This window comes from Salmo salar, chromosome 25 (assembly GCF_965601325.2).
Source record: "Salmo salar chromosome 25, fSalSal1, whole genome shotgun sequence".
NCBI classification, from domain to species: domain Eukaryota; kingdom Metazoa; phylum Chordata; class Actinopteri; order Salmoniformes; family Salmonidae; genus Salmo; species Salmo salar.
The window spans coordinates 46,701,513-46,845,691 of NC_138315.1; the positions used below are offsets into that span (position 1 = coordinate 46,701,513).

Below are 144,179 nucleotides of genomic sequence, written 5' to 3' on the forward strand. Positions count from 1 at the left end.
GCACTGTGATTGACTGCATCCAGTTTGCTGAGTAGAGTGTTGGGGGCCATTTTGTAAATTACGTCGCCAAAGTCGAGAATCGGTAGGATGGTCAGTTTTACTACGGCATGTTTGGCAGCATGAGTGAAGGATGCTTTGTTGCGGAATAGGAAGCCGATTCTAGATTTAATTTAGGATTGGAGATGCTTAATGTGAGTCTGGAAGGAGAGAGTTTACAGTCTAACCAGACACCTAGGTATTTGTCCACATATTCTGAGTCAGAACCATCCAGAGTAGTGATGCTAGTCGGGCGGGAGGGTGCGGGCAGCAATCGGTTGAAGAGCATGCATTTAGTTTTACTAGTATTTAAAAGCAGTTGGAGGCCACAGAAGGAGTGTTGTATGGCGTTGAAGCTCGTTTGGAGGTTTGTTAGCATAGTGTCCAAAGAAGGGCCAGATGTATACACGATGGTGTCGTCTGCGTAGAGCTGGATCAGAGAATCACCAGCAGCAAGAGCGACATCATTGATATATACAGAGAAAAGAGTCGGCCCGAGAATTAAACCCTGTGGCACCCCATAGAGACTGCCAGAGGTCGGAACAACAGGTCCTCCGATTTGACACACTGAACTCTATCTGAGAAGTAGTTGGTGAACCAGGCGAGGCAGTCATTTGAGAAACCAAGGCTGTTGAGTCTGCCGATAAGAATGCGGTGATTGACAGAGTAAAAAAAAAAAGCCTTGGCCAGGTCGTGGCTCAGCGTGGCTGAGGTGAACCCGTGACCGGCTTGGAAACCAGATTGCATAGTGGAGAAGGTACGGTGCTGTACCTCTTTCAGAACATCAGCTGTCTGGATTAGGTTGAAGGAGAAGCGGGGGGGGGGGGGGGGGGGCTGAGATGTTGGCCGGGGTAGGAGTAGCCAGGTGGAAAGCATGGCCAGCCGTAGAAAATTGCTTATTGAAATGATCAATTATCGTAGAGTTATCAGTGGAGACAGTGTTTCCTATCCTCAGTGCATTGGGCAGCTGGGAGGAGGTGCTCTTATTCTCCATGGACTATACAGTGTCCCAAAACATTTTGGAATTAGTGCTACAGGAGGCAAATTTCTGTTTGAAAAAGCTAGCCTTAGGAAAGGAGAGGGAGACAAAGGAGAGAGAGAGAGACAAAGGAAAGGAAAGGAAAGAGACAAGGGAAAGGAATTAGACAAAGGAAAGAGAGAGTGTGTGTGAGAGATTGATACCAGCAACAGTGTGAGAAAATGAAGTGTCACAGACAAGAGAAAGAGAGAGGGAGAGAAAATGACATTAGGAGAGAGAATGACAGCGGGAGAGAGAAAGAGACAAGGTGACATTTTTTTCCCAAGCAACAACTAACCAATGACAAACGAACAAACAGATCAACATCAGAAATAAAGAACAGCTCCAACACAGAAATAAATGGCTCTCTCTCTATGAGCTCACAGATGTGGATTCACAGACTACTAGCCTATACACCACAGCATATCCTATAACAACTGGCCAAACAAGCTCACAGAGAAACACCAAACAGAGAGAACTATAGAAAAAGTGACACGAACTGCAATAAATGCAAAGAGCCATCGGAGCATCATAAAAGGTCTTTATATGGCTGCTTTATGGTCCTGGTCTTCAGTCTCCTCCACTACACTGGGTGTAGGCCTAAGTGTAAACGGACCTCTGGACAGGATCTAGACCCACTATACCGGCTGTGTTTGTGAAGGGTAGTTCAAATGGAGTACAACAGATATAGACTGGGTGAGATTAGGGAGTTTGTGGTCACATGATCAAAATTGTCTTTGGGCCAAATTCTAATATTAGATGCATGCATGTCACCTGAGGTGTCATATAGCAAGAATTCCAAGTGATTTACTCAAAGGTTTCAGATGTATCTCAAGTTAAGATTTGCTGAGGTTTTGATCGAGTAAGAAACCTGAACAATTGATCCCTAGAATCCAGCATGGCGGGTATAATACAGAGATGTAAACTACATACGCGTTTTAAAACGACAGAATATGGTCTTAAAGTATGGTAGTGGCAGTCTACATAGACAGTTCCAGAACGTTTCCAGAACTGTTCCAATACTTTTACAGAATTGTACAATGGTCCAGCAAAGTAGACACAGTAAAAAGCTGGTCCTCATGTTAATCCTCAAAGGAGTTATTCTTCAACCTGTACTCCCTCCCTCTAAGCAACTGCAAAAACTATTAGCTCTGAGACTGTTATTTTGCCCACTTAAATTATTGATAGGCTATCATGCTTTTACCAAAATGTTACAAGTATTTTGTCATTCCACGCAGGTTCATAAAAATAGTGCAATGTTTCAAAACTTGATTTGCTGAAGAAGCAAAATGTTGCACACACAGAAAGAGAGAGAGAGAGGCTTTGAGGGGACTCCTATGGTAGGTACACCAATAGCTCATCTCTTGGCAGTAGTACTGTAGACTACTTTATCACTGACCTCAACCCAGAGTCTCTCAGAGCATTCAGTCAGCCAACTGACACCCCTATCAGACCACAGCAAAAATCACAGTCTACTTGAACAGAGCAATAGTCAATCATGAGGCATCAAAGCCAAAGGAACTGAGTAACATTAAGAAATGCTACAGATGGAAGGAATGCAGTTTGGAAACCTACCAAAAACAATTAGGCAACAACAAATTCAATCCCTTTTAGACAACTTCGTTGGGTAAAACGTTCTACTGTAATAGTGAAGGTGTAAACTTCGCAGTAGAAAATCTTAACAGTATATTTGACCTCTCAGCTTCCCTATCAAATAGAAAACCGAAGAAAATGAACAACAATGACAAATGGTTTGATGACGAATGCAAAAATCTAAGAAAGAAAGAGAAACCTGTCCAAACAAAAACATAGAGACCCGGAAAACCTGAGTCTACGCCTTCACTATGGTGAATCACAAAAACAATACTGAAATACACTACGGAAAAAGGAACAGCACGTCAGAAATCAGCTCAATGTAATTGAAGAATCCATAGACTCTAACCACTTCTGGGAAAATTGGAAAACACTAAACAAACAACACGAAGAATTATCTATCCAAAATGGAGATGTATGGGTAAACCACTTCTCTAATCTTTTTGGCTCTATAACAAAGAACAAATAGCAAAAACATATACAGGATCAAATACAAATCTTAGAATCAACTATTAAAGACTACCAGAACCCACTGGATTCTAGAATTACCTTGAATGAGCTACAGGACAAAATAAAACCCTCCAACCCAAAAAGGCCTGTAGTGTTGATGGTATTCTCATTGAAATGATCAAATATACAGACAACAAATTCCAATTGGCTATACTAAAACTCTTTAACATCATCCTTAGCTCTGGCATCTTCCCCAATATTTGGAACCAAGGACTGATCACCCCAATCCACAAAAGTGGAGACAAATTTGACACTAATAACTACCGTGGGATATGCGTCAACAGCAACCTTGGAAAAATCCTCTGCATTATCATTAACAGCAGACTCATACATTTCCTCAGTGAAAACAATGTACTGAGCAAATACCAAGTTGTCTTTTTACCAAATTACCGTACAACAGACCACGTATTCACCCTGCACACCCTAATTGACAAACAAACAAAAACAAAGGCAAAGTTCTCTCATGCTTTGTTGATTTCAAAAAAGCCTTAGACTCAATTTGGCATGAGGGTCTGCTAAACAAATTGATGGAAAGTGGTGTTGGGGGTAAAACATACACAAAACAACAAGTGTGCGGTTAAAATGGGCAAAAAAAAACATTTATTCCCACAGGGCCGTGGGGTGAGACAGGGATGCAGCTTAAGCCCCATCCTCTTCAACATATATATCAACAAATTGGCGCGGGCACTAGAAAAGTCTGCAGCACCCGGCCTCACCCTACTAGAATCTGAAGTCAAATGTCTACTGTTTGCTGATGATCTGGTGCTTCTGTCACCAACCAAGGAGGGCCTACAGCAGCATCTAGATATTCTGCCAGACCTGGGCCCTGACAGTAAATCTCAGTAAGACCAAAATAATGGTGTTCCAAAAAAGGTCCAGTCGCCAGGACCCCAAATACAAATTCCATTTAGACACCGTTGCCCTAGAGCACACAAAAAACTATACATACCTCGGCTTAAACATCAGCACTACAGGTAACTTCCACAAAGCTGTGAACAATCTGAGAGACAAGGCAAGAAGGGCCTTCCATGCCATCAAAAGGAACATAAAATTCAACATACCAATTAGGATCTGGCTAAAAATACTTGAATCAGTTATAGAACCCATTGCCCTTTATGGTTGTGAGGTCTGGGGTCCGCTCACCAACCAAGAATTCACAAAATGGGACAAACACCAAATTGAGACTCTGCATGCAGAATTCTGCAAAAATATCCCCGTGTACAACGTAGAACACCAAATAATGCATGCAGGGCAGAATTAGGCCGATACCCGCTAATTATCAAAATCCAGAAAAGAGCCGTTAAATTCTACAACCACCTAAAATTAAGCGATTCTCAAACCTTCCATAACAAAGCCATCACCTACAGAGAGATGAACCTGGAGAAGAGTCCCCTAAGCAAGCTGGTCCTGGGGCTCTGTTCACAAACAAAACACACCCCACAGAGCCCCAGGACAGCAGCACAATTAAACCCAACCAAATCATGAGAAAACAAAAAGATCATTATTTCCAATGTGTCTAGTAATTAACATAAAAACAGAGCAAACTAGAATGCTATGACCCTAAACAGAGAGTACACAGTGGCAGAATACCTGACCACTGTGACTGACCCAAACTTAAGGAAAGCTTTGACTATGTACAGACTCAGTGAGCATAGCCTTGCTATTGAGAAAGGCCGCCGTAGGCAGACCTGGCTCTCAAGAGAAGACAGGCTATGTGCACACTGCCCACAAAATGAGGTGGAAACTGAGCTGCACTTCCTAACCTCCTGCCCAATGTATGACCATATCAGAGACACATTTTTCCCTCAGATTACACAGATCCACAAAGAATTCAAAAACAAACCCAATTTTGATAAACTCCCATATCTACTGGGTGAAATACCACAGTGTGAAATCACAGCAGCAACATTTGTGACCTGTTGCCACAAGAACAGGGCAACCAGTGAAGAACAAACACCACTGTAAATACAACCCATATTTATGCTTATTTATTTTCCCTTTTGTACTTTAACCATTTGCACATCGTTACAACACTGTATATATACATAATATGACATTTGTAATGTCTTTATTCTTTTGAAACTTCTGTATGTGTAATGTTTACTGTTACTTTTTATTTCACTTTTGTATATTCTCTCTCCCTCTCTCTCACTTGCTTTGGCAATGTTAACACGTTTCCCATGCCAATAAAGCCCCTTCAATTGAGAAAATGAGAGAGAGAGAAAGAGAGAGTAATGTTTACAGGACATGTTTTATTTGTTTATTATCCATTTCACTTGCCTTGACAATGTACACATATGTTTCCCATGCCAATAAAGCCCTTAAATTGAAATTGAGAGAGAGAGTGTAAGGGCGTTTTCACACAGTTTTGAGCGATAGGCAAATGGTGATTCGTCCTCATGCAGTGCAACACATCTCCTTTGCATAGAGTTGGTCAGGCTGTTGATTGTGGCCTGTGGAATGTTGTCCCACTCTTCTTCAATGGCTGTGCAAAGTAGCTGGATATTGGCGGGAACTGGAACACGCTGTCGTGCACGTCGATCCAGAGCATCCCAAACATGCTCAATGGGTGACATGTCTGATGAGTATGCAGGCCATGGAAGAACTGGGACATTTACAGCTTCCAGGAATTGTGTACAGATCCTTGCAACATGGGGCCGTGCATTATCATGCTGAAACATGAGATGATGGCGGTGGATGAATGGCACGACAATGGGCCTCAGGATCTCGTCACGGCATCTCTGTGCATTCAAATTGTCATCGACAAAATGCAATAGTGTTCATTGTCCTTAGCATATGCCTTCCCATACCATAACCCCACTGCCACCATGGGGCTCTCTGTTCACAACGTTGACATCAGCAAACCGCTTGCCCACACAACGCCATACAGGCTGTGTGCCATCTTTACTGTACAGTAAAAACAGATTCATCTGTGATGAGCACACTTCTCCAGCATGCCAGTTGCCATCGAAGGTGAGCATTTGCCCACTGAAGTCAGTTACAACGCTAAACTGCAGTCAGGTCAAGACCCTGGTGAGGACGACAAGCACGCATATGATCTTCCCTGAGACAGTTTGTGAAGAAATATTTCCGTTGTGCAAACCCACCATTTCATCAGCTGTCCGGTGGCTGGTCTCAGACGATGCCGCAGGTGAAGAAGCCAGATGTGGAGGTCCTGGGCTGGCGTGGTTACACGTGGTTTACGGTTGTGAGCCGGCTCAACATACTGCCAAATTCTCTAAAATGACGTTGATGGCTTATGGTAGAGAAATCAACATTCAATTCTCCGGCAATAGCTCTGGTGGACATTCTTCCAGTCAGTATGCCAATTGCATGCTCCCTCAAGACATCTGTGGCATTGTATTGTGTGAAAAACTGCACATTTTAGAGTGGCCTTTTATTGTCCCCAGCACAAGGTGCACCTGTGTAATGATCATGCTGTTTAATCAGCTTCTTGATATGCCACACCTGTCAGGTGGATGGTTTATCTTGGTAAAGGAGAAATGCTCACTAAAAGGAATATAAACAAATTTGTGCACAATATTTTAGAGAAATAACCTTTTTGTGCATATGGAAGACGTCTGTGGTATTTTATTTCAGAACATGGGACCAACACTTTACATGCTGCGTTTATATTTTTGTTCAGTATAAAATTCCAAAACAAAACCGCATGTCATTTGTTTATTGGACAAATATGCTCACGTTAAATCCATGTATGATTATCATTAAGTATCACTTGTGTGTCCCAATCTATTACTTCGCTTTGGTCGTTCAACAACACGATGTACTCAGCGTCATGATTTGAAATCTCTAAAACATAATGCGAGTTGCAGCGCATACATGAGCGCATCCGATGCAGATTAGGGGGAGCGCTATATTAGGGATGGGCTACTGAATATAGATTATTCACATCGCATTTAGAGCGGCTATTGCTCTGTTTCCTCCCGCATGTTGTCGGGAGACCAAATCGAAAGTATGAATGAAGTGATGCTTCATGATAATCATACATTGATTTAACGTGAGCATAGGCCTATTTTCCACTAAACAAATTACTTGCATGGGCACGTGGTTTTGTTTGTCAAATGTCAAACGAACAAAAATTGCAAATGTGAAACCAACCAGACCTAATGACAAAAATACAATGTAACACAGTCAAACTCGGACTACGAGAACTCGCCATAAGAAGCTAGAGATGACAGTAAATGTGTCCAATGTACAGGATTTTCTGAAAATTCAGTTTTTCGATATACATGTAATGCATCAACATGTGAGAATACTTTCATTGAATTGTTATTATTAATATTATGATAATTGAGGATATCCTATAAAAAGCAAAACTATCATTGAACCTTTCTTCCTAATTTCTCTCATGCAATATTGGACCGCTTGCATGGAAGGGTGTAGTAGGCTGACACAATATAAACTGTTGATTGACAGTTTACCTTCTGAATTCTGCCATCGACGTCCAGGTAGATTACTCGGTACACCGACGAAGCTGATCCCATCTCTCTCTTTCCTCCCCGCTAGCCTCTCTCGCCGTTTCCTAGGTCGAGGATTCGGAATGCGGGCTACAGGCTACCGCTCGGTGCCGTGCGGTCGGTGATCGAGTTGGAAACCCCCCAGAGAGCCGTCCGTGCGTCTCTGAACGGGAAAATTAAATAAGCGTTTCAGCATCATCTCTCTATCTCTCATCTGACAAACTCCCTTTCTTCTCCCCCTCAGCCTCCCTCAATAATCGCACATACACCGGAGAGCCAGGGATTATAGTTTCCCACTGAGCAATAACTGCTTGAATCAAAGTTGTTTCCATGTCATTTAAACCAAAAATACCATGTGATGACGTTAAAATCAATGTGGAAAACTGATTGGATTAGCAAAGTCATCAATTTAAGGGAATTTTTTTCTCTCACTTTTCTTTCTCTCACTTTTAACCTAAATCCAATGACAGGGTGAAATGTTTGATTGATTTCACGTGGAATCAACCACATGTAGGCCTAAATCAAAACTAGACGTGCGTGTTTTCTCTCTCATCGCCATAGTTACTGGGTCTCCTGAAGGAAGCAGGCGCGGCTGGTAGAGGTTTGCCTGCAGGTCGCCCACACAACCTGTCTGCCCACTACGTTCATTCAACTTTTAATTAAAAACACAGGCTAAATTATACCCTGAGTATGGGTATTAAAATCGTCTATTTATATAAACTGTATTTTTTGTTGTTGTCAAGGAATAAAAAAAAAAAAGAGGATATGAGCTAACGAGAGATAAGCAAAGCCAAGAGCAAGAACCGTGAAAAGGGACGTTTCAAATGTAATTTCTTGCGTGGGCGCCCGCCTGTGAGCTTCACTTGATAACATATCCCGTTTTGCAGACTCGAGTCAACTCAGTTGTTTTGTGATGCATGTCAGATGAGTCATCGACGATCAAAACAATATACTAATTATACCTTCAATAAACACTAATTGAATTTAGCCATATAATCCTGAATAATTACCTTCTGCTTTATTTAGGCACAACATGAGCAGCTAACCACCAGTTATAATGACTGATTTGTTAAGGACTGTTAATGTTTATTGAGAGAGAGAGAGAGAGAGAGAGAGAGAGAGAGAGAGAGAGAGAGAGAGAGAGAGAGAGAGAGAGAGAGAGAGAGAGAGAGAGAGACTTCAGTGGAGGCCTAGTTGTCAAAAGTGTACCGTTTTTTTGTTTTTACATCTGCCACCTCCAGCTGAGACAGCTAGAGACTTCGGACCACTCTTCACCCTGACTGGAACACATTTAGCCTGGTTGACAAAACAACTCGATAATATGCTTCGAAACCAAGATTGAGATATTTTGCTTTGGGTATAGAGGCTTCCAGAGAATTCTGTAACGCAGACATGCCATCTTTTTTTTATTTATATACCAAGAGGTCATTACAAATCTACAATTGTCACCAAGACCATGTAGCTATAGTAATCAAGTAAGGCTCCCACATACGTAACTGAACAAAGCAACTGCCCGACAAACAACAAAAGGCACACAGTATTTCAAGTACTACCACTGAAGCACTTAGATGAACGTTTTATCTTCCACCAAGATGTGCTCTATCCCCACATAAATAAAATGGACATGTTGTTGGATGGGGTCTATTCCATTTCAATTCAGTTTAATACAGGAAGTGAATTGGAATTGACCACAGCCTCTGCATGTGCCATCATGAAAGTTAAGAATATAGATAATTTTTTTAAGATGATTATCACCTACATTTCTTCACTCATTTGGCATTTTGTGCTTTTACACTCTACTGGACTTGAGTTAGCAGTCAGTCAAAAGGAACACATTCAAAATGTTCACATTCTAGAGGCAGAATAAATGAACTCACTTTATGTGAGCATTTAAGGTCTGGGATGATGGCATTTGATATTTTCTACATCTACAAACAATAACATCACTATCGTTTTCAACATTGCACTGCCTAAAGAAAGCTTATTGAGAAATTATTGATCCTCCTCATCAGTTAGAGTTGGTATGTAGAATTTCATACACAAACACAAATGTTACATTCATAGGATTGAAGTCACCAAACATAATAAACATCATTTGATGATCATATAAAAATACAACATAGCAGTACCTGCATATACTTCATTTACAGAGAAAATACACCACAAAACAGAATAATATGATGCCAATTAAAAAAAATATATAATCATAATTTCATAAATTATTATGCATTTCCACACAATCTTTGGTTCCATAAGGCAGACCCGACAGTAAAATATATATATATTTTTTTAAGGCCCAGTGTGCTGTAGAACAAGTAAAACAAAAGTTCTAGTGGTACGTGCTCAGAGGAACTTTGGATGGCTTGGTTGGTTGCTTATTATCTTCTGTTACCAAATCTTCAAATCGGCTTTCATTCAGTTCTAAGGAGGTGCTGCTTCACACTAGCTCAGTTCAGTTACTGGACGGAGGTACAGGTTAGTGGTATAAGATGCAGCGTGTGTGTCTGTGCTGAGGGACAGTCTGTTCACTCCTCTGTCTGGAGTTAGTGCAAAGTGCTTAGTGCTCCTTCATCCTACAAGAAAGAAACAGAAAAACAGACTTTGTTCAGTGACTATGATTTATTTATTTGCATGAGGTAAAAAAAAAAGAAAAAGAGATGTTCATTAAGGCATTTCTCACTTTCAAATGTTTAGAGAACAAAAGCAAAAAAGTATCCTGATATAAGAAACAAAAAGATTTACAGAAATAAAAAATGAAAACATGATGAACCAGGTAAAAAAATAAAGAGAAAGGAGGTTCAAGTTAAATGAATAATAATAATAATAATAATGATTGACAGATAACCTTCTGCCTAAGTAATAAGGCACGAGGGGGTGTGGTATATGGCCAATATACCACTGTTAAGGGCTGTCCTTATGCACGACGCAACGCGGAGTACCTGGATACAGCCCTTAGCCGTGGTATATTGGCCGTATACCACAAACCCAGAGGTGCCTTATTGCTATTATAAACTGGTTACCAACATTTTTAGAGCAGTAAAAATAAATGATTTGTCATACCAGTGGTATATGGTCTGATATAACACAGCTGTCAGCCAATCAGCTTTAAAGCTCAAACCACCCAGTTTATAAATGGGATTTATACAAAGGGTGGGTCTAATCCTGGAGGATGACTGTCTCATCAGCCCAGCCAGGCAACAAATAAACTTAATCTCCACTATAAAAAGCATCTAGACATTACCTCCCATTTCTTTTAGACTAGCAATTGGTTTACAATACTAGAGATTTGTATAAACCTTGCTTTCTGTCTCTGACATTTGCAACATTGTTTCAATATTGAAAAGCGATCTCCAGCTGTCCCATAGTAATGAACGTGTCGGGGTGGGGAGTCGGGACAAGACAGACAGGCAGGCAGCTTTTCTCAGCCAGTCAAAATCACGAACAGCATAATTTTTATGGATATATGGCAGAAGGTTATTGGGATGAGTCATTGTATGGAATGTCTAGTAGATATTCGTTAATTTTGTATTTGAAGGCGTTGAAGGTGTTGCAGTGCATGAGGTGGTTCCAATAACTTTATATATATATATATATATATATATATATATATATATATATATATATATATCATATATATATATATATATATATATATATATATACTAGATGACTAACAGCGGGTGCTGTTTTGAAGCCACCGTTCCTCCATCTTGGTACTCCCCCACTATTGTAAAAACATCTATTACATACACCTTAATGCACACTTTGAAATTATATTATGTGAGCTTAACATATGTATAAAAATAGAAAATATATTTTAAGAAAAAAAATATTTCTTAAAGTATAATTTAGAGATTACTAGTGTTACTGTCCCCACTACAGCAAAAACAATACTTAAATCCATGTAATTTTGTCCTTGAAACATTTAACTGAAATACTGTACAATTCCATGCATTCACATGGAGGACCGCTCTTACTGTGGAGCACCAATATGGCTGACTGGTGGCTTCAAATGGCCAATACTAAGCACCAGCAATCCAGGGTTTATATATATCATTGGGTGGTCCGGGAGACTGCAGAAAAACGGATGTGATGGAAGATTGACCTAATCTTGTACGGAAAAAATGGATGTGGAGATCGCTGGCAGTTCTAGTAGAATAATGATGAACCTGAATATTGAATAGTGTTTGGAAAGAAACAGGGAGTAGATTCATTTTGAATTGGAAAACAAAAACTGACACACTTGAAGTTGCTAGCTACTGTTAACTAGTGACAGTGATGCACAAGCCAGGCCTATTTGAAAGATTGCCATCTACTGTCAACATTTACCCGCCAGATTCAAAAGCTCACAAACCCCATTAGGAAAAAAAGGTTGAAAACCCGATTTGATTTTAGTAGGGGTAGAAAAAAAAAACTACAATTAAACATTTTTTTTTTGTTTAGTTTGTTTCACAGTCAAATATAATAGTTTCAGTTTTTCAAAAGCTTTTAATTATTTTATTTCAGTTTACTAAATCGTTTCTCCAATTTTAGTTTACTATAATAACCTTGAAGCTTCCAATCACTGTACTAACGCTAATTAGCATTGACTCGCGAAACCACCTCTAACTTCCGTCATAATACACACAGGCATAAGAATGGTAGCCATGAGTTCATCTGACTGACTTATCTGTATTTCTGTGACATACAGTGGGGGTTCCAAAATTATTGACTCCCTTGATAAAGATGAGCAAAAACGACTGTATAAAATAAACAATTAAAATATTGAGCTATACTGTATGCTCAAAACATTTTGATAATTATATTATTTTATAGTAATACAGCGGGAAGAAAAAGTATGTGAACCCTTTAGAATTACCTGGATTTCTGCATAAATTGGTCATATAATTTCATCTGATCTTCATCTAAGTCACAAAAATAGACAAACACAGTCTGCTTAAACTAAGAACACACAAACAATTATAATTGTTCATGTCTTTATTGAACACACCGTGTAAACATTCACAGTGCAGGGTGGAAAAAGTATGTGAACACTTGGATTTAATAACAGGTTGACCCTCCTTTGGCAGCAATAACCTAAACCAAACGTTTTCTGTAGTTGCGGATCAGACCTGCACAACGGTGAGGAGAAATTTTGGTCCATTCCTCTTTACAAAACTGTTTCAGTTCAGCAATATTCTTGGGATGTCTGGTGTGAACCACTCTCTTGAGGTCATGCCACAGCATCTCAAATCGGGTTGAGGTCAGGACTGACTGGGCCACTCCAGAAGGTGTATTTTCTTCAGTTGAAGCCATTCTGTTGTTGATTTACTTCTGTGTTTTGGGTCGTTGTCCTGTTGCATCACCTAACTTCTGTTGAGCTTCAATTGGCTGACAGATAGCCTTACATTCTTCTGCAAAATGTCTTGATAAACTTGGGAATTCATTTTTCTGTCGATGATAGCAAGCTGTCCAGGCCCTGAGGCAGCAAAGCAGCCCCAAACCATGATGCTCCCTTCACCATACTTTACAGTTGGGATGAGGTTTTGATGTTGGTGTGCTGCACCTTTTTTTCCTCCACACATAGAGTTGTGTGTTCCTTCCAAACAACAACACAACTTTAGTTTCATCTGTCCACAGAATATTTTGCCAGTAGTGCTGTAAAACATCCAGGTGCTTTTTTGCGAACTTCAGACGTACAGCAGTTTTTTTTTGGACAGCAGTGGTGTCTTCCATGGTGTTCTCCCATAAACAACATTCTTGTTTAGTGTTTTACGTATTGTAGACTCGTCAACAGAGATGTTAGCATGTTCCAGAGATTTATGTAAGTCTTTAACTGACACATACTTCTTAACCTCATTGAGCATTCTGCGCTGTTGCAGTCATCTTTGCAGGACGGCCCCTCCTATGGAGAGTAGCAACAGTGCTGAACTTTCTCCATTTATAGACAATTTGTCTTACCATGGACTGATGAACATCAAGGCTTTTAGAGATACTTTTGTAACCCTTTCCAGCTTTATGCAAGTCAACAAATCTTAAATCGTAGGTCTTCTGAGATCTCTTTTGTTTGAGGCATGGTTCACATCAGGCAATGCTTCTTGTGAATAGCAAACTCAAATTTTGTGAATGTTTTTTTTATAGGGCAGGGCAGCTCTAACCAACATCATCTCATTGATTGGACTCCAGGTTAGCTGACTCCAATTTGCTTTTGGAGAAGTCATTAGCCTAGGGGTTCACATACTTTTCCCAACCTACACCATGAATGTTTAAATTATGTATTCAATATAGACAAGAAAAATACAATCATTTGTGTGTTATTAGTTTAAGCACACTGTGTTTGTCTATTGTTGTGACTTAGTCAAATTTTAAGTATCATTTATGCAGAAATCCAGGTAATTCCAAAGGGTTTACATACTTGCCACTGTACAATTGCTCAAAGAAAGAGATTTTGTTTAACAAGTAATACATTTGTTTTCTCTCAAAAAGTTACACGTCATAATTGACACCTCTAAAGAGTCTTATAAATAAAGTAGTCAAAAGTGTAGTATTTGGTCCGGTATTCCTAGGGCGCAATGACTACATCAAGCTTGTGACTACAAACTTGTTGGATGCATTTGCAATTAGTTTTAGTTGTGTTTCAGATTATTTTGTGCCAAATAGAAATGAATGGTAAATAATGTATTGTGTCATTTTGGAGTTACTTTTATCATAAATAATAATATAATATGTTTCTTAACATTTCTACTATAATGTGGATGCTACCATGATTACAGATAATCCTTAATGAATGGTGATTAATGATTGAGAAAGTAACAGAGGGTCAAAGATCATACCAAGACATGGTAACCTCTCACTTTGACCAATAACAGGGGAGGTTAGCATGTATGATCGTAGAACATAGATCATCAACATAGAACATGATCAGTGGCCTCAATCATGATTATCAAGCCTGGATACCACCCTAGTACAATAAGTAGAATATACACCAAACAGAGAGAAGTCACTTACTCTACTGTGGTGCTGCCAGAACGAAGTTTAACCACGTTAGCAGAAGTCAGCTCCTTAGTCACCAGCCGCAGCAACAGCTACAGAGAAAGCACATCCACACACACATTAAAACCTCATTCCACGAGATCCACACACATTAAAACCTCATTCTACGAGATCCGCACACATTAAAACCTCATTCTATGAGATCCGCACACATTAAAACCTCATTCCACGAGATCCGCACACATTAAAACCTCATTCTACGAGATCCGCACACATTAAAACCTCATTCCACGAGATCCAGCACACATTAAAACCTCATTCCACGAGATCCACACACATTAAAACCTCATTCCACGAGATCCACACACATTAAAACCTCATTCCACGAGATCCACACACATTAAAACCTCATTCTACGAGATCCACACACATTAAAACCTCATTCTACGAGATCCACACACATTAAAACCTCATTCTACGAGATCCACACACATTAAAACCTCATTCTACGAGATCCACACACATTAAAACCTCATTCTACGAGATCCACACACATTACAACCTCATTCTACGAGATCCACACACATTACAACCTCATTCTACGAAATCCATACACACATTAATGCACATTTCAGGTCCAATATTTAGAAGATTAGCCTCCGCACACACCATCAGTGCTAGGAAGTCAGCTGCCATCAGCATGTAGAAGACCTGGTTCCATCCCCGTGATGACAACACTCCTGCCAGGAGGGGGCCTATCGCTGCACCTGAGAAGAAAATATATCATCACAGGACAGTTAGTAAGTCACAGAGAAAGATAGTCCTATGCTGAATTCGAAAGCAACCCGTGGCCGTTAGCTACCGCCTTGTGGAGCTAATTTATCATGTAGGGTCTACTGGTAGGGCTGGAGATGACCCACTAACCTACTGATCCTGTGCCGTCGATGATGGCCGTGACAGTAGAAAGGGCTCTGGAGTTGCCCTTCAGGCTCTTGTGTGTTCCCTGGAGTCAAAAGGTCAAAAGGTCGAGAGAGAGAGAGACACAGGATTCGAGGTCAGAGAGAGGCCCACACACAGGAAATACTGAAATAGTATGGCCGTTCAAAAAGGTTAGGAAGATAAAACTAGGGAGGATTATAAACAGTGTAATGGGATAGCGAGACAGACACACAACACACAAACACACTCACCAGATCAGCAGACACTGCTGTTGTAATAAGGGCATATGGTCCATTCACTAGCCCTCCACACACCAGCAGCATACCTAGGAGGTACACGGCACATCAAAACACCATTCACTTGATTGTTGATTGAATGTCAAAACCAACCATGCTTGTGACATACACTGTTCACCTGTAAGTCACTGATAGTCAAAATAGCACAGCCAATATCTATACAAGTCAATGGGCTCAGGAGTGGGATTCAGTCAATCCCTCAACACAAACTGGAGAATATGAGAATTTATCCCTACCGATGGTGGGTCCCAGTCCAAACTCACTGATCATAGAAAAGCCATAAAGCTGAAACAAAGAACAAAAAACAGCTATCAAATACACTGAGTGGACAAAACATTAAGAACACCTGCTCTTTCCATGACAGGCTGACCAGGTGAATCCAGGTGAAAGTTATGATCCCTTATTGATGTCACTTGTTAAATCCACTTCAAAATCAGTATAGATAAAAGGGGAGACAGGTTAAAGAACGATTTATAAGCTTTGAGACAATTGAAACATACTGAACAAAAATATAGATGTAGCATGCAACAATTATTACGATGCAACAGTTCATATAAGGAAATCAATCAATTGAAATAAATGTATTAGGCCCTAATCTATGGATTTCATATGGCTGGAAATACAGACATGCATCTGTTGGTCACAGATACCAAACAGTAGGGGCGTGGATCAGAAAACCAGTCAGTATCTGGTGTGACCACCATTTGCCTCATGCAGTGCGACATCTCCTTTGCATAGAGTTGATCAGGTTGTTGACTGTGGCCTGGGGAATTTAATCCCACTCTTCTTCAATGGCTGTGCAAAGTTGCTGGATATTGGCGGGAACTGGAACACACTCTCGTACACATCGATCCAGAGCATCCCAAACATGCTCAATGAGTATGCAGGCCATGGAAGAACTGACATTTTCAGCTTCCAAGAATTGTGTACAGATCCTTGTAACATGGGGCCGTGCATTATCATGCTGAAACATGAGATGATGGCGGTGGATGAATGGCACGATAATGGGCCTCAGGATCTTGTCCAGGCATCTCTGTGCGTTCAAATTTCCAACGATAAAATGCAATAGTGTTCATTGTCCTTAGCTTATGCCTTCCCACACCATAACCCCACTGCCACCATGGGGCTCTCTGTTCACAACGTTGACATCAGCAAACCGCTTGCCCACACAACGCCATACAGGCTGTGTGCCATCTTTACGGTACAGTTGAAACTGAGATTCATCTGTGATGAGCACACTTCTCCAGCATGCCAGTGGCCATCGAAGGTGAGCATTTGCCCACTGAAAACAGTTCCAACGCTAAACTGCAGTCAGGTCAAGACCCTGGTGAGGATGACGAGCACTCAGATGAGCTTCCCTGAGACGGTTTCTGACAGTTTGTACAGAAATTCTTCAGTTGTGCAAACCCACAGTTTCATCAGCTGTCTGGGTGGCTGGTCTCAGACGATGCCGGAGGTGAAGAAGCCGGATGTGGAGGTCCTGGACTGGCGTGGTTACACGTGGTCTGCTGTTTTGAGGCCGGTTGGACGTACTGCCAAATTCTCTAAAACAAAGTTGGAGGCGGCTTATGGAAGATAAATTAACATTAAATTCTCTGGCAACAGCTCTGGTGGACACTCCTGCAGTCAGAGTGCCAATTGCACATTGTGTTGTGTGACAAAACTGCACATTTTAGAGAGGCCTTTTGTCCCCAGCACAAGGTGCACCTGTGTAATGATCATGCTGTTTAATCAGCTTCTTGATATGCCACACCTGTTAGGTGGATGGATTATCTTGGCAAAGGAGAAAATGCTGACAAACAGGGATGTAAACAAATTTGTGCACAAAATGTGAGAGAAATACGTTTTTTGTGCGTATGGAACATTTCTGTGATATTTATTTCAGCTCATGAAACATGGGACCAACACTTTACTTTTTATATTTTTGTTCAGTGTAGATTTTGTATGAGTGCCATTCAGAGGGTGAACGGGAAAGAAAAGATTTAAGTGTCTTTGAACGGGGTATGGTAGTAGGTGCCAGGCGCACCGGTTTGTGTCAAGAACTGCAACGCTGCTGGGCTTTTCACGCTCAACAGTTTCCTGTGTGTATCAAGAATGGTCCACCACCCAAAGGACATCCAGCCAACTTGACAACTGTGGGAAGCATTGGAGTCAACATGGGCCAGCATCCCTGTGGAACGCTTTCGACACCTGGCAGAGTCCATGCCCCGACAAATCACATTTTATTTGTCACATACACACGTTTAGCAGCCAACTTGATTAGCAGCCAATTGAAGCTGTTCCGAGGGCAAAACTGGAGGGTGCAAATTAATATTAGGAAGGTGTTCTTAATGTTTTGTACACTCAGTGTACATGTCCTGTAAGGTTCATGATGCATGCTCATAGTTTTATTCATTGAGATGATCAACTGTGATTCCTGTCCTGTACAACAGGGGGAGGCAGAGAGAGGAGAGAGGCAGAGACAGACAGAGAGCAAGACCGAGAGAGAGAGAGACTGACTCACAGTAGGAGCAGCTAGCAGCAGCATCACTGCACAGGTAGTGGCCCTCTTTCCCAGCTTATCAGATATGACCCCAGCCAGGATTCCTCCTATACAGACAGACAGAGACTATGTGATGAGCACAACAATCAAGAAAATAGGAGTGGTTTGAGGGTAGTTCTATTCCAATGATGTAGGAATGATGTCTATTAGTTTCCAATGATAATCTTGACAAATAAAAAAAATCTCTGACACAAAACACACAAAGGTGCAGAAACATCCAGATCATAAGAAAGTTATATGGTTTGTTTTGACGTCATGAAGCTACATGAAGAGAACAGATATTAAAACAACCACTGAAAAAAACAAAAACGGGAACATACCCACAATTCCTCCCACGTCAAACAGAGTGGAGAGCTCTCCGGCCTTCTTGGCATCTAGGTGAGCTGAGACAGACAGAACACCATCTCAACACACCCTCTGGCAAACAAAACAAGTGACACACTAATAATGCTACCTGGCAGAGCACAGGAATGCGACCTGGCAGAGCACAGGAATGCTACCTGGCAGAGCACAGGAATGCTACCTGGCAGAGCACAGGAATGCTACCTGGCAGAGCACAGGAATGCTACCTGGCAGAGCACAGGAATGCTACCTGGCAGAGCACAGGAATGCTACCTGGCAGAGCACAGGAATGCTACCTGGCAGAGCTGACCACAGAACATCAAGACCTAATGTCAAATAGTCATCAGACAAAGATTGAATGCCCTGACACATCTAGTATATCTTGCATCTCTTACCACAATGCCCAAACAGAGTTTCTCTACAGATGTAGTACAGATGGGAATCTGTACTTTACTATTTTGTATATTTTTGACAACTTTTACTCCACTACATTCCTAAAGAAAATAATGTACTTTTTACTCCATACATTTTCCCTGATACGCCTAAAAGTACTCCTTACATTTAGAATGATCAATCAGGACAGAATTAGGGCACCTATCAATAGAACACATTGTTATCCCTACTGCCTCTGATCTGGCAGACTCATGAAACACAAATACTGTGTTTGTAAATGACGTCTGAGTGTTGGAGTGTGCCCCTGTCTGTCCCTAATTAAAAATAATGAGAAAAGCTTGCCGTCTGGTTTGCTTAATATAAGGAATTTGATGTATAGCATTTACTTTTACTTTGTACTTTTACTCAGGTATGACGATTGAGTACTTTTTTTTACCACTGACCTTAAGTACATTTGAAACCAGATACTTTTACTCAAATAGTATTTTACTGGGAGACTTTCACTTTTACTTGAGCCATTTTTCTGTTAAGGTATGTTTACTTTTACTCAAGTATGACAATTGAGTCCTTTTTCCACCACTGGCACATACCTGCTTTCGTGATGTAGAGCGGTAACCAGAAGAGGAAAGTGTAGCTGACCAGCTTGGCAAACAGCAAACACAGAGAGAACTCGATCACTCCCTGGATGGAGAAAGAGAGAGAAGCATACCGTCAACAAATAAAAGCTATACATTTGTCTAGAATAGAAAAGGTACTTGGTTTATGTTTAGGGCCAGCGTTTTCCCCAGTTGCTTATACAGTACCTATGCAATTCTTTTTGATCTATTTAAGAGCCTAGGGCACGTGTGCCAAAATCCAGTTCTGGAGGGCAGAGTGTCGGCAGGGTTCCGCTGCCCCTTGTACTTGACTTTATCAATTAAGGTCATTGATTAGTTAGGAACTCCCGTCACCTGGTTGTGTAGGTCTTAAATTGGACTTGAATTGAAAGAAAAGAACAAAAACCAGCCGATACAAGCCCTCCAGGAAATGAGCTTGACACCCTGGCTTTGGGGAACAGCACAGGAGGTTGGTGGCACCTTAAATGGGGAGGACTCGTGGTAATGGCTGGAGCAGAACAAGTGGAACGGTTTCCATTTGCTCCGTTCCAGTCATTATTATGAGCCCTCCTCCCCTCAGCAGACTTTTTGTTTAACTCTCCTTGTGGGTACCAGAAGTCTTCATAAGGATAGTAAAACAAGGACAATTCTGACATGTAGGGAACAGCAACATTTCCCAACAAGTAAAAATGCTATTTTAGGCTTTAATGTTACAGTTAGGCTTAGGTTAGTGTAGGGGTTATTTTATTTCACCTTTATTTAACCAGGTAGGCTAGTCGAGAACAAGTTCTCATTTACAACTGCGACCTGGCCAAGATAAAGCACAGCAGTTCGACAACATACAACAACACAGAGTTAAACATGGAATAAACAAAACATACAGTCAATAATACAGTAGAACAAAAGAAAACAAAAAGTCTATATACAGTGAGTGCAAATGAGGTAAGATAAGGGAGTTAAGGCAATAAATAGGCCATAGTGGCGAAATAATTACAATATAGCAATTAAACACTGGAATGGTAGATGTGCAGAAGATGAATGTGCAAGTAGAGATACTGGGGTGCAAAGGAGCAAGAAAAATAAATAAATACAGTAGGGGATGAGGTAGTTGTTTGTGCTATTTACAGATGGGCTATGTACAGGTGCAGTGATCTGTGAACTGCTCTGACAGCTGGTGCTTAAAGCTAGTGAGGGAGATATGAGTCTCCAGCTTCAGAGATTTTTGCAGTTCGTTCCAGTCATTGGCAGCAGAGAACTGGAAGGAGAGACGGCTAAAGGAGGAATTGGCTTTGGGGGTGACCAGAGAGATATACCTGCTGGAGGACATGCTACGAGTGGGTGCTGCTATGGTGACCAGTGAGCTGAGATAAGGCGGGGCTTTACCTAGCAGAGACTTGTAGATAACCTGTAGATAACCTGTAGATAAAGTGGGTTTGGCGACGAGTATTTTTATAATTTTTTGACCTTTATTTAACTAGGCAAGTCAGTTAAGAACAAATTCTTATTTTCAATGACAGCCTAGGAACAGTGGGTTAACTGCCTTGTTCAGGGGCAGAACGATAGATTTGTACCTTGTCAGCTCGGGGATTCGATATTGCAACTAGTCCAACGCTCTAACCACTAGGCTACCCTGCCGCCCCATGAGTATGAAGCGAGGGCCAACCAACGAGAGCGTACAGGTCGCAATGGTGGGTAGTGTATGGGGCTTTGGTGACAAAACGGATGGCACTGTGATAGACTGCATCCAATTTGTTGAGTAGAGTGTTGAAGGCTATTTTATAGATGACATCACCGAAGTCGAGGATCGGTAGGATAGTCAGTTCTATGAGGGTATGTTTGGCAGCATGAGTGAAGGAGGCTTTGTTGCGATATAGGAAGCCGATTCTAGAATTAATTTTGGATTGGAGATGCTTAATGTGAGTCTGGAAGGAGAGTTTACAGTCTAACCAGACACCCAGGTATTTGTAGTTGTCCACGTATTCTAAGTCAGAACCGTCCAGAGTAGTGATGCTGGACAAGCGGGCAGGTGCGGGCAGCGATCGATTGAAGAGCATGCATTTAGTTTTACTTGCGTTTAAGAGCAGTTAGAGGCCACAGAAGGAGAGTTTTATGGCATTGAAGCTCATCTGGAGGTTAGTTAACACAGTGTCCAAAGAAGGGCTAGAAGTATACAGAATGGTGTCGTCTGCGTAGAGGTGGATCAGAGAATCACCAGCAGCAAGAGCAACATCATTGATGTATACAGAGAAAAGAGTTGGCCCGAGAATTGAACCCTGTGGCACCCCCATAGAGACTGCCAGAGGTCCGGACAACAGGCCCTCTGATTTGACACACTGAACTCTGTCTGAGAAGTAGTTGGTGAACCAGGCGAGGCAGTCATTTGAGAAACCAAGGTTGTCGAGTCTGCCAATAAGAATGTGGTGATTGACAGAGTCGAAAGCCTTGGCCAGGTCGATGAATACGGCTGCACAGTTATGTGAGGGGTTAGGAGTGAGGGGTTAGGAGTGAGCAGTAAGGAGTGAGGGGATAGGGGTAGGTTTAGTGTTAGGAGTTAGGGTTAGTGCTAGGGTTAAGGGTTAGGTGTAGTTTTAGGGTTAGGGGTTTAGGGTTAAGGTTAGGTTTAGGTGTAGTTTTAGGGTTAAGTTTAAGGTGAAGGAAAATAGGATTTTGGATGGGAATCAATTATTTGGTCCCCACAAGGATATCAATCCATAAGTGTGTGTGTGTGTGTGTGTGTGTGTGTGTGTGTGTGTGTGTGTGTGTGTGTGTGTGTGTGTGTGTGTGTGTGTGTGTGTGTGTGTGTGTGTGTGTGTGTGTGTGTGTGTGTGTGTGTGTGTGTGTGTGTGTGTGTGTGTGTGTGTGTGTGATATGGGTGGTGTGAGAGCTCAGGTGACTGACCGGTATGCGTAGCGCTCCCATGAAGCTGATGGCCGAGGGCTCCAATTCGCTCTTCACCACCACCACCTGCTGTACAGGGAGCAGCAGCTCTGTGTCCCAGTTCTGAGAGGGAGACCAAGGGTTAATAACACAGATCTAAGATACAGACACTAACATAAAACACAGACAAACTCAGATAAAAACAGACACACACCTGAGATTTGCCTCCTTGTTTGTACGAATGATAGAGCTGGTTATGTCCATTCACTCCTTTCCAGCTATTGGTCAGCTTTTACATGAGAAAACAAAACCAAGTGCAACACCATTTACCATCATGTTACAGAGTCCATATGAAGCTACATTCAGTTTTCACCATCAAGATATAGTGTTCCAGCAGCCACCAATATAAACATCTGTAACGCAGTTCAAAGTAGTGTGGGAGAATGAAAACATCACCTGTCAATCAAGAATAACCTTAAATAAAGCTTTTACAATGAATCCACCCACATTGTAAACAATTATTTTTTGATGTGTGACACTCAGGTAGTCTACTGCTATCAGTGGGATAAAGTGGGAGACAGTTGTTATGGAAACGATGCTATTCAGGCAAATTCTGAAGACGTGGGCTACGCACAATGAAACCACTCATGGCTCACAAAACAAACAAACAAGTCCACAACACATTTCCAAAATGGCACTTACACTCGGCATAGAACAAAAACAAGGGGGCTTTGTCTGTCTGAGATTCATACCTCTGAAATGTCGTCCCCATATTATGTCTATACTAAGAAGAGATGCTTTGGCAGACCCAGAGAGACATGATGAGTACTCACAGTGTTGCTGGAAGCAGGGTTCTGTACATCATGGACGCTTCTCAAATCATTTGGATCTGCAGACACAACCAGGTCAGATTAGATGTGAATGTCAGCATGCAAAAGTTTTACCATCACATAAATCATGCATGGAAACTTCTCTGAGGTCAACGGGAAGAAAGTCTCTTCCAATCTTCCTACAACCAGTCACAGAGCAGTACTCACGTTCGATGAGGAAGAGGAAGCAGACGACGCCCATGGCAGCGATGACGAGGCCGGGAACGATGAAGGACAGGCCCCAGTTGGAGGAGACCCAGTAACCTGCAATCAAAGAGCCCAGGATGTTGCCCACTGAGGTATGGGAGTTCCATATGCCCCACCGTGGGCCCAGTCGGGGGAGGCGACGCCCCTCCTGTAGGGCCCGAACGGGGGAGGCGCGACCCCCCGTGGGCCCGTTAAAACAGGGTTAGGATAGTGTTCTGATCAGATCCCTCCTGTAGGGAACACCAGTTAAAACAGGGTTAGGATAGTGTTCTGATCAGACCCCCGTGGGCCGCGGGTGGTAGGCGCAGACCCCCCGGGGACCCAGTTAAAACAGGGTTAGGATAGTGTTCTGATCAGACCCCTCCTGTAGGGAACACCAGTTAAAACAGGGTTAGGATAGTGTTCTGATCAGATCCCTCCTGTAGGGAACACCAGTTAAAACAGGGTTAGGATAGTGTTCTGATCAGACCCCTCCTGTAGGGAACACCAGTTAAAACAGGGTTAGGATAGTGTTCTGATCAGACCCCTCCTGTAGGGAACACCAGTTAAAACAGGGTTAGGATAGTGTTCTGATCAGATCCCTCCTGTAGGGAACACCAGTTAAAACAGGGTTAGGATAGTGTTCTGATCAGATCCCTCCTGTAGGGAACACCAGTTAAAACAGGGTTAGGATAGTGTTCTGATCAGATCCCTCCTGTAGGGAACACCAGTTAAAACAGGGTTAGGATAGTGTTCTGATCAGACCCCTCCTGTAGGGAACACCAGTTAACACAGGGTTAGGATAGTGTTCTGATCAGACCCCTCCTGTAGGGAACACCAGTTAAAACAGGGTTAGGATAGTGTTCTGATCAGATCCCTCCTGTAGGGAACACCAGTTAAAACAGGGTTAGGATAGTGTTCTGATCAGATCCCTCCTGTAGGGAACACCAGTTAAAACAGGGTTAGGATAGTGTTCTGATCAGATCCCTCCTGTAGGGAACACCAGTTAACACAGGGTTAGGATAGTGTTCTGATCAGACCCCTCCTGTAGGGAACACCAGTTAACACAGGGTTAGGATAGTGTTCTGATCAGACCCCTCCTGTAGGGAACACCAGTTAAAACAGGGTTAGGATAGTGTTCTGATCAGATCCCTCCTGTAGGGAACACCAGTTAAAACAGGGTTAGGATAGTGTTCTGATCAGATCCCTCCTGTAGGGAACACCAGTTAAAACAGGGTTAGGATAGTGTTCTGATCAGATCCCTCCTGTAGGGAACACCAGTTAACATAGTTAAAATCCTATTGTAACTTCAATGTATCTGAACTATAGAGGAATCATCAGAATAATAACAACACCACCACATCTTACAGCTTACCTTCCCTTCCCAAACCAGTTGCTGATGCACGTGACCACACTGGGCCAGCCAGTAGTCTGAACCAAGCCATTGGCCACCTGAGGCAGCGGAGAAACACACAGAGGAGTATGTTATGTTAAGACTTGGGAGCAACGAGAGCAGCTAGAAAAAAAACATACAGAATAGTTGTCCTCTGATCTCTCCATTCTATGTATGCGTTTGACTCACCTGGACAAATATATAGAAGCTGAGGTTGTGGATGTTGTAGATGCGGCCCAGACCAAACAGACAGGTGAAGAGGCCACTCATCAGCATGCCGAACGTCAGGTACAGACGGATAGGCAGGCGCTCGCCGATGATGCCACTGCAGGACGCACAATGATGACACAATCATAGGAATAGACACAATCTCCTCCCAGGTTCAGGACTTAACATCACTAGGCCTCTTATAGAATACAAACTGTCACCAACTCAGATCTTCAGCGTTGACACTCTTGCTCAAGTTAAAATAGCAGTTAGATATTGGTGGGTTTTCCTAATCACCTGACCTGTCCAGGATCAACTCCAGGACCTTTCTAGCAAATAACACAGCCAGAGATTTCCCCTGGTCAGGTTACATGGACAGCCTAGTTGAAGCCTTACCTGAGGTACATTCCCACAGCGTAGGCACAGAGGAAGGAGTAATCCATGGCTCCCAGCAGCTGTTTATAGTTGCTTTTATCTAGAAATGGTGAAAATAGTTTTGACATAAGAATAACATCAATTCAACCAAGGGCCACTTATCTGAATACTGACCCCTGGATTTGGTTATGGGAGGATCAACAAAAATGTGTGAATAGTAACACGTGTAGGGAAGGTAGGTAGGTGGAATAGGTGGGAGGGAATGGGAATTGGTGTAAGAGGGATTGAGAAGAAGAGTGTCATCAGAGAAAGTGTGTCAGGCAGAGAAAGAGAACAAGGGTTGAGTGGGTTCTCACCAAAGGGTTTCCAGCTGCAGTCTGTGTGGAGGCTCGGCAGCTGCCTGCTACCTGCTGTGGAGAGCTCATGGAGAGCTGAGCAGTTCTTATGCAGCTCACTCTGTGGAGCAAGTATGATCTCCATGAGAAAACATGCATATTCATTACCCTCATCATGAAAAAGAACACCTGCTACAGCATACATGTTGTCATACATTCATCCCAATGTCAAGCAGCTTGCAGCCATGCTATAGTTCCAAAGTAAACAATGGTCGATGCGTTCTCTGGAAAATAATGAACGATGTGGAAGGTGTGGTCCACAACGCGCTGGCAGAGATGCATTATCTTCCAGAGAACAGCATAGAGCCCCGAGTTGATTATCCCTTTTATACCAAGGCTATAATTTAACACATTTACCACTAGAACTGGGTTCATTTGCAGGTAGAAGAAGTGTGTTCAACATCCACTGAAGTAGCTAGCAAGTTTACTGGATAGTGACAGTAGTTGCCTTGGTAACCTAACAAACTTGCTAGTTTAGCGAACCAAACATCAGTCCTAGCTTGCTATTATGAAAATCGAATTCAACAATGCCAATCATGTTTGACTAACGCAGCTCAAACAGAACATCTAAGAATGAACTATAGCCATTGAATTGTACCATGTAAATATACGGTGCCTTATAGGGAAATAATGCACACTCTAGAATGCCCTTGAAGCCAATCAGAAAGGAGTATTCAACAATGCCATGGTATAATTAAGCAATATGCATCTCAGGGGTTTGTGGTATATGGCTAATATACCACGGCTAAGGGCTACTGTAACGTACCACGCATCATGGAGTGCCTGAAAACAGCCGTGGTAAATTTGCCATATACCACAAAGCCCCGCGGTGCCTTATTGCTATTATAACCTGGTTACTAGCATATTTTTTCCTATTTCATACCAGTGGTATACGACCTGATATACCACAGCTTTCATCCAATTAGCATTCAGATCAAATTGTATTTGTCATATGCGCCGAATACAACCTTACCCTGAAATGCTTACTTACAAGCCCTTAACCAACAATGTAGTTCAGAAAATATTTACTAAAGAAATTAAGTAAGAAATCAATTAAAAAGTAACACAAGAATAAAATAACGAGGCTATATATAGGGGGTACTGGTACCGAGTCAATGTGCGGGGCTACAGGTTAGTCCAGGTCATTTGTACGGGGCTCAAACCACCCAAAAAAAGGTTAATGCCCTGCCTCTGCATTGCTTGTCATTCTGGAGCAGCTAAAGTAGCAGGCTGAACCACATAGAGGTCATGCTGACCAGGTTACAGTAGCAGGCTGAACCACATAGAGGTCATGCTGACCAGGTTACAGTAGCAGGCTGAACCACATAGAGGTCATGCTGACCAGGTTACAGTAGCAGGCTGAACCACTGTGAGGTCATGCTGACCAGGTTACAGTAGCAGGCTGAACCACATAGAGGTCATGCTGACCAGGTTAGAGTAGCAGGCTGAACCACTGTGAGGTCATGCTGACCAGGTTATAGTAGCAGGCTGAACCACTGTGAGGTCATGCTGACCAGGTTAGAGTAGCAGGCTGAACCACATAGAGGTCATGCTGACCAGGTTAGAGTAGCAGGCTGAACCACATAGAGGTCATGCTGACCAGGTTAGAGTAGCAGGCTGAACCACATAGAGGTCATGCTGACCAGGTTACAGTAGCAGGCTGAACCACATAGAGGTCATGCTGACCAGGTTACAGTATCAGGCTGAACCACTGTGAGGTCATGCTGACCAGGTTATAGTAGCAGGCTGAACCACATAGAGGTCATGCTGACCAGGTTAGAGTAGCAGGCTGAACCACATAGAGGTCATGCTGACCAGGTTACAGTAGCAGGCTGAACCACATAGAGGTCATGCTGACCAGGTTACAGTAGCAGGCTGAACCACAGAGGTCATGCTGACCAGGTTAGAGTAGCAGGCTGAACCACATAGAGGTCATGCTGACCAGGTTAGAGTAGCAGGCTGAACCACTGTGAGGTCATGCTGACCAGGTTAGAGTAGCAGGCTGAACCACTGAGAGGTCATGCTGACCAGGTTAAAGTAGCAGGCTGAACCACATAGAGGTCATGCTGACCAGGTTAGAGTTGTAGGCTGAACCACATAGAGGTCATGCTGACCAGATTAGAGTTGCAGGCTGAACCACTGTGAGGTCATGCTGACCAGGTTACAGTAGCAGGCTGAACCACATAGAGGTCATGCTGACCAGGTTAGAGTAGCAGGCTGAACCACTGTGAGGTCATGCTGACCAGGTTACAGTAGCAGGCTGAACCACTGTGAGGTCATGCTGACCAGGTTAGAGTTGCAGGCTGAACCACATAGAGTTCATGCTGACCAGGTTAGAGTTGCAGGCTGAACCACATAGAGGTCATGCTGACCAGGTTACAGTAGCAGGCTGAACCACTGTGAGGTCATGCTGACCAGGTTAGAGTAGCAGGCTGAACCACATAGAGTTCATGCTGACCAGGTTAGAGTTGCAGGCTGAACCACATAGAGGTCATGCTGACCAGGTTACAGTAGCAGGCTGAACCACTGTGAGGTCATGCTGACCAGGTTAGAGTAGCAGGCTGAACCACTGTGAGGTCATGCTGACCAGGTTACAGTAGCAGGCTGAACCACTGTGAGGTCATGCTGACCAGGTTACAGTAGCAGGCTGAACCACTGTGAGGTCATGCTGACCAGGTTATAGTAGCAGGCTGAACCACTGAGGTCATGCTGACCAGAATAGAGTTGCAGGCTGAACCACTGTGAGGTCATGCTGACCAGGTTACAGTAGCAGGCTGAACCACATAGAGGTCATGCTGACCAGGTTAGAGTTGCAGGCTGAACCACATAGAGTTCATGCTGACCAGGTTAGAGTTGCAGGCTGAACCACATAGAGGTCATGCTGACCAGGTTACAGTAGCAGGCTGAACCACTGTGAGGTCATGCTGACCAGGTTAGAGTAGCAGGCTGAACCACATAGAGTTCATGCTGACCAGGTTAGAGTTGCAGGCTGAACCACTGTGAGGTCATGCTGACCAGGTTACAGTAGCAGGCTGAACCACTGTGAGGTCATGCTGACCAGGTTAGAGTTGCAGGCTGAACCACATAGAGGTCATGCTGACCAGAATAGAGTTGCAGGCTGAACCACTGTGAGGTCATGCTGACCAGGTTACAGTAGCAGGCTGAACCACATAGAGGTCATGCTGACCAGGTTAGAGTTGCAGGCTGAACCACATAGAGTTCATGCTGACCAGGTTAGAGTTGCAGGCTGAACCACATAGAGGTCATGCTGACCAGGTTACAGTAGCAGGCTGAACCACTGTGAGGTCATGCTGACCAGGTTAGAGTAGCAGGCTGAACCACATAGAGTTCATGCTGACCAGGTTAGAGTTGCAGGCTGAACCACATAGAGGTCATGCTGACCAGGTTACAGTAGCAGGCTGAACCACTGTGAGGTCATGCTGACCAGGTTAGAGTAGCAGGCTGAACCACTGTGAGGTCATGCTGACCAGGTTACAGTAGCAGGCTGAACCACTGTGAGGTCATGCTGACCAGGTTACAGTAGCAGGCTGAACCACTGTGAGGTCATGCTGACCAGGTTATAGTAGCAGGCTGAACCACTGAGGTCATGCTGACCAGGTTAGAGTTGCAGGCTGAACCACTGTGAGGTCATGCTGACCAGGTTACAGTAGCAGGCTGAACCACTGTGAGGTCATGCTGACCAGGTTAGAGTTGCAGGCTGAACCACTGTGAGGTCATGCTGACCAGGTTACAGTACCACCTGCGCTGATAACATGTATATATGAGTGGTTTGGAACTCTATTTCTTATTGGTCTATTAACTACTGAGCTCCTACAAATATTGAAATTTACATGGTTTTTAGAGTGAAGTACATTGGAAAAAAGCAAAAGAAAACTGCAAGACTGAAGAGGAGAAAAAACAAGCAACAAACAAAGAAGATAGGCTTTTGAAAAATAACAATTTTTCATAAAATTGTAGTTATCTTAGCTAGCTGAATTGTTTACCAGTTGCTAAGCAGTTGCTAGGGACTCTTTTGGAAGAAGCTAGCTAGCTAACGAAGAACAACAAAGAATATCTAGTTAACAGAAGAAAAGAAAGAGAAAATCAGGACAGAAGAAAAAAGGATATCAAAGTGAAACAGTTCTCTAAAGACACAAGAGACAATAATACAAGAAACAACACTTCTGTAGCTTGTCAACTATGTGTCTGTCTATCCCTGTTCTCTCCTCTCTGCACAGGCCATACAAACGCTTCACACCGCGTGGCCGCTGCCACTCTAACCTGGTGGTCCCAGCGCGCACGACCCACGTGGAGTTCCAGGTCTCCGGCAGCCTCTGGAACTGCCGGTCTGCAGCCAACAGGGCTGAGTTCATCTCAGCCTATGCTACCCTCCAGTCCATAGACTTCCTGGCGCTGACGGAAACATGGATTACCACAGATAACACTGCTACTCCTACTGCTCTCTCTTCGTCTGCCCACGTGTTCTCGCATACCCCTAGAGCATCGAGCCAGCGGGGTGGTGGCACTGGAATCCTCATCTCTCCCAAGTGGACATTCTCTCTTTCTCCCCTGACCCATCTGTCTATCTCCTCATTTGAATTCCATGCTGTCACAGTTACCAGCCCTTTCAAGCTTAACATCCTTATCATTTATCGCCCTCCAGGTTCCCTTGGAGAGTTCATCAATGAGCTTGACGCCTTGATAAGTTCCTTTCCTGAAGATGGCTCACCTCTCACAGTTCTGGGTGACTTTAACCTCCCCACGTCTACCTTTGACTCATTCCTCTCTGCCTCCTTCTTTCCACTCTTCTCCTCTTTTGACCTCACCCTCTCACCTTCCCCCCCTACTCACAAGGCAGGCAATACGTTTGACCTCATCTTTACTAGATGCTGTTCTTCCACTAATCTCATTGCAACTCCCCTCCAAATCTCCGACCACTACCTTGTATCCTTTTCCCTCTTGCTCTCATCCAACACTTCTCACTCTGCCCCTACTCGGATGGTATTGCGCCGCCCCAACCTTCGCTCTCTCTCTCCCGCTACTCTCTCCTCTTCCATCCTATCATCTCTTCCCTCTGCTCAAACCTTCTCCAACCTATCTCCTGATTCTGCCTCCTCAACCCTCCTCTCCTCCCTTTCTGCATCCTTTGATTTTCTCTGTCCCCTATCCTCCAGGCCCGGCTCGGTCCTCCCCTCCTGCTCCGTGGCTCGACGACTCACTACGAGCTCACAGAACAGGGCTCCGGGCAGCCGAGCGGAAATGGAGGAAAACTCGCCTCCCTGCGGACCTGGCATCCTTTCACTCCCTCCTCTCTACATTCTCCTCTTCTGTCTCTGCTGCTAAAGCCACTTTCTACCACTCTAAATTCCAAGCATCTGCCTCTAGCTCTAGGAAGCTCTTTGCTACCTTCTCCTCCCTCCTGAATCCTCCTCCCCCTCCCCCCCCTCCTCCCTCTCTGCGGATGACTTCGTCAACCATTTTGAAAAGAAGGTTGACGATATCCGATCCCCTTTTTCTAAGTCAAACGACACCGCTGGTCCTGCTCACACTGCCCTACCCTGTGCTTTGACCTCTTTCTCCCCTCTCTCTCCAGATGAAATCTCGCGTCTTGTGACGGCCGGCCGCCCAACAACCTGCCCACTTGACCCTATCCCCTCCTCTCTTCTCCAGACCATTTCCGGAGACCTTCTCCCCTACCTCACCTCGCTCATCAACTCATCCTTGACCGCTGGCTACGTCCCTTCCGTCTTCAAGAGAGCGAGAGTTGCACCCCTTCTGAAAAAAACCTACACTCGATCCCTCCGATGTCAACAACTACAGACCAGTATCCCTTCTTTCTTTTCTCTCCAAAACTCTTGAACGTGCCGTCCTTGGCCAGCTCTCCTGCTATCTCTCTCAGAATGACCTTCTTGATCCTAATCAGTCAGGTTTCAAGACTGGGCATTCAACTGAGACTGCTCTTCTCTGTGTCACGGAGGCTCTCCGCACTGCTAAAGCTAACTCTCTCTCCTCTGCTCTCATCCTTCTAGACCTATCTGCTGCCTTTGATACTGTGAACCATCAGATCCTCCTCTCCACCCTCTCCGAGTTGGGCATCTCCGGCGCGGCCCACGCTTGGATTGCGTCCTACCTGACAGGTCGCTCCTACCAGGTGGCGTGGCGAGAATCTGTCTCCGCACCATGCGCTCTCACCACTGGTGTCCCCCAGGGCTCTGTTCTAGGCCCTCTTCTATTCTCGCTATACACCAAGTCACTTGGCTCTGTCATATCCTCACATGGTCTCTCCTATCATTGCTATGCAGACGACACACAATTAATCTTCTCCTTTCCCCTTCTGATAACCAGGCGGCGAATCGCATCTCTGCATGTCTGTCAGACATATCAGTGTGGATGACGGATCACCACCTCAAGCTGAACCTCGGCAAGACGGAGCTGCTCTTCCTCCCGGGGAAGGACTGCCCGTTCCATGATCTCACCATCACGGTTGACAACTCCATTGTGTCCTCCTCCCAGAGTGCTAAGAACCTTGGCGTGATCCTGGACAACACCCTGTTGTTCTCCACTAACATCAAGGCTGTGACCCGATCCTGTAGGTTCATGCTCTACAACATTCGCAGAGTACGACCCTGCATCACACAGGAAGCGGCGCAGGTCCTAATCCAGCCACTTGTCATCTCCCGTCTGGATTACTGCAACTCGCTGTTGGCTGGGCTCCCTGCCTGTGCCATTAAACCCCTACAACTCATCCAGAACGCCGCAGCCCGTCTGGTGTTCAACCTTCCCAAGTTCTCTCACGTCACCCCGCTCCTCCGCTCTCTCCACTGGCTTCCAGTTGATGCTCGCATCCGCTACAAGACCATGGTGATTGCCTACGGAGCTGTGAAGGGAACGGCACCTCCATACCTTCAGGCTCTGATCAGGCCCTACACCCAAACAAGGGCACTGCGTTCATCCACCTCTGGCCTGCTGGCCCCCCTTCCTCTGAGGAAGCACAGTTCCCGCTCAGCCCAGTCAAAACTGTTCGCTGCTCTGGCACCCCAATGGTGGAACAAGCTCCCTCACGATGCCAGGACAGCGGAGTCAATCACCACCTTCCGGAGACACCTGAAACCCCACCTCTTTAAGGAATACCTAGGATAGGATAAAGTAATCCTTCTAACCCCCCCCCCCCCCCCTTAAAAGATTTAGATGCACTATTGTAAGTGGTTGTTCCACTGGATATCATAAGGTGAATGCACCAATTTGTAAGTCGCTCTGGATAAGAGCGTCTGCTAAATGACTTAAATGTAATGTAATGTAATGTAAATATATATAGTGTGTGGAGACGAGTGTATAGTGAGTAAGTCTCTGTTTATGCAACATGCCAGTGTAGTACAGTGAATTCCCTATAGGATACATCAGTGTCTGTGTGTGTTACCTTGACAATGCTGATGGGTTTTCTGGACAGGTGGAAGCTGGTGTACAGCAGGAAGGTGAGTCCAAAGGTGAAGGCTCTGTACCTACAGGGAGACAACACAGGGAGCATCAGTAAAGGACTGGAGGTTCTGTACCTACAGGGAGACAACACAGGGAGCATCAGTAAAGGACTGGAGGTTCTGTACCTACAGGGAGACAACACAGGGAGCATCAGTAAAGGACTGGAGGTTCTGTAGCTACAGGGAGACAACACAGGGAGCATCAGTAAAGGACTGGAGGTTCTGTACCTACAGGGAGACAACACAGGGAGCATCAGTAAAGGACTGGAGGTTCTGTAGCTACAGGGAGACAACACAGGGAGCATCAGTAAAGGACTGGAGGTTCTGTACCTACAGGGAGACAACACAGGGAGCATCAGTAAAGGACTGGAGGTTCTGTACCTACAGGGAGACAACACAGGGAGCATCAGTAAAGGACTGGAGGTTCTGTAGCTACAGGGAGACAACACAGGGAGCATCAGTAAAGGACTGGAGGTTCTGTAGCTACAGGGAGACAACACAGGGAGCATCAGTAAAGGACTGGAGGTTCTGTACCTACAGGGAGACAACACAGGGAGCATCAGTAAAGGACTGGAGGTTCTGTACCTACAGGGAGACAACACAGGGAGACAACAGTAAAGGACTGGAGGTTCTGTACCTACAGGGAGACAACACAGGGAGCATCAGTAAAGGACTGGAGGTTCTGTACCTACAGGGAGACAACACAGGGAGCATCAGTAAAGGACTGGAGGTTCTGTAGCTACAGGGAGACAACACAGGGAGCATCAGTAAAGGACTGGAGGTTCTGTACCTACAGGGAGACAACACAGGGAGCATCAGTAAAGGACTGGAGGTTCTGTACCTACAGGGAGACAACACAGGGAGCATCAGTAAAGGACTGGAGGTTCTGTACCTACAGGGAGACAACACAGGGAGACAACAGTAAAGGACTGGAGGTTCTGTAGCTACAGGGAGACAACACAGGGAGCATCAGTAAAGGACTGGAGGTTCTGTAGCTACAGGGAGACAACACAGGGAGCATCAGTAAAGGACTGGAGGTTCTGTAGCTACAGGGAGACAACAGTTAGGGACTGGAGGTTCTGTACCTACAGGGAGACAACAGTAAGGGACTGGAGGTTCTGTAGCTACAGGGAGACAACACAGGGGGCATCAGTAAAGGACTGGAGGTTCTGTACCTACAGGAGACAACAGTAAAGGACTGGAGGTTATGTAGCTACAGGGAGACAACACAGGGAGACAACAGTAAGGGACTGGAGGTTCTGTAGCTACAGGGAGACAACAGTAAAGGACTGGAGGTTCTGTACCTACAGGAAGACAACAGTAAAGGACTGGAGGTTCTGTAGCTACAGGGAGACAACACAGGGAGACAACAGTAAAGGACTGGAGGTTCTGTACCTACAGGGAGACAACAGTTAGGGACTGGAGGTTCTGTACCTACAGGGAGACAACAGTAAGGGACTGGAGGTTCTGTAGCTACAGGGAGACAACACAGGGAGACAACAGTAAAGGACTGGAGGTTCTGTACCTACAGGGAGACAACAGTAAGGGACTGGAGGTTCTGTACCTACAGGGAGACAACAGTAAGGGACTGGAGGTTCTGTACCTACAGGAAGACAACAGTAAGGGACTGGAGGTTCTGTACCTACAGGAAGACAACAGTAAAGGACTGGAGGTTCTGTACCTACAGGGAGACAACAGTAAGGGACTGGAGGTTCTGTACCTACAGGGAGACAACAGTAAGGGACTGGAGGTTCTGTACCTACAGGAAGACAACAGTAAGGGACTGGAGGTTCTGTACCTACAGGGAGACAACACAGGGAGACAACAGTAAAGGACTGGAGGTTCTGTACCTACAGGGAGACAACAGTAAAGGACTGGAGGTTCTGTAGCTACAGGGAGACAACAGTAAAGGACTGGAGGTTCTGTAGCTACAGGGAGACAACAGTAAAGGACTGGAGGTTCTGTAGCTACAGGGAGACAACAGTAAAGGACTGGAGGTTCTGTAGCTACAGGGAGACAACAGTAAAGGACTGGAGGTTCTGTAGCTACAGGGAGACAACAGTAAAGGACTGGAGGTTCTGTAGCTACAGGGAGACAACAGTAAAGGACTGGAGGTTCTGTACCTACAGGGAGACAACACAGGGAGACAACAGTAAAGGACTGGAGGTTCTGTAGCTACAGGGAGACAACACAGGGAGACAACAGTAAAGGACTGGAGGTTCTGTACCTACAGGGAGACAACAGTAAAGGACTGGAGGTTCTGTAGCTACAGGGAGACAACAGTAAAGGACTGGAGGTTCTGTACCTACAGGGAGACAACACAGGGAGACAACAGTAAAGGACTGGAGGTTCTGTAGCTACAGGGAGACAACACAGGGAGACAACAGTAAGGGACTGGAGGTTCTGTAGCTACAGGGAGACAACAGTAAGGGACTGGAGGTTCTGTAGCTACAGGGAGACAACACAGGGGGCAACAGTAAAGGACTGGAGGTTCTGTAGCTACAGGGAGACAACACAGGGAGACAACAGTAAAGGACTGGAGGTTCTGTAGCTACAGGGAGACAACAGTAAAGGACTGGAGGCTCTGTACCTACAGGAAGACAACAGTAAAGGACTGGAGGCTCTGTACCTACAGGAAGACAACACAGGGAGACAACAGTAAAGGACTGGAGGTTCTGTACCTACAGGGGGACAACAGTAAAGGACTGGAGGTTCTGTACCTACAGGGGGACAACAGTAAAGGACTGGAGGTTCTGTACCTACAGGGGGACAACAGTTAGGGACTGGAAGGGAGGAGGAGGAGGAGTAGTCTCCCTGTAGGTACATTCATCCACTGATACAGGGTCAGATATACAGTGCATTTGGAAAGTATTCAGACCCCTTCCCTTTTTCCACATTTTGTTACGTTAGCCTTTTTTTTTTTAAATTCGATCAAACATCTCTGGAGAGACCTGAAAATAGCTGTGCAGCGACACTCCCCATCCAACCTGACTGAGCTTGAGAGGATCAGCAGAGAAAAATGGGAGAAACTCCCCAAATACAGGTTTGCCAAGGTTGTTGCGTCATCCCCAAGAAGACTCAAGGCTGTATTAGCTGCCAATGGTGCTTCAACAAGTACAGAGTAAAGGGTCTGAATACATAGCAAATGTGATATTTCAGTTTTTTATTTTATTTTATACATTTGCAAAAAAAATCTCAAAAAACAGTTTTTGCTTAGTCATTATGTGGTATTGTGTGTAGGTTGATGAGGGGGAAAAAAACAATTTAAATAATTTTAGAATAAGGATGTAACGTAACAAAATGTGGAAAAAGTCAAGGGGTCTAAATACTTTCTAAATGCACTGTATACCCATTGTCCGTCAGCGTCATGAAAAGTTGTGCACACAGTTCTTCATCAGAAAGCTCTTTGTTGACCCATCAGTGGATCACATGCAACTTCAAATGCAGCTCATGCAAGTTAACAAACACAAAGTCAGATGGTTATCGTCCACAACATTGCAGATGTCATCAGAGGATTGATTACCTAGATGCTAGCAAGCCAAGGTCAAATATCTCAAATAGAGCTAGATAAAACCAGAATAATAATATACATGTTGAACACAGTAGCTACAGTTGAAGTCGGAAGTTTACATACACCTTAGCCAAATACATTTAAACTCAGTTTCACAATTCCTGACATTTAATCCTAGTATATATTCCCTGTCTTAGGTCAGTTAGGATCACTTTATTTTAAGAATGTGAAATGTCAGTAACAGTAGAGAGAATGATTTATTTCAGCTTTTATTTCTTTCATCACATTCCCAGTGGATCAGAAGTTTACATACTCTTAATTAGTATTTGGTAGAATTGCCTTTAAATTGTTTAACTTCGGTCAAACGTTTTGGGTAGCCTTCCACAAGCTTCCCACAATAAGTTGGGTGAATTTTGGCCCATTCCTCCTGACAGAGCTGGTGTAACTGAGTCAGGTTTGTAGGCCTCCTTGCTCACACACGCTTTTTCAGTTCTGCCCACAAATTTTCAATGGTATTGAGGTCAGGGCTTTGTGATGGCCACTCCAATACCTTGACTTTGTAGTCCTTAAACCATTTTGCCACAACTTTGTAAGTAAGCTTGGGGTCATTGTCCATTTGGAAGACCCATTTGCGACCAAGCTTTAACTTCCTGACTGATGTCTTGAGATGTTGCTTCAATATATATCTACATAATTTTCCTACCTCATGATGCCATCTATTTTGTGAAGTGCACCAGTCCCTCCTGCAGCAAAGCAACTCACAACATGATGCTGCCACCCCCGTGCTTCACGGTTGGGATGGTGTTCTTCGGCTTGCAAGCGCCTTTTTACTCCAAACAAAACGATGGTCATTATGGCCAAATAGTTCAATTTTTGTTTCATCCAGACCAGAGGACATTTCTCCAAAAAGTACGATCTTTGTCCCCATGTGCAGTTGCAAACTGTAGTCCGGCTTTTTTACGGCGGTTTTAGAGCAGTGGCTTCTTCCTTGTTGAGCGGCCCTTCAGGTTGTCGATATAGGACTCGTTTTACTGTGGATATAGATACTTTTGTACCCGTTTCCTCCAGCATCTTCACAAGGTCCTTTGCTGTTATTCTGGGATTGATTTGCACTTTTCGCACCAAAGTACATTCATCTCTAGGAGACAGAACGCGTCTCCTTCCTGAGCGGTATGATGGCTGCGTGGTCCCATGGTGTTTATACTTGCGTACTATTGTTTGTACAGATGAACGTGGTACCTTCAGGCATTTGGAAATTGCTCCCAAGTATGAACCAGACTTGTGGAGGTCTACAATTTTATTTTTGAGGTCTTGGCTGATTTCTTTTGATTTTCCCATGATGTCAAGCAAAGAGGCACTGAGTTTGAAGGTAGGCCTTGAAATACATCCACAGGTACACCTCCAATTGACTCAAATTATGTCAATTAGCCTATCAGAAGCTTCTAAAGCCATGACATAATTTTCTGAAATTTTCCAAGCTTTTTAAAAGCACAGTCAACTTAGTGTATGTAAACTTCTGACCCACCCACTGGAATTGTGAAACAGTGAAATAATCTGCCTGTAAACAATTGTTGGAAAAAAATACTTGTGTCATGCACAAAGAAGATGTCCTAACCGACTTGCCAAAACTATAGTTTGTTAACAAGACATTTATGGAGTGGTTGAAAAACGAGTTTTAATGACTCCAACCTAAGTGTATGTAAACTTCTGACTTCAACTGTATAACCAGTCTGGCGTGTTTTCATGGTCATCACTCACTGCTAAGTTTGTCAAGATCCCGACATTAACACGCATCACTGGTGAGTATAATAAACCCAGCGCGAGCCGGTGAGTATAATAAACCCAGCGCGAGCCGGTGAGTATAATAAACCCAGCGCGAGCCGGTGAGTATAATAAAAACCATTAAGTCCTGTTCCTGTAGATCTTCCACTCATCATCAGTTATTTCCTGGTGGACTTGTACAAAGGGCAAACAAGTCGAGTTCGACAGACCCTGACGTGGGTCTTCCCCTGACCTAGCCAAACACAGCCACCCTGACGTGGATCTTCCCCTGACCTAGCCAAACACAGCCACCCACGACATGGGTCTCCCCCTGACCTAGCCAAACACAGCCACCCTGACATGGGTCTCCCCCTGACCTAGCCAAACACAGCCACCCACGACGTGGGTCTTCCCCTGACCTAGCCAAACACAGCAACCCAGACGTGGGTCTTCCCCTGACCTAGCCAAACACAGCCACCCACGACGTGGGTCTTCCCCTGACCTAGCCAAACACAGCCACCCTGACGTGTGTCTTCCCCTGACAAACACAGCCACCCAGACGTGGGTCTTCCCCTGACCTAGCCAAACACAGCCACCCAGACGTGGGTCTTCCCCTGACCTAGCCAAACACAGCCACCCACGACATGGATCTTCCCCTGACCTAGCCAAACACAGCCACCCAGACGTGGGTCTTCCCCTGACCTAGCCAAACACAGCCACCCAGACGTGGGTCTTCCCCTGACCTAGCCAAACACAGCCACCCAGACGTGGGTCTTCCCCTGACCTAGACAAACACAGCCACCCAGACGTGGGTCTTCCCCTGACCTAGCCAAACACAGCCACCCTGACGTGGGTCTTCCCCTGACCTAGCCAAACACAGCCACCCAGACGTGGGTCTTCCCCTGATAAACTAAAACAGACACTTATGGCAGTCTGGACATCATAAAGTCACACCACCATAAACCAGCCCTAGAGACCAGTTGCTAAGGGAACGAAAGCAGTCAGAGGGAAGAATCCCTGATTGCCTATGTATACTCACAATAGCTGGGCAGCATGTGTGTGTGTGTGTGTGTGTGTGTGTGTGTGTCTAGTGGAAAGGGGGTTGTGTTCTCTCCCAAGGCAGGACAGAAATAAGACAGTTAGGACACTGGCAGTGTCTTCCCTGTCAGCAGTAATTTAGTGTAAAACACGTCAGTGGCTCTGTGACAACACAGAACACCACCACTATCCCAGCTCCACAGCTCTGAGGACACCAGACAGAGACTGGCTACAGCCAGCATGCCACTGTCACTCACACGGAATAACTAGCAGATGTGGTAGAGTTCAAAGAAATACTTCAAAGTGTAATACCCCTATAAAGATACAGGTTAACAACTTGGTTTACCACTCTTTTTCAGTTTGACCTTTGACCTTTCTACTGATAACAGAAGGCCTGACATGCTTCACAAACAACAGATGCAGACTAACAGTGAAATGCTTCCTAAACAACAGGTGTAGACTAACAGTGAAATGCTTCCTAAACAACAGGTGTAGACTAACATTGAAATGCTTCCTAAACAACAGGTGTAGACTAACAGTGAAATGCTTCCTAAACAACAGGTGTAGACTAACAGTGAAATGCTTCCTAAACAACAGGTGTAGACTAACAGTGAAATGCTTCCTAAACAACAGGTGAAGACTAACAGTGAAATGCTTCCTAAACAACAGGTGTGGACTAACAGTGAAATGCTTCCTAAACAACAGGTGTAGACTAACAGTGAAATGCTTCCTAAACAACAGGTGTAGACTAACAGTGAAATGCTTCCTAAACAACAGGTGTAGACTAACAGTGAAATGCTTCCTAAACAACAGATGCAGACTAACAGTGAAATGCTTCCTAAACTACAGGTGCGGACTAACAGTGAAATGCTTCCTAAACAACAGGTGTGGACTAACAGTGAAATGCTTCCTAAACAACAGGTGTAGACTAACAGTGAAATGCTTCCTAAACAACAGGTGTAGACTAACAGTGAAATGCTTCCTAAACAACAGGTGTAGACTAACAGTGAAATGCTTCCTAAACAACAGGTGTAGACTAACAGTGAAATGCTTCCTAAACAACAGGTGTAGACTAACAGTGAAATGCTTCCTAAACAACAGGTGTGGACTAACAGTGAAATGCTTCCTAAACAACAGGTGTAGACTAACAGTGAAATGCTTCCTAAACAACAGGTGTAGACTAACAGTGAAATGCTTCCTAAACAACAGGTGTGGACTAACAGTGAAATGCTTCCTAAACAACAGGTGTAGACTAACAGTGAAATGCTTCCTAAACAACAGATGCAGACTAACAGTGAAATGCTTCCTAAACAACAGGTGTGGACTAACAGTGAAATGCTTCCTAAACAACAGGTGTAGACTAACAGTGAAATGCTTCCTAAACAACAGATGCAGACTAACAGTGAAAAGCTTCCTAAACAACAGGTGTGGACTAACAGTGAAATGCTTCCTAAACAACAGGTGTGGACTAACAGTGAAATGCTTCCTAAACAACAGGTGTAGACTAACAGTGAAATGCTTCCTAAACAACAGGTGTAGACTAACAGTGAAATGCTTCCTAAACAACAGGTGTGGACTAACAGTGAAATGCTTCCTAAACAACAGATGCAGACTAACAGTGAAATGCTTCCTAAACAACAGGTGTAGACTAACAGTGAAATGCTTCCTAAACAACAGGTGTGGACTAACAGTGAAATGCTTCCTAAACAACAGGTGTAGACTAACAGTGAAATGCTTCCTAAACAACAGGTGTAGACTAACAGTGAAATGATTCCTAAACAACAGGTGTAGACTAACAGTGAAATGCTTCCTAAACAACAGGTGTAGACTAACAGTGAAATGCTTCCTAAACAACAGGTGTAGACTAACAGTGAAATGCTTCCTAAACAACAGGTGTGGACTAACAGTGAAATGCTTCCTAAACAACAGGTGTAGACTAACAGTGAAATGCTTACTGACAGGTCCTTCCCAACAATGAAGAGAGAAAGAAAATAGAGAAATAATAGAAAAGTAATAACACGTAATAAATACACAACTTGATAACTTGACTATATACACGGGGTACCAGTACTGAGTAATGATAACTAGGTTATATACACGGGGTACCAGTACTGAGTAATGATAACTTGGTTATATACACGGGGTACCAGTACTGAGTAATGATAACTAGGCTATATACACAGGGTACCAGTACTGAGTAATGATAACTAGGCTATATACACGGGGTACCAGTACTGAGTAATGATAACTAGGTTATATACACGGGGTACCAGTACTGAGTAATGATAACTTGGTTATATACACGGGGTACCAGTACTGAGTAATGATAACTTGGTTATATACACGGGGTACCAGTACTGAGTAATGATAACTAGGTTATATACACGGGGTACCAGTACTGAGTAATGATAACTAGGCTATATACACAGGGTACCAGTACTGAGTAATGATAACTAGGTTATATACACGGGGTACCAGTACTGAGTAATGATAACTAGGTTATATACACGGGGTACCAGTACTGAGTAATGATAACTAGACTATATACACGGGGTACCAGTACTGAGTAATGATAACTTGGTTATATACACGGGGTACCAGTACTGAGTAATGATAACTAGGTTATATACACGGGGTACCAGTACTGAGTAATGATAACTAGGTTATATACACGGGGTACCAGTACTGAGTAATGATAACTAGGTTATATACACGGGGTACCAGTACTGAGTAATGATAACTAGGCTATATACACAGGGTACCAGTACTGAGTAATGATAACTAGGTTATATACACGGGGTACCAGTACTGAGTAATGATAACTAGGCTATATACACGGGGTACCAGTACTGAGTAATGATAACTAGGTTATATACACGGGGTACCAGTACTGAGTAATGATAACTAGGTTATATACACGGGGTACCAGTACTGAGTAATGATAACTAGGTTATATACACGGGGTACCAGTACTGAGTAATGATAACTAGGCTATATACACGGGGTACCAGTACTGAGTAATGATAACTAGGCTATATACACAGGGTACCAGTACTGAGTCAATGATAACTAGGCTATATACACAGGGTACCAGTACTGAGTAATGATAACTTGGTTATATACACGGGGTACCAGTACTGAGTAATGATAACTAGGCTATATACACGGGGTACCAGTACTGAGTAATGATAACTAGGCTATATACACGGGGTACCAGTACTGAGTAATGATAACTTGGTTATATACACGGGGTACCAGTACTGAGTAATGATAACTAGGTTATATACACGGGGTACCAGTACTGAGACAATGTGCATATAACTAGGGATAAAGTGACTAGGCAACAGGATAGATAATAAACTGTAGCAGCAGTGTGTGATGAGTCGAGACAGTTTGTGTATAAAGGGTCAATACAGATAGTCTGTGTAGCTATTTGGTTAACTATTTAACAGTCTTACGGCTTGGGGGTAGAAGCTGTTCAGTAATCATTAACCTGCCTGCAAGTATGCTGGACCAATGCCACATAGATGGTGCGTACCTACCATTTACAGCTGTAAGCCCTGCGCTACATGATCCATGGGACGTCTGTTGTTAGCACAGTGCTCGCTCTCTCTCTGTGGCTCGGCCAATTCCCTGTCTCCCACACATAATTATATTGGACTAAATATAAAATTGATACGGGCAGCAGAAACAGGCGCAAGACAAGGCACATACAGTACACCAACACTAGCACAGCCATATGTACACACAGGGTCTCACACACACACACACACACACACGGTATGGCTTGAGCCCTGATATAAGTCATCAACGATTTACAACTAAGTCCAAGTGTGAGCAAGACCCCGCAGAGACTAATCCCCATAAACAGAGTAGCACAAGCCAATAGAATGATGGGCTATGTATCCTTCACTCACTTTTCACCCTAAAGAATGTCAAGACAAGCACACAACCCAAGTGGGCAGACAGGACTCTGTGGAATTATAAAACAGACACGCGAAGACAGAAACATCTGGTTTGATTAGAAGAGTGACATGAATAGTCGGCTTACTTGTCAGAGGAGGACAGCCTGCTTCTTCAAACAAATGCCACCAACCAAAAGCAAGTTGTTAGCCCTGATCCACTCTTATTGTTCTGACGACACTGTCATCTACATTAATTCATTGATAAACTACTTATGACAGAGTGCATTTTGATCTGAAAGACAGAGACAAAAAGACAGACAGGCAGATAGACGTACAGACAAGACAGACACAGGCCGGAAGATGGACAGACAGGCAGAAGGACAGACACAGGCCGGAAGATGGACAGACGGGCAGAAGGACAGACACAGGCCGGAAGATGGACAGAAGGACAGACACAGGCCGGAAGATGGACAGACAGGCAGAAGGACAGACACAGGCCGGAAGATGGACAGACGGGCAGAAGGACAGACACAGGCCGGAAGATGGACAGAAGGACAGACACAGGCCGGAAGATGGACAGACAGGCAGAAGGACAGACACAGGCCGGAAGATGGACAGAAGGACAGACACAGGCCGGAAGATGGACAGACGGGCAGAAGGACAGACACAGGTCAGAAGATGGACAGACGGGCAGAAGGACAGACACAGGCCGGAAGATGGACAGACGGGCAGAAGGACAGACACAGGTCAGAAGATGGACAGACGGGCAGAAGGACAGACACAGGCCGGAAGATGGACAGACAGGCAGAAGGACAGACACAGGCAGGAAGATGGACAGAAGGACAGACACAGGCCGGAAGATGGACAGACGGGCAGAAGGACAGACACAGACAAACAAACTCACCACTGGTCTCTGTTGAAGGAGGCCAGGAAGCGGATGCCAGGTGGCACGGGGGCCATAATTTGCCGATAACAGGCACTGACTGGGCAGTCAACAGACGGGCAGGTTTCACAGCGATGATGATGACCAACACGCAGACCTAAAGCTCCATTCTGTGAACTTAATGCAAGGCCCAGGAGACATGGCCAAGAGGCTGCAGGAATATCCCCTCAGAAGCTGTATTCTCCTGTATGGGGCAAAAGAATGAAAGAGTTTTAAACACAGCAGGACATCTGAAGATGGCATCTCTCTCCGTTCCATTTCTATAGTGTATGTTCTCAAACGTATACTTTGTGCATGCATCTGTCCAGGGTCCTTCCACCTCAAAAATCACAAGAAAGAGGATTGACACCAACCATCTCAGATTGTTCTGAAATTGTTTTGTAGTTAGTAACTGATACAATTATCTTTTGTGAAACATTATTTTGTTGAAATAGAATTATATGTTTGACAAGTCGTATGAACCTGCGGCTTACATTTACATTTTAGTCTTTTAGCAGACGCTCTTATCCAGAGCGACTTACAGTAGTGAATGCATACATTTCATACATTTCTTTTCCCGTACTGGTCCCCCGTGGGAATCGAACCCACAACCCTGGCGTTGCAAACACCATGCTCTACCAACTGAGCCACATGGGACTGGAGTATTGCTTCTCCATATTATGTAATCTATTCTCTGTGACTGTGGTGATGTACATTTTTTCCCTGTTCAGAGAAATTTGTCATTGAAGTCACTTGCATTATTTACCATTAAATAGTGTGAAAGTACCAGGTTTTGACCTGATGTGTGGTCATCCTCACAATTCAAGCTAGTCCTCTATGAAAGCAATTCAGTTTATCCTTCTTTATTGTTATTTTGTTGAAATTAAAAAAAAAATCTTCAGGAATGTCAATATTACCTGTTTCTAACTACAGAAACAATTTCTGAATTATCTGAGATGGTGGGTGTGATGGCTTGTTGAAATGACATGGAACAACCCTCCAGAAAGGCATAGTAGGATACAGTAAACTTTTCATAGCCACTCATCTCATTGGGGTATCAGAGATATTTCTCACATTAATACAACTTCTGCTTAATGCTCTGGGGATCACATGTAGCATGAATACCAGTACCCTTCTATACCAGAATATTGGTCTGGGAACATGACGTTGCCAAGCACTGAACCACCAACTGTGTATATCGACAGCTTGGCTTGCTAAACTACGCATACCACTGAACTCTGTCATGAGCCTCTGCCACAACATTAGTCATTTACACTACTGATATGGTCACTGTCATCATTTTGGAAGTTGAATTGATTCATTCTACATACTAAAACGGTCAATACTTTCCCATTCCCATTGGGGACAAGTAGTAAAATGTATTCACTCACTAAGGTAAGTCCCTCTGTATAAGAGCGTCTGCTAAATGACTAAAATTTAAACAACATTTCAAAAAAACTATTTGGCCCATACAGTACAGTGGCCTACAGTTGGCTACAGCTTATAGCAAAACCTCATACGTGGAATCTTGGATGGCACATCAACTGGACCAGGCTTTTCATTCATATTGTGACAGAGCCTCAAACCCAGTTACTGAAGTTCATTACTGAAGTTCATTCGACTATAGGTTTCTTTCTTTCTTCTATTTTCCCCCATATATGAACGTATACAACCATCTAACATCATGTAGATTCAATTGAGATTGTTATACAGAGCCCAATACTGTTATTTTACCATTTTCTTGGACTGTGGTAAAAACAATGAAAACACATTTGACTTCCCAGTGTAGCAGACATCAAAGAGAGAGAGACCTACTGTAGGACATTTGCCAGTTTGCTTTGAAAGCCCACATCAATGTTTCCAATCATTATGATCAGCAGCAACATTGCAACCAAATCGATACTCCAGTCGAAAGATACAAACGTATTTTCATGAAGAATCCTCCTTACAATGTATCCGACAGCTCTTTGTTTAGAACCACTGTGTTCAAATAACCATGGCTTGCTCGCTTCACTTTCTGCTCATCCTCGATGCTAGACAAAAACAGCGGTCTATCTGTGGAAAATCCCCCGACCCTATCAATTCACAGACACCCAGGGATAAATGATCAAACTTACCGTGGCTGAAATCGCGGAAAATTTCAAAAGAACCGTCTGGTTTTGTCGTCCTACTCGGGCGGTGTAGCTATCACTTCCTTGTTCTTTCACAGAGCTTGGTGGAACTGTCATTCACAGTCACACTGGTCGCCCAACCTCCACTTTGGTCTCCGGATGACGTCAGAACCGCGCAGAGAAACGGCCGAGCCCTGGCTACTTATCAAACAAATGGCAAAGTCAACCAACAAGGAAATTAAATACAATAGTTATGTGCAACTAAACACGTTTCCATCCAACCTTTTTTTTTATGAGCGTAAAGTACATATCGGATTATAGAAAACATGTAATAACACAAGGAAATCAGATACAATATGTATCTGTTACTAACCAGGTTTCCATCCAACCTTTTTATGCGAGTAAAGTAACGTTACATGTAATGTAATGACAGGCCTGATGGAAACAGCTACATTTTCGGTAAACCTTCCAAATGTCGACAAAACAAAATATGCTAGAGAAGGTGGAATCTTTTAGTGTCGGTAAAGGGAACTATGCGAGCAATGTCGGTGGAAAGGCTTTTATGCGAAAATATTGATATAATAACCATTATATCGAAGTAAACTTGGAGTCACGCGTTGACGTTGTGTGGTCCTCCAACTAGGACTTGTCGGAAAAGCATGCAGTTTTTAGGCTACAGATGAAAGTTATGATAGATTTCACAGGGTGGTGAAAATGCACGGCGATGAGCTTGATGCTCCTTTCCAATAAATATCGAGGGTTTTATTCTGGTGACATGATAGTCGATGCTTGGCTGCCGTTTGACAAATAAAACAATCTCGCTCTTTTGTCCATAAAAAATGTTGTTTTCTGTCCAACTTGGAATTCGGAAAAATACGAGGTCAAATCATGACGCCAGTGATCTTCAGTTCGTAAAGTCGGAGCTCTAGGAAATAAGCCGAGTTCCCGAGTTGGAATTCTGAGTTGGATGACCATTTAAAACGATATTTCCCATTCGGAGAGAGTTTTTTTTTTTACGAGTTCCCAGTTGTTTTAAACGCATTGAGGTCCGATGTCGGAGATTTCCGAGTCGCCAGTTTCGAGTTCCTAGTTGTTGTGAACGCGGCATAACCAACAGAGCGCACAAAGCGCTTTTAGCTGGAGTACACGTGCCAGTAACAGTAACTCGCTGTAATATAACGCAGACATTGTTGTGAGAAAACCATCAGTACAGTTGAAAATGCGATGGAAAGCAATTTGATTAACTTATATTGTTTATTCAGTACACGGGAATTTAACAGTAAAATTTATTTTTATGGGTAATGCGTCATCAAGCACAGTCAATTTGATAAAAACACATATCTTCTGGAAAAATGCACATATAATCTTTCTCCAATTTCGATGGAAACCTAGGTACTGGAACACTAAAAATCTTGCAGTTGCTCTATTTGTCGAGGAATTTCTGAGATATCCTTATCACCAAATGATAAGGCTGAACAGCTTTTACATGGCACAGAATAAATCAAGATATAAATGCTAATAAATGTACACCTAACAGTTTTAAAGATATTGATGCTTGTTTATCAATTTTTTTCTCCGTTGGTTTATTGACGTTTTTTCCATTGGTCACGTGTCCAGTCCATTATTGTCATGCCAACGGTAAACAGAGGAGGAAGAGGAGAGTTGAAGAGCCACAGTCCCTTGGTTTACTTTTTACTTTACAGGAGCAAAGACAAACGAGTAGCTAAACATGTCGGATGTTGGATCAGAGGATTTTGATGATGATCAGGGTTACCTTGGGGTGAGTCAAAGTTTGCTGTAACTTGGTAGAAAACTCGTAAGGCGATTTTGAGCTAGCAATGCCAATTTAACGTTAGCTAGCTAACGTTTGCTAATTTAAACAGCTAACGTTACTTGCGCCTTCGCAACATTGACAGAAGGATGTAATTGACTGACACAGGAATATGAAGGGGACCGAAATGAAGCTGGAGAGAGACATGGGGTCGGGAGAGCTGTCCTACCCAATGGAGACACTTACCAAGGAATGTATGAAAACGGGAAAAGGTCTGGCCAGGTAACTGTCACCATAAATAATATTATTTGTTGATTGCTAATATTTCTTGTTTCCTTTGACCATTTCCTTGACTATTTCCGTGTGTGCCAGGGGACATACCGATTTAAGAATGGGGCCAGGTACATTGGGGAATATTACCAGAACCTGAAGCACGGACATGGTATCTTCTACTACCCAGATGGATCAAAATATGAAGGTCTGTCTGTCTGTCTGTCTGTCTGTCTGTCTGTCTGTCTGTCTGTCTGTCTGTCTGTCTGTCTGTCTGTCTGTCTGTCTGTCTGTCTGTCTGTCTGTCTGTGTCATATACACCCCTACCCTCTCTCTCTCTCTCTTTCTCTCAGGCAGCTGGGTTGATGACCAGCGCCAGGGTCATGGCCTCTACACATACCCCAACCAAGACACATATGAAGGAGAGTGGTTACACCATCAAAGGTAGTTACTAGAGTTGGGCGCTAGAGGTCGACCGATTAATTGGAATGGCCGATTAATAAGGGCCGATTTCAAGTTTTCATAACAATCTTCCGATCGGTATTTTTGGACGCCGATTTGGCCGTTTTTTAAATTTAGATTTAAAAAAAAAAACTTTATTTAACTAGGCAAGTCAGTTAAGAACACATTCTTATTTTCAATGACGGCCTAGGAACGGTGGGTTAACTGCCTTGTTCAGGGGCAGAACGACAGATTTTTACCTTGTCAGCTCGGGGATTCAATCTTGCAACCTTACGGTTAACTAGTCCAACGCTCTAACCACTTGCTTTACATTGCACTCCACGAGGAGCCTGCCTGTTACGCGAATGGAGTAAGAAGCCAAGGTAAGTTGCTAGCTAGCATTAAACCTATCTTATAAAAACAATCAATCAATCATAATCACTAGTTAACTACACATGGTTGATGATATTACTAGTTTGTCTAGCCTGTCCTGCGTTGCATATAATCGCTTAGGTACACGTTGCTCCAACCATAAACATCAATGCCTTTCTTAAAATCAATACACAAGTATATATTTTTAAACCTGCATATTTAGTTAATTTTGCCTGCTAACATGAATTTATTTTAACTAGGGAAAATGTGTCACTTCTCTTGCAAACAGAGTCAGGGTATATGCAGCAGTTTGGGCCGCCTGGCTCGTTGCGAACTGTGAAGACTATTTCTTCCTAACAAAGACAGCCGACTTTGCCAAACGGGGATGATTTAACAAAAGCGCATTTGCGAACAAAGCACAATCGTTGCACGACTGTACCTAACCATAAACATCAATGCCTTTCTTAAAATCAATACACAGAAGTATATATTTTTAAACCTGCATATTTCGCTAAAAGAAATCCAGGTTAGCAGGCAATATTAACCAGGTGAAATTGTGTCATTTTGCGTTCATTGCACGCAGAGTCAGGGTATATGCAACAGTTTGGGCCGCCTGGCTCGTTGCGAACTAATTTGCCAGAATTTTACGTAATTATGACTTAACATTGAAGGTTGTGCAATGTAACAGGAATATTTAGACTTAGGGATGCCACCCATTAGATAAAATACGGAACGGTTCCGTATTTCACTGACAGGAAAAACGTTTTGTTTTCGAGATGATAGTTTCCGGATTCGACCATATTAATGACCTAAGGCTCTTATTTCTGTGTGTTATTATGTTATAATTAAGTCTATGTTTTGATAGAGCAGTCTGACTGAGCGGTGGTAGACAGCAGCAGGCTTGTAAGTGTTCATTCAAACAGCACTTTCGTGCGTTTGCCAGCAGCCCTTAGCAATGCATTGCGCTTTTTATGACTTCAAGCCTGTCAACTCCCAAGATTAGGCTGGTGTAACCGATGTGAAATGGCTAGCTAGTTAGCCGGGTGCGCGCTAATAGCGTTTCAAACATCACTCGCTCTGAGACTTGGAGTAGTTGTTCCCCTTGCTCTGCATGGGCAACGCTGCTTCAAGGGTGGCTGTTGTCGATGTGTTCCTGGTTCGAGCCCAGGTAGGAACGAGGAGAGGGACGGAAGCTATACTGTTACACTGGCAATACTAAAGTGCCTATAAGAACATCCAATAGTCAAAGGTATATGAAATACAAATTGTATAGAGAGAAATAGTCCTATAATAACTACAACCTAAAACTTCTTACCTGGGAATATTGAAGACTCATGTTAAAAGGAACCACCAGCTTTCATATGTTCTCATGTTCTGAGCAAGGAACTTAAACATTAGCTTTTTTACATGGCACATATTGCACTTTTACTTTGTTCTCCAACACATTGTTTTTGCATTATTTAAATCAAATTGAACATGTTTCATTATCTATTTGAGGCTAAATTGATTTTATTGATGTATTATATTAAGTTAAAATAAGTGTTCATTCAGTATTGCTGTAATTGTCATTATTACAAATAAATAAAAAAAATAAAAAAATCGGCCGATTAATCGGCAGCGGGCTTTTGGGGCCCCTAATAATCGGTATCGGTATCGGCGTTGAAAAATCATAATCGGTCGACCTCTAATCCAGAGAGCCACTGAGCTGGACCAGGAGCTCCAGACACTGAAAAATCTGATCCTGCAGGGGTGGCCTGAAGTGAAAAGACATGTACTTTGAAAGTAGCCATGCATTTTCACAACAGAGATGTGCTGAGTGTGCAAAATTGAGTTATCTTCAGAGGTGAGCAAGTCGTTGTGCCTACTGCCCTCAGGTCAGAGATAATGCAGAGAATCCATTCCTCACACATAGGAACAGAGGGGTGTCTGAAAAGAGCTCACGAGTCTGTCTACTGGCCAGGCATGAATGCACAGCTGAGAACATACATGGCACAGTGTAGCACCGGCACTGCATGGGGTATAAAGCAGCAGAAAGAAACGTTGAGGCCACACGAAGCACCAAAGCGTCCCTGGGAAAAAATAGGGACTGACCTGTTCCAGTTCAACGACAGAGACTACATGGTCACAGTTGATTATCTCTCGACCTTCTGGGAAGTGGACCATTTGGAGAACACACAGTCGAAAACGGTCATTCGAAAACTGAAGACACACTTTGCACGCTATGGGATACCTGACATCCTTTACTCAGACAATGGCCCCCAGTACTCTTCAGACGAGTTCCGTAGTTTCAGCAAGGCTTGGGACTTTACACACAAAACATAGTCTCCAGGATACCCGCAAAGTAATAGTAAAGTGGAATCGGCAGTGAAAACAGCTAAAAGACTGATGGCAAAAGCAAAGAGAGCAGGTGCTGACCCATACCTGGCCATACTGGATCACAGAAATACTCCATCACAAGGAACAGACAGCAGCCCTGCAATGGTGCTCATGGGAAGACGTTCAAAGACACTACTTATAATGAATGAAAATCTTCTGAGACCGGGGATGGCAAACTGTCAGCTGGAGAAGTTCAAAGAAAGACAACAGAAACAGGCAAAGTACTACGACACCTCTGATAAGGATCTCACAGAGCTGCAACGAGATGACAGGGTGAGAGTTCAGCCACTCACAGGACAGAAACAGTGGTGGCAGAGGGTCACAGTAGTCAGACCTGTGGAGCAAAGGTCCTATGAGGTGAAGACAGAACAGGGACAAGTCTTCAGGAGGGACAAGTCTTCAGGAGGAACAGGCGACACCTGAGGAAGAGCATAGAAATAGAGGAGGACTTCCCCACTGTTGAGGAGCCTGGCACAGAGCCAGTAAACAGAGCACCAGCTGACGCCCAGCATGGTGCTGAACACAACCTAGAGGTGAACGCTGCACCTCAACAAGAAGATCCAAACATCTCAGGTCAAGCACCTCCTGATGGAGCCAACACTCCCCACACAAGGTCTGGTAGGGCCATCCGAAGACCTATACACCTGAAAGACTTTGTGTGAAGGTAAAAAATAATAATAATTAATGGACAGTCAGAGACAGTAAAGAAACATTCAGTTCACATTCCAGTTTATTGCAGACATGGACTACAAGCCAAAGTTAGGTGGAGTTTGCCTTTGTTGTAAAAAAAAAAAAAGAGAACATGTAACAATATTGATGTTACACAGGAAACGGAAACCAGTTGTTACTTACGTTATTAATGTGCTAGTTGACAACATGCCTAGTAAAGTTTGCTTAACAATATATCTTTGTCTGTCGTGACGACAACACAAAGCATATTGAAACAGGGGGCACAAAAATGGTCAGATTAATACTGCCATTGAGAAAATTCAAAACAAAACGAGACATGACCTTTTTCAAGGTCAGTCTCGCAAAAGTAAGCATTCTTGCGTTCTAACTACCCGCTATTCAAAATGCTCTGAACAAATTAAGGGAATCGTTCACAAACATTGGCACATTGTGAGATCCGATGATAGTATCGGTAATGTGTTTTCGGGCCTTCCCTTGGTCGTATTCCCGCGGGGCAGAAACCTCAGAGATCAATTGGTACACTCTGATTTACCACCCCAAGATATCCCTGCATATCCCTGTCTATTTGCTCCCCTACTGGATGGAAACTACAAGTGTAACGGCTGTGCTCAATGCAATGAGACTTATAAATGTAGATCCTTCAAACACCCCCAAACAGGGAAATCGATCCCAATCAAAGGTGTTATCACCTACTCCACTAAGGCAGTTATTTATCTTATAACTTGTCCTTGTAGTAAAAAGTATGTGGGTTAAACAAAGCGTGAATTAAAAGTACGTATCTCAGAGCATCGTAGCACTATTAGGTGCAAAAACTCGACTTACCCAGCTGCGGCCGACTTTTCGGAAGCAAACCACTCGATTTCGTCTCTACGTTATATCTCTACGTTATATCGGCATCGAACATGTCACCCTCCCTAGGAGAGGGGGTGACCTCGTCTCTACGTTATATTGGCATTGAGGGGGTGACCTCGACAATTTATTGTTAAAACGAGAGGCTGCCTGGATCTTTAATTTAAAGACCCTTGTTCCCTTCGGTCTCAACGTAGACTTTGATCTGAAGCCATTCTTGTGATTATTGTGATTTTGCTATTGTAAATGTTTGTAGGCTTATGTAGTCAAATTGTATCCATGATCGTATTCTATCCATTTATGTTTTTTGTATGCTATTTTAATATTTGATAATTAACCAATGATATCAGGCCACACCCGGCCATGATTCCAGACACCTGAGTGTGTCTTTTGACACTATATAAATGAGTCATCTCGCAGTGTTTGTCATTATACCCTGATGAAGACAGCTTGTCTGTCGAAACGTTGGACATAAATCATTTTGCATCTGAGCTCCTAGAGTGTGTGGCTTTATTACATTTTTTATTTTATTAAAAACAATATGTTTCTTGCCCATGATGTATTTATCAGAGTTCTGGACCTCACAATAAATAAGTAACTTACATGGTGGTGTTGAACCTTGAAGCAGCAGCTGCGACACAGTCAATCGGAAATGGACAACTCATTGTGCTGAACGTAGGCAAATTCGAGGTGGCATAATTCATTTGAACCGTCTTCATTTAAAAATGTTTTTATAATAATAATCTATTTAAAAAAAATGTTTTACCCCTTTCTCTCCCCAATTGCGGTATCCAATTAATAGTTTATGTGTGTGTAAGATTTTGTATTCGTAGATTTTAGATGTGTATTAAAATGGGTTTATGTATCCATTGTTCAGCTGGAATGGAATGTTCATATCCTGTATCTTTAACATACAAATCGAAACCATCATAAATCTAGCCTCATGCTATAGTGTTTGGTTGGAGTTAGGCCTCTGGATTACATCTGAACAGAGTCCAGATCTCATATTACTGTATTGATTTAAAAAAAAAAATGATATAGATATTTTTTTTTAAATGTTGATGTCACAAATGTATCATTTGTACAGTTCTTTATTAAAAACAGTGTGTCACGTTTGACTGTCTAAAGTAGTGGCCCCTTTTTTATGCCAGTGAAGTACATGATGGATAAAAAATATCACGACAGGCCTGATGGAAAACAGAAAATGTGTCGGTAAACTTTCCAAATGCATCCAACCCTGTCTTTCTAAGATCTTCGAAAGCCAAGTTAACAAACAGATTACCGACCATTTCGAATCCCACCGTACCTTCTCCGCTATGCAATCTGGTTTCAGAGCTGGTCATGGGTGCACCTCAGCCACGCTCAAGGTCCTAAACGACATCATAACCGCCATCGATAAGAGACATTACTGTGCAGCCATATTCATCGACCTGGCCAAGGCTTTCGACTCTGTCAATCACCACATTCTTATTGGCAGACTCGACAGCCTTGGTTTCTCAAATGATTGCCTCGCCTGGTTTACCAACTACTTCTCTGATAGAGTTCAGTGTGTCAAATCGAAGGGCCTGTTGTCCGGACCTCTGACAGTCTCTATGGGGGTGCCACAGGGTTCAATTCTCGGGCCGACTCTCTTCTCTGTATACATCAATGATGTTGCTCTTGCTGCTGGTGATTCTCTGATCCACCTCTACGCAGACGACACCATTCTGTATACTTCTGGCCCCTCTTTGGACACTGTATTAACGAACCTCCAGACGAGCTTCAAAACTCTCCTTCCGTGGCCTCCAACTGCTCTTAAACGCAAGTAAAACTAAATGCATGCTATTCAATCGATCACTGCCCACACCTGCTCGCCCGTCCAGCATCACTACTCTGGACGGCTCTGACTTAGAATACGTGGACAACTACAAATATCTAGGTGTCTGGTTAGACTGTAAACTCTCCAGACTCACATTAAGCATCTCCAATCCAAAATTAATTCTAGAATCGGCTTCCTATATCGCAACAAAGCATCCTTCACTCATGCTGCCAAACTTACCCTCATAAAACTGACCATCCTACCGATCCTTGACTTCGGTGATGTCATCTATAAAATAGCCTCCAACACTCAACTCAACAAACTGGATGCAGTCTATCACAGTGTCATTCGTTTTGTCACCAAAGCCCCATACACTACCCACCATTGCGACCTGTACGCTCTCGTTGGTTGGCCCTCGCTTCATACTCGTCGCCAAATCCACTGGCTACAGGTTATCTACAAGTCTCTGCTAGGTAAAGCCCCGCCTTATCTCAGCTCACTGGTCACCATAGCAGCACCCACTCGTAGCACGCGCTCCAGCAGGTATATCTCACTCGTCACCCCCAAAGCCAATTCCTCCTTTGGTCGTCTTTCCTTCTAGTTCTCTGCTGCCAATAACTGTAACGAACTGCAAAAATCTCTGAAGCTGGAGACTCATATCTCCTTCACTAGCTTTAAGCACCAGCTGTCAGAGCAGCTCACAGATCACTGCACCTGTACATAGCCAATCTGTAAACAGCCCATCTATCTACCTACCTCATCCCCATACTGTATTTATTTATTTATCTTGCTCCTTTGCACCCCAGTATCCCTACTTGCACAATCATCTTCTGCACATCTACCATTCCAGTGTTTAATTGCTATATTGTAATTACTTCGCCACCATGGCCTATTTATTGTCTTAACTCCCTTATCTTACCTCATTTGCACTCACTGTATATAGACTTTTTGTTTTCTTTTGTTCTACTGTATTATTGACTGTATGTTTTGTTTATTCCATGTGTAACTCTGTGTTGTTGTATGTGTCAAATTGCTATGCTTTATCTTGGCCAGATCGCAGTTGCAAATGAGAACTTGTTCTCAACTAGCCTACCTGGTTAAATAAAGGTGAAATAATATATATATATATTTTTAAATGTCGATAAAACAAACTACGCTAGACAAAGTGGGATGTTTTTGTGTCTGTAAAATGAATTATGCGAGAAATGTCGGTGGAAACGCTTTTATGCCAAAATATTGATATAATAACCATTATATGGAAGTAATGTAACGGCTGTAGAATTGAAAATGGGATGGAAGCACACTTAACTTGTATTTTAACTGCAAAATACATTTTTCACGCACAATCTTTTATCCGCAACAAGTCAATTTAATTGAAACACATCTCTGGTGGAAACATTTTAATATTGTTTTTATGCAGATTTTTTAATTTTCGCATTAAAATACGTCGCCAATTGGATGGAAACCTAGCTACTGAGGCAAATATATCTCATTTTGCAACAACATGTGATTGTTTGTCTCTGAAATGATACCATCAAGTGATAGACATGTATTTGTTTGACATCTATCAATGTTCAACCCCATTCCATGATTAGGTGGTGAAAAAACACATCTAAAAAGCTCATTTACCAACATTCCTGATAATGGTTATACATACAGTATAGTGTTTTGGAATGACACTTATTCATATTAAATATTCCTATTACAGTCCCCCACCCGATCTTACTACGCTTTGTCTTTATAATACCAGAAATGGACAAGGTATATACCACTACAACGACACAGGTTCCAGGTACATGGGCACGTGGGTGATGGGCAAGATGGAGTCAGCAGGAGAATTCATCCACCTGAACCACAGATACCAGGGCAACTTCCTCAACAACAATGTAAGTTAGCCCAGGAGGAATCTGACATTAATAAAGCAAAAACACTGCCTTAATGAAAACAATAACCACAAACACAGCATGTTCAAATCAAATATGACATGTTTAGTTACAAGTTTATCAGCATACAACACGATTACTGTGTACTTGCATATATAAACTCACTATCAGCCATTTGTGTTTCAGCCCTCAGGCCCAGGGAAGTATGTGTTTGAAATTGGCTGTGAGCAGCATGGAGAATACCTACAGGTGGATCAGGTATGACCACTAACACATATTTGCATATGCAGAAATTGCAATGATATGATAAAACAACCTGTACAAGAGCAGAATGTCTCTCTAGCAAATGTTTGAAGTATCTGGAAAAGATCATGACAAAGACACTTAACAGAGAGCTGCTTCTCTCTCTTGACTAAAACTCCAGCCTGCATCAGATGAGGAGAATGGTAAACATGGGAAAGCCCAGAAGTCCAGGTCTCCCTACCCTGGCCATGGGGAGGGCTATTTCTCTATAGGGGCTTCAGGAGAGGAGGTGCCACAGCAATTACAGAGTGCTGCTGTGCTGTGCCTTTGTTGTAGAATAGTAGTTCCACTTCATGTGTCCATTTGTTGCATGACACCCCTTAGTGGTTGATTGATACAGAGATAACCTTCTTCTTTGTTTTTCTCAACAATTCTCAAAATGCTATTGGGCTTAGTCTCTTAAAGTGCATACACCTAGATACTTGCATGATTATCATCCTTCATGACATTGTAATAGTAGTCATGGATCCACTGTTCGTCTTCTAGTCTCTCTGTGTGTTTTTGGCTGAGTTGTGCACTGGAGTTTTAGATGTTTTGGGGCTTGCCGTGCTTTAGAAGAAGCTGTCGCTGAACAATTTAACCATCTAATAGGAAGCACTACACAGATCTTACACAATGACAGCAAAACACTTGCAGCACGGCATTGCACTTAAAACATCCCAACTGTATTCATATAAGAGAAAATGAAAATAGATGCATAAAGGTGCTTTAGGCAGAAATGGCCAAAGGGAACCTTTTCTTGACCTCTGTTACTGCTTCTCCATGGACAACAGGACAGAGCGGATGCCGATGAGGATGACATAGTATCCACCATGGTCCTGAAGTGGAAGCCCAAGGCTGTCACGGGCCTGTCCCTCTGGACCCCAGCCAAAGATCCATCCTCGGGTGAGCAGGACCCTTACGTAGCCTGTAGTAGTGTTTATCACGTGTGACTGTGAAGAGAGTACCTTGTCTGAGGAATAATTCATATTTAGTTTTTTACATGTATCAATTAAAATAGTTGTTCTATCAACAGACGGAGAAGGACTGGCCTCCGCAGACGAGAAAGGGGGATCCGAACCTCCCGCTCCAGAGACCTGAGACCTTGCCAGATTCACAGTTTACGCACAACAAACACACATTTCAACAATAAAGACGTCTCTCTCATAATTACTGGTCTGATTAGTCACTGAGGAATTATTTGAGTATGAAAAGGTTTGATGTGATTATAAAAAAAATCCCCAATTGACTGTGTGGTTTAGCCAGGGTAGAAAAGATGGGTCAAAGTTGAATGAATATTGCCAGCCTGTGGGGAAATCCAGAGTTAGTGTAGGTGTTACGTCATCATCATGCGACGAGGGGAAACGCATGCGGAAAGCGCAGAGAGAAATGTGTCACTGCTAGGCAAAAAGTGTTTCTACGTTAATTTGTTGGAAACATGGCGCCGGTACAACAAGAACCAGAGATCCAGTTCGCTCAAAGATTGGCATCTAATGAGAAGCCCATGCGAACAAAAGCCATCAGGAAGCTAAGAAAATATATTAGTGTTAGGTCACAGAAAATCCAAGGTAAGGCTAACGAGGTTACCAGGAAAATGGACCACGCGCTTTGCCTCCACACACGCAGCTTGTCTGCCTCATCTCTTCGTGATCCTAGCTTAGCTAACCTTCGATTCGTTTTTTGCACGTTAAACCAATTTGATTTACATCGTTTTAACAATACAATAGTGGACTCGTTAGAGCACGAAACATGATATAAACGAGCTTAGAATGTAACACATCAAAGAAAATGATCACATTTGGTCGGGAATGCAAATTGTGACGATGCGAGCAACAATGTTGCCAACTCCTTTCATAGTTGTGATTTTTGTATCTAGTTGTTTGACCGGCACTTGTCTTCTCTCCAGGTGGGTTTGAAGGCGACGAGTTACTCAAACTATGGAAAGGACTCTTTTATTGCCTGTGGATGCAGGACAAGCCACTTCTTCAGGTAAGTCGTAGCCACATTGACACAACTTATTTGCATTCATGTAAAAAAAAAAAAAGAAGGTTAAACTAGAAGAGTTGATACACAAAATACTTCAGACTACACAAAATACTTCGGACTACACAAAATACTTCGGACTACACAAAATACTTCGGGCTATAAGTTGCTAGATTATGATTTTTGCCAACAGGAGGAGCTGTCGAATCAGATCTCTGGCCTGATGCACAGCTTCCAGAACATCCAGAGCCGTAAGGCCTCATTTTTACGCACTACTATGTATTCAATATTGTCTTTTTTTTTTTTTTAAATGTATGTTACCCATGGGTCTGGGAACAAATGTTCTGAGAGTTTAGACAGACCCTATACAGAACATGTACTCCAATTTTAAGATCTGTTCCTGTTTTTCATCGATTCTTTTAATCCTTTTTTGTAGAGTTCATGTTTCTGGAGACCTTCCTGCAGACCATCAAAAGAGAATGGACTGGCATTGACAGGCTTCGCATGGATAAGTTCTTCCAGGTCAGCATATTCAACCATCAAAATGTTATCAGCATTTCCTTACGCAGTAAATCATCCTGTATAGTTTAGAGGATAAACTGAAAATATTTTGTACATGAAGAAATGACAAATCCTTTTTGTCATTCTCTGACGGACAGCTGGTTCGTTTCGTGTTCAGGAACACTTTTGAGATGATGAAGAGGAAAGAATGGGAGACCAGGTGGGAGACGCTTTGACCCTTGACCAAACTTGAAAACATCTGACAAACTTAGATTTTTGGGGTGTACTGTCCCTTTAAGTCTTTATGCATGCATGCTTCCTGTGATGTTAGAATGGGGTGTTTTGTCTTTCTACAGTGTGGTGACCAGGTTTCTGGAGCTCCTGACTGCCCAGGTCCTCAACAGCTCCAGCGGAGCTCCCTGTGGATTACAGTTCCACATACTGGACATCTATATGACCGAGCTGGCTGCAGTCGGCTCAGCTGAGGTATCAACTGGTTATGTTAATGCCCCAAGAGATGTGCTAGGTTCACTTTGTTGTTTACGATTAGAGTTGTAATTGAGAGGTAATAAATCAATCAATAAATCCACCTTTAAGGGTAGGGGAAGTAATGAGACTTAAGTTTGATAAAGATCTGTCAGTTTGATTGGGTGTTAGGAGGTCCTATTGGCTGAATGAGGTGGTCGTATGCTGATTGGTTCCATTTCCACCACAGTGGAATGACAGGTTGTGGTTTGCTTGTGATTACAGCTCACAGCGGCTCAGAACCTGACATTCATTGACCCTTTCTGCAAAACAGCATCTAAAACGAAAGAGTAAGTTTTACAGGGACATTTCTGGGGAGGGGTCAAGATAATCTCTACCTTTTTATATTGAGTTTCATCCTTCCTGATCATTCCCTGTGTCTCATTCACTCTGTCTCAGTCGGATCCTGCTCAAGGCTATCTGCAGCAGCATTTTCAGCGCCATCGTGGACCAGGCTCCCTTCGCCATCGAAGACCTGTTGAAGGAAGTGAAGGCTACAGGTGAAGGGGCTGAGGAGTCCGACTCGGGACAGGCTTCTGAAGAGGAGGAGGAGGTAGAGAAGGAGCCCCCCAAGGGCAAAAAAACTGCAAAGGAACCCCCCAAGAAAACCACTGGTGGGCAGACCAACGGTAGGCGTTGAAATATAAGAGCCATAATTTATGGATTAGCTTTAGCTTGAATACCACAAGTATGTTGCATTATATGGAATTATCTTATTAATGACACAAAGCCTATATTTGCAAATGTCCAGATATAATCCATAAGTCTTGTTCTCACCTTTGTGGTTTTAGGCACTGTATCAACTGAGGAAGATGATGATGATGAAGATGGTCTGGAGGATGAAGAAGATGACGAAATGCTTCATCTGGAGAGTGACTCTGAGTCTGAGATGCCAGATGACGCGGGAATAGGACCTGTTCTCCAGTTTGACTACTCTAGCCTGGCAGACAGGCTGTTTGGGCTAGCCAGACGCAGCAACACCCCTAGCCACAACAGACAGAGACTGTACAAAGTCGTCAAGACGTAAGTAAACACACACACTCGTAAATTAGAAATCCTTGACATGGACACTGATGAAGAGGAGTTGGTTCAGTTTGTGTATTGACGGACACCTCTTCTCTCCCTCTGTTCTCCTGCAGTCTCCGGGATCTCGGTGAAGGTAGGAATCCTGATGGTCATAACTTTCATCAGCGTATCCCCATCATAGATGTGCAAGGAAAGCTGACGTCTCTCTCTCCCCCTTTGTCTCCTCTCTTTCTCTCTCAGGAGTCTTTCCACAGGATGAGTACCCAGAGGAGGTATCGACAGATGAGGATGACGATGAAATGTTTGGCAGCAGAAAGAGGATGAAACGGGGACGAGGCTTAGGGGAGGAGGAGGAAGAGAGCTCACCAGCCAAGAAATGGAAAGGTACCTAAAACCCCTAATTTAAACGATCGCCTTTGATCTTATTCTTTTACTTCATAATTTATTTGTTGTTCTTACATCATTGATATCTTGTACTTAAGGCAAGAAAAAAGACTCCAAAGCAAGAACTTCTGACCAGACTGCCGCAACAGATGACACTAAACCAGCGGAGACTCCCGGAGACTCCAATAACAAGAAAAAGAAGAGGAAGAGGAGGAAGAAGACTGGAGAGGTGAAGACTGAAGAGCAGAACGGGGTGGTGGCGAAGTCAGAGGTGAAGGCTGAGGAGGACACAACTCCTGCTTCTGCACCGCAGACGACAGACTCTAAAGAAGCAGAGACGGAGCCCTCTATCCCAGCCAAGGGCACTGATACGAGAGCGGCTATCCTGAAGGAGAAGGCAAAGGTGACAGCCATGGAGACAGGGGTCCAATCAGAAACTCCACGGGATGTAGTGGTAGGTAACCTATCATCTGTCACAGTCATGGAGGTAGACCAGAAGAAACAATCAGAGACTCCGAAACCAGACGCCACGTCTTCCAAGAAGAAAAATATCAAGAAGTCCAAAACGCCTGCACCGAAGGAGGAAGAGGTAGCAGAACCAGCCAAGACTGCCCCTGAGACTGCTACTACCACCCTGAGCAGGAGGAAAAACACCAAGCAGAAGCCTGAGGAGCAGACAACCGTAGAGGAAGTTGAAATGACGTTAGAAACAGTAGACGAGACCACAGCCACCCCACCGAAAAAGAGGAGGAGGAGGAGGAAGAAGGTTACACGGACCGCTGAGGAAGCTGAGACAGACACAACACAGGTGGACCTTGAACCAGAGTCTACACCAGCCAAGGAGCCTCCAGCTGACCTCCGCATCGCCGCCACTCCCCTGAAAAAGAAGAAACTAAAGGTGGCAAAGGCTGGAGAGGAGAGCACTGAGGCTGAAACCCCACCGAAAGCAGAGGCAAACCTCACACTGATCGACACTGAGGTACAGACGCTGGAGGCCGCCACACCTACCCCACTCAAGAAGAAGAAGAAGAAGAGAAGCTCTGGACGGGTAGCGCAGGAGCCAGAGACCACAACAGTGGAGGAGAGCGTTTCAGAGGAGCAGCCTACAGATGCTGACCTGGACACGCCCCTGAAGAAAGGGAAGAAGAGGAAGGTCCCGGTAGTGATAGAGGTCGAGGCTGAGGTCAACGGGGTGGCTGGAGGCAAGAAAGCCAATCTGAGCAACGTGAGTTTTAAGTTAACGTTAACTTCACTTCCTAGGCCCAGGTTGAGTCAGCCTGACACATTTTGTTAGGTGTCCCCTTCCATCAAATATGCAAATAGTTAAAGTTAGTAGCTACAGTAAATGCGTACCATTTTAATTGGCGTAAGTGAAGCAGATGAGCGCTAGTTAGCTGTGTTCGCTAGTAGCCATTGAACCAGGTTTCCAGTTAATGAGCTTGTTTTAAATTTTGTTAAATTCCTTTTTATTTCCTCATCTCTTCAGGACAGCAAAGAGCTGTCCACGCCAATGAGCGCCAAGAAAACAAAAAAAATGACGCCCAAGAAGGCAGGGGCGGAGTCGGACTTCATCACGTTCCAGAACCATGCCACCATCCCTACTCCCCTTTTCTTCAAGACCACCAAGGGAAGCCCCAGCACACCACTATCCGGCAAGAAGAAGGTAGTGAACTGGTTCAAAACCAGCAAGTTACTCCATCACCATCTGTCCTTAACTTCTGTTCACAAATGTGAAATCCTCATATTTTATCATTTTCTTTCACAGAAGAAGTGTCAGACTCCAAAGTCCGAATCCAAGAAGGTTACCTTCGGACTCAATAAAAACAAAACTGCAGGTATTAGAGGGCAGGATAGCACCTTATTTGGACTTGTTCAAGAGACAAGACCTCTTACCTTCTAATGACCTATATATCTCCAGTTATCCCATGATAATCTAGCTTCTAGGTCCTCATTTCTTTACGGTTCAATATCGTTCCATAGTTTTGATGAGACTTTCCTATTTGTTTTTTGCCCATTCATGATCCCCAGAGTTCAGGAAGACTGACCGCAGCCTGCTGGTGAGTCCAGAGGGGTCATCCCGAGTGCCCTTTGACCCCCAGCAGAAGCCCCTGTTTGGGGTCCTGAAATCTCCAGAGGCCTTTCTTACCAAAAGCACTAAGAAGACCAAGAGCACCCTGAAAACCACCCCCAAACGCCCCACTGCGGCTGACTTCTTCTAGTCTTCTGTGAGGAGACTGGTGAGACAGATGACCGTCCCACCCCCACTGTTTGTCCACCAGGAAAATATAATTATAAACTGAATATCCACAGATTCCCCTATGGGAAGAGAGTGATCTTGATATACAAATGTTTTTTTTTTTTGTAATTTCAAATTTTCCATGTTTTGCTGTTCTGTGGGTGAGCAAGTGTTCAAATAAAAACTCACTCCCTCATTTTAGTGAACCTGTCTAACTGTGGGTGTTTCTTCTTCACTCAGTCTTTTAGTTTTGAGCCAGACTGCATATATGTGTGTTAAACAGCACGACGTTCTTGCTTTGCCGAAGAATATAGGATTTGGTTGTTGGCGTGGGGGATTATCGGATTTTTATATTTTAGAAGGAAAGACCACGAGTCATTCATATCCCAATCAACATTTGTATTTAATTTTTTTTCTCCCAAGGGAAGGGTTTGGGAACAAATTAGTGTGCACACATAGCAACAGCACAGTCACACACTGACTTATTCTACGTTTTGTTACAGCCTGAATGATGAATGTATTAATAGATTTTTTTTCTTCGCCCATTTACACACAATACTGCATAAGGACAAAGTGAAACATGTTTAAAATTATTTACATATGTATTCACACCCCTTTGCTACTAAACTCCACATTGAGCTTGGGTGCATCCAAATTCCTTTGCTCATCCTTGATGTCACTACGACTTCATTGGGGTCCACCTGTGGCCAGTTCAATTGTTTGGAAAGAAACACCTGTCTATATAAGGTTCTACAGTTGACAGTGCATGTCAGAGAGAAGCAGAATAATCAAGAAGACGTTAAACATAACGTTCCTTGATGGGCCAAGAACGAGATGCATGTTAACTACACTATCATCATTAGGAGACATGCAGTTGAAGTCAGAAGTTTACATTTAAACTCAGTTTTTCACAATTCCTGACATTTAATCCTAGTAGAAATTCCCTGTTTTAGGTCAGTTAGGTTCACTTTATTTTAAGAATGTGAAATGTCAGAATAATAGTTATTTCAGCTTTTATTTCTTTCATCACATTCCCAGTGGGTCAGAAGTTTACATACTCTATTATTTGGTAGCATTGCCTTTAAATTGTTTAACTTGGGTCAAATGTTTCGGGTAGCCTTCCACAAGCTTCCCACAATAAGTTGGGTGAATTTTGGCCCATTCCTCCTGACAGCTGGTGAAACTGAGTCAGGTTTGTAGGCCTCCTTGCTCGCACATGCTTTTTCAGTTCTGCCTACAAATTATCTATGAGATTGAGGTCAGGGCTTTGTGATGACCACTCCAATATCTTGACTTTGTTGTTCTTAAGCCATTTTGCCACAACTTTGGAAGTATTGTCCATTTGGAAGACCCATTTGCAACCAAGCTTTAACTTCCTGACTGATGTCTTGACATGTTCCTTCAATATATCCACATAATTTTCCTACCTCATGATGCCATCTATTTTGTGAAGTGCACCAGTCCCTCCTGCAGCAAAGCACCCCCACAACATGATGCTGCCACCCCCGTGCTTCACGGTTGGGATGGTGATCTTCGGCTTGCAAGCATCCCCTTTTCCTCCAAACATAACGATGGTCATTATGGCCAAACAGTTCTATTTTTGTTTCATCAGACCAGAGGACAAAAACTATGATCTTTGTCTCCATGTGCAGTTGCAAACTGTATTCTGGCTTTTTATGGCGGTTTTGGAGCAGTGGCTTCTTCCTTGCCGAGCGGCTTTTCAGGTTATGTCGATATAGGACTCGTTTTACTGTGGATATAGATACTTTTGTGCCTGTTTCCTCCAGCATCTTCACAAGGTCCTTTGCTGTTGTTCTGGGATTGATTTGCACTGTTTGCACCAAAGTACGTTCATCTCTAGGAGACAGAACACGTCTCCTTCCAGAGCGGTATGACGGCTGTGTGGTCCCATAGTGTTTATACTTGCGTACTATTTTTTGTACAGATGAACGTGGTACCTTCAGGCATTTGGAAATTTCTCCCAAGGATGAACCAGACTTGTGGAGGTCTACAATTGTTTTTCTGAGGTCTTGGTTGATTTCTTCTGATTTTCCCATGATGTCAAGCAAAGAGGCACTGAGTTTGAAGGTAGGCCTTGAAATACATCCACATCCACGCCAATTGATTCAAATGATGTCAATTAGCCTATCAGAAGGTTCTAAAGCCATGACATCATTTTCTGGAATTTTCCAAGATTTTTAAAGGCACAGTCAACTTAGTGTATGTAAACTTCTGACACACTGGAATTGAGATACAGTGAATGATAAGTGAAATAATCTGTAAACAATTGTTGTAAAAATGACTTGTGTCATGCACAAAGTAGATGTCCTAACCGACTTGCCAAAACTATAGTTTGTGAATAAGAAATTTGTGGAGTGGTTGAAAAAATGAGTTCCAATGACTCCAACCTAAGTGTATGTAAACTTCCGACTTCAACTGTATACTTGGAATACAGAGGAGGAATGGAGGGAAAACATTGTGGTAGAGGAGATCAACGAGGAATTGGTTGAGCTTGAGTCAGGTAAATATGGTGGAAAAAGGGAGATGGTTATTTGAAGAAAAATGGAAGAAAGTGTAAGCAGAGTGAGATGTACGCCTGATCGAGGTCTGGAGGTGAAATTGAAGTGAATTAGGGCGAATCTTTGGAGGTGGCAGGTGTAGGGAAGTCCTCAGAGCCCGAGGCTTACACAGAGGGTCAGGATAAAGATGAGTCTGTGACATGTTTGGAGAAAGTGAATCTGTCCCTTTTGGCTGGTTTCGGGGAGGGTGAAAACAGAGTTGGGTGCTGTGGAATCATTGAGGGTAACCAGAACTGGTATTGTGATAACTGTTTGTGTTTCTTCTGGTCAGAGGGAGCTTGCACTTCGCACCAAACGAATTGGGTCAAGAGATGTGAATTGTTTTGCTCTCTAGAAAGGGCGCCATTGAAAGGAGTGATTACTGGGGTAGAGGTAAATGTGAAAGTGGACCAACTGAAGGGAAAGATTCCCGTTTTTTGTGATGCTCGGCATTTGGTGCGATGCAGACAGGGTGGTGTGAGTGGTGAGACAAGTTATTTTGAGTTGTGGTGTTGAGTCTTTGCACGACAAAGTGATGTTAGAATATTTCACTTATCTCTTATCAGCTTTTGTGCCAATTACATTACGTTGTTACAGGTGTCAAGCTTATGGGCATGTGGGTAGGAGGGGGATTCCTGGGTGTGAGAAGTGTGCAGAAGGGCATGAGACAAAGGAATGTGTAGCATTGGGGAAAGAAGCGGTATGTGTTAATTGTAGGGGTCCCCATGGGGTTGGGGATTTGAAGTGTCCGGTGCGAGAGAGGCAGTTTGAGGTTTCCAGGGTCTGAGTAGTGCAGAAGGTGTCGTATGTTGAGGCAGTAAAGAAAGTAGAGGATTATGGGTCAAGGGGGAAGGATCCTGAGAGGATCCCAGTGAGTAGTAGATCTGTATCAGTACAGAGGGAGGGGCCAAAGAGTGATACATGCTTCAGTAAGATTGTCTTGTTACCGTTCATATCAACGGTTATCAACTGTACTGCAGGGATGGAAAATGTAAGTCACAGAAAATGATGTTGTGGTGGCAGCTGCAGAGAAGTATTTGGGTATCCGAGATTTGACTTCAGACAAGTTACAGGGTGTGTTGAGTGATGGTGTCCCGTCCTCCCAGGTTGTTGGCCTGAGGTAGGACTAGATAGGGTTATATAGTGGTGGGGGTAGAGGTAATGGTAGGTAGGACTAGATAGGTTTATATAGTGGTGGGGGTAGAGGTAATGGTAGGTAGGACTAGATAGGTTTATATAGTGGGGTAGAGTTAATGGTAGGTTGGACTAGATAGGTTTATATAGTGGTGGGGGTAGAGGTAATGGTAGGTAGGACTAGATAGGTTTATATAGTGGGGTAGAGTTAATGGTAGGTTGGACTAGATAGGTTTATATAGTGGTGGGGGTAGAGGTAATGGTAGGTAGGACTAGATAGGTTTATATAGTGTGGGGGTAGAGGTAATGGTAGGTAGGACTAGATAGGTTTATATAGTGGTGGGGTAGAGGTAATGGTAGGTAGGACTAGATAGGTTTATATAGTGGTGGGGGTAGAGGTAATGGTAGGTAGGACTTGATATGTTTATATAGTGGTGGGGGTAGAGGTAATGGTAGGTAGGACTAGATAGGTGTATATAGTGGTGGGGTAGAGGTAATGGTAGGTAGGACTAGATAGGTTTATATAGTGGTGGGGGTAGAGGTAATGGTAGGTAGGACTTGATAGGTTTATATAGTGGTGGGGGTAGAGGTAATGGTAGGTAGGACTAGATAGGTTTATATAGTGGTGGGGGTAGAGGTAATGGTAGGTAGGACTAGATAGGTTTATATAGTGGTGGGGGTAGAGGTAATGGTAGGTAGGACTAGATAGGTTTTTATAGTGGTGGGGGTAGAGGTAATGGTAGGTAGGACTAGATAGGTTTATATAGTGGTGGGGGTAGAGGTAATGGTAGGTAGGACTAGATAGGTGTATATAGTGGTGGGGGTAGAGGTAATGGTAGGTAGGACTAGATAGGTTTATATAGTGGTGGGGGTAGAGGTAATGGTAGGTAGGACTAGATAGGTTTATATAGTGGTGTAGAGTTAATGGTAGGTTGGACTAGATAGGTTTATATAGTGGTGGGGGTAGATTTAATGGTAGGATATTGGTGTATTTATTTCCCTTTTTTTTCAAGCGATGTATAAGGGATTTATACTCCAGTCTAGTAGGTGCAACATTTATTGTATGCTAACCGCCGTTAAACCTCATCGGAGAAGAAGTGCATGTCAGAGCAGAAACTATACCATCAAGTCCAAGGAACTGTCCGTAGGTCTCCCGAGATTTGTGACAAGGCATATATCTGGGGAAGGGTATTAAACAATTTCTGGAGTGTTGAAAGTTTCCAAGAGCACAGCGGTCTCCATCATTAGGAAATTGAAAAAATATGGAACTACCCAGACTATGCCTAGAGCTGGCTGTCTGACCAAACTGAGCAAACGGGCAAGAAGGGAGGTGACCAAGAACCCAATGAGTACTCTGACAGAACTACAGAGTTCCTTGGCTGAGACGGCAGAACCTGCCAGAAGAACAACAGTCTCTACAGCACTTCACCAATCTGGGCCCGGTTTCTCGATAGCGATGGAATTTAGGCTTACAAGTGTTTTAACGATGCATCTTTCCTACAACGGCCGATGATGTAAAAAACGTTTCCCAAAACACCACACGGAGAGAATGGTTCGCTAAGTGTGTCGTTGAGGCGTATGACGATACTGATAGGATTGAAAGGGAACGCTGCTCTCAGATCAGCTTTTTCCATTCAAATCTTATCTTAACATTCAAATTATTCCACAATACTTCTGTGTATAAAGTGACGCTGGAAGGCAAAAAAAAAAGCATCTAACGACGCACTTAGCTGTTCTGCAAGTGGTCTGAGGCAAACTGTTAGATTACGAGCGTATTCAAGTGCAACGTTAACAATGGTTTTGGGAAATAGCGAAGGTTCTAACAATGAACTTAGCCCTGGGCTTTATGGGAGAGTGGCCAGATGGAAGAAGCCACGCCTGAGAAAAAGGCCTTTTTCACGAGAAAGACTGAGAGCATAAGGCAAAATATTCTGTGGTCTTAGGAGTCAAAAATGTTACTCTTTGACCTGCATGCAAAGAGATATATCTGGAGAAAACCAGGCACAGCTCATCACATGTCTAATACCATCCCTACCGTGAAGCATGGTGGTAGCAGCATCATTCTATGGGGATGCTTTTCAGCAGCAGGAACTGGGAGACTGGTAAGGATAGAGGGAACAATGAATGGAGCCAAATACAGGACAATCCTTGATGAGAATCTGCTTCAGAGTGCAAACAACCTTAGACTGGGGTGAAGATTTACGTTCCAACAGGACAATGACCCCAAGCATACAGCCAAAGCAACACTGAAATGGCTTTGGAACAAAAATGTGAAAGTCCTTCAGTGACACAGCCAAAGCCCAAAATCTGTAAGGAAGAATGGGAGAAAAGCTGATACACACATACCCAAGATGACTCAAAGCTGTAATCGCCTCCAAAAGTGTTCCTACAAAGTATTGACTCTTATGTGAATACTTATGTAAATTAGATATTTCTGTATTTCATTTTCAATACATTTGCAAAAAAATCCCAAAATGGTTTCACTTTGTCAATATGGGGTATTGTGTGTAGATGGGTGAGAAAAAAATTGATGTATTTTGAATTCAGGCTGTAACACAACAAAATGTGGAATAAGTACACTACCGTTCAAAAGTTTGGGGTCACTTAGAAAATGTATCAGAAATACAGTGTAGACATTGTTAATGTGCTATATGACTATTGTAGCTGGAAACGGCAGATTCTTTATGGAATATCTACATAGGCGTACAGAGGCCCATTATCAGCAACCATCACTCCTGTGTTCCAATGGCACGTTGTGTTAGCTAATCCACGTTTCTCATTTTAAAAGGCTAACTGAACATTAGAAAACCCTTTTGCAATTATGTTAGCACAGCTGAAAACTGTTGTTCTGATTAAAGAAGCAATAAAACTGGCCTTCATTAGACTAGTTGAGTATCTGGAGCATCAGCATTTGTGGGTTCGATTACAGGCTTAAAATGGCCAGAAACAAATAACTTTCTCCTGAAACTCGTCAGTCTGTTCTTGTTCTGAGAAATTAAGGATATTCCATGCGAGAAATTGCCAAGAAACTGAAGATCTCGTACAACGCTGTGTACTACTCCCTTCACAGAAAAGCACAAACTGGCCCTAACCAGAATAGAAAGAGGAGTGGGAGGCCCCGGTGCACAGCTGAGCAAGAGGACAAGTACATTAAAGTGTCTAGTTTGAGAAACAGATGCCTTACAAGTCCTCAACTGGCAGCTTCATTAAATAGTACCCACAAAACACCAGTCTCAATGTCAACAGTGAAGAGGCGACTCCGGGATGCTGTCCTTCTAGGCCGAGTTCCTCTGACCAGTGTCTGTGTTCTTTTGCCCATCTTAATCTTTTCTTTTTATTGGCCAGTCTGAGATATGGCTTTTTCTTTGCTGTTAGGTGGGGCCAATGGGTGTTGAAGGTCAATCCAGAAGTCCATGGCAAAATCCTCTTTTTATGTAGCTTAGCACAAACTAAAAAGTTGCTTGCGTGATTTGCCCAGTCGGAATTGTAATACTGTATTAAGCATGGCGTTATAGATGTGCCTCAGCCAAATGCTGAGAGGGAACGTCAGGCAGACAGACAGGAGATCATCCACCGGGGAGGAAGAACACCTTGTGTGCTCTCTAGTATAAAGTATCTACTTAAGTCCACAGATGATGCAATCTCTATTGCACTCCACACTGCCCTTTCCTACCTGGACAAAAGGAACACCTATGTGAGAATGCTATTCATTGACTACAGCTCAGCGTTCAACACCATAGTGCCCTCAAAGCTCATCACTAAGCTAAGGACCCTGGGACTAAACACCTCCCTCTGCAACTGGATCCTGGATTTCCTGACGGGCCGCCCCCAGGTGGTAAGGGTAGGTAACAACACATCTGTCCCGCTGATCCTCAACACGGGGGCCCCTCAGGGGTGCGTGCTCAGTGCCCTCCTATACTCCCTTTTCACTCATGACTGCACGGCCAGGCACGACTCCAACACCATCATTAAATTTTCTGATGACACATCAGTGGTATGCCTGATCACTGACAACGATGAGACAGCCTATAGGGAGGAGGTCAGAGACCTGACCGTGTGGTGCAAGGGCAACAACTTCTCCCTCAACGTGATCAAGACATAGGAGATGATTGTGGACTACAGGAAAAGGAGGACCGAGCACACCCCCATTCTCATCGACAGGGCTGTAGTGGAGCAGGTTGAGAGCTTCAAGTTCCTTGGCGTTCACATCACCAACAAACTATCATGGTCCAAGCACACCAAGACAGTCGTGAAGAAGGCACGACAAAACCTATTCCCCCTCAGGAGACTGAAAAGATTTTACATGGGTCCTGAAATCCTCAAAAGGTTTTACAGCTGGACCATCGAGAGCATCCTGACTGGTTAAATCGCTGCTGGTAAGGCAACTGCTCGCCCTCCGACCGCAAGGCACTACAGAGGGTAGTGCGTACGGCACAGTACATCACTGGGGCCAAGCCTTCTGCCATTCAGGACCTCTATACCAGGCGGTGTCAGAAGAAGGCCCTAAAAATTGTCAGACTCCAGCCACCCAAGTCATAGACTGTTTTCTCTGCAATCAAATTCAATCAAATTTATTTTTATATAGCCCTTCGTACATCAGCTGATATCTCAAAGTGCTGTACAGAAACCCAGCCTAAAACCCCAAACAGCAAGCAAAGCATGTGAAAGAAGCACGGTAGCTAGGAAAAACTCCCTAGGAAAAACTCCCTAGAAAGGCCAAAAACCTAGGAAGAAACCTAGAGGAACCAGGCTATGAGGGGTGGCCAGTCCTCTTCTGGCTGTGCAGGGTGGATATTATAACAGAACATGGTCAAGATGTTAAAATGTTAAAATGTTCATAAATGACCAGCATGGTCAAATAATAATAATCATAGTAGTTGTCGAGGGGGCAACAAGCACGTCCGGTGAACAGGTCAGGGTTCCATAGCCGCAGGCAGAACAGTTGAAACTGGAGCAGCAGCACGGCCAGGTGGACTGGGGACAGCAAGGAGTCATCATACCAGGTAGTCCTGAGGCATGGTCCTAGGGCTCAGGTCCTCCGAGAGAAAGACAGAAAGAGAGAATTAGAGAGAGCATATTTAAATTCACACAGGACACCGGATAAGACAAGAGAAATACTCCAGATGTAACAGACTGACCCTAGCCCCCCGACACATAAACTAATGCAGCATAAATACTGGAGGCTGAGACAGGAGGGATCAGAAGACACTGTGGCCCCATCCGATGATACCCCCGGACAGGGCCAAACAGGCAGGATATAACCCCACCCACTTTGCCAAAGCACAGCCCCCACACCACTAGAGGGATGTCTCCAACCACCAACTTACCGTCCTAAGACAAGGCCGAGTATAGCCCACAACGATCTCCGCCATGGCACAACCCAAGGGGGGGCGCCAACCCAGACAGGAAGACCACGTCAGTGACTCAACCCACTCAAGTGACGCACCCCTCCCATGGACGGCATGGAAGAACACCAGTAAGCCAGTGACTCAGCCCCTGTAAAAGGGTTAGAGGCAGAGAATCCCAGTGGAAAGAGGGGAACCGGCAAGGCAGAGACAGCAAGGGCGGTTCGTTGCTCCAGCCTGACTGAGTCTGCATCTCTCACATTGGTAGGCAGACCATTCCATAAAAATGGAGCTCTATAGGAGAAAGCTCTACCTCCAGCCGTTTGCTTAGAAATTCTAGGGACAATTAGGAGGCCTGCGTCTTGTGACCGTAGCGTACGTGTAGGTATGTACGGCAGGACCAAATCGGAAAGATAGGTAGGAGCAAGCCCATGTAATGCTTTGTAGGTTAGCAGTAAAACCTTGAAATCAGCCCTTGCCTTAACAGGAAGCCAGTGTAGGGAGGCTAGCACTGGAGTAATATGATCAAATTTTTTGGTTCTAGTCAGGATTCTAGCAGCCGTATTTAGCACTAACTGAAGTTTATTTAGTGCTTTATCCGGGTAGCCGGAAAGTAGAGCATTGCAGTAGTCCAGCCTAGAAGTAACAAAAGCATGGATTAATTTTTCTGCGTCATTTTTGAACAGAAAGTTTCAGATTTTTGCAATGTTACGTAGATGGAAAAAAGCTGTCCTTGAAACAGTCTTGATATGTTCTTCAAAAGAGAGATCAGGGTCCAGAGTAACGCCGAGGTCGTTCACAGTTTTATTTGAGACGACTGTACAACCATCCAGATTAATTGTCAGATTCAACAGAAGATCTCTTTGTTTCTTGGGACCTAGAACAAGCATCTCTGTTTTGTCCGAGTTTAAAAGTATAAAGTTTGCAGCCATCCACTTCTTTATGTCTGAAACACAGGCTTCTAGCGAGGGCAATTTTGGGGCTTCACCATGTTTCATTGAAATGTACAGCTGTGTGTCGTCCGCATAGCAGTGAAATTTAACATTATGTTTTCGAATGACATCCCCAAGAGGTAAAATATATAGTGAAAACAATAGTGGTCCTAAAACGGAACCTTGAGGAACACCGAAATTTACAATTGATTTGTCAGAGGACAAACCATTCACAGAGACAAACTGATATCTTTCCAACAGATAAGATCTAAACCAGGCCAGAACTTGTCCATGTAGACCAATTTGGGTTTCCAATCTCTCCAAAAGAATGCAAGCATAGACTGTTTTCTCCTGCAAGCGGTACCAGAGCGCCAAGTCTTGGTCCGAGAGCCTTCTAAACAGCTTATACCCCCACGCCATAAGCGTCCTAAACATCTAATCAAATGGCTACCCAGATTTTTGCATCCCCCCCCCACTTCTGCACTGCTGCTACTCTCTGTTATTATCTATGCATAGTCACTTTAATAACTCTATCTACATGTAAATACTTCCTCAATTATCTCGACACCGTTGCCCCCCGCACATTGACTCTGTACCGGTACCCCTTGTGTATAGCCCTGCTATTGTTATTTACTGCTGCTCTTTAATTATTTGTTATTCTTATCTCTTACTTTTTTAGAGATTTTCTTAAAACTGCATGGTTGGTTAAGTGCTTGTAAGAAAGCATTTCACTGTAAGGTCAACACCTGTTGTATTTGGCGCATGTGACAAATACAATTTGATTTGATTTGATAACTAGAACGTAACTACTTCTTTCGAATACATTCACATTTTGTTTTGTTTTAGTTTGAAGGGTAAGTTCCCATCTGATACAGCAAGAATTGATGCTCTGGTTTTTTCAGGTCAGCAAAAGCAGAGCTATAAAAAGCAGCAGCTCAGTGACCCTTGGTGTAGCCACAGCTCTGGCAGTCATCCCAATGCACAAAACATGAAGGGAAAGTACTTGTCTTTAGGAGGAAAGGACAACATAGGAGGCATGTTGTGCTTGAACGCTGTGCCAACGGAACAGAGTAAAAATACTACACTTACGTTCCCAACACATCAACGCCCTTGCCATTAAAGACCTGAAACCTTGACCGCATTTACACAAAATGACTATATTTTTCGTATTTTTCATCATTTTCCAGTCAACTTGTAATTCCTCATTTGATTTGATTTGAAGTATTTACCTAATATTTCTATCCAATCCTCCTTCTTTCCTTCTGTTTCACACTGCTTCTCTCCCACCTCCCACCTCCTAGTACCCAATCCTCCTTCTATCCTGCTGTGTGTCACACTGCCTCTCTCCTGTGCCGGCACCCGCACTCGCCCTGAGGAGCGTGTCATCGGTCCGGTTCAACCTGTGCCGGCTCCACGCACCAGACCTCCAGTGCGCCTTCCCAGCCCGGTACGTCCTGTGCCGGCTCCCCGCACTCGTCCACCAGTGCGTGTGTTCAGTCCGGAGTCTCCAGCGACGGTCTACAGCCCGGAACCTCCAGCGACGATTCACAGTCCAGAGCGTCCAGCGATGGTTCACAGTTCAGAGCCTCCAGTGACGGTCCACAGTCCAGTGCCTCCAGTGACGGTCCACGGCCCGGAGCTTCCAGTGACGGTCCACGGCCCGGAGCTTCCTGCGCCGGTTCCATGGCCGGAGCCTTCCTCTGCGCTGGTGCCCAGTCCAGGCACAATGTCCAGTCCCGCTCCATGGACGGAGCCTTCCTCTGCGCCGGTGTCCAGTCCAGGCACAGCGTTCAGCCCGGCTCCATGTCCGGATCCGCGGTCTGAGCGGGTGCTACGTCCCACACCGGAGCTGCCACCGACGCTAGTTGCCCACCCTAACCCTCCCCATCTAGTTTCAGGTTTCGCGGTCGGAGTCAGCACCTTTTTGGGGGGGTGGGGGGGGGGGGGGGGGGGGTACTGCGATGTGGGATATTGTTTGTTTTGTATGTGTGCTTATGTGCGCTACGTATTTCACATCGTTATATCTTTGTTGTTTTGAGAAGTTTCACTATTATTAAAATGTGGAACTCTGCTCACGCTGCGCCTTGGTCCAATTATTTATATGACGATCGTGACAGTCAGGGTGGAGACCAAGAACCCAATGGTCACTCTGACAGAGCTCTAGAGTTCCTCTGTAGAGATGGGAGAACCTTCCAGAAGGACAACCATCTCTGCAGCACTCCACCAATCAGCCCTTCATGGTAGAGTGGCCAGACGGAAGCCACTCCTCAGTAAAAAGGCACATGATAGCTCACTTGGAGTTTGCCAAAAGGAACCTAATGGACTCTCATACCATGAGAAACAAGATTCTCTGGTCTGATGAAACCAAGATTGAACTCTTTGGGCTCAATGCCAAGCATCACATCTGGATGAAACCTGGCACCATCCCTATGGTGAAGCATGGGGGTGGCAGCATCATGCTGTGGGGATGTCTTTCAGCAGCAGGGACTGGGAGACTAGTCAGGATCAAGGGAAAGATGAATGGAGCAAAGTACAGAGAGATACTTGATGATATCCTCCTCCAGAGCGCTCAGGACCTCAGACTAGGGTGAAGGTGCACCTTCCAACAGGACAACGACCCTAAGCACACAGCCAAGACAACGCAGGAGTGTCTTTGAGTGGCCCAGCCTGAGCCTGGACTTGAACCTGTCTCTGGAGAGACCTGAAAATAGCTGTGCGGCAACATTCCCCATCCAACCTGACAGAGCTTGAGAGGAACTGCAGAGAAGAATTGGAGAAATTCCCCAAATACAGGCGTGCCACTGCTTGTAGCGTAATACCCAAGAAGACTCAATGCCAAAGGTGCTTTAACCAAGTACTGAGTAAAGGGTCTGAATACTTATGTAAATGTGATATTCACGGTTAAATTTTTTTGGGATATAATTTGCAACAATTTCATTACGGGGTATTGTGTGTAGATTAATGAGGAACAAAACGCAATTTAATACATTTTTAGAACATGGCTGTAACGTAACAAAATGTGGAATACTTTCCAAGGGCACTGTATGTATTGAAGAGGTTGGGGCTTAAGCTGCATCTCTGTCTCACCAAATGGTCCTGTGGTAAGAAATGTGTGTTTTTTGCCAATTTTAACTGCACACTTGTTGTTTGTGTACAGTACATAGATTTTATAATGTCGTATGTTTTTCCCCCAACCCCATTTTCCATAAATTTGTATAGCAGAGTCAAAAGCTTTTTTGAAATCAACAAAGCATGAGAAGACTGTGCCTTTGTTTTGGTTTGTTTGTTTGTCAATTATGGTGTGCAGGGTGAATACGTGGTCTGTCGTAGGGTAATTTGGTAAAAAGCCAATTTGACATTTGCTCAGTACATTGTTTTCACTGAAGAAATGTACACGTCTGCCGTTAATGATAATGCAGAGGATTTTCCCAAGGTTGCTGTTGACGCATATCCCACGGTAGTTATTGGGGCCAAATTTGTTTCCACTTTTGTGGATTGAGGTGATCAGTCCTTGGTTCCTAATATTGGGGAAGATTCCAGAGCTGAGGATGATGTTAAAGAGTATAACCAATTGTAGTCTGTATATTTTATCATTTCATTGAGGATACCATAAACTCCACAGGCCTTTTTGGGTTGGAGGGTTTGTATTTTGTCCTGCAGTTCATTCAATGTAATTGGAGATTCCAGTGGGTTCTGGTAGTCTTTAATAGTTACATTTACATTTTAGTCATTTAGCAGATGCTCTTATCCAGAGCGACTTACAGTAGTGAATGCATACATTTCATTTTATACCTTTTTTATTTTTTGTACTGGCCCCCCGTGGGAATCGAACCCACAACCCTGGCATCGCAAACACCATGCTCTACCAACTGAGCTACAGGGAAGGCCTAGTTGATTGTAAGATTTGTATTTGATCTCTATCACTCTCTGTCTGTCTCTCTCTCTCGCTCTATCTATCCATCTATCTGTCTGTCTGTCTTTCTCTCTCTGTCTGTCTGTCTCTCTCACTTTCTCTCTCTCGCTCTCTCTCTCTCTGTCTGTCTCGCTCTCTTTCTCTCTCATGCTTTCTCTCTCTATGTCTGTCTCGCTCTCTTTCTCTCTCATGCTTTCTCTCTCTATGTCTGTCTGTCTGTCTGTCTGTCTGTCTGTCTGTCTGTCTGTCTCTCTCTCTCTCTCTCTCTCTCTCTCTCTCTCTCTCTCTCCTTTCTTCTATAAATGACCACCATTCATTCATTCTTCCATCTCTTTGTCATTTTTACTCCATTTTGCTGCGTGTTCATTCAACATTCAATTTGTTTTATTGCTATGCACACAGAAGAAAATAGTAAATGGTATGGCTACATGATTTTCATTTTGATGTAGTATTTTTTTCTTCTGTTTATTCCTACCACTTGGCGTTATTGCTTTCAGTAGTCTAGACGCTGCAGTATTTCAGTCGCCAACAGCAGAGGCGAAGATGCTTGCCCACTTTGAGGATAAGTCACTAAACTCATCAGTTAAATTAGTGCAGGCACACTGCGCTCAGCAAAGGAGGATGTGACTTATTTCTCGAATTGAGTTAATCCACCTTGACATTTGGAGATGCTTTATCCATCGACTGCTTTTCCTGTTCTGAAAAGAGGACAGAAAACCGAAGTTTGCTATATGTTCTCCCTCACTTCAAAGAAATGTGGGATTCATCTGCGGTTGTGTAGGGTTTCTTATCGGATGAGTACAAGGTGTGTCACCTGTGGAAAAAATAAATAACTGAGGTAAGTTATTTTTTATATATTTTAACAGTTCTCAGCGCATGTATACGCTATATGTCTTGTTGTCTTGTGTTGCTATTTATTTATACATTTTTGGTTATGTAGATTAGACACAGCTGAATGACAATATTGGCAGTGTTATTGTTTTCAACCTGGACTCAGAGGTAGACATAACATAATAAATGTAAATCTGTATTCCTTCATTTAGTGTCAGATGTTACGTTTTGTATGGTTTGTATTCATTTGTGGATGCCCATCATCCATTTCATATGATATGTTACAAATTGCAATTCGTACAATATGTAATATGTTGTGAATTCCAATTTATTGTGGCTAACATTAACTAGGTGGCTAATGCTAATGTTAGATAAGTGGCTAACTATATCTAGGCTAGTGGTTAAGGTTAGTGGTTAGGGTTAAGGTTAGAGTTAGGAGTTAGGTTAAAGGGTTAGGGTTGTAGACTAGAGGAACTGTTAGCTAACATGCTAAGTAGTTGCAAAGTAGCTAAAAAGTAGACATTCTAGACATTTGCGTTGTACCCCGACCCTGACCAATCTCCTTCCTTAAATTTTTTTTTCATTAAAGGAGTAGTTTGTACTTAAAATAACAATCTTAAATAGTTCCTCACCCTGAAAGTAGTCTATTGGCCATGCTCACATGCCTCCATTACTTCCATTGATTGTTAGCTTGTGGTGGCTAAAGTTAGCTGAAGTTTGTAGTGGCTCTAAAGCTGCACAATGTGGGGCTCCTGAGTGGCGCAGCGGTCTAAGGCACAATTGGCCCAGCGTCGTCCAGGTTAGGGGAGGGTTTGGCCAGCTAGGATGTCCTTGTCCCATTGGGTTCTAGTGACTCCTGTGACGGGCCGGGGCGCATGCACGCTGACACGGTCGGCAGTTGTGCTGTGTTTCCTACGATACATTGGTACAACCGGCTTCCGGGTTAAGCGAGCAGTGTGTCAAGAAACAGTGCGGCTTGGCAGGGTCATGTTTCGGAGGAAGCATGGCTCTCGACCTTCGCCTCTCCCGAGTCCATACGGGAGTTGCAGCGATGGGACAAGACTTTAACTACCAACTGGACACCATGAAATTGGGGATAAAAAGGGCTAAACAATATATAAAAAATAGGTGCACTATGCAAAAATTGCTCCGCCATTTCTTGGTTGGTAAAATTATAATAGTTTGCCTGATTTCGGTTTGTGTGACTAAATAAGCAAACATAGTGTAGAGAATCATTGTACCATCTAAACTGCTGTGACATATCTTTTCCATAACCAAAAATATTATATTTTTAACTGTTTGACGCTAGTGTACAAAACCGAAAGTAAAAGACGCAAAAATGAAACTTAACCTCTGTGGGGTATGTGGGACGCTAGCGACACACTATTCAACAGTCAGTGAAATAGCAGGGCGCCAAATTCAAAACAACAAAATCTCATAATTCAAATTTCTCAAACATACAACTATTATATCCCATTTTAAAGATACACTTCTCATTAATCCAACCACATTGTCCGATTTCAAAAAGGCTTTATGGCGAAAGCATAACATTAGATTATGTTAGAACAGCGCCGAGACAAGAAAAACCACACAGCCATTTTCCAAGCAAGGAGAGGCGTCACAAAAACCAGAAATACAGCTAAAATGAATCACTAACCTTTGATGATCTTCATCAGATGGCACTCATTGGACTTCATGTTACACAATACATGTATGTTTTGCTCGATAAAGTTCATATTTATATCCAAAAACCCCATTTTAAATTGGCGTGTAATGTTCAGAAAGGTTTTGCCTCCCAAAACTTCCGGTGAATGAGCACATCAATTTATAGAAATACTCATCATAAACGTTGATAAAATATTCCACTGTTATTCAAAGAATTATAGATACACTTCTTCTTAATGCAATCACTGTGTTAGATTTCAAAAAAGCTTTACAGCGAAAGCACACTTTGCAATAATCTGAGTACGGTGCTCAGTCACAAAACCAAACCCGCCATTTTATGGACTCAACAAAACTCAGAAATAGCATTATAAATATTCACTTACCTTTGATGATCTTCATCGGAATGCACTCCCAGGAATCCCAGTTCCACAATAAATGTTAATTTGTTTCGATAAAGTCCATCCTTTATGTCCAAATACCTCCTTTTTGTTAGCGCGTTCAGTCGAGTAATCCAAATCCACTGTGCTCGCGTAGTGAGTTGAGACGAAAAGTCCAAAAAGTTATATTACAGTTCGTAGAAACATGTCAAACGATGTATAGAATCAATCTTTAGGATGTTTTTATCATAAATCTTCCATAATATTCCAACCGGACGATTCCTTTGTCTTCAAAAAAGCAAAGGAATACAGCTAACTCTCACGTGAGTGCACGCCACCGAGCTCATGTCATTTTCTCAATTATCTGATTCCAATGGCTCTTATTCTCTCCCCATTCACAGTAGAAGCATGAAACAACGTTCTAAAGACTGTTGACATCTAGTGGAAGCCTTAGGATGTGCAAAATGACCCCATTGACACTGTATACTGGATAGGGAATCACTTGAATAACTACAAACCTCAGATTTCCACACTTCCTGGATGGATTTTTTCTCAGGTTTTTGCCTGCCATACAAGTTCTGTTATACTTACAGACATCATTCAAACAGTTTTAGAAACTTCAGAGTGTTTTCTATCAAAATCTACTAATAATATGCATATCTTAGCTTCTGGGACTGAGTAGCAGGCAGTTTACCCTAGGCACCTTCTTCATCCAGATGTCAAAATACTGCACCCTACCCTAGAGAAGTTAACACCGGAAAGCATTTCTTTGTGAATTTGGTCGGGTCGCCCAAAAAGTTACATATTGCACCTTTAAAGAAAACGGAACCATGGATTACAGTTTCTCCTGGCCCATAAACTACTTTCAGGGTAAGGAACCATCTAACATCAAGTTGTAAAATAGTGAACTACTCCTTTAAATAACCTTCTGTCTTATGTAACCATGCCAAACGTAACATATCATACTCATTTGAGTGTCCTGGATTTACATTTACTATGTTACGTCTAGTGTATGAGACCAGGCTGTTGTTTTTGCTTGTATGCTATGATCTTTCCGTCATAGATACTTAGCTATATCCTTAATCCTTATTTATTATTAAGGTTCTTCATGCAACTACTGAATTGTATCATTAAATCTGCTACACAGGATTTCCTTTATGAAGATGCCCACAGAACGTTTATGTGTGTCCATTGGAACGTTGCTGTTTGCCTTTTTGTCTTTCTCCACTGTTCGAGGTAAGAGATGAAACTGCGATGGTTGCTGATAAAGAGTTAAATTGATGGCTGTTTAAACCAAAGGACACTCTCTAAATCTCTCAGGGGCCGGTTAGTGGATAACTACTGTATCCATACTGCATATTGAATGTTGAAGAAGTAGATCATTGTTTTTGTTATTCGCAGCTGCTATGCCCCAGGGCACTGTACATCAAATCAAATCAAATTGTATTGATCACATACACATATTTAGCAGATGTTATTGTGGGTGTAGCAAAATGCTTGTGTTCCTAGCTCCAAAAGTGCAGGAGTATCTAACAATTCACAACAATACACACACATCTCAAAGTAAAATAATGGAATTAAGAAATGTATAAATATGAGGATGAGCAATGTCGGAGTGGCACTGACTATAATATAGTAAAATACAGTAAATGTGTATGAAATAAGTAACTGTAAATGATTGAAGAATCTGGAAAGAAAATACCCAAACCACTCTCAGGGATTTGAATTACTAGCCTATGTTATTATTCAGGATTTTTCAATCAAATGAACCTATTTGGTCTGGTCTATTACAAAGCTGAGTAGGTGTTGTGCCCCACTTTAAAATCCAATCAGTCTACCTTTGTGTCCTAAAATACCATTACAGCTTTGGTGAGGAGAAAAGTGTTCATAAGGTGTGCCCGTGAACCCGTGTCACAGTGTGTAACATATTGTTTGAGAGACCGAGGGTGACAAAGAAAGAGAGAGAGAGAGTGTGTGTGTATTTGTGTGAGTCTGTGTGTGTGGAGAGAGGAGAGAGACAGAACAGACCTGGTAGGGATCCAGGACAGAGTCTGAACAGACCTGGTAGGGATCCAGGAGAGAGTCAGAACAGACCTGGTAGGGATCCAGGAGAGAGTCAGACAGACCTGGTAGGGATCCAGGAGAGAGTCAGAACAGACCTGGTAGGGATCCAGGAGAGAGTCAGAACAGACCTGGTAGGGATCCAGGAGAGAGTCAGAACAGACCTGGTAGGGATCCAGGAGAGAGTCAGAACAGACCTGGTAGGGATCCAGGAGAGAGTCAGAACAGACCTGGTAGGGATCCAGGAGAGAGTCAGAACAGACCTGGTAGGGATCCAGGAGAGAGTCAGAACAGACCTGGTAGGGATCCAGGAGAGAGTCAGAACAGACCTGGTAGGGATCCAGGAGAGAGTCAGAACAGACCTGGTAGGGATCCAGGAGAGAGTCAGAACAGACCTGGTAGGGATCCAGGAGAGAGTCAGAACAGACCTGGTAGGGATCCAGGAGAGAGTCAGAACAGACCTGGTAGGGATCCAGGAGAGAGTCAGAACAGACCTGGTAGGGATCCAGGAGAGAGTCAGAACAGACCTGGTAGGGATCCAGGAGAGAGTCAGAACAGACCTGGTAGGGATCCAGGAGAGAGTCAGAACAGACCTGGTAGGGATCCAGGAGAGAGTCAGAACAGACCTGGTAGGGATCCAGGAGAGAGTCAGAACAGACCTGGTAGGGATCCAGGAGAGAGTCAGAACAGACCTGGTAGGGATCCAGGAGAGAGCGCGCCGGGGGCCGGGAGAGTCAGAACAGACCGGTGGGTCCAGGGAGTCGCGCCGGAGGGCCAGGAGAGTCAGAACAGACCTGGTAGGGATCCAGGAGAGAGTCAGAACAGACCTGGTAGGGATCCAGGAGAGAGTCAGAACAGACCTGGTAGGGATCCAGGAGAGAGTCAGAACAGACCTGGTAGGGATCCAGGAGAGAGTCAGAACAGACCTGGTAGGGATCCAGGAGAGAGTCAGAACAGACCTGGTAGGGATCCAGGAGAGAGTCAGAACAGACCTGGTAGGGATCCAGGAGAGAGTCAGAACAGACCTGGTAGGGATCCAGGAGAGAGTCAGAACAGACCTGGTAGGGATCCAGGAGAGAGTCAGAACAGACCTGGTAGGGATCCAGGAGAGAGTCAGAACAGACCTGGTAGGGATCCAGGAGAGAGTCAGAACAGACCTGGTAGGGATCCAGGAGAGAGTCAGAACAGACCTGGTAGGGATCCAGGAGAGAGTCAGAACAGACCTGGTAGGGATCCTTCATGTAGGTTATTGTTTATTGATCGACTCCAGATGAACTGTGTTTCATCATCCATTCGGTCTCTTTCAAGGATCTGTATTCTGTATATTATTCTGCAGGCAGCCCTCCCTCCCCCTGGCATTGAACCAAACATGGCAGAGTTACTTTATGTTCCCAAGAGACCACATGGTTGCCTGGTCCCCCTCAGATTGTAATACAGGGATACCCACTGGGCTCTCAGTTACAGACTCTATTCAGCAGGAAAATAAGGAAACATGAAAGAGTAATAAAAATAGATAGAGACAAGACTGATCCTGGAGGAGGAGAGACAGAGGAACAGGAACACAGAGACCACAGAAGAAGCGAGAAAAGAAGCTCAGATTATTTATCCGTTGGGTCTCATTAGTGCAAAATGTGTCCCTCTATGACCATCTAATACTTTTATCCAGAAACACTGGCTGCTACTTAAAGAGTTCAAAGGTGAACGGATATTTGAGGTTGAAACTTTGACTCTCTCAGACCTAATGCAACAAGTCTAATGTACAATCATTGTACAGTATAGGCATCACCCAAAACATACCTTCATGTCTAGTAGGAGACACCATGTAGTTGATGTATGATGATGAATGTAAATGTTTAGAATTGGTTCATTATAGTACGTTACATCACTTTACCCATGGGCAATCCTGACTGCTTTTATGTGATGAGTTCAGTTTGTGTTTGTGTGTGCATGCGTTTCCTGTTTACTTTGATGACTTAGATACAGTTCGATGAGCGAAGTCAGTGCTGAGAATAATTATGTTGTGATGGTAATAACATTCCTTCTGTGTGGCATCAGGGTCTATTGGAATCCTGAAGCTTTACCAGCCTCCTTTACCAGGCTCCTTTACCAGCCTCCTTTACCAGCCTCCTTTACCAGCCTCCTTTACCAGTCTCCTTTACCAGCCTCCTTTACCAGCCTCCTTTACCAGCCTCCTTTACCAGCCTCCTTTACCAGTCTCCTTTACCTGTCTCCTTTACCAGGCTCCTTTACCAGCCTCCTTTACCAGCCTCCTTTACCAGGCTCCTTTACCAGCCTCCTTTACCAGTCTCCTTTACCAGTCTCCTTTACCAGCCTCCTTTACCAGCCTCCTTTACCAGCCTCCTTTACCAGTCTCCTTTACCAGCCTCTTTTACCAGCCTCCTTTACCAGCCTCCTTTACCAGCCTCCTTTACCAGCCTCCTTTACCAGTCTCCTTTACCAGCCTCTTTTACCAGCCTCCTTTACCAGCCTCCTTTACCAGTCTCCTTTACCAGCCTCCTTTACCAGCCTCTTTTACCAGCCTCCTTTACCAGGTCCATAGGCTCTCACACATAGTTAGTAAGCAATGTCTATCTGGTACAGCCATGTCCAGTCTGTAGTAGGCACTTACATGCCTCCTTAAATTGAACTACAGTAGACTCCAAACATAGCATGGATGTGTCATTATTTAAAGAGTCACCCAGCTGAGTGTTATTATCAGAAACACCAGAGGCGTCCAAAATAACTATTCTCACTGCATTGATAGTACATTTATGACCTATATGAATTGAATGACATCTGCTCTGTACTGCACAACAATCTGTGTCCTCACATATTATGAGGGGGCACAGATGTTTCTCTGTCGTTGGCACTGTCACCCTACCATCTGTGCCATTTGTGGCTTGATTGACAGGCCAAAGACAATGCAGAGAAGACCCCTATATCTTCTGCTTTGTGTAGGAGAGAGAGAGTACTGTTCCCCGCAGAAAGCCATCACGTCTATTCAATACCAATCGGAATGCTGCAATCAGAGTAGAGTCAGTGGTTCCCAGTCTTTTCGGTTACTCTACCACCAACTGCTCTTCCCGGAGTACCCCTGAAGTAACCCCTCATGTGTATTTTACCAGTAGGCCTATGGTCTCATGAGTCTTCTCAAGTACCCCCTATGGATAGACCAGGTACCCCCAGGTCCTAGTACCCCTGATTGGGAACCACTGCTCTACTCCACCCCAGCACAACAGGGGACAGCACTGTAGCCTATACATTCACTTGGGTGACAATTAGTGTTTTTACTGCCATTGTAATGGAGATGAAGTGAGTCCTGGAGTACCTCGACACCGTAGACTGGGGAACATGTGCTCCATGTCCACCTGGCTGCAACAGGGAATTCCCACTGTCTCAGTGTCAAGAGCTAGCAGGCAGCAATGGATAATGGAAACGATCAGCCAGCCAAGTTGATTTTTTAATTTTTTTATTTCACCTTTATTTAACCAGGTAGGCCAGTTGAGAACAAGTTTTCATTTATAACTGCGACCTGGCCGAGATAAAGCAAAGCAGTGCGACAAAAACAACAACACAGAGTTACACATGGAATAAACAAAAGTACAGTAAATAACAATAGAAAAATATATATACAGTGTGTGCAAATGGAGTAAGGAGGTAAGGCAATAAATAGGCCATAGTAGCGAAGTAATTACAATTTAGCAAATTAACACTGGAGTGATAGATGTACAGATGATGATGTGCAAGTAGAAATACTGGTGTACAAAAGAGCAAAAAAAAGTAAATAAAAACAATATGGGGATGAGGTAGGTAGATTGGATGGGCTATTTACAGATGGGCTGTGTACAGCTGCAGCGATCGGTGAGCTGCTCAGAAGCTGATGCTTAAAGTTAGTGAGGGAGACATAAGTCTCCAACTTCAGCAATTTTTGCAAATCGTTCCAGTCATTGGCAGCAGAGAACTGGAAGAAGAGGCGACGAAAAGAGGTGTTGGGGGCTTTGGGTGTTGGGGGCTTTGGGGATGACCAGTGAGATATACCTGCTGGAGCGCGTGCTACGGGTGGGTGTTGTTATGGTGACCAGTGAGCTGAGATAAGGCGGAGCTTTACCTACCAAAGACTTATAGATGACCTGGAGCCAGTGGGTCTGGCGACGAATATGTAGCGAGGACCAGCCAACGAGAGCATACAGGTCGCAGTGGTGGGTAGTATATGGGGCTTTGGTGACAAAACGGATGGCACTGTGATAGACTGCATCCAGTTTGCTGAGTAAAGTGTTGGAGGCTATTTTGTAAATGACATCGCCGAAGTCGAGTATCGGTAGGATAGTCAGTTTTACGAGGGTATGTTTGGCAGCGTGAGTGAAGGAGGCTTTGTTGCGAAATAGGAAGCTGATTCTAGATTTCATTTTGGATTGAAGATGCTTGATATGTGTCTTAAAGGAGAGTTTACAGTCTAGCCAGACACCAGAGTAGTAATGCTAGTCGGGCGGGCGGGTGCGGGCAGCGATCGGTTGAAGAGCATGCATTTAGTTTAACTAGCGTGTAAGAGCAGTTGGAGGACACGGAAGGAGTGTTGTATGGCATTGAAGCTTGTTTGGAGGTTTGTTAACACAGTGTCCAAAGAAGGGACAGATGTATACAGAATGGTGTCATCTGCGTAGAGGTGGATCAAGGAATCACCCGCAGCAAGAGCGACATCATTGATATATACAGAGAAAAGGGTCAGCCCGAGAATTGAACCCTGTGGTATCCCCATAGAGACTGCCAGAGGTCCGGACAACAGGCCCTCCGATTTGACACACTCAACTCTATCAGAGAAGTAGTTGGTGAACCAGGCGAGGCAGTCATTTGAGAAACCAAGGCTGGTGAGTCTGCCGATAAGGTTATGGTCATTGACAGAGTCGAAAGACTTGGCCAGGTCGATGAAGACGGCTGCACAGTACTGTCTTTTATCGATGGCGGTTATGATATCGTTTAGTACCTTGAGCGTGGCTGAGGTGCCCCCATTACCAGCTCGGAAACCGGATTGCACAGCGGAGAAGGTGTCGTGGGATTCGAAATGGTCAGTGATCTGTTTGTTAACTTTGCTTTCGAAGACTTTGGAAAGGCAGGGCCGGATGGATGTAGGTCTGTAACAGTTTGGGTCTAGAGTGTCACCCCCTTTGAAGAGGGGGATGACATTGGCAGCTTTCCAATCTTTAGGAATCTCGGACAATACAAAAGAGAGGTTGAACAGACTAGTAATAATAATGCAACAATGGCGGCGGATCATTTTAGAAAGAATGGGTCACGATTGTCTAGCCCAGCTGATTTGTAGGGGTCCAGGTTTTGCAGCTCTTTCAGAACATCTGCTATCTGGATTTGGGTGAAGGAGAAGCTGGGGAGGCTTGGGCAAGTAGCTGCGGGGGGTCCGTAGCTGTTGGCCGGGGTTGTGGTCGCCTGGAGGAAAGCATGGCCAGCTGTAGAGAAATACTTATTGATATTCTCGATTATCGTGGATTTATTGGTGGTGACAGTGTTTCCTAGCTTCAGTGCAGTGGGCAGCTGGGAGGAGGTACTCTTATTCTCCATGGACTTTAGTGTCCCAGGACTTTTTGGAGTTAGAGCTGCAGGATGCAAATTTCTGTTTGAAAAAGCTAGTCTTTGCTTTCCTAACTGACTATTGGTTCATGACTTCCCTGAATAGTTGCATATCGCAGGGACTATTCAATGCTAGTGCAGTACGCCACAGGATGTTTTTGTGCTGGTCGAGGGCAGTCAGGTCTGGAGTGAACCAAGGGCTGTATCTGTTCTTAGTTCAATTTTTTTTGAAAGGGCCATGCTTATTTAAGATGGTGAGGAAATTACTTTTAAAGAACAACCAGGCATCCTCGACTGACGGGATGAGGTCAATATCCTTCCAGGATACCCGGGCCAGGTCGATTAGAAAGGCCTGTTTGCAGAAGTGTTTTAGGGAGCATTTGATAGTGATGAGGGGTGGTCGTTTGACCGCGGATCCATAACCGATGCAGGCAATGAGGCAGTGATCGCTGAGATCCTCGTTGAAAACAGCAGAGGTTTATTTGGAGGGAAAGTAGGTCAGGATAATATTTATGAGGTTGCCCATGTTTACGGATTTGGGGTTGTAACTGGTGTGTTCCTTGATCATTTGTTTGAGATTGAGGGCATCTAGCTTAGATTGTAGGACGGCCGGGAAGTTAAGCATATCCCAATATAGGTTACCTAACTCCGAGGATAGATGGGGGGCAATCAATTCACATATGGTGTCCTGTGCACAGCTGGGAGCTGAGGGGGGTCTATAACAGGTGGCAATAGTGAGAGACTTAATTCTGGAGAGAATCATTTTTAAAATTAGAAGCTCTAACAGTTTGTGCATAGACCTGGAAAGTATGACAGAACTTTGCAGGCTATCTCTGCAGTAGATTGCAACTCCTCCCCCTTTGGCAGTTCTATCTTGACGGAAAATGTTGTAGTTGGGGATGGAAATATCCGAATTTTTGGTGGCCTTCCTAAGCCAGGATTCAGACATGGCAAGGACATCAGGGTTGACGGTGTGCTAAAGCAGTGAGTAAAACAAACTTAGGGAGGAGGCTTCTGATGTTAACATGCATGAAACCAAGGCTTTTACGGTTACAGAAGTCAACAAATGAGAGTGCCTGGGGACACACAGGGCCTGGGTTAGCCTCCACATCACCAGAGGAACAGAGGAGGAGTAGGATGAGGGTACGGCTAAAGGCTAGCAAAACTGGTCGTCTAGTGCGTTGGGGACAGAGAATAAAAGGAGCATATTTCTGGGCGTGGTAGGATAGATTCAGGGCATAATGTACAGACAGGGGTATGGTGGGGTGCGGGTACAGTGGAGGTAAACCTAGGCATTGAGTGACGAAGAGAGAGGTTGCATCTCTGGACGGGCTAGTTATGCTGGGTGAGGCCACCGCATGTGTGGGAGGTGGGACAAAATAGGTATCTGAGGCATGTTGAGTGGGACTAGGGGCTCCGCAGTAAAATAAAGCAATGATAACTATCCTAAACAACAGTATACAAGGCCTATTGACATTAAAGAGAGACATAAAGTGAGGCATAAAGCAATCACAGGTGTTGATTGGGAGAGCTGGCTAAGACAACAACGGGTAAGACAACAACAGCTAATCAGCTAAGACAACAACAACAGGTAAAATGGCGATGAATGGGCAGAGAGGGTCGGTTAACTGCACACAGGGCCTGAGTTCGAGGCTAGGGCAGACAGATAAACAAAATAAACAAAATGGAGTACCGTGATTAATGAACAGTCCAGCAGGCATCAGCTATGTAGCCAGGTGATCATAGGGTCCAGTGAACAGCGATAGATGAAACAGGGAAGCCGTTAGGTATTCGTTACTACGCTAGCAAGCGGGAGACACGGCGTACATAAAGATAGCAGGTAGCAGAAGTGTCTTCACCGACGTCCAGCAAAGACCGGTTGAGGGCACAACGGACGGAATAACGTCGGCAGACCAGTCGTGATTGATCGCCGGGGCTCCGTGTCGACAAAGAGTCCAGGCCAATTGGCAAAAGAGATATTGAAGTAATTTTTTTGCTAGCCGGGAGATGCGCCTGCCTCGAGGCTAGCTGGTGCTAGCTTTGCCACTCGGTAGCAACTAGCTAGCTGCGATAATCCGATGCAAAGGTCCAGAGCTTACGGCAGGAATCTGGTGATGCAGTGGCTTCTAGTTGTGTTAGTGAAGAGTCCGGGAGGCATCAGCTGTGTAGCCGAGTGATCATCGGGTCCACTGAGCAGGCCGGGAGATGGGACTGGCTCAAGGCTAGCTTCGGGGCTGGGCCACTCGGTAGCAGCTAGCTAGATGCGATGATATGGAGTAATGGTCCAGAGCTTACGGCAGGAATCTGGTGATGTAGTGGAGAAGAGCAGTCCGGTATGCTCAGGGTTGATATCGCGCTGTGCAGACAAGCAGGTATTATCCAGGCTAAAAGCGGCTTGTGTCCTAGCTAAAGGTAAAGGCTGCAAGCAGTGGCTAACAATGACGAAACAGCTAATTGCATAATTAGCTGGTTAGCATCTGATGGCTAACATCTGTTGGAGTTTCTAGCTATAAGGTCTAAAAATAGCAGATCCGTATCACATTGGGTGAGCGTTAGTATTTGTGTGTCTGTCTGTGTGAGAGACTCCATCTGTAGTGTATTTGCATGTGTACAAGGATTACATTTTAGTCATTTGGCAGACGCTCTTATCCAGAGCGACTTACAGTAGTGAATGCATACATTTCATTTCATGCATTTTTTTTTGTACTGGCCCCCCGTGTGAATTGAACCCACAACCCTGGCGTTGCACACACCATGCTGGCGTTGCAAACACCATGCTCTACCAACTGAGCCACAGGGAAGGCCAAGGATCCCAATTTAGTTCCTGAACAGAGCCCATTGTTTCCCAAATGGCACCCTCTTCACTATATAGTGCACTACTTCTGATCAGAGCCCTATGGGGCCTGACGAAGATTAAGTCAGTTACATCACAAATAAAACAGTACATCATACATCATATTACTACACCACTACTCTATCACTATATATCTACAATACAATACATTATTACACCACTACTCTACCACTATATATCTACAATACAACACATTATTATACCACTACTCTACCACTATATATCTACAATACAACACATTATTATAACACTACTCTACCACTATATATCTACAATACAACACATTATTACACCACTACTCTACCACTATATATCTACAATACAACCCATTATTACACCACTATATATCTACAAAATAACACATTATTACACCACTACACTACCACTATATATCTACAATACAACACATTATTACACCACTACTCTACCACTATATATCTACAACACAACCCATTATTACACCACTACTCTACCACTATATATCTACAATACAACACATTACTACACCACTACTCTACCACTATATATCTACAATACAATACATTATTAAACCACTACTCTACCACTATATATCTACAATACAACACATTATTATACCACTACTCTAGCACTATATATCTACAATACAACACATTATTATAACACTACTCTACCACTATATATCTACAATACAACACATTATTACACCACTACTCTACCACTATATATCTACAATACAACAAATTATTACACCACTATATATCTACAATACAACCCATTATTACACACCTACTCTACCACTATATATCTACAATACAACACATTATTATACCACTACTCTACCACTATATATCTACAATACAACCCATTATTACACCACTATATATCTACAATACCACACATTATTACACCACTATATATCTACAATACAACCCATTATTACACCACTACTCTACCACTACATATCTACAATACAACACATTATTACACCACTACTCTACCACTATATATCTACAATACAACACATTATTACACCACTACTCTACCACTATATATCTACAATACAACACATTATTACACCACTACTCTACCACTATATATCTACAATACAACACATTATTACACCACTACTCTACCACTATATATCTACAATACAACACATTATTACACCACTATATATCTACAATACAACCCATTATTACACCACTATATATCTACAATACAACACATTATTACACCACTACTCTACTACTATATATCTACAATACAACACATTATTACACCACTACTCTACCACTATATATCTACAATACAACACATTATTACACCACTACTCTACCACTATATATCTACAATACACCACATTATTACACCACTATATATCTACAATACAACATATTATTACACCACTACTCTACTACTATATATCTACAATACAACACATTATTACACCACTACTCTACCACTATATATCTACAATACAACACATTATTACACCACTACTCTACCACTACATATCTACAATACAACACATTATTACACCACTACTCTCCCACTATATATCTACAATACAACACATTATTACACCACTACTCTACCACGATACATCTACAATACAACACATTATTACACCACTACTCTACCACTATATATCTACAATACAACACATTATTACACCACTACTCTACCACTATATATCTACAATACAACCCATTATTACACCACTACTCTACCACTATATATCTACAATACAACACATTATTACACCACTATATATCTACAATACAACACATTATTACACCACTACTCTACCACTATATATCTACAATAGAACACATTATTACACCACTATATATCTACAATACAACACATTATTACACCACTATATATCTACAATACAACACATTATTACACCACTACTCTACCACTATATATCTACAATACAACACATTATTACACCGCTACTCTACCACTACATATCTACAATACAACACATTATTACACCACTACTCTACCACTATATATCTACAATACAACACATTATTACACCACAACTCTACCACTATATATCTACAATACAACACATTATTACACCACTATATATCTACAGTACAACACATTATTACACCACTACTCTACCACCATATATCTACAATACAACACACTATTACACCTCTATATATCTACAATACAACACATTATTACACCACTATATATCTACAATATAATACATTATTACACCACTATATATCCACAATACAACACATTATTACACTGCTATATATCTACAATATAATACATTATTACACCACTACTCTACCACTATATATCTATAATACAACACATTATTACACCACTACTCTACCACTACATATCTACAATACAACACATTATTACACCACTACTCTACCACTATATATCTACAATACAACACATTATTACACCACTACTCTACCACGATACATCTACAATACAACACATTATTACACCACTACTCTACCACTATATATCTACAATACAACACATTATTACACCACTACTCTACCACTATATATCTACAATACAACCCATTATTACACCACTACTCTACCACTATATATCTACAATAGAACACATTATTACACCACTATATACCTACAATACAACACATTATTACACCACTATATATCTACAATACAACACATTATTACACCACTACTCTACCACTATATATCTACAATACAACATATTATTACACCGCTACTCTACCACTACATATCTACAATACAACACATTATTACACCACTACTCTACCACTATATATCTACAATACAACACATTATTACACCACAACTCTACCACTATATATCTACAATACAACACATTATTACACCACTATATATCTACAATACAACACATTATTACACCACTACTCTACCACCATATATCTACAATACAACACACTATTACACCTCTATATATCTACAATACAACACATTATTACACCACTACTCTACCACTATATATCTACAATACAACACATTATTACACCACTATATATCCACAATACAACACATTATTACACCACTATATATCTACAATATAATACATTATTACACCACTACTCTACCACTATATATATCTACAATACAACACATTATTACACCACTACTCTACCACTATATATCTACAATACAACACATTATTACACTAGTACTCTACCACTATATATCTACAATACAACACTTTATTACACCACCACTGTACCACTATATATCTACAATACAATCCATTATTACCCCACTACTCTCCCACTACATATCTACAATACAACACATTATTACACCACTATATATCTACAATACAAGACATTATTACACCACTATATATCTACAATACAACACATTATTACACCACTACTCTACCACTATATATCTACAATACAACACATTATTACACCACTACTCTACCACTATATATCTACAATACAACACATTATTACACCACTATATATCTACAATACAACACATTATTACACCACTACTCTACCACTATATATCTACAATACAACACATTATTACACCACTACTCTACCACTATATATCTACAATACAACACATTATTACACCACTACTCTACCACTATATATCTACAATACAACACATTATTACACCACTACTCTACCACTATATATCTACAATACAACACATTATTACACCACTACTCTACCACTATATATCTACAATACAACCCATTATTACACCACTATATATCTACAAAATAACACATTATTACACCACTACACTACCACTATATATCTACAATACAACACATTATTACACCACTACTCTACCACTATATATCTACAACACAACCCATTATTACACCACTACTCTACCACTATATATCTACAATACAACACATTACTACACCACTACTCTACCACTAAATATCTACAATACAATACATTATTAAACCACTACTCTACCACTATATATCTACAATACAACACATTATTATACCACTACTCTAGCACTATATATCTACAATACAACACATTATTATAACACTACTCTACCACTATATATCTACAATACAACACATTATTACACCACTACTCTACCACTATATATCTACAATACAACAAATTATTACACCACTATATATCTACAATACAACCCATTATTACACCACTACTCTACCACTATATATCTACAATACAACACATTATTATACCACTACTCTACCACTATATATCTACAATACAACCCATTATTACACCACTATATATCTACAATACCACACATTATTACACCACTATATATCTACAATACAACCCATTATTACACCACTACTCTACCACTACATATCTACAATACAACACATTATTACACCACTACTCTACCACTATATATCTACAATACAACACATTATTACACCACTACTCTACCACTATATATCTACATATACAACACATTATTACACCACTACTCTACCACTATATATCTACAATACAACACATTATTACACCACTACTCTACCACTACATATCTACAATACAACACATTATCACCACTACCTACCACTATATATCTACAATACAACCCATTATTACACCACTACCTACCACTATATATCTACAATACAACACATTATTACACCACTACTCTACCACTATATATCTACAATACAACACATTATTACACCACTACTCTACCACTATATATCTACAATACAACACATTATTACACCACTACTCTACCACTATATATCTACAATACAACCCATTATTACACCACTATATATCTACAATACAACACATTATTACACCACTACTCTACTACTATATATCTACAATACAACACGTTATTACACCACTACTCTACCACTATATATCTACAATACAACACATTATTACACCACTACTCTACCACTACATATCTACAATACAACACATTATTACACCACTACTCTCCCACTATATATCTACAATACAACACATTATTACACCACTACTCTACCACGATACATCTACAATACAACACATTATTACACCACTACTCTACCACTATATATCTACAATACAACACATTATTACACCACTATATATCTACAATACAACACATTATTACACCACTACTCTACCACTATATATCTACAATAGAACACATTATTACACCACTATATATCTACAATACAACACATTATTACACCACTATATATCTACAATACAACACATTATTACACCACTACTCTACCACTATATATCTACAATACAACACATTATTACACCACAACTCTACCACTATATATCTACAATACAACACATTATTACACCACTATATATCTACAATACAACACATTATTACACCACTACTCTACCACCATATATCTACAATACAACACACTATTACACCTCTATATATCTACAATACAACACATTATTACACCACTATATATCTACAATATAATACATTATTACACCACTATATATCCACAATACAACACATTATTACACTACTATATATCTACAATATAATACATTATTACACCACTACTCTACCACTAAATATCTACAATACAACACATTATTACACCACTACTCTACCACTACATATCTACAATACAACACATTATTACACCACTACTCTACCACGATACATCTACAATACAACACATTATTACACCACTACTCTACCACTATATATCTACAATACAACACATTATTACACCACTACTCTACCACTATATATCTACAATACAACCCATTATTACACCACTACTCTACCACTATATATCTACAATACAACACATTATTACACCACTATATATCTACAATACAACACATTATTACACCACTACTCTACCACTATATATCTACAATAGAACACATTATTACACCACTATATACCTACAATACAACACATTATTACACCACTATATATCTACAATACAACACATTATTACACCACTACTCTACCACTATATATCTACAATACAACACATTATTACACCACAACTCTACCACTATATATCTACAATACAACACATTATTACACCACTATATATCTACAATACAACACATTATTACACCACTACTCTACCACCATATATCTACAATACAACACACTATTACACCTCTATATATCTACAATACAACACATTATTACACCACTACTCTACCACTATATATCTACAATACAACACATTATTACACCACTATATATCCACAATACAACACATTATTACACCACTATATATCTACAATATAATACATTATTACACCACTACTCTACCACTATATATCTACAATACAACACATTATTACACCACTACTCTACCACTATATATCTACAATACAACACATTATTACACTAGTACTCTACCACTATATATCTACAATACAACACTTTATTACACCACCACTGTACCACTATATATCTACAATACAATCCATTATTACACCACTACTCTCCCACTACATATCTACAATACAACACATTATTACACCACTATATATCTACAATACAAGACATTATTACACCACTATATATCTACAATACAACACATTATTACACCACTACTCTACCACTATATATCTACAATACAACACATTATTACACCACTACTCTACCACTATATATCTACAATACAACACATTATTACACCACTATATATCTACAATACAACACATTATTACACCACTACTCTACCACTATATATCTACAATACAACACATTATTACACCACTACTCTACCACTATATATCTACAATACAACACATTATTACACCACTACTCTACCACTATATATCTACAATACAACACATTATTACACCACTACTCTACCACTATATATCTACAATACAACACATTATTACACCACTACTCTACCACTTATATCTACAATACAACACATTATTACACCACTACTCTACCACTATATATCTACAATACAACACATTATTACAGCACTATATATCTACAATACATTTACATTAACATTTAAGTCATTTAGCAGACGCTCTTATCCAGAGCGACTTACAAATTGGTGCATTCACCTTATGATATCCAGTGGAACAACCACTTTACAGTAGTGCATCTAAATCTTTTAAGGGGGGGGGAGGTTAGAAGGATTACTTTATCCTATCCTAGGTATTCCTTAAAGAGGTGGGGTTTCAGGTGTCTCCGGAAGGTGGTGATTGACTCCGCTGTCCTGGCGTCGTGAGGGAGCATGTTCCACCATTGGGGTGCCAGAGCAGCGAACAGTTTTGACTGGGCTGAGCGGGAACTGTGCTTCCTCAGAGGTAGGGAGGCGAGCAGGCCAGAGGTGGATGAACGCAGTGCCCTTGTTTGGGTGTAGGGCCTGATCAGAGCCTGAAGGTACAGAGGTGCCGTTCCCCTCACAGCTCCGTAGGCAAGCACCATGGTCTTGTAGCGGATGCGAGCTTCAACTGGAAGCCAGTGGAGAGAGCGGAGGAGCGGGGTGACGTGAGAGAACTTGGGAAGGTTGAACACCAGACGGGCTGCGGCGTTCTGGATGATTTGTAGGGGTTTAATGGCACAGGCAGGGAGCCCAGCCAACAGCGAGTTGCAGTAATCCAGACGGGAGATGACAAGTGCCTGGATTAGGACCTGCGCCGCTTCCTGTGTGAGGCAGGGTCGTACTCTGCGAATATTGTAGAGCATGAACCTACAGGATCGGGTCACCGCCTTGATGTTAGTGGAGAACGACAGGGTGTTGTCCAGGGTCACGCCAAGGTTCTTAGCACTCTGGGACCAGGACACAATGGAGTTGTCAACCGTGATGGTGAGATCATGGAACGGGCAGTCCTTCCCCGGGAGGAAGAGCAGCTCCGTCTTGCCGAGGTTCAGCTTGAGGTGGTGATCCGTCATCCACACTGATATGTCTGCCAGACATGCAGAGATGCGATTCGCCACCTGGTTATCAGAAGGGGGAAAGGAGAAGATTAATTGTGTGTCATCTGCATAGCAATGATAGGAGAGACCATGTGAGGATATGACAGAGCCAAGTGACTTGGTGTATAGCGAGAATAGGAGAGGGCCTAGAACAGAGCCCTGGGGGACACCAGTGGTGAGAGCACGTGGTGCGGAGACAGATTCTCGCCACGCCACCTGGTAGGAGCGACCTGTCAGGTAGGACGCAATCCAAGTGTGGGCCGCGCCGGAGATGCCCAACTCGGAGAGGGTGGAGAGGAGGATCTGATGGTTCACAGTATCAAACGCAGCAGATAGGTCTAGAAGGATGAGAGCAGATGAGAGAGAGTTAGCTTTAGCAGTGCGGAGCGCCTCCGTGACACAGAGAAGAGCAGTCTCAGTTGAATGACCAGTTTTGAAACCTGACTGATTTGGATCAAGAAGGTCATTCTGAGAGAGATAGCAGGAGAGCTGGCCAAGGATGGCACGTTCAAGAGTTTTGGAGAGAAAAGAAAGAAGTGATACTGGTCTGTAGTTGTTGACATCGGAGGGATCGAGTGTAGGTTTTTTCAGAAGGGGTGCAACTCTCGCTCTCTTGAAGACGGAAGGGACGTAGCCAGCGGTCACGGATGAGTTGATGAGCGAGGTGAGGTAAGGGAGAAAGTCTCCGGAAATGGTCTGGAGAAGAGAGGAGGGGATAGGGTCAAGCGGGCAGGTTGTTGGGCGGCCGGCCATCACAAGACGCGAGATTTCATCTGGAGAGAGAGGGGAGAAAGAGGTCAAAGCACAGGGTAGGGCAGTGTGAGCAGGACCAGCGGTGTCGTTTGACTTAGCAAACGAGGATCGGATGTCATCGACCTTCTTTTCAAAATGGTTGACGAAGTCATCCGCAGAGAGGGAGGAGGGGGGGGGAGGGGGAGGAGGATTCAGGAGGGAGGAGAAGGTGGCAAAGAGCTTCCTAGGGTTAGAGGCAGATGCTTGGAATTTAGAGTGGTAGAAAGTGGCTTTAGCAGCAGAGACAGAAGAGGAAAATGTAGAGAGGAGGGAGTGAAAGGATGCCAGGTTTGCAGGGAGGCGAGTTTTCCCCCATTTCCGCTCGGCTGCCCGGAGCCCTGTTCTGTGAGCTCTCAATGAGTCGTCGAGCCACGGAGCAGGAGGGGAGGACCGAGCCGGCCTGGAGGATAGGGGACATAGAGAGTCAAAGGATGCAGAAAGGGAGGAGAGGAGGGTTGAGGAGGCAGAATCAGGAGATAGGTTGGAGAAGGTTTGAGCAGAGGGAAGAGATGATAGGATGGAAGAGGAGAGAGTAGCGGGAGAGAGAGAGCGAAGGTTGGGACGGCGCAATACCATCCGAGTAGGGGCAGAGTGAGAAGTGTTGGATGAGAGCGAGAGGGAAAAGGATACAAGGTAGTGTTCGGAGACTTGGAGGGGAGTTGCAATGAGATTAGTGGAAGAACAGCATCTAGTAAAGATGAGGTCAAGCGTATTGCCTGCCTTGTGAGAAGGGGGGGAAGGTGAGAGGGTGAGGTCAAAAGAGGAGAGGAGTGGAAAGAAGGAGGCAGAGAGGAATGAGTCAACGGTAGACGTGGGGAGGTTAAAGTCACCCAGAACTGTGAGAGGTGAGCCATCCTCAGGAAAGGAACTTATCAAGGCGTCAAGCTCATTGATGAACTCTCCAAGGGAACCTGGAGGGCGATAAATGATAAGGATGTTAAGCTTGAAAGGGCTGGTAACTGTGACAGCATGGAATTCAAAGGAGGCGATAGACAGATGGGTCAGGGGAGAAAGAGAGAATGTCCACTTGGGAGAGATGAGGATCCCAGTGCCACCACGCCGCTGACCAGAAGCTCTCGGGGTGTGCGAGAACACGTGGGCAGACGAGGAGAGAGCAGTAGGAGTAGCAGTGTTATCTCTGGTAATCCATGTTTCCGTCAGTGCCAAGAAGTCGAGGGACTGGAGGGTAGCATAGGCTGAGATGAACTCTGCCTTGTTGGCCGCAGACCGGCAGTTCCAGAGGCTGCCGGAGACCTGGAACTCCACGTGGGTCGTGCGCGCTGGGACCACCAGGTTAGAGTGGCAGCGGCCACGCGGTGTGAAGCGTTTGTATGGCCTGTGCAGAGGGGAGAGAACAGGGATAGACAGACACATAGTTGACAGGCTACAGAAGAGGCTACGCTAATGCAAAGGAGATTGGAATGACAAGTGGACTACACGTCTCGAATGTTCAGAAAGTTAAGCTTACGTTGCAAAAATCTTATTGACTAAAATGATTAAAATGATACAGTACTGCTGGCTGGTGAAGTAGGCTAGCTAGCAGTGGCTGCGTTGTTGACTTTGAAAGAGTAGCTGGCTAGGTAACCTCGATAGTTTCAGTACTACACCTTAACATGATACAAAGGCAACTATGTAGCTAGCTAACATAACACTAATCAAGACGTTCCTTTGTAATGTAGTTCGTTTCTACAATGCTGCTCGTCGGTAATAGTTGGCTAGGTTTGGAAATGGCGTCGCGGGGGACGAAAAATAGCTGGCCAGCTAACCTCGATAATTACTCTAAACTACACAATTATCAAACTATGACAAGCTATGACAAAGACAACTTATTGACTAAAATGACTAAAATGATACAGTACTGCTGGCTGGTACAGTAGGCTAGCTAGCAGTGGCTGCGTTGTTGACTTTGTTTGAAAGTGTAGCTGGCTAGGTAACCTCGATAGTTTCAGTGCTACACCATTATCATGATACAACGGCAACTATGTAGCTAGCTAACACTAGCTAACCTGGCTAGCTAACCTCGATAATTACTCTAAACTACACAAGTATCTTAGATACAAAGACAGCAAAGACAACTATGTAGCTAGTTAACACTACATTAATCAAATCGTTCCGTTGTAATGTATTAGTTTCTACAGTGCTGCTAGTCGGTAGAAGTAGGCTAGCTAGCTAGCAGTGTTGACTAAGTAGGAGAACGGTGGCGCGGCGCAGCGGACGAAAATAGCTGGCTAGCTAACCTCGGTAATTACTCTAAACTACACAATGATCTTAGATACAAAGACAGCAAAGACAACTATGTAGCTAGCTAACACTACACTAATCAAATACAACACATTATTACACCACTACTCTACCACTATATATCTACAATACAACACATTATTACACCACTATATATCTACAATACAACACATTATTACACCACTACTCTACCACTATATATCTACAATACAACACATTATTACACCACTACTCTACCACTATACATCTACAATACAACCCATTATTACACCACTACTCTACCACTATACATCTACAATACAACCCATTATTACACCACTACTCTACCACTATATATCTACAATACAACACATTATTACACCACTACTCTACCACTATATATCTACAATACAATAGCTAATTATATAGAATAGATAATATATGTAATATAGCAATAGAATAGTATTTTCAGACAGATAAAAGGATAATGCTTCCATCCAAAGCTTCATTGAAAACCATATTTTTTATAGCAGACCAATTGAGCTGTCATAAGACACTTTTTTTTAATGATCAGTGCCTGTGTGACCCAATTCCTCATTATCTTCTCTACCAGAATTGGAAATTCTGGTAGCTTTATTTACATTTTTCCTTTTAACATAGTTTCTGTCTATAATCTCCCCAGAACTTCAAAAGCCTCCTCCTCTCTTCCTCCTTCCCTTCCTCCTTTCTTCACAGACAGCGTGCAATGCAGCACGGTGCGGCAATACATTAGCAGTATGTCATTTGCAGTGATTTCTTCTATTCCACAGTCTCAGCATAAAAGCCCAGCTGCAAAACAACACTAGCATTTTAGCTAATTAGCAATTTTTCAGCTACTTACTCCTTTTCTTTTATAGCTACTTTGCTACTACTTGGCATGTTAGCTAACCCTTCCCCTAAATCCTAACCTTAACCCTTTAACCTAAATCCTAACCTTTAACCCTGACCTTAACCCTTTAACTTAAATCTTAACCGTTACCTTAACTCCTAACCTTAACCCTAACCCCTTAGCCTAGATAACGTTAGCCAGACATTTCTGTTTTATGTTTGATACATTTGAATTCAGCCAACCATTGTTACTCTGGTCTGAGTGGGTGCGATGTGTACAGTGCACATGAACGTTCGCAGGGCTCATGAAGTAGAAGTTCTGTTGTTGTGTGTAATGGGAGCGCGCGCTTCAGTGCGCATACAAATAGGCTACGTTTCCTGTGCTCCACGCTTTGGAGTCAGAACGTTGAATAAGAGAAAGTGATTGTTCCGTGTATGCACGGTGTTGAAATATCATTAATAATCATTAAGTCTGATTAAGAGGAATGTACTGTACCAATGTAACAATGGGTGTGGAAATTGCTTTTTACAATATAGAACCAGTTTATTGGTTATAATTGCCAATATGGTAATTGTATGGTGCTGGTAGCCAAGCGCTTATATTATACAGGCTCACCTGTTTGAGCTCCCATTAGACAGGTTCCATTTGGTTTCTCAAGGGGAGGCTGTATACAGTCTTGTCCCTCTACCTGTGTCCTTTCAGATAGGACAGGTAAAGCCTGATACAGATTTATTTTGGTCTACAGCCCGTGTATATTTGGTAAATCTACTTGTATATTTTGTATGATATGGCGCTTTCATCATTGCGTCCCCAAAACCGGTAAATAAATGTACACTCTGAGCACGTCAACCTGCCTTGTCTTCTGCTGATGTCATGGCCTTAGCACTGCTACAAAGGGCCATATTTTACAGTCACATAGACTAATCAAAATGTGTTGCAGACAAAATAATGAAAAAGGCTGTGTTGGTAGCGTCAATAAACAGACAAGGAATAGTGGTTGAACAAGTGCTTGCATGTGTAGATATATATTTTTTTTACTTGACTTGAGATTTAACTTGAAAAGTTGTGACTCGACTTGACTTGCTGTTAGAATGCTCGACTTGGACTTGACCCGTTCTACTTGGGACTCGACTTGAGACTCGGACCTTGTGACTTGAGACTTGCTTGTGACTCAAGCAATAGTGACTTGGACCCACTGTTCATTATAGGTACCTACAGTCATCACTGAATTGGTGCATGAGGAACCCATGAGAGATTCAGTCATAGTTTCACACTGTTCTCAAAGACTTGTCCATCCCTCCCTCCTGCCCACCCTCTTGCAACTTCAAATCAAATGTATTTGTCACATACACATGGTTAGCAGGTGTTAATGCGAGTGTAGCGAAATGCTTGTGCTATAGCTCAAAGGACAACAACAAATGATGGACAGATATAGCACTGTTGCAGAGAAAACGACAGAGGCAACATATGAGATTGCTTGGATACTCGCTAGAAACAACAAGGCCTTCACAGATGCAGAGATTGTCAAATAATGTTTTTATGGCCTCAGCCAAAATATTATATTCTGATTTCACAAACAAGGAAGCTATTTTAAAGCAAATTAAGGGACTGCAACTCTCTGACTCAACCATAACAAGACGCACAGAGGACATTGGCGAGGACATCATTAGCAACTGATTACTGACATATCCGTGGTGCCGTGTTTTAGTATCGCGCTTGACGAAAGTGCTGATGTAACTGACATTGCCCAATTATGTGTTTGGGTCCGCTTCCCTCAAAACAAGTCATTCAGAGAGGAACTTTTATGTTTATTGACCCTTCAGGGTCAAACATGAGGAGAGGATATTATGAAAGCCCTTATTACATTTTTTGCTGATAATAATATTGACTGGTCAAATCTGGAATCTGTGTGCACTGACAGTAAACCAAACATGCGAGGGAAGGAGAAAGGACTCATAGGTGGCAGGGTAGCCTAGTGGTTAGAGCATTGGACTAATAACCGAAAGGTTGCAAGCTTGAATCCCTTAGCTGACAAGATAAAAATCTGTTAACCCATGGTTCCTAGGCTCTCATTGAAAATAAGAATTTGTTCTTAACTGACTTGCCTAGTTAAATAAAGATAAATACAAGCTAAAATAGGCCTGATGAGAGAGGATATTCCTGAATTTGTGTCATTCATCAGGAAGCACTTGTGGCTAAACTCCAAGACAGTGATGCAGCGAGTGGTGAACATTATTATTGCGAGGGCACCGAATCACAGACAATTCTGCGAGTTGCTGGAAGAATACCAGACAGAATACGGCGACTTGATATTTTTCCATGAGGTGAGATGTCTGTCTCGTGGCTTTGAGTTTTGGAAAAATGTCTCTCTCTCTCCTCCCTCAAATCCATGAATTTGTTGCAAGCAAGGGGAGAGAGGAGCCAGAGCTGGATGATCCACAGTGGATATTAAAGCTGGCTTTTTTAACTGACATCACCTGCCACCTGAACACGGTGAATCTCCAGCGCCAAGGGAAAGCTAAAACTCTGGGTAAAATGATACGTGTGGTCACAGCATTTCAAAAATAAAATCATCACATTTGTTTATACCTGACAGACATTTTGTTCATTTCCCAAAACTCAGATCAGTCACCACATACAACCCAGACATACTGCAACCTTTTAGCTATGATGCATTTGTGTGTGTGTTGGAAGAGTTGAAGTTGGAGTTTGAGTCAAGATTCAAGGATATCTTGGAGTACAAGGAGTTTTTCAACTTCATTGAGAAACCCTTTCATGTGCCAGCGTCATCTCTGACCCCCAGTCATCACAGCCCTCTGTCCTGACCGTGCTGGAATAGAGAGTGAGATAGTGGAGCTGCAGGCAAATGACACATTGCAAGGTGAACTAAGATCAGGTGTTACCCATTTCTGGATCTTTGTGTCAGACACAGAGTATGTCACACCCTGATCTGTTTCACCTGTCTTTGTGATTGTCTCCACCCCCCTCCAGGTGTCACCCATCTTCCCCATCATCCCTTGTGTATTTATACCTGTGTTCTCTGTTTGTCTGTTGCCAGTTTGTCTTGTTTGTTCAAGTCAACCAGCGTTTTGTGTCTCAGCTCCTGCTTTTTCCAGTCTCTCTTTTCTCGCCCTCCTGGTTTTGACCCGCCGCCGCCTGGCCCGCCTGCCTGCCCCCCTGCCGTGAGCCCCCTCGTGACGCCCGCCGCCTGCCTGAGCCCCCCCCACTCTACCTGACCCTGAGCCCTCCTCTAGTGTACTGACCCTTGCCTGTCCTGACTCTGAGCCCGCCTGCCTGACCACTCTACCTGACCCTGAGCCTTCCTCTAGTGTACTGACCCTTGCCTGTCCTGACTCTGAGCCCACCTGCCTGACCACTCTACCTGACCCTGAGCCCTCCTCTAGTGTACTGACCCTTGCCTGTCCTGACTCTGAGCCCGCCTGCCTGACCACTCTACCTGACCCTGAGCCCTCCTCTGGTGTACTGACCCCTGCCTGCATTGACCTGTCTATTGCCTGCCCCTTGTTGGAATATTAAACTAGTGTTTATTAGACGTGGTCTGCATCTTGGTCTTACCTTCATACCTGATAGAATATCCACTTCTGAAGCAGCGTGTGCAAAAGGTGACATCATATTTTTGTCAGCACTTATACATGTGAAGCAACATTTTCAACAATGAACATTGTGAAACACAAACAGAGAAACAGACAGACCAATGCACACCTGGATTGCCTCACAAGGATAGCAACAACAGACTATAAATTCAGAATGAATTAAGTCAAGGAGAAGGGACAGAAGGGACATTTTCTCTACTGAGATAACCCTGAGATAACCCTTAATATGGGTCGTATACATGCGATGTAGCCTATTTGATGTGTGTATGTATATATTTGTCATGCGCTGTGCGTCAAATCAATTACATGTGCTCTATTGCTCTGAATTTGCTCTCAATTGATTATTGATAATATTGGAAGAAAAAGTTAACACATTTTAAGATCTGTGAGGTCCTCTGAATGATCGTCTCAACCCAAAGTGTCCCCCTTGACATACCAAGTCATAATAACTAGCAGTAGATAATCCTTTGGAAAGAGAATATTGAAATTACAGTTTGCTTATGAAGCTGTGTTGGCTCTTAGACAGTAAACATACGAAGAAATGCGACATGCTTCTATTCTAGTACTGTACACCTATTCCAGCCTACAAGACAACACCTGGCACCAACTACAGCCTTGTTGATTGGGGGAAAAACCACCTCCTTCCAGTAGAGTTGGTGTTTTTGCCCAGAGAAGACATCACTGATCCCCAACCTTGTTCTTCCAGGTCACACCACCAGCCGACCGAGTATGACCTCAGCGGAGGGCAGTGGGGCTGGGGTCAACGTGGGGGGTCTAAAATCTGTCCTGGAGGACACCGTGTCCCCAGCCTTCGGTGCCACCATCATCATCATCATCACTGTCATTGTGTCCGGGAGCGCCTACCTCTGTTTCCTCAAGTACGTCTGTGCAGGCTGCTGCAAACCCACACAGGTGGCCCCGGTTACACACCTGGACCCAAACAAGACTGAAGAGCAGGTGTAGCGGAGTTCGTGTGAGTGTGTGTGCGTGAACGTGCACTGGAAACAGCTGTCTCGTGTGTGTGTGTGTGTGTGTGTGTGTGTGTGTGTGTGTGTGTGTGTGTGTGTGTGTGTGTGTGTGTGTGTGTGTGTGTGTGTGTGTGTGCGTGTGTGCACATCATAAACAGACCTTCATTCAAAACAGCTTTTTCCCAGCTAATTAACACTTGATGGATTCCTGTGGTTAATCTCTCATGTTTAATTACTGTGAACCAGAGTGACTCATTGAAGAGCTGTGTGTTTAATTACCGAGACTACCAGCGGTGGGGTGGGCCAACCACGAACACTTTCCATGGAAGGGACTCGCAGAGAGATGGAAGGATGGATGGAATATCAAATGAAAAGCTGCAGCACTCTAACACACAGTGGGAAAACTAAGCCTGACATTGATTGGGTAAACGGCGTGTTAGCTTTTGTGTGTGTGTGTGTGTGTGTGTGTGTGTGTGTGTGTGTGTGTGTGTGTGTGTGTGTGTGTGTGTGTGTGTGTGTGTGTGTGTGTGTGTGTGTGTGTGTGTGTGTGTGTGTGTGTGTGTGTGTGTGTATGTGTGTGTGTGTGTGTGTGTGTGTGTGTGTGTGTGTGTGTGTGTGTGTGTGTGTTTTATTTGTGAAGGGGAGACTTGCCACTTGCTGCCGTGAAGAAGTGAGAACACACACCTCCGTGAAGAAGTGAGAACACACCTCTCTGGATTCAGACCCTCTCTCTTTCTCCTCCATTTTCCCTATTTTCTCATTTTTCCTCCAGAAGGGTGAGCGGAGTGTTTGCCGGGGTCTCATGTTTAAAAACATCCTCTTCCCCTCCTCCTCTCCTCCTCCTCTTCCCCTCCTCCTATCCTCCTCTCCTCCTCCTCTTCTCTTCCCCTCCCCCCCTCCTCCTCCTCTTCTCATCCTCTTCCCCTACTCCTCCTCCTCTCCTCATCCTCTTCCACTCCACATCTCCTTCTCTTCTTCTACTCCTCTTCTCCTTCTCCTCCTATCCTCCTCTTCCCTCCTCCTCTTCTCCTCCTCCTCTTCCCCTCCTCCTCTTCTCCTCCTCCTCTTCCCCCCTCCTCCTCCTCCTCTCCTCCTCCTCTTCCCCTCCCCCTCCTCCTCCTCTTCCCCTCCCCCTCCTCCTCTCCTCCTCCTCTCCTCTTATCCTCCTCCTCTTCCCCTCCCCCCTCCTCTCCTCCTCCTCTTCTCCTCCTACTCTCCTCCTCTTCCCCTCCTCCTCTCCTCCTCCTCCTCTTCCCCTCCTCCTCTTCCCCTCCTCTCTCCCTCCCTGCCTAGAGTGTCTCTTATAAGAGTTCTGTGATACTAAATTACATTTTCTCTGAGGTACAGAGGATGTTCAAAGAAGCCCTGGTTTATTTAACACCGCGACCAACAATATACATTTTCAATAATGCATATAGTATCAGAGCTTCATGAAGAGGAATGAATGGTACTCCCCTCTATTTCCTCCCAAACACATAAAAGATACTTTGTATAAAACAAATTATTCTTAATTACAGAGGTGTTTTCATCTCTCTATAGTGTTGTGTATAAATTGAGCTGTTGTATGGTTTGCTGTATTATTTCACAATGCCTGTTATCCTAAATGTGTTTTCATCTAGCGTAGCATCCCGTATCATCGGCATATTCAACAGTGTATAAGAAACATATTACCTTCAACGTTGTTATCTTGTGATAAAGCCATCAATGTTTTGTGATTATTGGTGTCGTAAAAATGTTAGCTAACCGGGTTAGCAATTAGCATGTTTGACATTCAGTGGAAATACTATTAATCAAATTTCAATCAAATGTATTTATAAAGCCCTTTTTTTTTTTTACATCAGCCGATGTCACAAAGTGCTGTACAGAATCTCAGCCTAAAACCCCAAATAGCAAGCAATGCAGATGTAGAAGCACGGTAGCTAGGAAAAACTCCCTAAAAGGCCAGAACCTAGGAAGAAACCTAGAGAGGAACCAGGCTCTGAGGGTGGCCAGTCCTCTTCTGCCTGTGCCGGGTGGAGATTATAACAGAACATGTTATACATGTTAACAAGATGTTCAAACGTTCATAGATGACCAGCAGGGTCAGATAATAATAATCACAGTGGTTGTAGAGGGTGCAACAGGTCAGCACCTCAGGAGTAAATGTCAGTTGGCTTTTCATAGCCGATCATTCAGTTAGAGACAGCAGGTGCGGTAGAGAGAGTCCAAAACAGCAAGTTCGGGACAAGGTAGCCCGTCCGGTGAACAGGTCAGGAACAACAGTAGAAACTGGAGCAGCAGCATGACCTGGTAGACTGGGGACAGCAAGGAGCAATCAGGCCAGGTAGTCCTGAGGCATGGTCCTAGGGCTCAGGTCCTCCGAGAGAGAGAGAGAGAAAGAGAGAGAGAGAATTAGATGGAGCGTACTTAAATTCACACAGGACACCGGATATGACATGAGAAATACTCCAGATATAACAGACTGACCCTAGCCCTCCCACACATAAATTACTGCAGCATAAATACTGGAGGCTGAGACAGGAGGGATCGGGAGACACTGTGGCCCTGTCCGACGATACCCCCGGACAGGGCCAAACAGGCAGGATATAACCCCACCGACTTTGCCAAGGCACAGCCCCCACACCACTAGAGGGATATCTACTACTATCAGCTTTGTGGTTTAGCAAAAAAAAACATGTCCCGTATTATCGGCATATGGTTCCCAGTTATTGATGACTATTTTTGGTTGTTGATTTTGTTCAAAAAAAGAGACATCAACTGTCACGTCCTGACCATTGCAAGCTTTTATTTTCTATAGTAGAGTAGGTCAGGTCGTGACAGGGGGCTTTGTCTAGTTTAAATTTTCTATGTTGTGTGGTTCTAGTTTCTGTTTTTCTATGTTTTTTTGGGGGATGATCTCCAATTAGAGGCAGCTGGTCATTCGTTGTCTCTAATTGGGGATCATATTTAAGTAGTTGTTTTTCCCACCTGGGTTTGTGGGAGATTATATTTTGAGTTAGTGTATGTTTCACCTCTTTGTCACGGTTAGTTGTTTTGTTTATTCGTTTATTTATATGTCTTGCATAGTTTCACAGTTATAATAAAATGTGGAACGATACACACGCTGCGCCTTGGTCTTCATTGAACGACGAACGTGACATCAACCTTGTATCCGAATTGTTTGCTAGATAGTTGACTAACGTTAGTTGGCTAGTCTTCCGGATAAAAAAAAATACTTGCCTGAAACCAGTTAGCTATATTTCAGAGGTAAAAAGTTGGATATTAAACGATGTGTGATCTGTCGGAGCTGTTGAATTTTACAATATACAACGTGTCCCACAAAATGTGTATACATATTACTTTTTTGAAAACTCTCAAAATCCTAACTTAACTTACATAAATTGCGATGAAAATCGGTTGTCAGCTAGCTAGAAGGGTGTCTTTAGTTGCAAAACGTACCGTTATTTTCCAGGCCATTTAAATGTTCCAGGTGACGTAACTAACTAGGTCAGTAGTATGTAACTAACTAGGTCAGTAGTACGTAACTAACTAGTTCAGTAGTACGTATCTAACTAGTTCAGTAGTACGTAACTAACTAGTTCAGTAGTATGTAACTAACTAGTTCAGTAGTATGTAACTAACTAGGTCAGTAGTATGTAATTAACTAGTTCAGTAGTATGTAACTAACTAGTTCAGTAGTATGTAACTAACTAGTTCAGTAGTATGTAACTAACTAGTTCAGTAGTATGTAACTAACTAGTTCAGTAGTATGTAACTAACTAGTTCAGTAGTACGTAACTAACTAGTTCAGTAGTACGTAACTAACTAGTTCAGTAGTACGTAACTAACTAGTTCAGTAGTATGTAACTAACTAGTTCAGTAGTATGTAACTAACTAGTTCAGTAGTACGTAACTAACTAGGTCAGTAGTATGTAACTAACTAGGTCAGTAGTACGTAACTAACTAGTTCAGTAGTATGTAACTAACTAGTTCAGTAGTACGTAACTAACTAGTTCAGTAGTATGTAACTAACTAGTTCAGTAGTACGTAACTAACTAGGTCAGTAGTATGTAACTAACTAGGTCAGTAGTACGTAACTAACTAGTTCAGTAGTATGTAACTAACTAGGTCAGTAGTATGTAATTAACTAGTTCAGTAGTATGTAACTAACTAGGTCAGTAGTACGTAACTAACTAGTTCAGTAGTATGCAACTAACTAGGTCAGTAGTACGTAACTAACTAGTTCAGTAGTATGTAACTAACTAGGTCAGTAGTACGTAACTAACTAGTTCAGTAGTATGTAACTAACTAGTTCAGTAGTACGTAACTAACTAGTTCAGTAGTACGTAACTAACTAGTTCAGTAGTATGTAACTAACTAGGTCAGTAGTATGTAACTAACTAGTTCAGTAGTACGTAACTAACTAGTTCAGTAGTATGTAACTAACTAGTTCAGTAGTACGTAACTAACTAGGTCAGTAGTATGTAACTAACTAGTTCAGTAGTATGTAACTAACTAGGTCAGTAGTACGTAACTAACTAGTTCAGTAGTACGTAACTAACTAGTTCAGTAGTACGTAACTAACTAGTTCAGTAGTATGTAACTAACTAGTTCAGTAGTACGTAACTAACTAGTTCAGTAGTACGTAACTAACTAGGTCAGTAGTATGTAACTAACTAGGTCAGTAGTACGTAACTAACTAGTTCAGTAGTACGTAACTAACTAGTTCAGTAGTACGTAACTAACTAGGTCAGTAGTACGTAACTAACTAGTTCAGTAGTACGTAACTAACTAGGTCAGTAGTACGTAACTAACTAGTTCAGTAGTATGTAACTAACTATGTCAGTAGTACGTAACTAACTAGTTCAGTAGTATGTAACTAACTAGGTCAGTAGTACGTAACTAACTAGTTCAGTAGTATGTAACTAACTAGTTCAGTAGTACGTAACTAACTAGTTCAGTAGTACGTAACTAACTAGTTCAGTAGTATGTAACTAACTAGGTCAGTAGTATGTAACTAACTAGGTCAGTAGTACGTAACTAACTAGTTCAGTAGTATGTAACTAACTAGTTCAGTAGTATGTAACTAACTAGTTCAGTAGTATGTAACTAACTAGTTCAGTAGTATGTAATTAACTAGTTCAGTAGTATGTAACTAACTAGTTCAGTAGTATGTAACTAACTAGTTCAGTAGTATGTAACTAACTAGGTCAGTAGTATGTAACTAACTAGTTCAGTAGTATGTAACTAACTAGTTCAGTAGTACGTAACTAACTAGTTCAGTAGTACGTAACTAACTAGTTCAGTAGTACGTAACTAACTAGTTCAGTAGTATGTAACTAACTAGTTCAGTAGTATGTAATTAACTAGTTCAAAGAGTTAACATATTGCAGTACTATATTCCAGTAGTGTGCCAGTAAGCCTAGCATCACGCTGCTAATTGAACCAGTCTCCAGCAGTGTACCAGTAAGCCTAGCATCACGCTGCTAATTGAACCAGTCTCCAGCAGTGTACCAGTAAGCCTAGCATCACGTCTGCTAATTGAACCAGTCTCCAGCAGTGTACCAGTAAGCCTAGCATCATGCTGCTAATTGAACCAGTCTCCAGCAGTGTACCAGTAAGCCTAGCATCACGCTGCTAATTGAACTCGTCAGTCGTCTGTCTGCTTAGTTTTCTAATGACAGCATGGTGCATGAGTAATGAGTGGGACGATGATGGTGGGAGCGAAGGGCTCTATTCACTCTGCTTCGTTTAAGTGTTATAAAGGTAAAGGCAATTTCAAATTTTTGCCATCATATGCAGCGTTTACTGTGAATGTACATTGCCTTTAAACTTCAATCACGTTGGAACGCTGAACTTCCGCCACACAGATTGAATAGAACCTTTAATGAGCTGTGTTTACACAAGCAGCTCAATTAAGATTTTTGCTAAATAATTTCAAAAAAAGTTTTTTTTGTTGACCAATCAGATCAGCTTTTTTTTTTGACAATAGAATTGGGCTTCCTATTTTCTGCATAGCAACCATCTCCAAGTGTAAGATGTGATGCGGCTTCGTGTCAAGGTAAATGTCAAAGTGCTTTCTTGTTTAATACAATGGGTGACAGTGACAGTACATAATCATCATAATCATCCCATCACACACTCAATGTTCTCTGACATTACACACTATAACTATACCTTGTCCAATTCACATCAACCCCCCCCCCCCCCCCAAAAAAAGAGCGGTTGAGTGCCACAAAGGTTTTGTGTGTTTAATAAATAATAAGAAAAACAAATACCATTTAGCAGACGCCTTTATCCAAAGCAACTTCAAGTCGTACATTTTACATATCGAACCCCCACAACCCTGCTAGTGCACGCATCATGATCTACCAACTGAACCGTACAGGACCACGTTTACTGACCAGAAAAGACTGATGTAGTTGTTGACAGATCATAGAAAGAAATTGAGGCTGTAGAGGACAGAGGATAACGCCAGGACATCATTATACAACACGTGTTATAGAGACCAGAGGATATAGAGACCAGAGGATATAGAGACCAGAGGATATAGAGACCAGAGGATATAGAGACCAGAGGATAATGCCAGGACATCATTATACAACACGTGTTATAGAGACCAGAGGATATAGAGACCAGAGGATATAGAGACCAGAGGATATAGAGACCAGAGGATATAGAGACCAGAGGATAATGCCAGGACATCATTATACAACACGTGTTATAGAGACCAGAGGATATAGAGACCAGAGGATATAGAGACCAGAGGATATAGAGACCAGAGGATATAGAGACCAGAGGATAACGCCAGGACATCATTATACAACACGTGTTATAGAGACCAGAGGATATAGAGACCAGAGGATATAGAGACCAGAGGATATAGAGACCAGAGGATATAGAGACCAGAGGATATAGAGACCAGAGGATAACGCCAGGACATCATTATACAACACGTGTTATAGAGACCAGAGGATATAGAGACCAGAGGATATAGAGACCAGAGGATATAGAGACCAGAGGATAATGCCAGGACATCATTATACAACACGTGTTATAGAGACCAGAGGATATAGAGACCAGAGGATATAGAGACCAGAGGATATAGAGACCAGAGGATATAGAGACCAGAGGATAACGCCAGGACATCATTACACAACACGTGTTATTTCCAATGTGGTCCATGGAGGCTATAGAGACCAGAGGCAAAGACACTATATACAGCACATCAGAGATCAGAGCAAGCTTTCATCGGCTTCAGTGGGCAAAATAGTTTTCTTTACAGAGCAGGCTTAATCTTCTATGATTATTCTGTTTCATCTGACTACGTAATGCAGTTCATTCAGTGAACTATTATGCCATTTAGTTATTTACTCAGACAAAAGTGAATCATTGAAAAAAGTGTGTGTGTGTGTGTGTGTGTGTGTGTGTGTGTGTGTGTGTGTGTGTGTGTGTGTGTGTGTGTGTGTGTGTGTGTGTGTGTGTGTGTGTGTGTGTACCTGGGAGCCTGTTATTGCTTCAGACTCTGGCTGCTGGGTCTCAACTTCCAGGATAAGACCAGTATAAACGACCCAGTTAAGACCAGTATAAATGACCCAGTTAAGACCAGTATAAATGACCCAGTTAAGACCAGTATAAACGACCCAGTTAAGACCAGTATAAATGACCCAGTTAAGACCAGTATAAATGACCCAGTTAAGACCAGTATAAACGACCCAGTTAAGACCAGTATAAATGACCCAGTTAAGACCAGTATAAATGACCCAGTTAAGACCAGTATTCAGGCTGTCAAACAACAGAATGTGGAATAGGTCAATGGCAGTGAATACTTTCTGAAAGCCCTGTAGAAAACACATTGTTAGTTCCTGTCTTGATAAAGATGGGCAAAAAAAGACTGTATAAAGTAATACAAAAAATCTGTAAAAGATGGGGGTGAAAATGATTGGCAACCTTGTTTTCAATACTCTAGCACCCTCCCCTTGCAAGGATCATGATATTGAGCCTTTTTCCTCAAATGTTTAATGAGATTGGAAACCACGTTGGGAGGGATCTTAGACCATTCCTCCATACAGACTCTGTTAAGGTCAATGGCATAATGAACTTTACCAAGTACAAGGACATTTTAGCCGAAGACGTGGTTGCCTCTGCCAGGATGTTGAAACTTGTGGCCGCAAGTGGATCTTCCAGCAAGACAATAACCCCAAACACACATCAAAATCCACAAAGAAATGGTTCATTGACCACAATATCAACAGTTTGCAATGGTCATCTCAGTCTCCGGACTTGAACCCCATTGAAAACCTGGTTAGATTATTTTATTCTTCTTACTTAAACAACATTTATTTATCTGAGTTATTGTATTAGTATTATTTTTACAGTCTTCTTAAGGTTGCCGTTAATCTTCCATGAGCTGTATGTGTATAGTACATAAATCCAAGAATAAGAGTCTTTTTCACATGAACAGTTTTTTTTGTTGTTGAATTTTTGTTTAATTGAACATATGTATGATAATGTATCATAATGTGCTGTAGCACTCCAACCATGAAGGACAATGACATCTCTTGTAATATAAATAACCAGAGAGAGAAGGTAGAGAAGTAGGAACAGAAGCACGAGACAGAGAGAGAGAGACAGAGAGAGAGCTACAGAGATAGAGAGAGAGGGAATGAGAGAGAAAGACTCAGGGGGTATGATAATTCGGTATAGAGCAGACCTAACCCACTCTATTATATTAGTCAAAAAAAGGAACATTTTACATCTGGCCAGAAATGAACAAGGAAAGGATCTCAACAGACAAAAATCTCCTCAGGTGTGCTACCTATATCCCCCCAATATAATCCCCACACTTAGATTGATAAGGAAAAATAAACAAATGAATCCATTTGAGAATGAGGCTGAAGTGTAACAACATTTCGAAAATGTCAAGGGGTCTGAATACTTTCCGAATGCAGTGTATTTCCCTTAGATTACACAGACCCACAAAGAATTAGAAAACAAATCAAATTTTGATAAACTCTCGTGGTAAAAATAAAACAGTGTGATTCGAGAGAGAGAGAGAGAGAGAGAGAGAGAGTAGTAGTTTTGGCAGTAAACCCCAAAAATACTAAAATAATGATTTTCCAGAGAAGATCCAGATCTCAGGGAATTAGACCAAAGTTCTCAATTGGTACAAAATATATAGAGTACTGTACACACTACAATTACTTAGGTTTAAAAATAAGCTCAACTGGACACCTTAATGAGGTAGTGAATGAACTGAGAGAGAAAGCACGCAGGGCATTCTACGCCATTAAAAGCAAATTAAAATTAAAATACCTATTACAATTTGGCTAAAACTAATTGAATATGTCATTGAACCAATTGCACTTTATGGCAGCGAGGTGTGGGGTCCACTTGCAAAACAAGATTTCATCAAATGGGACAAACACCCCATTGAAACCCTACATGCAGAGTTCTGTAAGATTCTCCTACGTGTCCAGAGGAAAACTACAAACAATGCATGCAGGGCAGAATTAGGCCAATATCCACTAATAATAAAAACTCAAAAAAGAGCAATTAAGTTTTGGAAACATCTAAAATACAGTGACCCCCTCTCATATCATTACCAAGCCCTGCAATGCCAAGAGCTGAGCAAAGAAAAAAGTTCCCTCATCCAGCTGGTCCTGGGGCTGAGTTCACAAACCTGTTCTACTAACACACTGAAGCCTCAGGACCAGAACATCCAATCAATCAGAATAAACCAAATTACAACACAGTCAAAACAAAACTACATTGCTTATTGGGAAACACAAGCACAAACACAAAGCAAAATGCAGTGCTATCTGCCACTAAATCGACAGTACACTATGGCTAAATATTTGACCATGGTTACTGATCAAAACCTTAGAAAAACCTTGACAAAGTACAGGCTCAGTGAGCACAGCCTTGCCATTGAGAAGGGTAGACACAGGAAAACCTGGCTCCAGGTAGAGGAAAGGCTGTGCAACCACTGCACCACAGCAGAACCTGAGACGGAGCTGCATTTCCTGACAAAATGTCAAAAATATAAAACAATTAGAGAGTGTCATTTCCCCAAATTTGAAACCCTTATTCAAGGTTTCAAAGACCTCTCTGATGAGGATAGGCTACCCGTCCTGTTGGGGGAGGACGCAGAGAGCTGTGGGTTGGCAACGCACTACATTGCTGCCTGCCATAAGTTGAGGGACAGTGTCTGACAGACCAATAAACCTGCACATGTCCTCTACTGTATGATTATTGTTATTGTTGAATATATGGTTATTTTGACCCTTGGTTATTGTTGTTACTGTTGTCCCGTTGACAATATTTGATTCTCATTTTTTATTTATTTTTATATTGTAAATATCCAAAATAAGCTTTGGCAATATGTACATTGTTACGTCATGCCAATAAAGCGAATTGAATTGAATTGAGAGAGACAGAGACAGAGACAGAGACAGAGAGAGAGAGAGAGAGAGAGAGAGAGAGAGAGAGAGAGAGAGAGAGAGAGAGAGAGAGAGAGAGACACACAGAGATAGAGGTCTTGCAGCAGAGAGACAGAGAGCAGTCTTGCTTCTGTCCCCAACCAAGGAGGGCCTTCAGCAGCACCTGGATCTTCTGCACAGATTCTGTCAGACCTGCGCCCTGACGGTAAATATCAGTAAGACAAAAATAATGGTGTTCCAAAAAAGGTCCAGTTGCCTGGACCACGAATACAAATTCCCTCTAGACACCGTTGCCCAAGAGCACACAAAAAACTACACATACCTTGGCCTAAACATCAGCGCCACAGGTAACTTCCACAAAGCTGTGAACGATCTGAGAGACAAGGCAAGAAGGGCCTTCTATGCCATCAAAAGGAACATAAAATTCGACATAACAATTAGGATCTGGCTAAAAATACTAGAATCAGTTATAGAACCCATTTCCCTTTATGGTTGTGAGGTCTGGGGTCCGCAAAAATATCCTCCTTGAACAACGTTAAACACAAATAATGCAGGCAGAGCAGAATTAGGCCGATACCCGCTAATTATCAAAATCCAGAAAAGAGACGTTAAATTCTACAACCACCTAAAAGGAAGCATTTCCCAAACCTTCCATAACAAAGCCATCACCGAGAGAGATGAACCTGGAGAAGAGTCCCCTAACCAAGCTCAAATCAAATAAATCAAATCAAATGTATTTGTCACATACACATGGTTAGCAGGTGTTAATGCAAGTGTAGAGGAATGCTTGTGCTTCTAGTTCCGACCATGCAGTAATATCTAACAAGTAATCTAACAAATTTCACAACTACCTTATACACACAAGTGGAAAGGAATGAATAAGAATATGTACATATAAATATAAATATATGGATGAGCAATGGCCGAACAGCATTGGCAAGATGCAGTAGATGGTGTAGAGTACAGTATATACATATGAGATGAGTAATGTAGGGTATGAGAACATTATATAAAGTGGCATTGTTTAAAGTGGCTAGTGATACATTTAATTACATCAAGATGGCAAGATGCAGTAGATGGTATGGCGTACAGGATATACATATGAGATGAGTAATGTAGAGTAAGTAAACATTATATAATATAAAGTGGCTAGTGATAAATTGATTACATCAATTTTTCCAGCTGCCGTACCAGGCGGTGATACAGCCCGACAGGATGCTCTCGATTGTGCATCTGTAAAAGTTTGTGAGTGTTTTTGGTGACAAGCCGAATTTCTTCAGCCTCCTGAGGTTGAAGAGGCGCTGCTGCGCCTTCTTCACCACGCTGTCTGTGTGTGTGGACCATTTCAGTTTGGTCCTGGGGCTCTGTTCACAAACACAAACAGACCCCACAGAGCCCCAGAACAGCAACACAATTAGACCCAACCAAATCATGAGAAAACAAAAAGATCATTACTTGACACATTGGAAAGAATTTACAAAAAAAAAACAGAACAAACTAGAATGCTATTTGTCCCTAAACAGAGAGTACACAGTGGCAGAATACCTGACCACTGTGACTGACACAAAATGAAGGAAATCTTTGACTATGTACAGACTCAGTGTAACGTGTACGCTAGGTGTCAGGAAGAAAGTACTGTACATTTAATAAATAAATGAACATAGACCAAAACAAGAAACACGAGTAGCGTACAGACATGGAACACAGGAACAGAAACAATAACACCTGGGGAGAGAACCAAAGAGCCAAAGGGAGTGACAGATATAGGGAAGGTAATCAGGAAGGTACAGGTGAGTCTGACGAGGAGCTGGTGCGCGTAACGATGGTGACAGGTGTGCGTAAAAGTAAGCAGACTGGCGACCTCGAGCGCCGAAGAGGGAGTATACAGTGACACTCAGTGAGCATAGCCTTGCTATTGAGAAAGGCTGCCAAAGGCAGACCTGTCTCTCAAGAGAAGACAGGCTATGTGCACACTGCCCACAAAGTGAGGTGAAACTGAGCTGCGCTTCCTAACCTCTTGCCTAATGTATGACCATATTAGAGACACATATTTCCTTCAGATTACACAGATCCATAAAGAATTCGAAAACAAATCACATTTTGATAAACTCCCATATCTACTGGGGGAAATACCACAGTGTGAAATCACAGCAGCAAGATTTGTGACCTGTTACTAGAAGAAAAGGTCAATCAGTGAAGAACAAACACCACTGTAAATACAACCCATATTTATGTTTATTTATTTTCCCTTTTGTGCTTTAATTATTTGCACATCATTATAACACTCTATATAGACATAATATGACATGTATTTTATTATGTTGGAACTTTTGTAAGTGAAATGTTTACTGTTCATTCTTTATTGTTTATTTCACTAAAAGTTTATTATCTATTTCACTTGCTTTGGCAATGTAAACACATGTTTCCCGTGCCAATAAAGCCCTTAAGTTGAAAATGAGACAGAGAGAGAGGGGTGGAGAGGAGAGGAGAGAAGAGAAGGAGAGGGAGGGGGAATTAGAGGAGAGGAGAGAAGGAGGGGGAGGGGAAGAGAGAGGAGAGGAGAGAAGGAGAGGGATGGGGAAGAGAAAGAGTTTTATGAGAGCACCAAACGACGGAACGATGCAGAAACGTGCTTCTAGCCCTAACAGGGTATTTATTGCACAGCTTGTTCTTCTGAGACAATATCACCCAGCGGTACCAGGACTCACCTGTCTGATCCAGCGGGTATTGGCAGGATCTGAAGTGTGTGTGTGTGTGTCCATGTGACATGCAGGCTGATTGTATTGGTGCAGTTTAGATGAGATGTATTTATGGATTCATTCCCTTATTGTCAGTGTTTATGACTGTGATGGGTACGACCGACAGGGCATATTTGCTGTCTGTTTGTCTTTGTGCACGTTTCGTTCCTGCCCATTCTCTTCACATTTCCAGGCCTGCAGTAGGAGAAGAGATTATCAAAGGAGTGGAGGGGTTAAATATCTCCTCTGTCTGATCTACTTAGACAGCATCCAGGATAACATGAGAACACACAAACATACTGTACACACACACAGCTTCCTGCACATCTGCTCCCCTCTCATCCACAACCCCACCTTCCTGCACGTCTGCTCCCCTCTCATCCCCCATCTGCAAGAACCCCGCTTGAGATACACCTCTTCATCTCTCCTTCATCAGATTGATTTAGCACCTCATCTCTTCTCCCTCGGTCGTTCCAATCTAATGGATTCTATTTCTATGTTTCCTGTGGGGCCTGTGGTGCTCACAGCTGGGAGGGGAGGTAGAGGAGGATGAGGGAGGATCAGGGGGAGATAGAGGAAGATGAGGGGGAAAAGAGGGAAATAGAGGAGGATGAGGGGATTGGGGGCAGATAGAGGAGGATGAGGGGATTAGGGGGAGATAGCAAATGATGAGGGGATTAGGGGGAGATAGCAGATGATGAGGGGATTAGGGGGAGATAGGGGAGGATGAGGGGAAAAGGGGGAGATAGCAGAGGATGAGGGGATTATGGGAAGATAGAGGAGGATGGGGGGATTAGGGGAAGATAGAGGAGGATGAGGGGATTAGGGGGAGATAGGGAAGGATGAGGGGGAAAAGATGGAAATAGAGGAGGATGAGGGGATTAGGGGAAGATAGCAGATGAGGGGATTAGGGGGAGATAGAGGAGGATGAGGGGATTAGGGGAAGATAGCAGATGATGAGGGGATTGGGGGAATAGCGGATGATGAGGGGATTAGGGGGAGATAGAGGAGGATGAGGGGATTAGGGGGAGATAGCAGATGATGAGGGGATTAGAGGAAGATAGAGGAGGATGAGGGGATTAGGGGAAGATAGAGGAGGATGAGGGGATTAGGGGAAGATAGAGGAGGATGAGGGGATTAGGGGGAAATAGAGGAGATAGAGGAGGATGAGGGGATTAGGGGGAGATAGAGGAGGATGAGGGGAAAAGGGGGAGATAGAGGAGGATGAGGGGAAAAGGGGGAGATAGAGGAGGATGAGGGGATTAGGGGGAGATAGAGGAGGATGAGGGGATTAGGGGAAGATAGAGGAGGATGAGGGGAAAAGGGGGAGATAGAGGAGGATGAGGGGAAAAGGGGGAGATAGAGGAGGATGAGGGGATTAGGGGAAGATAGAGGAGGATGAGGGGATTAGGGGAAGATGGATGAGGGGAAAAGGGGGAGATAGAGGAGGATGAGGGGATTAGGGGGAGATAGAGGAGGATGAGGGGATTAGGGGGAGATAGTGGAATTAGGGGAAGATAGAGGAGGATGAGTGAGAATGAGGGGAAGAACTGCAGGCATGAGGCGGAGGTTCCTGGAGATATTAACAAATGAAAGGCACCTTACCACTGAGAGGTTACCCAAACCATAATCAATGGTCCGCTCATGCAGAGCCAACCTGGTGGACTTCAGTTCACATATAGATGCTGGATCTTAATTTGATCACTCTTTTGTTATGAGAATTTTCAGGAAATGCAAATGAGCATGATTTATATAAATTCACTTAAAACTCGCAGTAACACACAATTATATTAACAGTATTGCACTTTTAATGTAGCTTAATTCTTGAAAGCTAATAGCCTAACCGCAGACCAAGCAACAATATGGTCTAAACACTCATATCCTGTTGCTGTAGGATTATTTTGCTGCGGCAATACTGGTCAAATTAAGATCCGACATCCGTCCCCACTGGTTCTGTCCTCTCCCAGCAGAGATCCCCAGGCGGAGAGAACAACCGATCTGAAGGTAATCTTTTGTGGACAGACTACATAACACGTTTTTTCGATTCTGTGTTACCTGAGATTAATCATGAAGGCCACAAATTCAATGATGTGCTTTGTCTCAAAACAGAGGAGGATGTGTTACATGAGGCTTTGTCGTCTCTGTGGTACCTTTCTATTAGGCTGTCTAACTGAAGGGGCATGCTATCATTTATCAACCCACACCATATCATGCTATTCATAGATTGCCTTTCCCGTAAGTATGCAACTGGTGAAGAATGGTCTGCGTGAAAAGAGAGAGAGATAGTGAGAGAGAGATAGTGAAAGAGGGTGAATCTTTGAAATTTCAAAACATTTCAATCAAACAAAAAGCCTCATGTATTATATAAACTCTGTGCTGCGCTGTGCTGTGTGCTGCTCTATGATTAAAAGTATTGATGACACTGGGGAGAAGAGTGATTATAGGGTAGCAGGTTGCCTAGCGATTAGAGCGTTGGGCCAATAATCAAAAAAAGGTTGCTAGTTCGAATCCCCAAACCAATGAAACGTCTGCTGATGTGCCCATGAGCAAGGCACTTAACCCTTATTGCTCCAGGATCGCTGTGACCCTGTGACCCCTGAATCTCCGAGGGTGTCTCAGGAAGAGTTGGGATATGCAATAAACATCTGTCCAATTCACATGTGTATTAATACACACTTGGACATGTGTGAAATAGGACAAACATAAGCAGCCACCAAATTATTATTGAATGGGTTTTATCGAGAATTCACATTCTGACATAAACTCAGCAAAAAAAGAAATGCCATCTCACTGTCAACTGCGTTTATTTTCAGAAAACTGAACATGTGTAAATATTTGTATGAACATAAGATTCAACAACTGAGACATAAACTGAACAACTTCCACAGACATGGTGTCACGTCCTGACCATAGTAAGAGGTTATTTTCTATGGTAGAGTAGGTCAGTGCGTGACAGGCGGTGTTTTGTGTTTTTCTATGTTTTCTATTTCTATGTTTAAGTTCTAGTTTTTCTATTTCTATGTTGGGGTTGTTTGGGTTGATCTCCAATTGGAGGCAGCTGGTCCTCGTTACCTCTGATTGGAGATCATATTTAAGTAGGGTTTTTTCTTCCTGGGGCGAATGGCCCTAGCCCTCACCCTCCTATCCAACAGGTCCCAGATGTGCTCAATGGGATTGAGATCTAGGCTCTTCGCTGGCCATGGCAGAACACTGACATTCCTGTCTTGCAGGAAATCATGCACAGAACGAGCAGTATGGCTGGTAGCATTGTCATGCTGGAGGGTCATGTCAGGATGAGCCTGCAGGAAGGGTACCACATGAGGGAGGAGGATATCTTCCCTGTAATGCACAGCGTTGAGATTGCCTGCAATGACAACAAACTCAGTCCAATGATGCTGTGACACATCGCCCCAGACCATGACGGACCCTCCACCTCTAAATTGATCCCACTCCAGAGTACAGGCCTCGGTGTAACGTTCATTCCTTCGACGATAAATGTGAATCTGACCATCACTCCTGGTGAGACAAAACCGCGACTCGTCAGTGAAGGGCACTTTTTGCCAGTCCTGTCTGGTCCAGCGACGGTGGCTTTGTGCCCATAGGTGACGTTGTTGATGGTGATGTCTGGTGAGGATCTGTCTTACAACAGGCCTACAAACACTTAGTCCAGCCTCTCAGCCTATTGCGGACAGTCTGAGTACTGATGGAGGGATTGTGTGTTCCTGGTGTAACTCGGGCAGTTGTTGTTGCCATCCTGTCCCTGTCCCACAGGTGTGATGTTCGGATGTACCGATCCTGTGCAGGTGTTATTACACGTGGTCTACCACCGCGAGGACGATCAGCTGTCCGTCCTGTCTCCCTGTAGCGCTGTCTTAGACGTCTCACAGTACGGACATTGCAATTTATTGCCCTGGCCACATCTGCAGTCCTCGTGCCTCCTTGCAGCATGCCTAAGGCACGTTTACGCAGATGAGCAGGGACCCTGGGCAACTTTCTTGTGGTGTTTTTCAGAGTTAGTAGAAAGGCCTCTTTAGTGTCCTAAGTTTTCATAACTGTGACCTTAATTGCCTACCGTCTGTAAGCTGTTAGTGTCTTAATGACCGTTCCACAGGTGCATGTTCATTCATTGTTTATGGTTCATTGAACAAGCATGGGAAACAGTGTTTAAACCCTTACAATGAAGATCTGTGAAGTTATTTGGATTTTTACAGATTATCTTTGAAAGACAGGGTCCTGAAAAAGGGACTTGTCTTTTTTTGCTGAGTTTATAACAGTGAAAAATGGAGGCAGTATCTTTGACAGAAGGTTTGTTTTTGTCTCCCTTTCTGGGAATTTCCTCCAGTGGGGAATTGATTGCCAGGCGATCATTTTCTTCACTGCCTGCTACTCTGTCACGCTGACCTTCAACTACCCCAGACGAGGACAGAGGGCTGGCCACAGGAGAGGAGCGGCAGGTGTGTGTGTGTGTGTGTGTGTGTGTGTGTGTGTGTGTGTGTGTGTGTGTGTGTGTGTGTGTGTGTGTGTGTGTGTGTGTGTGTGTGTGTGTGTGTGTGTGTGTGTGTGTGTGTGTGTGTGTGTGTGTGTGTGTGTGTGTGTGTGTGTGTGTGTGTGTGTGTGTGTGTGTGTGTGTGTGTGTGTGTGTGTGTGTGTGTGTGTGTGTGTGTGTGTGTGTGTGTGTGTGTGTGTACCTAAGCTGTGAAAAAAAAATTCACAGTAAATGTGATTTGTTGTATAGGCAGGTGAACGCATCTGTGTCATGCCATACTGAGCCAGAGAAAACATACAGAATGTCTAACTTCTCACACCCAGGACAAGTTAAGGCTGTGGTTGTCTCTCCATTGTGACAGGACAACTGGTTGCTGCTCTAATCCTACAGAATTGAGATCGTGATGAACCTGAGCCAGTGTTTCCCTCATCCCTCCCGCCACAGTCTCTCCTGTTCTCTATCCAGCCATCTCTCTAACATCATCCGCCAGAGCCACAGTCTCTCCTGTTCTCTATCCGGCCATCTCTCTAACGTCATCCGCCAGAGCCACAGTCTCTCCTGTTCTCTATCCGGCCATCTCTCTAACATCATCCGCCAGAGCCACAGTCTCTCCTGTTCTCTATCCGGCCATCTCTCTAACGTCATCCGCCAGAGCCACAGTCTCTCCTGTTCTCTATCCGGCCATCTCTCTAACGTCATCCGCCAGAGCCACAGTCTCTCCTGTTCTCTATCCGGCCATCTCTCTAACGTCATCCGCCAGAGCCACAGTCTCTCCTGTTCTCTATCCGGCCATCTCTCTAACGTCATCCGCCAGAGCCACAGTCTCTCCTGTTCTCTATCCAGCCATCTCTCTAACATCATCCGCCAGAGCCACAGTCTCTCCTGTTCTCTATCCGGCCATCTCTCTAACATCATCCGCCAGAGCCACAGTCTCTCCTGTTCTCTATCCGGCCATCTCTCTAACATCATCCGCCACACTCTCTCCTGTTCTCTATACGGCCATCTCTCTAACGTCATCCGCCACACTCTCTCCTGTTCTCTATCCGGCCATCTCTCTAACATCATCCGCCAAAGCCACAGTCTCTCCTGTTCTCTATCCGGCCATCTCTCTAACGTCATCCGCCAGAGCCACAGTCTCTCCTGTTCTCTATCTGGCCATCTCTCTAACATCATCCCCAGAGCCACAGTCTCTCCTGTTCTCTATCCGGCCATCTCTCTAACGTCATCCGCCAGAGCCACAGTCTCTCCTGTTCTCTATCCGGCCATCTCTCTAACCGGCCATCTCTCTAACATCATCCGTCAGAGCCACAGTCTCTCCTGTTCTCTATCCGGCCATCTCTCTAACATCATCCGCCAGAGCCACAGTCTCTCCTGTTCTCTATCCGGCCATCTCTCTAACGTCATCCGCCAGAGCCACAGTCTCTCCTGTTCTCTATCCGGCCATCTCTCTAACCGGCCATCTCTCTAACATCATCCGCCAGAGCCACAGTCTCTCCTGTTCTCTATCCGGCCATCTCTCTAACATCATCCGCCAGAGCCACAGTCTCTCCTGTTCTCTATCCGGCCATCTCTCTAACGTCATCCGCTGGAGAGGATGGAACGATGGGAGAGGAGTGGTATCCTCTCTCCACCTACACCCCCCCCGATACAACCATCTCCTCCTCCTACGACGTCTGGCTCTGGCGCGCTTCGCCTGGCACTCCCGAGGGAGTACGATGGGACGGCGGCTGGGTGCAAGGGGTTTCTTCTCCAGCTAGAGTTGTACCTGGCCACCGTCAGACCTGCTCCTACAGGAGAGGAGAGCGTAAGTGCCCTCGTTTCCTGCCTGACGGGCCGAGCTCTGGAGTGGGCTAATGCGGTCTGGAACGCTCCAGACTCGGCGAGGGACCACTACCCAGAGTTTACCCGCCGCTTTCGGGCTGTTTTCGACCACCCCCCCGAAGGTAAAGCGGCGGGTGAACGGCTGTTCCACCTCAGGCAGGAGACGAGGAGCGCTCAAGACTTCGCGCTGGAGTTTAGGACCTTGGCTGCTGGAGCGGGGTGGAATGACAGGGCCCTCATAGACCACTACCGGTGTAGTCTCCGGGCGGACGTCCGCAGGGAGCTGGCCTGTAGGGACACCAATCTATCCCTGGACGAACTCATTGACATGTCCATACGGTTGGACAATTTGCTGGCTGCCCGCGGGCGTTCGGAGAGGGTCCTGCCCGTTCCACCCCCGTGCACCCCCGCCCCTACCCCTATGGAGGTAGGGGGGGCCGTGCCAAGGGGCACCGGAGGAGGTGGCTCCTCCTGCACCAGCTGTGGTCGGAGAGGACACACGGCCGACCGGTGCTGGAGGAGCCAGTCTGGGAGTCGAGAAGGCAGGCAGAACACTTCTCGGTCACCTCAGGTGAGTCAGCACCAGATTCGCCCAGAACCCCCTGTTGGTCATGTGTTTTTGCCTGTTTCATTTTCTAAATTTTTTCCCTCTTCCCAGCATAGGGCGCTAGTCGATTCAGGCGCAGCTGGGAACTTTATGGACCGTGGACTTGCCATTAAGCTGGGCATTCCACGGGTGCCGATAGATTCCCCCTTCCCCGTGCACTCCTTAGATAGCCGACCATTAGGGTCAGGGCTAGTCAGGGAGTCTACGGTGCCGCTGGACATGGTAACGCTGGGGAATCATAGGGAAAGCATTAACTTTTTCCTTATTGATTCACCTGCGTTTCCAGTGGTGCTGGGGGTCCCCTGGCTGGCTGGTCACAATCCCCTCATTTCATGGAAACAGGGGGTTCTCCAGGGGTGGTCGGAGGAGTGTTCAGGGAAATGTCTAGGAGTTTCCATAGGTGCCACGTCGGTGGAGAGTCCAGACCAGGTGTCCACCGTGCGCATTCCCCCTGAATACGCCGATTTGGCGATCGCTTTTTGTAAAAAGAGAGCGACTAAATTACCACCTCATCGACAGGGGGATTGTGCGATAGATCTCCAGGTTAACGCTGCGCTTCCCAGGAGTCACGTGTACCCCTTGTCACAAGAGGAGACGGCGGCTATGGAGACATACGTCACGGAATCCTTGGGACAGGGGTACATTCGGCCCTCCATCTCACCCGCTTCCTCGAGTTTCTTTTTTGTGAAGAAAAAGGAGGGAGGTCTGCGTCCGTGCATTGATTATAGAGGTCTAAACGCGATCACGGTGGGGTTTAGTTACCCACTACCTCTTATCGCTACGGCGGTGGAATCATTTCACGGAGCACAGTTCTTCACAAAATTGGATCTCAGGAGCGCGTATAACCTGGTGCGTATCAAGAAGGGAGACGAGTGGAAAACCGCCTTTAGTACCACATCAGGCCATTATGAGTACCTCGTCATGCCGTATGGGTTGAAAAATGCTCCAGCCGTCTTTCAATCCTTTGTTGACGAGATTCTCAGGGACCTGCACGGGCAGGGCGTGATTGTCTATATCGATGACATTCTGATATATTCCGCCACCCGCTCCGCGCATGTGTCCCTGGTGCGCAGGGTGCTTGGTAGACTGCTGGAGCATGACCTATACGTTAAGGCTGAGAAGTGTGAGTTTTTCAAACGAGCCGTCTCCTTTCTGGGTTATCGCATTTCCACCACGGGGGTGGTGATGGAGTGTGACCGCGTTAAGGCCGTGCGTAATTGGCCGACTCCAACCACGGTGAAGGAGGTGCAGCGGTTCTTGGGCTTTGCCAACTACTACCGGAGGTTTATCCGGGGGTTTGGCCAGGTAGCGGCTCCCATTACCTCACTGCTGAAGGGGGGGCCGGCGCGTTTGAGATGGTCGACGGAGGCGGACGGAGCCTTCAAGAAGTTGAAGACCCTGTTCACCGACGCGCCCGTGTTGGCGCACCCGGACCCATCTTTAGCTTTCGTGGTAGAGGTGGACGCATCCGAGGCTGGGGTGGGTGCCGTGCTATCACAGCGCTCGGGTGCGCCACCGAAACTCCGCCCCTGCGCTTTCTTCTCAAGGAAGCTCAGTTCGGCGGAGCGTAACTACGATGTGGGGGACAGGGAGTTGCTAGCGGTAGTCAAAGCCTTGAGGGTGTGGCGACACTGGCTTGAGGGGGCTAAGCACCCCTTTCTCATCTGGACCGACCACCGAAACCTGGAGTACATCCGGGCAGCGAGGAGACTGAATCCACGTCAGGCAAGGTGGGCCATGTTCTTCGCCCGGTTTAGGTTTACCATCTCATATAGACCGGGTTCCCTTAATACTAAAGCCGACGCGCTGTCCCGTCTGTATGACACGGATGACCGCCCCATCGATCCAACTCCCATCATTCCAGCGTCTAGGCTGGTGGCACCAGTGGTGTGGGAGGTGGACGCGGACATCGAGCGGGCACTGGTGTTGGATCCTGCGCCTGCGCAGGTGCCCGTGGGGCGCATGTATGTGCCGCTCGATGTTCGCGATCGGTTGATTCGGTGGGCGCACACGCTACCTGCGGCGGGTCATCCTGGTGTAGAGAGGACAGGGCGGAGTCTAAGGGGGAAGTATTGGTGGCCCACCTTGGCTAAGGACGTGAGGTCATATGTCTCTTCCTGTTCGGTCTGTGCCCAGAGTAAGGCTCCTAGGCATTTACCGAGAGGGAAGTTACAGCCCCTCCCCGTTCCGCAACGGCCATGGTCGCACCTGTCTATCGACTTCCTGACAGATCTTCCCCCCTCTCAGGGGAACACTGCGATTCTGGTGGTTGTGGATCGGTTTTCTAAGTCCTGCCGTCTCCTCCCCTTGCCCGGTCTCCCTACGGCCCTGCAGACTGCGGAGGCCCTATTTACCCACGTCTTCCGGCACTACGGGGTGCCGGAGGATATTGTCTCTGATCGGGGTTCCCAGTTCACATCCAGGGTCTGGAAGGCGTTTATGGAGCGGCTGGGGGTCTCGGTCAGTTTAACCTCCGGTTATCACCCCGAGAGCAATGGGCAGGCGGAGAGGGTGAACCAGGAGGTGGGCAGGTTCCTGAGGTCGTATTGCCGGGACCGGCCAGGGGAGTGGGCGAGGTATATTCCTTGGGCAGAGTTAGCCCAGAACTCACTTCGCCACTCCTCTACTAACATGTCACCCTTCCAGTGTGTGCTAGGGTACCAGCCGGTCCTGGCCCCATGGCACCAGAGCCAGACCGAGGCTCCTGCGGTGGAGGACTGGGTTCAGCACTCCAAGGAGACCTGGAAAGCAGTACAGGACTCACTGAAGGAGGCCAGTGCTAGGCAGAAAAGGAGTGCTGACCGCCACCGCAGTGAGGCGCCGGTGTTCGCACCGGGTGACAGGGTCTGGCTCTCGACCCGGAACCTGTCTCTCCGCGTGCCCTGCCGGAAGCTGGGGCCGCAGTGTGTGGGGCCCTTCAAAGTCCTGAGGAGGATAAACGAGGTGTGTTATCGGTTGCAACTCCCTTCCTATTACCGTATTAACCCCTCGTTTCATGTGTCTCTCCTCAGGCCGGTGGTGGCTGGTCCCCTACAAGAAGATGAGGTGCCGGAGGTCCCTCCACCCCCCCTGGACATCGGGGGGTCCCCGGCGTACAGCGTAAGGGCCATTCTGGACTCGAGACGCCGGGCGGGGGGCCTGCAGTACCTTGTGGACTGGGAGGGGTACGGTCCGGAGGAGAGGTGCTGGGTGCCGGCGGAGGACGTCTTGGACCCATCCATGTTGAAGGAGTTCCACCGCCTCCGTCCGGATCGCCCTGCGCCTCGTCCTCCGGGTCGGCCTCGAGGCCGGTGTCGGCGCGCTGCAGGGGCCGCGCGTCAGGAGGGGGGTACTGTCACGATTCCTACCGACGGTGGCGCCCCCTCCTGCTCGGGTGGCGCTCGGCGGTCGTCGTCACCGGCCTATTAGCTACCACCGATTCCCTTTTTGTTTTTCCCTTTTTTTTATGTTTTCTCACCTGCCCTGAGTTAGGTAATTAAGAGGGCTATTTAGTTCAGCTGGCCCGCACCCTATTGTGCGGGATTGTTTTTCTGTATGTCAACTGCGTTTGTTGACTGTGCTTGTTCATTGTATTTTTTCCCTGTTGTTGGGAGACCTCTTATTTTGTACGGGTGGTTCTTAATTAAAATTACCACACAGTGTTCGCTGCTTCCTGCGCTTCTTTCCGCCACACCACAGACAAGACCAGAGCCACAGTCTCTCCTGTTCTCTATCCGGCCAAAGCTATCATTATCTTTGCAGTGTGTTTCAGACAGGTCATCTTTCAGATAATATCAATCAGCTGATGTAAGGCCTAAATCAAACTATTTTTTGGACTGTCTGAGCAGCATCCTTCTGACAATCAGAGCCCGTGGACCTCCAGGTCTCCTCCAGGCCTCATCCAGGACATCCAGGCCTCCTAAAGGCCTCCTCCAGGTCCTCCAGGCCTCCTAAAGGCCTCCTCCAGGACATCCAGGCCTCCTCCAGGACATCCAGACCTCCTAAAGGCCTCCTCCAGGTCCTCCAGGCCTCCTAAAGGCCTCCTCCAGGACCTCCAGGTCCCCTAAAGGCCTCATCCTGGACATCCAGGCCTCCTAAAGGCCTCCTCCAGGACCTCTAGGTCTCCTCCAGGACCTCCAGGTCTCCTCCAGGCCTCATCCAGGACATCCAGGCCTCCTAAAGGCCTCCTCCAGGTCCTCCAGGCCTCCTAAAGGCCTCCTCCAGGACATCCAGGCCTCCTCCAGGACATCCAGACCTCCTAAAGGCCTCCTCCAGGTCCTCCAGGCCTCCTAAAGGCCTCCTCCAGGACATCCAGGCCTCCTCCAGGACATCCAGACCTCCTAAAGGCCTCCTCCAGGACCTCCAGGTCCCCTAAAGGCCTCATCCTGGACATCCAGGCCTCCTAAAGGCCTCCTCCAGGTCCTCCAGGCCTCCTAAAGGCCTCCTCCAGGACCTCCAGGTCTCCTCCAGGACCTCCAGGTCTCCTCCAGGCCTCATCCAGGACATCCAGGCCTCCTAAAGGCCTCCTCCAGGTCCTCCAGGCCTCCTAAAGGTCTCCTCCAGGACATCCAGGCCTCCTAAAGGCCTCCTCCAGGTCCTCCAGGCCTCCTAAAGGCCTCCTCCAGGACCTCCAGGCCTCCTCCAGGTCCTCCAGACCTCCTAAAGGCCTCCTCCAGGTCCTCCAGGCCTCCTAAAGGCCTCCTCCAGGACATCCAGGCCTCCTCCAGGACATCCAGACCTCCTAAAGGCCTCCTCCAGGTCCTCCAGGCCTCCTAAAGGCCTCCTCCAGGACCTCCAGGTCCCCTAAAGGCCTCATCCTGGACATCCAGGCCTCCTAAAGGATCTCCTCCGGGTCCTCCAGGCCCCATATAGGCCTCCGCGAGGACCTCCAGGGCCCCTTCTGTCCTCCTCCAGGTCTCCTCCATGTATCCTCCAGGACCTCTAGGTCTCCTCCAGGACCTCTAGGTCTCCTCCAGGACCTCCAGGCCTCCTCCAGGGCCTCCTCCAGGCCTCCTCCAGGCCTCCTCCAGTCCACCTCCAGGTCCCCTCCAGTCCACCTCCAGGGCCTCTTCCAGGTCTCCTCCAGGTATCCTCCAGGACCTCCAGGCATCCTCTTGCCCCAGCCCAGCCCACTCATCCTTGGCCTGGCTACATGCTACGGTGGGTTTCTCTCACTGCAGCCCGGATGCTCCGCACCACATACCTGCAGGCTGGAGGAAGAACACTTCCCAATGAATAAACTGTTCTTATGGGAGAGTGCTCAGTGCATGTGATTTTGGATAGGCAGTTTTGGAAGACAAGAGAGATAGATAGAACGAAACACGCGTAAGAGGAGCAATGGGAACAATTATAACTCCACATGTTGGATATGTTTTGCAGCCCATGGTATTTCTCGTTACAGCAGCCCCAGGCACAGAGAGGTGAAGTGACCCTTCGTGTCGGTGTTAATAACCAGAGTTTATTTATGATACCTCTGTATAGATTAAAAACACTCAAGGACTCAGGAAGCCAGTGGATTCCTTATCATGCCTACTTGTTGAATACTAGTCCTGACCAAGCAAGATCCATGGGAGAAAAATCCTTGAGATGTTATGAAACAGTATATCCCTGAAGGATAAAAGCCTGCTGTCCACTCTTGGTAAGATGGGATTGATCCAGCTATCATCACTGGAGCTCACTCTGAATAATTTAATAATTGTATTGAATAATTCTCTAATAACCCGCTGCGGGCACAACGTCATTTCAACATGAAAATGTGGGTAATATTTGGCAGAGATGTTGATCAATGATATTTCAACCTTTATTCTTTAAAGTCAGAGGTTTGTTGAATTCCCAATGTGTTATCACTATGTTTTCAACCATCTAAAAGCACAACCAAATTCCAATGCAAAAACAATGTCAGATTTTTGGTTTCGTTGTCATCTAAATGTGTTATAACTTTCAACCATCTAAAAGCACAAACAAGTTCAAATGGGAATACAAATGTCAGATATGTTGCATTTATACAACAACTTAATGTGAACAACTTTTGTGCTGCCGAGTGGCACAGCGGTCTAAGGCACTGCATCTCAGTGCTAGAGGCGTCACTACAGACACCCTGGTTCGAATCCAGGCTGTATCACAACCAGCCATGATTGGGAGTCCCATAGGGCGGCGCACAATTGGCCCAGCGTCGTCCGGGTTTGGCTGGTGTAGGCTGTCATTGTAAATAAGAATTTGTTTTTAACTGACTGGCTTAGTTAAGTTACACATGTGTTATCACTGTGCTTCAGGGTAACAGAATTACGCTTTGACTCATATTTCTCACTTTAAAATGTATACCAAACAACAAACATTACATTTCAAAGTTTAACAACATACAACTCTATGCACAAGGACTACCTTGAACAATTTCCACAGAAAATTTCACAAAAACACAACTGACAAGTCTGGTAACAGAATTACGGTTAAATCTCTGTTACGAACCCCTTTGACCCTGCAGTCTAGGAGGGATGGAAACGAGACCCTACCTTATCACAACACAACAGATTGGCTCAAACGCATTAAGATGGAAAGAGCAGGTGTTATGAACCCCTTTGACCCTGCAGTCTAGGAGGGATGGAAACGAGACCCTACCTTATCACAACACAACTGCTTGGCTCAAACGCATTAAGATGGAAAGAGCAGGTGTTATGAACCCCTTTGACCCTGCAGTCTAGGAGGGATGGAAACGAGACCCGTAACATATCTCATGCAAATCATAATAGTGAAAAGGAACAGTGAGAACTAATAACAACAGACAACCTAAATCTACCGTCAAACACTTATGGTTTATTTGTTAAACACACGGTAAGGGGGGGGGGGGTGGGACTGAGCTGGACCCAAGGAAAGATATAATAAATATCCAAACAAACCCCTAAGCTAGACTAACCTGCTTTAAGAACAGCTAGCTGAACTAACCAAAAATACAGTGGGTGGTCCGCCCAGTTCTAACTAGGGGATCTAGACACTGTTTTCCTACGGGTAATGTAGGCCCATGGGCGACTTGGCTGGTTATCCCCTTTTCCCACCAACAAACAGTCATATACCATAACAATACAATACTCACAGGATAACGGACAAAGTGACATGTAGGTGCAAAAACAAAAGCGAGATCGCCAGAGAGATTGAGTGACAGAGAGATTGAGCTATTGAGAAAACAACTGACTGGGGTTTTTAAAACAAGGGAACGAGGATGTGATTGGGTAAGGGAAAAGGAGCAGGTATCTTCTGATTGGCGACTGACTGGTGACTGACTGGCGACACCTGTGAATAGGGGAGAAGGAAAGAAAATACACACACAGGATACCGGTATCCGTAACAACACTCAGGATACCTGTATCCGTAACAACACACAGGATATCTGTATCCGTAACAACACGCAGGATACCTGTATCCGTAACAACACTCAGGATACCTGTATCCGTAACAACACACAGGATATCTGTATCCGTAACAACACGCAGCATACCTGTATCCGTAACAACACGCAGGATACCTGTATCCGTAACAACACGCAGGATACCTGTATCCGTAACAACACGCAGGATACCTGTATCCGTAACAACACCCAGGATACCTGTATCCGTAACAACACGCAGGATACCTGTATCCGTAACAACACCCAGCAGGATACCTGTATCCGTAACAACACCCAGCAGGATACCTGTATCCGTAACAACACCCAGGATACCTGTATCCGTAACAACACCCAGCAGGATACCTGTATCCGTAACAACACCCAGCAGGATACCTGTATCCGTAACAACACCCAGCAGGATACCTGTATCCGTAACAACACCCAGCAGGATACCTGTATCCGTAACAACACCCAGCAGGATACCTGTATCTGTAACAACACCCAGCAGGATACCTGTATCCGTAACAACACCCAGCAGGATACCTGTATCCGTAACAACACGCAGGATACCTGTATCCGTAACAACACGCAGGATACCTGTATCCGTAACAACACCCAGGATACCTGTATCCGTAACAACACCCATGATACCTGTATCCGTAACAACACGCAGGATACCTGTATCCGTAACAACACGCAGGATACCTGTATCCGTAACAACACCCAGGATACCTGTATCCGTAACAACACGCAGGATACCTGTATCCGTAACAACACCCGCAGGATACCTGTATCCGTAACAACACCCGCAGGATACCTGTATCCATAACAACACGCAGGATACCTGTATCCTTAACAACACGCAGGATACCTGTATCCGTAACAACACGCAAGATACCTGTATCCGTAACAACACACAGGATACCTGTATCCGTAACAACACGCAGGATACCTGTATCCGTAACAAAACGCAGGATACCTGTATCCTTAACAACACGCAGGATACCTGTGTCCGTAACAACACGCAAGATACCTGTATCCGTAACAACACACAGGATACCTGTATCCGTAACAACACACAGGATACCTGTATCCGTAACAACACCCAGGATACCTATATCCGTAACACTCCCACCCTTAAAAGAGCAACCCTATCAGGATTGCTACATAGTTGCTACATAGTTGCTTTTGTATCATGATAAGGTGTAGTACTGAAACTATCGAGGTTACCTAGCCAGCTACACGTTCAAACAAAGTCAACAACGCAGCCACTGCTAGCTAGCCTACTTCACCAGCCAGCTGTACTGTATCATCTTCGTCATTTTAGTCAATAAAATTTTTGCAACGTAAGCTTAACTTTCTGAACATTCGAGAAGTGTAGTCCACTTGTCATTCCAATCTCCTTTGCATTAGCGTAGCCTCTTCTGTAGCCTGTCAACTATGTGTCTGCCTATCCCTGTTCTCTCCCCTCTGCACAGGCCATACAAACGCTTCACACCGCGTGGCTGCTGCCACTCTAACCTGGTGGTCCCAGCGCGCACGACCCACGTGGAGTTCCAGGTCTCCGGCAGCCTCTGGAACTGCCGGTCTGCGGCCAACAAGGCAGAGTTCATCTCAGCCTATGCTACCCTCCAGCACCTCGACTTCTTGGCACTGACGGAAACATGGATTACCACAGATAACACTGCTACTCCTACTGCTCTCTCCTCGCCTGCCCACGTGTTCTCGCATACCCCGAGAGCATCTAGCCAGCGGGGTGGTGGCACTGGAATCCTCATCTCTCCCAAGTGGACATTCTCTCTTTCTCCCCTGACCCATCTGTCTATCTCCTCATTTGAATTCCATGCTGTCACAGTTACCAGCCCTTTCAAGCTTAACATCCTTATCATTTATCGCCCTCCAGGTTCCCTTGGAGAGTTCATCAATGAGCTTGACGTCTTGATAAGTTCCTTTCCTGAGGATGGCTCACCTCTCACAATTCTGGGTGACTTTAACCTGTTGGGGATAGGGGGCAGTATTTTTCACGGCCGGATAAAAAACATACCCGATTTAATCTGGTTACTACTCCTGCCCAGTAACTAGAATATGCATATAATTATTGGCTTTGGATAGGAAACACCCTAAAGTTTCTAAAACTGTTTGAATGGTGTCTGTGAGTATAACAGAACTCATATGGCAGGCAAAAACCTGAGAGGATTCTATATGGGAAGTGGCCTGTCTGACAAGTTGTTGTTCATCTTGGCTCTTTTTATTGAAGACTGAGGATCTTTGCTATAACGTGCCACTTCCTACGGCTCCCATAGGCTCTCAGAGCCCGGGAAAAAGCTGAATGATATCGAGGCAGCCTCTGGCTGAAACACATTATCGCTTTTGGCAAGTGGCCGATCAGTGTACTATGGGCTTAGGCGCATGCCCGAGTCGACCCCATGCTTTATTTTCTTTCGTCTGTTTACCTAAATGCAGATTCCCGGTCGGAATATTATCGCTTTTTTACAAGAAAAATGGCATAAAAATGGATTTTAAACAGCGGTTGACATGCTTCGAAGTACGGTAATGGAATATTTAGAATTTTTTTGTCACGAAATGCGCCATGCTCGTCACCCTTCTTTACCCTTTCGGATAGTGTCTTGAACGCACGAACAAAACGCCGCTATTTGGATATAACGATGGATTATTTGGGACCAAACCAACATTTGTTATTGAAGTAGAAGTCCTGGGAGTGCATTCTGACGAAGAACAGCAAAGGTAATAACATTTTTCTTATAGTAATTCTGACTTTGGTGAGTGCTAAACTTGCTGGGTGTCTAAATAGCTAGCCCTCTGATGCCGGGCTATCTACTTAGAATATTGCAAAATGTGCTTTCACCGAAAAGTTATTTTAAAATCGGACATATCGAGTGCATAGAGGAGTTCTGTATCTATAATTCTTAAAATAATTGTTATGCTTTTTGTGAACGTTTATCGTGAGTAATTTAGTAAATTCACCGGAAGTTTGCGGGGGGGATGCTAGTTCTGAACGTCACATGCTAATGTAAAAAGCTGGTTTTTGATATAAATATGAACTTGATTGAACAAAACATGCATGTATTGTATAACATAATGTCCTAGGTGTGTCATCTGATGAAGATCATCAAAGGTTAGTGCTGCATTTAGCTGTCTTCTGGGTTTTTGTGACATTATATGCTAGCTTGAAAAATGGGTGTCTGATTATTTCTGGCTGGGTACTCTGCTGACATAATCTAATGTTTTGCTTTCGTTGTAAAGCCTTTTTGAAATCGGACAGTGTGGTTAGATTAACGAGAGTCTTGTCTTTAAAATGGTGTAAAATAGTGATATGTTTGAGAAATTGAAGTAATAGCATTTCTAAGGTATTTGAATAACGCGCCACAGGATTCCACTGGCTGTTACGTAGGTGGGACGATTTCGTCCCGCCGGCCCTAGAGAAGTTAACCTCCCCACGTCTACCTTTGACTCATTCCTCTCTGCCTCCTTCTTTCCACTCCTCTCCTCTTTTGACCTCACCCTCTCACCTTCCCCCCTACTCACAAGGCAGGCAATACGCTTGACCTCATCTTTACTAGATGCTGTTCGTCCACTAATCTCATTGCAACTCTCCTCCAAGTCTCCGACCACTACCTTGTATCCTTTTCCCTCTCGCTCTCATCCAACACTTCTCACTCTGCCCCTACTCGGATGGTATTGCGCCGTCCCAACCTTCGCTCTCTCTCTCCCGCTTCTCTCTCCTCTTCCATCCTATCATCTCTTCCCTCTGCTCAAACCTTCTCCAACCTATCCCCTGATTCTGCCTCCTCAACCCTCCTCTCCTCCCTTTCTGCATCCTTTGATTCTCTATGTCCCCTATCCTCCAGGCCGGCTCGGTCCTCCCCTCCTGCTCCGTGGCTCGACGACTCATTGCGAGCTCACAGAACAGGGCTCCGGGCAGCCGAGCGGAAATGGAGGAAAACTCGCCTCCCTGCGGACCTGGCATCCTTTCACTCTCTCCTCTCTACATTTTCCTCTTCTGTCTCTGCTGCTAAAGCCACTTTCTACCACTCTAAATTCCAAGCATCTGCCTTTAACCCTAGGAAGCTCTTTGCCACCTTCTCCTCCCTCCTGAATCCGCCTCCCCCTCCCCCCATCCTCCCTCTCTGCGGATGACTTCGTTAACCATTTTGAAAAGAAGGTCGACAACATCTCGATCCTCGTTTGCTAAGTCAAACGACACCACTGGTCCTGCTCACACTGCCCTACCCTGTGCTTTGACCTCTTTCTCCCCTCTCTCTCCAGATGAAATCTCACGTCTTCTGACGGCCGGCCGCCCAACAACCTGCCCGCTTGACCCTATCCCCTCCTCTCTTCTCCAGACCATTTCCAGAGACCTTCTCCGTTACCTCACCTCGCTCATCAACTCATCCTTGACCGCTGGCTACGTCCCTTCCGTCTTCAAGAGAGCGAGAGTTGCACCCCTTCTGAAAAAACCTACACTCGATCCCTCCGAAGTCAACAACTACAGACCAGTATCCCTTCTTTCTTTTCTCTCCAAAACTCTTGAACGTGCCGTCCTTGGCCAGCTCTCCTGCTATCTCTCTCAGAATGACCTTCTTGATCCAAATCAGTCAGGTTTCAAGACTGGTCATTCAACTGAGACTGCTCTTCTCTGTGTCACGGAGGCTCTCCGCACTGCTAAAGCTAACTCTCTCTCCTCTGCTCTCATCCTCCTAGACCTATCTGCTGCCTTTGATACGGTGAACCATCAGATCCTCCTCTCAATCCCTCTCCGAGTTGGGCATCTCCGGCGCGGCCCACGCTTGGATTGCGTCCTACCTGACAGGTCGCTCCTACCAGGTGGCATGGCGAGAATCTGTCTCCGCACCACGTGCTCTCACCACTGGTGTCCCCCAGGGCTCTGTTCTAGGCCCTCTCCTATTCTCGCTATACACCAAGTCACGTGGCTCTGTCATATCCTCACATGGTCTCTCCTATCATTGTTATGCAGACGACACACAATTAATCTTCTCCTTTCCCCCTTCTGATAACCAGGTGGCGAATCGCATCTCTGCATGTCTGGCAGACATATCAGTGTGGATGACGGATCACCACCTCAAGCTGAACCTCGGCAAGACGGAGCTGCTCTTCCTCCCGGGGAAGGACTGCCCGTTCCATGATCTCACCATCACGGTTGACACTCCATTGTGTCCTCCCCAGAGTGCTAAGAACCTTGGCGTGACCCTGGACAACACCCTGTCGTTCTCTACTAACATCAGGGCGGTGACCCGATCCTGTAGGTTCATGCTCTACAACATTCGCAGAGTACGACCCTGCCTCACACAGGAAGCGGCGCAGGTCCTAATCCAGGCACTTGTCATCTCCCGTCTGGATTACTGCAACTCGCTGTTGGCTGGGCTCCCTGCCTGTGCCATTAAACCCCTACAACTCATCCAGAACGCCGCAGCCCGTCTGGTGTTCAACCTTCCCAAGTTCTCTCACGTCACCCCGCTCCTCCGCTCTCTCCACTGGCTTCTTGTTGAAGCTCGCATCCGCTACAAGACCATGGTGCTTGCCTACGGAGCTGTGAGGGGAACGGCACCTCCGTACCTTCAGGCTCTGATCAGGCCCTACACCCAAACAAGGGCACTGCGTTCATCCACCTCTGGCCTGCTCGCCTCCCTACCTCTGAGGAAGCACAGTTCCCGCTCAGCCCAGTCAAAACTGTTCGCTGCTCTGGCACCGCAATGGTGGAACAAGCTCCCTCACGACGCCAGGACAGCGGAGTCAATCACCACCTTCCGGAGACACCTGAAACCCCACCTCTTTAAGGAATACCTAGGATAGGATAAAGTATTCCTTCTAACCCCCCCCCCCCCCCTTAAAAGATTTAGATGCACTATTGTAAAGTGGTTGTTCCACTGGATATCATAAGGTGAATCCACCAATTTGTAAGTCGCTCTGGATAAGAGCGTCTGCTAAATGACTTAAATGTAATGTAAATGTAAAGTATTTACAATGAAGACCAACAAGATCAACAAACAAAGGCAACCTAACGAAACATACAAAAGTCATCATTTTTACACACGAGACAAAGCATCTGCCAATATATTATCAGAACCCTTTTTGTGATGGATCTACAAATTATAATTCTGTACAATAAGCGCCCAACGCATAAGGCGCTGGTTCTGGTTGTACATACGGTGGAGAAACACTAAGGGGTTATGGTCCGTATATACAATCACAGGTAGGGCACTAGAACCTATGTACACCTCAAAATATTGCAGAGCTAACAACAACGCTAGAGCTTCTTGCTTGATGGTGGCATAGTTAGCCTGACATTTGTTAAATTTACGTTAACAATAACACACAGGATGATCCAGTCCACTCTTGTCCTGCTGCAGTAGAACAGCACCAGCACCTCTGGCACTAGCATCTACCTCAAGTTTAAACGGTTGTTCAAAATCCAGAGCAGCAAGTACAGGGGTATTACATAAAAGTGCTTTAGCAGTTTCAAAAGCTACCTTTACAATCCGGGGACCACTCAAACGATCTTGCCAGACTGAGCAAATCGGTCAATGGAGCAACTACCGCAGAGAAGTTCACAGAAACTACGGTAGTAGCCAACCATTCCTAAAAAGCGGCGTAGCTCTCGTCTGGTGGTAGGTGCGGGGAATGCAGTTACAGCCAAGACTTTGGCATCAACAGGGCGCACCTGTCCATGGCCGACCACTTTGCCGAGATAGGTAACAGTAACCTTCCCAAACTCGCACTTTGCCAAGTTCAGGGTTAGAGAAGCAGCTGCCAAACGCTCACATACTACCCTTAGAGAGTTAACATGATCTGACCACTCAGACGAATAAATCACTAGATCGTTAAGATATGCACTACAATTGGGAACGCCAGCTAATACGGAGTTAACCAGTCGTTGGAAAGTGGCTGGTGCATTTCGCATCCCAAAAGCCATGACAGAGTACAGTAGATATGTTCAGTACAGTAGATAAGTTCAGTACAGTAGATATGTTCAGTACAGTATATATGTTCAGTACAGTAGAGTTCAGTACAGTAGATATGTTCAGTACAGTATATATGTTCAGTACAGTAGAGTTCAGTACAGTAGATATGTTCAGTACAGTAGATATGTTCAGTACAGTAGAGTTCAGTACAGTATATATGTTCAGTACAGTAGAGTTCAGTACAGTATATATGTTCAGTACAGTAGATATGTTCAGTACAGTATATATGTTCAGTACAGTAGATATGTTCAGTACAGTAGATATGTTAAGTACAGTAGATATGTTCAGTACAGTAGATATGTTCAGTACAGTATATATGTTCAGTACAGTAGATATGTTCAGTACAGTAGATATGTTCAGTACAGTAGAGTTCAGTACAGTAGATATGTTCAGTACAGTAGATATGTTCAGTACAGTAGATATGTTCAGTACAGTATATATGTTCAGTACAGTAGAGTTCAGTACAGTATATATGTTCAGTACAGTAGATATGTTCAGTACAGTAGATATGTTCAGTACAGTATATATGTTCAGTACAGTAGATATGTTCAGTACAGTAGAGTTCAGTACAGTAGATATGTTCAGTACAGTAGATATGTTCAGTACAGTAGAGTACAGTACAGTATATATGTTCAGTACAGTAGATATGTTCAGTACAGTATATATGTTCAGTACAGTATATATGTTCAGTACAGTAGATATGTTCAGTACATTAGAGTTCAGTACAGTAGATATGTTCAGTACAGTAGATATGTTCAGTACACTAGAGTACAGTACAGTAGATATGTTCAGTACAGTAGATATGTTCAGTACAGTAGATATGTTCAGTACAGTAGATAAGTTCAGTACAGTATATATGTTCAGTACAGTAGATATGTTCAGTACAGTAGATATGTTCGGTACAGTATATATGTTCAGTACAGTAGAGTTCAGTACAGTAGATATGTTCAGTACAGTATGTATGTTCAGTACAGTAGATATGTTCAGTACAGTATATATGTTCAGTACAGTAGAGTACAGTACAGTAGATATGTTCAGTACAGTATATATGTTCAGTACAGTATATATGTTCAGTACAGTAGAGTACAGTACAGTAGATATGTTCAGTACAGTAGAGTACAGTACAGTAGATATGTTCAGTACAGTAGATATGTTCAGTAGAGTAGATATGTTCAGTACAGTAGAGTACAGTACAGTAGATATGTTCAGTACAGTAGATATGTTCAGTACAGTAGATATGTTCAGTACAGTAGAGTACAGTACAGTATATATGTTCAGTACAGTAGATATGTTCAGTACAGTAGATATGTTCAGTACAGTAGAGTACAGTACAGTAGATATGTTCAGTACAGTATATATGTTCAGTACAGTAGATATGTTCAGTACAGTATATATGTTCAGTACAGTAGATATGTTCAGTACAGTATATATGTTCAGTACAGTAGAGTACAGTACAGTAGATATGTTCAGTACAGTAGATATGTTCAGTACAGTAGATATGTTCAGTACAGTATATATGTTCAGTACAGTAGATATGTTCAGTACAGTATATATGTTCAGTACAGTAGAGTACAGTACAGTATATATGTTCAGTACAGTAGATATGTTCAGTACAGTAGATAAGTTCAGTACAGTATATATGTTCAGTACAGTAGAGTTCAGTACAGTAGATATGTTCAGTACAGTAGATATGTTCAGTACAGTATATATGTTCAGTACAGTAGAGTACAGTACAGTAGATATGTTCAGTACAGTAGATATGTTCAGTACAGTATATATGTTCAGTACAGTAGATATGTTCAGTACAGTATATATGTTCAGTACAGTAGAGTACAGTACAGTAGATATGTTCAGTACAGTAGATATGTTCAGTACAGTAGATATGTTCAGTACAGTAGAGTACAGTACAGTAGATATGTTCAGTACAGTAGAGTTCAGTACAGTAGATATGTTCAGTACAGTATATATGTTCAGTACAGTAGATATGTTCAGTACAGTAGATATGTTCAGTACAGTAGAGTTCAGTACAGTA

At 43.9% G+C, this 144,179-nt stretch overlaps 3 protein-coding genes across 6 annotated transcripts; 2 read left to right on the forward strand and 1 right to left on the reverse strand.

Moving 5' to 3' along the window:
• Positions 1-9,028: 9,028 nt before the first annotated feature.
• LOC106586853 (glucose-6-phosphate exchanger SLC37A1) lies at positions 9,029-46,936 on the reverse strand. The gene is made up of 21 exons (XM_082969187.1): positions 46,747-46,936; positions 44,612-44,834; positions 33,435-33,516; positions 25,979-26,078; positions 25,644-25,722; positions 25,230-25,365; positions 25,023-25,099; positions 24,735-24,747; positions 23,630-23,783; positions 23,426-23,481; positions 22,807-22,881; positions 22,614-22,715; positions 19,710-19,800; positions 18,705-18,767; positions 18,346-18,431; positions 16,079-16,127; positions 15,798-15,871; positions 15,532-15,610; positions 15,277-15,374; positions 14,623-14,699; positions 9,029-10,208 (listed from the first exon to the last, which is right to left on the reverse strand). The coding sequence occupies exons 2-21, from the start codon at positions 44,665-44,667 to the stop codon at positions 10,193-10,195; spliced, it is 1,563 nt and encodes a 520-aa protein (XP_082825313.1). The 5' UTR covers positions 44,668-44,834; positions 46,747-46,936; the 3' UTR covers positions 9,029-10,192.
• Positions 46,937-48,416: 1,480 nt separating this feature from the next.
• Positions 48,417-58,640, forward strand: rsph1 (radial spoke head component 1). Its single transcript, NM_001141154.1, is given in 8 exon segments — positions 48,417-48,520; positions 48,680-48,793; positions 48,884-48,989; positions 49,135-49,225; positions 57,058-57,193; positions 57,377-57,448; positions 58,267-58,378; positions 58,509-58,640. Coding segments are annotated over 8 exon segments (747 nt in total). The 5' UTR covers positions 48,417-48,469; the 3' UTR covers positions 58,574-58,640.
• Positions 58,641-58,812: 172 nt separating this feature from the next.
• Positions 58,813-64,333, forward strand: rrp1 (ribosomal RNA processing 1). 4 transcript variants are annotated; one of them, XM_045707414.2, is made up of 15 exons: positions 58,813-59,040; positions 59,379-59,461; positions 59,649-59,706; positions 59,892-59,977; positions 60,115-60,176; positions 60,313-60,442; positions 60,707-60,771; positions 60,881-61,110; positions 61,273-61,504; positions 61,621-61,640; positions 61,748-61,891; positions 61,990-63,116; positions 63,378-63,554; positions 63,657-63,726; positions 63,911-64,333. In XM_045707414.2, exons 1-15 carry the CDS (start codon positions 58,911-58,913, stop codon positions 64,108-64,110), a joined length of 2,814 nt encoding a protein of 937 aa, XP_045563370.1. In that variant the 5' UTR covers positions 58,813-58,910; the 3' UTR covers positions 64,111-64,333. The 4 variants fall into 4 exon arrangements, with proteins under 4 accessions (XP_045563370.1, XP_014030050.2, XP_045563371.1 ...); XM_014174575.3 differs by having other exon boundaries at positions 63,920-64,333; XM_045707415.2 differs by having other exon boundaries at positions 63,660-63,726.
• The last annotated feature ends 79,846 nt before the right edge of the window (positions 64,334-144,179 follow it).

What these genes read in the sequence shown, in the direction of transcription:
- LOC106586853 (XM_082969187.1), bottom strand. Translation starts at nt 44,667, where the DNA reads ATGGCCCCCGTGCCACCTGGCATCCGCTTCCTGGCCTCCTTCAACAGA. An exon ending in AACCCATCAGCATTGTCAAG is followed by an intron (nt 26,079 to 33,434) that starts GTAACACACACA and finishes CTTGCTCCACAG; the next exon opens with AGTGAGCTGCATAAGAACTG. An exon ending in TGGGAGCGCTACGCATACCG is followed by an intron (nt 19,801 to 22,613) that starts GTCAGTCACCTG and finishes TTCTCCATCCAG; the next exon opens with GGAGTGATCGAGTTCTCTCT.
- rrp1 (XM_045707414.2), top strand. Translation starts at nt 58,911, where the DNA reads ATGGCGCCGGTACAACAAGAACCAGAGATCCAGTTCGCTCAAAGATTG. An exon ending in CTGTACAAAGTCGTCAAGAC is followed by an intron (nt 61,505 to 61,620) that starts GTAAGTAAACAC and finishes GTTCTCCTGCAG; the next exon opens with TCTCCGGGATCTCGGTGAAG. An exon ending in ACCAGCCAAGAAATGGAAAG is followed by an intron (nt 61,892 to 61,989) that starts GTACCTAAAACC and finishes CTTGTACTTAAG; the next exon opens with GCAAGAAAAAAGACTCCAAA.